Below are 144,179 nucleotides of genomic sequence, written 5' to 3'. Positions count from 1 at the left end.
GCAACAGATTTGTTTTTCTGGAAAGGACACACATACATATTGTAGTTGATTACTTCTCCAGATATAATGACTTGGTTATATTTAACACGAGTCATCTAGAAACTAAAGTCAATACTTGCTAGATATGGAATTTCTAAAGTCCTTATATCAGATAATGAGTCTCAATTTATCTGTGAAACATTCCTGGTGTTTGCATAGGACTTTGATTTTAAACATTTATTTGTACTCTACATTACCCCCCCCCGTCCCCCCCTCCCTCCTGAGCAATGTGGAGGTGGAGAGAGCAGTGCAGACTTAAAAAAAAAATCTACAAAAATCAGTGGATCTGTATACAGCACTCCTGGAATATCAGTCAACACTGCTTCCATCTGGACTTTCTCCAGCAGAACTGCTGACGGAAGAATACTCAGGACGCCTCTACCTATGGCACCAATACATCTTAAAACCAAGTGGCCCAACCTGAAGGAATTGCTGAAATAAAAATTGGGTGGCAACAAAACTTCAATGCTCAGAACAAAACAAAAGCACTATCTGAATTGAGCCCAGGGATCAAAGTTTGGCTCAAAAGCTTCCAAACATTTGGTACTGTTCTGAATGGGACAGAAATTTCCAGACCCTACCTAGTGGAGAATCCAGAAGGACTTCTCTGGAGACACTGGGTTCATCTTCGGTATTTTCCAGCACAACAAAGAGAGAATCTGGGACTTATGGGTACTCTATCAGCCCTCCTCCACATGCAAACTCAGCAGAAGTGAGAATATAGTCTGGAAGACTGATCAGACTCCTCAAAGACTTGATATTTAAAATACTGGTCAGGACTATTTAAATAGAATAGATAAGAAACATAGTAGTGTACATAGTTTCACTGAATTTGAATTTGAAGTTTATTTTCAATAGTTGTATAGTTTAGATATACTGTATAGATACAGGTTTCAGAGTAGCAGCCGTGTTAGTCTGTATTCGCAAAAAGAAAAGGTGTACTTGTGGCACCTTATAGACTAACAAATTTATTTGAGCACAAGCTTTCGTGAGCTACAGCTCACTTCATACTTCCCTGGTCTTTCTCGCATGAACAGAGAGCAACAATACCCGAAGCCCAAAGGTGCAAACAATTCGATGTTTATTGGGGTGAACTTCCAGCAAGCATGATTCCAGTTTCCTTTCTTAGTGTCCCCCTTCCCAGCTCTTACACCACAAAGCCTTACACCTACGTTCCTGTTCCCATTCCTGCCCTTAGCCAAACATGATTCCAATTTCCCCACCCCCATTCCCTATTCTCATTTCCCCCATCCCACACACTTCCTGATTGACTGCAGACTATATAGTAAAACTTGAGTTCTGCTTAGCTATACCTTAACCAATCATTTTCCTGAAATTTAACTAACCAATCCTAACATATTGTAACATGATTCTGTAACCAATTATATCCCACCACCTTAATTAGTTTACACCCAGCAAAATTAATTATACAGCAGACAGGAACAATCACAGAACCAGAGAGAGATTATACAGACAAACAATAGCAAAGTGGGAACTATAATGACAAAACAATACAGAAGTGCGGATTTCACATCCCAGCTATTGATAAGTGAGTTCTTGCCAGACAGGATGTTATCAAACTAAGTTTCCTATTACATTTTCTAGGCACTTCCCTTTCTCCGGAGGTGATAGGCACTATCAGGACAGGACTGTATCCTAACAGCCCAATAGCAGCTTATTTCAATGTGACTAGTTTGGAATGTGAGGAGGTGACCGATCGCTTCCCAGTTTACAGCTGCCTCTGTTGCTTAGCCGAAGGCCTTAGCCTAAGCACAGGGCCTCAGATGTAAGAGAAGGACCTTACACTGGCAAACAGTGATTTTGATTCTTTCTTTTATACCTCTATAATTAGCCAAGTGATAAGAATACACCTAAATTCTTAGAGTATAGGCCTTTACAGACAGGCCTGAATATCTATATCCTAACACTCCACCCCTTTTTTTCCTTTTTCTTTTGGGATCCTTCTGCCCCAGTATCCCTGGAAAAGCACAGGACATATGGTGACACATTTCCTGATAGGACCAGGCATCATGGTGAAAGGTGTTGCTATTCCATTTGTCCCACTGCCCCTTGTGTAGTATAGTGCCCTGCACCTTCTCTCATATGGGCATACCACACCTATTCCATTTAGTATTCCAGACTTCCCATTATAGTGGGCCCGAGAAGGTTGGGTCTGGGTTGTCTAATACACTGTAGGGTTTGGAGGGCTTACTACATTACTTATATAGTTATCTCCGTATGCAACGTAACACAAGTACAGTTAACAATACAAAATCCACAGCAACATCGAGTCCTGACCACTGCAGTATGGTCCAACATCCAAGACACTCCCAAAACACTGCCTCTCCTCCTTCGACATGGTCACGATCTTATGTGTCCAATTGCTGGCAGTTGCAATAAACTGCCCCTGCAGGTTTTTCTTGCTTTTGTCCATATCATATGTCCATATGATATGGGATATTGTCCAAACCAGCTTGACCACTTGGTATGGAATCAGGCAGTATGCCCTGGTTTGATTATTCATAGCAATAAGATTCACAAATCCGTTTGTGCACCGAAGTCCAGATAGCAGCTTATAGATGGGTGTAGTTTGGTTATGGGCTGGTGTAATTGTGCCCCCAGTAATGTATACATTCCCAGAAAAACACCTTATACACAGTACACCCAATTGTCCACCCTTGCATAGGCCATTGATTCTGCTCCTCCATAGTCATAGGAGAAGTGCACATCCAAACATCTTCTGTTGACTTACACTATTTTACACCCCCCCACATTCATTCCCAGTGAGCTCCTCCCCTTCTCGTTATTTCCATAGGGCTTGTGGGGACCACCTTAGTTGCCATTCCATTTTCAGGTACCATGGTAGCTATGTGCAGGTGAACAAGCCTCTGATAGTGTGGCTGATGTGATTAGGCCCTATGATGGTGTCCCCTGAATAGATATGTGGACAGAGTTGGCAACGGGCTTTGTTGCAAGGATAGGTTCCTGGGTTAGTGGTTCTGTTGTGTGGTGTGTGGTTGCTGGTGAGGAGTTGCTTCAGGTTGGGGGGCTGTTTGTAAGCAAGGACTGGCCTGTCTCCCAAGATCTGAGAGAGTGATGGGTCGTCCTTCAGGATAGGTTGTAGATCTTTGATGATGTGTTGGAGAGATTTTAGTTGGACGCTGAAGGTGACGGCTAGTGGCGCTCTCCTGCTGGTAATAGCTCACCTTAAGTGATCACTCTCATTACAGTGTGTATGGTAATACCCATTGTTTCATGTTCTCTATGTACATAAATCTCCCCACTGTATTTTCCACCGAATGCATCCGATGAAGTGAGCTGTAGCTCACGAAAGCTTATGCTCAAATAAATTTGTTAGTCTCTAAGGTGCCACAAGTACTCCTTTTCTTTCTACAAATACAGACTAACACGGCTGCTACTCTGAAACCTGTCATTATGCAAGGCACTGAATTTAGCCGTTGTGACGGGGCAAGGCAGATAGCTATAGAAAAGTAGTGGGAGATAGATATATTAGCTCCAGGCTAAACAAATCCCTGGTACCAGGTTAACTGAAATGGAAGCTGCTCCAGGTCAATTAAGACACCTGGGGCCAATTAAGAACTTTCCAGAAGGCAGGGAGAAGGCTAGGTTGATTGGGATACCTGAAGCCAATCAGGGGCTGGCTGAAACTAGTTAAAAGCCTTCCAGTCAGTCAGGTGGGTGTGCATGTCAGGAGCTGTGGGAAGAAGTTGCGCTGTTGGAGAGGCTGAGTAGTACACACCATATCAGGCACAAGGAAGGAGGCCCTGAGGTAAGGGTGAAGTGGAGCTTGAGGAAGTGAGGGCTGCTGTGGGGGAAGTAGCCCAGGGAATTGTACATGTCATGTTTCTAAAAGGTCAGCTACCATAGCTGATACTATTAGGGTCCCTGGACTGGTGCCCGGAGTAGAGAATGGGCCCGGGCTCCCCCACACACACACCTTTGCCCCCTGTCTAATCACTGAGACTGGGAGACAACAGAGACTGTGCAAGGAAGGATAACTTCTCCTCACCTCCCTTGCTGGCTTATGATGAAAATGGCTCAGTAGACTGTGACCCTTCTCTCTAGAGAAAGAAGGGTTACGTGAAGGGTCAGAGTGAGCCTCTGAGGCGAGCAAAATCGGCCAGGAAACATGGGACCCACGGAGGCAAGGACAGAGCTTTGTCACACCATATGGAGTGGAAATCTATCAACTTCATGAAAAAACTCATACAGATACAGACAGACATCATCTTCTTTTCCTAATGCAAACAGATGGACATCATACCAAAAGGACTGAAGGTAAAAAATCCATTACAATCTACATACCATACAGACTATGCTGATAGCTTGTGCCACGCGCTATCAAAGAAACTGCAGAACCACCTGATCAACATCCTGTACAGCAAACAGGGAAAGATTAAGAATGATCTCTCAAAACTGGATACTCTCATAAAAAACTAACCTTCCACACAAACTTCCTCGTGGCTGGACTTTACAAAAACTAGACAAGCCATTTACAACAAACACTTTGCTTCTCTACAAAAGAAAAAGGACACTAAACTATCTAAAGCACTACATGCCACAAGGGGCCACAACAGTGTTCCCTTAACCCACCCAGCAATATTGTTAATCTATCCAACTATACTCTTAGCCCAGCAGAAGAATCTGTCCTATCTCGGGGCCTCTCCTTCTGCCCCTCCACCCCCATGAACATGATACAGTTCTGTGGTGACCTAGAATCCTATTTTTGATGCCTCCGACTCAAGGAATATTTCCAACACACCTCTGAACAACATACTAACCCACAGAGAGCTTCCTACCAAGATTACAAAAAGAAGGATTCTGGGTGGACTCCTCCTGAAGGTCGAAACAGCAGACTGGACCACATAGAGTGCTTCCGCCGATGTGCACAGGCTAAAATTGTGGAAAAGCAGCATCACTTGCCCCATAACCTCAGCCGTGCAGAACACAATGCCATCCACAGCCTCAGAAACAACTCTGACATCATAATCAAAAAGGCTGACAAGGGAGGTGCTGTTGTCATCATGAATAGGTCGGAATATGAACAAGAGGCTGCTAGACAGCTCTCCAACACCACTTTCTACAAGCCATTACCCTCTGATCCCACTGAGGGTTACCAAAAGAAACTACACCATTTGCTCAAGAAACTCCCTGAAAAAGCACAAGAACAAATCCGCACAGACACACCCCTGGAACCCTGACCTGGGGTATTCTATCTGCTTCCCAAGATCCATAAACCTGGAAATCCTGGACGCCCCATCATCTCAGGCATTGGCACCCTGATAGCAGGATTGTCTGCCTATGTAAACCCTCTCCTCAGGCCCTACACTACCAGCACTCCCAGCTAGCTTCAAGACACCACTGACTTCCTGAGGAAACTACAATCCATCGGTGATCTTCCTGAAAACACCATCCTGGCCACTATGGATGTAGAAGCCCTCTACACCAACATTCCACATAAAGATGGACTACAAGCCGTCAGGAACAGTATCCCCGATAATGTCACGGCAAACCTGGTGATTGAACTTTGTGACTTTGTCCTCACCCATAACTATTTCACATTTGGGGACAATGTATACCTTCAAATCAGCAGCACTGCTATAGGTACCCACAGGGCCCCACAGTATGCGAACATTTTTATGGCTGACTTAGAACAACGCTTCCTCAGCTCTCGTCCCCTAATGCCCCTACTCTATTTGTGCTACATTGATGACCTCTTCATCATCTGGACTCATGGAAAGGAAGCCCTTGAAGAATTTCACCAATTTCCATCCCACCATCAACCTCAGCCTGGACCAGTCCACACAAGAGATCCACTTCCTGGACACTATGGTGCTAATAAGCGATGGTCACATAAACACCACCCTAAACCAGAAACCTACTGACCGCTATTCCTACCTACATGCCTCCAGCTTTCATCCAGATCACACCACAGGATGAATTGTCTACAGCCAAGCTCTATGATATAACCGCATTTTCTCCAACCCCTCAGACAGAGACAAACACCTACAAGATCTCTGTCAAGCATTCTTACAACTACAATACCCACCTGCTGAAGTGAAGAAACAGATTGACAGAGCCAGAAGAGTACCCAGAAGTCACGTACTACAGGACAGGCCCAACAAAGAAAATAACAGAACGCCACTAGCCATCACCTTCAGCTCCCAACTAAAACCTCTTCAATGCATTATCAAGAATCTACAACCTATCCTGAAGGATGACCCATCACTCTCACAGATCTTGGGAGACAGGCCAGTCCTTCCTTACAGACAGCCCCCCAACCTGAAGCAAATACTCAACAGCAACCACACACCATACAACAGAACCACTAACCCAGGAACCTATCCTTGCAACAAAGCCTGTTGCCAACTATGTCCACATATCTATTCAGGGGACACCATCATAGGGCCTAATCACATCAGCCACACTATCAGAGGCTCGTTCACCTGCACATCTACCAATGTGATATATGCCATCATGTGCCAGCAATGTCCCTCTGCCATGTTCATTGGTCAAACTGGACAGTCTCTACGTAAAAGAATAAATGTACACAAAGCTGACGTCAAGAATTATAAAATTCAAAAACCCGTCGGAGAACACTTCAATCTCTTTGGTCACTCGATTACAGACCTAAAAGTTGCAATTCTTCAACAAAAAAACTTCAAAAACAGACTCCAAGGAGAGACTGCTGAATTGGAATTAATTTGCAAACTGGATACAATTAACTTAGGCTTGAATAGATACTGGGAGTGGATGGGTCATTACACAAAGTAAAACTATTTCCCCATGTTTATTCCCCCACCCCCACTCCCCACTGTTCCTCAGAGGTTCTTGTCAACTGCTGGAAATGGCCCACCTTGATTATCACTACAAAAGGTTCCCCCTCACCCCCCGCCACTCTCCTGCTGGTAATAGCTCACCTTAAGTGATCACTCTCGTTAAAGTCTGTATGGTAACATCCATTGTTTCATCTTCTCTGTGTATATAAATCCCCCCACTGTATTTTCCGCTGAATGCATCCGATGAAGTGAGCTGTAGCTCATGAAAACTTATGCTCAAATAAATTTGTTAGTCTCTAAGATGCCACAAGTACTCCTTTTCTTTCTGCGAATACAGACTAACACGGCTGCTACTCTGAAGTCAGTGTTTTGTTTGCCCTATGTAGTAACCGCAAATAACTTTGCAAGATTTACTAACTACATATTATAACTGGGATTCATTACATCCATCACTGAAGTGTAAACATCTCTGGTGAATGCTGCACATTCTGGTAAAACACAGCCAACTTGAAGTGAAGTATGGCAGTCTTATCCCATTGTAGCTGAAGAAGGACGACATGAGAATTGGACTAGTACATCACTGCTCCCAGAAGCCGCCAACCTAAAAAATACTCTACTTTTTAGAAAATGTCATGGGTTTCTTAATAACCACTCATGGTCAGAATTTAGGATTTATTAGGCAAATCCTCAGCTGGTGTAAATTGTCATTGCTCCACTGAAGTCAATTTATACCAGTTGAGGATTTGCCTCTCTTTCTCATTTAAGAGACAGTATCTCCAACTGCACTTCACTGCCTGGGCAGTACATTGGGTCCTGGAGCACTGGAGCAATCCTAACAGAGGGAAGCATGCCACCTATTGAGTCACTCCTATGACTTCTTTCAGTACATGGGTATTTGAGGATTTTTTCCTGGGAGTCTCCCATCCAAGTACAAACTTTATCCAACCCTTTATAATGTATAAAATCTGATAGTATCACAGCTGAACATTGCATAGCTTTTACTATTCCCCCCAGAGGTGGTCATTATTTGCTTGGCCTTAATTTGGTTTCATTGTGCTCTTAGAATGATAGCACATGTTAAAATCTGTCTAAATGTGCCTTTTTCTGAAATGTGCTGAAATAAGAGCTGAAATGTAGAAAAACTCCTGTGATGATAAGGGATGAAAAGATGCTGTTACTAAAAGGTAGAAGTTAAAAAAGGAAAGTCCTTTCAGTTGCCTTGAACTACTTTTTTCCTGATATTGCATCCATATGAGCAATTACACAGTAATCAACTTCACCCAGCTAAGCAAGGCATTTGGAGCAAAAGTAAGTGATGGCAGGTTTTTCTGTAGTGAACACATTGGGAAACTTGACCACATTTGATAATCCACAAACCCACACTTGGTAGCTGCAGGACAGTGCATGAGGCTGCTCAGTATTTCAATGGGAAAGTACTGTAATATAAAAACGGTGGGGAAAATGACTCATTTATGACCTGCTAGAAGTGTTTCTCCCACAGCCCCCAAAACTATGGCTATGTCTACTCTATGAACTAGGGGTGTGATTTCCCTGCTCACATACACATTTGCGCTAGCTTTCATTGAGCAAGCACAAGTCTAGATAGCTGTGAAACCACGGGAGTAGGAGTAGAAATAGCAAAGGCATGGCTTGGCAGTGCCAAGTACAAACCCGCATAAGCCCTGGGTACCTACTCAGCACGGCTCAGCAGTGCTTCCACTGCCGCTACCTGTGCTACCATGCTGACACAGCTATTTATACTCACACTAGAGCAATGAGAGCTACTGCAAGTATGTGTATACTAGCAGGGGAACCACATCCCTAGGTTGTATCATAGACAACCTACATGTGTGTAACCCCACCTTTCCTTTCTGGATTACTTGTGTGCTGAGGTGCCTGATGTTGTCAACTGTAAAGGAGATCCTGAGTATCCCAATGGTGATGTTGGATAGGTGGGAATCCTCTCTCCACCCCTCTACTGGAAATTAAAATTGGCAGCGCCTCCACTTCACTGGGCTCTGTACACACTTACTGACCTGTCTTGGGAGTCTCCAGGAGTAAACCTGAGCTAATCTATGCAATGGGTCTAACTCAAAAGTAACAACTATAAACAATATAACCAAGATATTCTTAGATTAGCGTTAACACTCCTTTACTTAACAATTTAGAAAAACATGATATAACAGATTGAGATTAATTAATATATCACAACCACTTTGTATCATTAAATGACACTTCAATAAATCAATTAATAAATGCAGTAAATGAAACTTAACTAACTTACATTTACACTGTCACCATTTACCTCAGCCCTGAGTGTCCACTTCTCTGAATTTCAGAGCTATAGACACATCCATGGGTGCACTTGAAGATCTTGAAGCTGGGGACAGCATTCCCTTGGCCCAGCAAAACAGTCCAGCCAAGGTAATGAGGGGCAGAGCGATTCTAATTTAGGATCATTCCAAACTGCACATCCCTTCTGAAGATGTGAGTTGTTATAACCAGAGGTCAATAACCCTGGATTTTGGTTAGATGATAAGACCACTTTGTCTCTTCTCGCACTAAGGGAAACCCCTTAAGGTCTCTTCGCTGTTCCCCGTCCCTTGCAAGCACTTTCCCAAACAGCAAAGGCAGTGGTTACTTACACTGCCTGCACTGCAGCCCAACCTCAGTTCTGGACCCAGTAACAGTCTCTGCCCTGACTACAATTAGGGTAGCCAGCTGTCCAGTTTTTGACCGGAACGCCTGGTCGAAAAGGGACCCTGGTGGTTCCAGTCAGCATTGCTTACCGGGCTGTTAAAAGTCTGGTTGGCAGTGCAGTGGGGCTCTGCGTGACTACCAGAAGCGGTGGCAGGTCCATCCTCCAGCTCCTACGCATGGGGCAGGCAAGAGGATCTGCATGCTGCCCCTGCCCAAAGTGCTGGCTCTGCAGCTCCCATTGGCTGGGAACCATGGCCAATGGGAGCTGTGGGGGCGGTGCCTGTGGATGGTGTAGTGCGCAGAGCTGCCTGGCTGTGCCTCTGCATACAAGCCAGAGTGGGGACATGCCGCTGCTTCCAGGAGCTGTTTGAGGTAAGTACCCGGAGCCTGCACCCCTGACTCCCTCCCGTGCCCCAACCACCTGCCCCAGCCCTGATCCCCCTCCCACCTTCCAAACACCTCAGGCCCAGCCTGGAGCACCTTCCTACACCCCAATCTCCTCATCCACATCCCCACCCCAGAGTCCGCACCCCCAGCTGGATCCCTCATCACTCCTGCACCCACCCGGTGAAAATGAGCAAGAGAGTGAGGGTGGGGGGAGAAAGCGAATGGGGAGGGCATGGAGTGAGTGGGGGGCTTCGGAGAAGGGGCAAGGAATGGGTGGGGCCTCAGAGGAGAGGCGGGTCAGAGGTGTTCAGTTTTGTGTGAGTAAAACGTTGGCAACCCTAACTCCAGTGAAGCCCAGCAACATTCTCCGAGGCTCCCTGCTTAATCAAAGCCCCAGCTGTTTCTCAGCAGCTGCAGCTTCTAGCTTTCTAGCAGAAGTTTAGCAACAGCTCCTGACTCGGACAGAGCTCCACTAAGCAATCACCACTCACCTAACCAGGATCTCATCTCCCCCACCCAGATGGAGCCCACCACATGCTTCCCATGTCCCCTGGAAGTGGAAGTCTCTCTCTCTTCCCCAAGGCATCATGGGAATTGAAATCTCCAAGGCTGGATTGCAGCACTCAGGATTCTGCTGACTGGAATACTCCCAATTAAGTTCAGAAGCCCCTCTAGTAGGAGATGCTTACATGTGCACCTTTGTTTATCAAGCTGCATTGCTTTGCTCTCTAAATGGAAACTCACTGTGTTTATAAAGAGGCAGACATATATTTTAGCTCTATAGAAATTAGAGCCAATGAATGAAAGATACTGACTGCCAATATGAACTGGCAGAGGGGAAAACTGAGAATTTGAATACTGCAGAACAGAAACCGAAATGATAAGAAAACAGCTAGGGCAGGGGTCAGCAACCTTCGGCACATGGCCCATCAGGTAATCCACTGGCGGGCTACAAGACATTTTGTTTACATTGACCATCCACAGGCACAGCTGCCCGCAGCTCCCAGTGGCCACAGTTCACCATTCCCGGCCAATAGGAGCTGCAGGAGCCTGTGCCTCTTCCCACAGCTCCAATTGCCTAGGAATGATGAACCACGACCACTGGAAGGTGCAGGCAGTCATGCAAATGTAAACAAATTGTCTGCTGGCCCACCAGCAGATTATCCGGATGGGCCGCATGCGGCCCACAGGCGGCAGGTTGCCCACCACTCTTGTATATGGACTGAGATAATTTGCATCTAGTTTCATATCTTCTGAGGGTCTGAGCCCATGATTATAAATAATATTGTGATTTAGGTGCCATGTCAGAAGCTGGTGTGGCTGGCAGAGTGTTTAAATCAAGTTTAAATACTTTTCCAAAATATGTTTCTGAGAGTGAAGAAGAAGGTCAGTTGTTCCTTTCATTCAATATAGGAAAGAGAATTCTCACAGGGATGCAGAGGTCCAAGGTACCAGGCTTTCATATGTTCTCTATTGAGATCTGATGTGGTCACCAATCCTTCTGGCCTAGGAGAAATGTGTGGAACTCCCTTTGAGACCTGTCATATTTGTTGTTCTTACATGTTACGGTCTTTATATTATTTTAACTTTACTGATGCATGAAGATCCAAACAATCTTATTACAGTCATCTCTCTGCTGTTGTGTGAGAGACTGCAAAAAAGCTCTTGGTCAAAAGACTTCAGATCTGATTTTAGAAAACGGATGCACAAGTTATTTCATTGATATATTGCCCATACTCTTATTATTATGGAATTAGGGAAATGTCCTGATTTACAGAAATTAAATAAAGATAGAGAGGTCTTTGGAATTCCTGTGTCTGATGCCAACAAGTGAATTTAGTTACTGTGGCTGCAAAAACAAATATCCACAAAAAAAATGTGTGTGACAGGACTAAAGGAATTAAGAGAAATGGAATGACTTACTGCCTGTATTAGATTAACAGCTCATCTATCTGAGGAACAATGGGACAAGTGGTTAAAAATAAATCATTTATATAACTTTTATAAAAAGCAGTAGATAGACTTACTGTAATCCATAACTTAGTGTCTTGACTCTGCTGTATTCCCTTATCTTGTATATCTGTCACTCTCTCCGTTACTGCTTGTGTAAAGAAATAACTTGTGCTGCCAGCAATTCTATTTATCTTTGGTATATATAAAAAAGGAAACAAAATTCTCTGTTTGCAACAAGATGCTTTAATTAACAATAGTAAAACTGGAGATCATTCCAAAAATTTCAAATAAATTTATTTCTCTGCTCAAAGAGCAAATACATCACAAAGAAACATTTTCCAAAAATTCTAGCATGTTCAGCTTTAACAAAGAGTGTCATATTTAAAACTCAAAAAAGTCAAATTTGTTTATTAAGAATTCATGGACCCTTACAACACAATGGACTAAAACCTCATAGCTGGCATGATTGAATCAATTGGAGTCAGTGGATTTAGGCCTGTGATGAATTTGGCCCATCAATATTTCGCCTTCTCACTCCTCTAATCATATTACACTTATTATTTCTGTTTAGATTCAGTAGAGCCTAGAGGCTCCGGCCATAATCAGCATCCCATTGTGCTAGGCACAGTACAGAGTAAAGAGACATTTCTTGTCCCCATAAGTTTACAATCTAAATAGAAAGACAAAGGAAGGAAGAAAGGTTGTAGTATTATCCCAATTTACAAATGGGAACTGAGACATAGGGTACATCTTCACAGCAAAAACACCCCATGGAAGTGAGTCTCAGAGCCAGGGTCATTTGACTCAGACTTGCAGGTCTTGTACTACAGGATTAAAAATAGTCATGTAGACATTCAGGCTCAGACTAGAGCCTGGCCTATGAGACCAGGTGAGGAGAAAGAGTTTCAGAGCCAAGACTCCTCACTCTTCCTCCTCATCTGGTCTCATAGCCCAGGCTCCAGTCCATGCCCAAAAGTCTACATGGCTAATCCTGTAGCCCTAGACTCATCAGCCTGAGTCCATAGACCCAGGCTCTGAGACTCACTGTTGTTGTTGTAGGGTTGTTGTTATTAAGTGGGGTTTTTTTCTTTTCTTTTCTTTTTTTTTTCTTTTGCTGTGCAGATGTATCCAGAGAGGCCCCAATCAAATAAAAACCCCAGGACACTTAAGCATGTACTCTTAAGATCCATTGAAATTTAAGAGCCAGACAAATTAAGATCCCAATTCAGCAAGGTTAGCACTTATGTAACTTTAATTATGATTTACATGCTTAAATACTTTGTAGAACCGGGTCCTACTTTACTTGCCCAAGGCCACACAGGAAGTCTATGGCAGATCCAGAAATCGACCCCAGTTTCTCTGAATCCCACTTTTGTGTCTCAGCCAGAAGATCATCCTTCCGCCTGGGCCAACCTGCCTCACACATGGATTCACTCATTCTACTAAGCCAAGTGAAACAGATCATTTTTTAATATCCCAGTCTCTTCTCACTTGTACAATTCAGATCTGGAATTGTGCTACGTAATGTATGTTCAAGCGGAACAGCCAGTATTGGAGAAGCACACTATTTTCTGGATGGCAGAATGCTAATTTTGTGTAACTTAATCAAGAGATGTGTGTTGTGGCCATTCTCATAAAAATTATATCAAAATCAGAGATGGAGCACATGACATGTAACTAACTGCATGAGGCCCTTAGTGTTTTACTGTGTGTTTGCTTGGTAAGCTGTAGCTCACGAAAGCTTATGCTCTAATAAATTTGTTAGTCTCTAAGGTGCCACAAGTACTGCTTTTCTTTTTGCGAATACAGACTAACACGGCTGCTACTCTGAAACCTGTTCTCTGTGTGTGTGTGTTTTTCAATTAAATGTCATGCTTTGTTACATAACAAAAATATTTATAATAACTTGTTTGACAGAGAGGGCTTTGGGGATTTTTTTGAAGTTGTATAAGAGCTTGGGTATAATTAGTAAGAATAGCTGTACAATCCTTATTTCACAATTAAAATAAAAAATAGTTAAGGTTAGGCCTTGCTCAATTGCCAGGTGGCAGAATGGATGAAAAGTTCATTCTGAAAATAGGTGTCTACAAAGATCCTCTGCTCTTGGAAAATTTTAAGTAAACAGTTATAATAATCACAGCAGGGAAAATGGTTTCTTTTACACTTTTCAGAAAGTTTTCTGCCTACAGGCACATAGGCAAGACACTCTGAGACAGCACTATTTGCTTTGGGTTCAGTGGTGCAGTCTTTACTCAGTCCAGCTCTTACCTCAGACAAAACTCCCACTGACTTGAGTGTGATACTATTAGAGCCACTCGTTTTGTGAAGAAGCATGTCAGTGGACTATGATTAAGGAATAGGCCAGATTTTTTAGATTTATTTTTCTATTTTTGCAAAGTTCTGAATTAACCCACCCAAGGTTTTGCACTTTACTAAAAGCAATGAGAAAAACCATCAAATTGGTAGACTGGCCAAGTCTCATTTATTTGGAGTAAGGTTCCAAAACTGATCCTGTACCAACTGAAGTCAACAGTAATTTTTCCACTGACTTCAATGTGCTTTGAGCTGGACCCTATGCAAGGTGTTGAGTACTTCTTGGGAGGCTTTGCGTGCCATCCACTGGGTTTAAGAGCCTCTCCAAGGATTAGAACTGGCTGATTTTTTGTTTTGTTTTTGGTGAATAAAATATTGGCTGAAAAATGCAGTTTCAATTCGGCCTACACTCTCCATGAATTTATGTCAAATCTACCAAATAGTTTTGACTGAACTGAAAAAAATGAAAACATTTCAGTAATGTCTAAATGAAATGTTTTGTTTTAACCCAACTGAAAAGAAATGTTTTGGTTTCAGGCATTGGGACAAAAGCCAGGGAAATGAGGACTAGATTCACAAAATGGGCAGAGAAGGAAACTCTCATATACATTTTAGCCTAGAGGTTTGGGCACTCACCTGGTATGCAGGAGACCTTGTTCAATTCCTTTTTCTACCTGAAGGGGAGAAGGAATTTGAACAGGTGTCTCTCACATTACAGGAGAGTGCCCTAGCCACAGGGCTCCATTCCCACTGTCTAGCTTCTACAGCTTGAGCTAAAGCTCCATAGCTGGAGCTGTAACAGAATGATATTCTCTGCAGATCATCAGAGAGGGGGACCTATAGCACACCGTTCCCCTCATGGATCAGCAACTGGTTAAAAAACAGGAAACAATGGATAGGAAAAAAATGATTAATGTTCACAGTGGAGAGGGATAAATAGAGGGGTCTCCTAAGGATCAGTATTGGAACCAGTGTTGTTCAACATATTCATAAATGATCTGGAAAAAGGGGTAAACAGGGAGGTGGCAAAGTTTGCAGATAATACAAAATTACTCAAGACAGTTAAGCCTAGAGCAGATTGCTAAGAGTTATAAAGGGATCTTACAAAACTGGGTAACTGGGCAACAAAATGGCAGATGAAATTCTATGCTGATAAATGCAAAGTGATGCACATTGGAAAACATAATACCATCTATACATACAAAACGATGGGGTCTAAATTAGAAATAGATCTTGGAGTCATCGTGGGTAATTCTCTGAAAATATCTGCTCAATGTGCAGTGGCAGTCAAAAAAGAGAACAGAATATTGGGAATCATTGAGAAAGGGATAGATAATAAGACAGAAAATATCATAGTGTGCTATATAAATCCATGGTATGCCTACACCTTGAATACTGCGTGCAGTTTTGATCATCCCATCTCAAAAAAGATATATTCGAATTGGAAAAAGTACAGCGAAGGGCAACAAAATGATTCGGGGTAAGGAATGGCTGCCATATGAGGAGAGATTAAAAAGACTGGGACAGTTCAGCTTGGAAAAGAGATGACTGAGGGGGAATGTGACAGAGGTCTATAAAATCATGAATGATGTGGAGAAAGTAAATAAGGAAGTGTTATTTACCCCTTCTCATAACACAAGAACTAAGGGTCACCCAATGAAATGCATAGGCAGCAAGTTTAAAACAAACATAAGGAAATGCTTCTTCCTTCATACAATGCACAGTCAACCTGTGGAACTCATTGTTAGAAGATGTTGCAAAGGCCAAAAGTATAATTGGATTAAACATATAATTAGATAAATTCATGGAGAATAGGTCCATCAATGGCTATCGGTGTCACTAAATCTCTGACTGCTATAAGCTGGAACTAGATGACAGGAGTGGATCACTTAATAAATTGCCCTGTTCTGTTCACTCCCTCTGAAGCATCTGGCACACGCCACTATCAGAAGACAGGATAGTAAGCTAGATAGACCTTTGTCCTGAACCAGTATGGCCGTTCTTGTGTTATGTTCTTATAGTATTGCCTTAGGAAAGTTCTCTTTCATTAAAAGCTTTCTGGTTTAAATTTACTCCACTGTATCTTTGAATAACATTAATGCTCAGAAACTTTTCCTGTGACATTCTGTTAAAGAATACTAGGGATGAGGAGGTTCTACTTCACTGGGGCATTGCCTGTGTTCCTTACTATGATGGTCTAATTTCCTTCTCAAGGATTCTTCTTATTTATAAATACCTAGGTTCTTCTGGTTGGGTTTTTTTTAATTGTTTTCAAGTTGTTTTTATGGAAAAAAAATCATACTGATTTAAGGTAACTAAGGAAAATGATTGCATTTCTGTCTAACACAGAATGTGACGCCAAAAGAAACTCTGACTCAAAGCAGTCAATAGGAGTCCAATGACAAAGTTATTAATGTGCGTAAGTGTTTGCAGGATCAGGGCCTGGAAAAGGATGCCATTAACCCAATAATCATATGCAACTTTACAATAGCAACTCATTGTGCTCCTGACGTGTTAGAGAAAGCAATTCCTGTAAGGAATTGATTCACTTTCAAATTGCAAGATGGCTTTTCTGAACAATCAGAATAATATTTTTAAAAAGTTAAAAAATAGATAAAAATAAAAATTGTCACATTTGTCCTTTAAATATTCTATTGTCTAAATGGATACTTACCAGCCCAAATCCAATAAAATGAACTACATAGATTAGCTCAGATCATTGCCTTTAATTAAATAGATCCTGAGCTATCCTCTCAATGAATTAACAAGGAACAGTTTTCACATCTCATTTATAAATTTGCTAAGCTGGAAGCTGTGGCAACTGTATGCTGGCTATGTTTCCAGAAGGAACAGTTCCTAAGAAACCAGGCGCCAGGCTTTGCATAGCAAAAAAAAAAAAAAAGATCTGAATTTCAGTCTGAAACCACAGTATCTCATTTGACATGTGACCTAGAATGTCCTCCTGAATCCCTCTGAAGGGCCAGCTTTCCTAAGAAAATATTATCCTGACCTTTCTCTTACTGTTACTATGGCAAGGCATGTTTCCTGGCTTCTAGAGGAGGGCCAGGTGTTGTATTTAAATGGAGTGTTGAACAACCGTAATATGTGCAGTGTACTATTATTTCTTTGTGGGAGGTTTATTATAGGCTTCTTGTATGTAATCTAAATTAGATGTCTGAGGAAAAATAATGCTTTTAAGTTTAGAAATTTTATTCTCTCTTAAAATTCCCTGATTTGCCGGATAGATTTTGAAGTCCTTCAAAAGCTATAAATGTTATCAATATTCCTTAATCAAACCATCCTTTCAAACAGCTGCAACAGAATGTCTCTCTTTTATATTATGGGAACTTGGATGCAATTATTTTACAGAGCTGGACATATTATAAACAACCCTATAATTTCTAGACTTTAAAATTGCATTATCTTAAGCACAAATCAACATTGACTCTGCTCCAGTGTAACTCTGATATCGTATTTAGAATTAACATGGGTGGATGATCTTTTATTCAATTGTATTTCATTAGCAAGTAAGTTAGCACAGGTTGGGGGACTACAGTTTTTCAAGCCCTTACTAATGTTATTGTCTTAGCAGAGCATCATTCTTTGAAAAATGGAATGTGCCATTTCATCCTACTCTGCAGTGTGTGGTTGGAAATGAACAATTCTCAGAGTATGATTATGCTGGTCCTGTGAAGATAACTGAATGATCTGTTGCTGGGATTTTTTCTTATGTGTATAGCATTATAGAAACTGACACTGCATATCTGAGTCATCATTACCATTTGTAAACTATTCTTGGATGCTTTGAGATTAAAGGTACTGTATAAATGCAAGTTTTTATTTCTCCATGTATTTGAATGTGTAGTGTGCAAAGACAATAACCCTCACCAGTAAAAATTTTAGGTCTTTCATTGCCTATTATAGGGCTTGATCCTGCTGCCACTGAAATCAATGGGCATTTTGACATTGTTTTCACTATGGGAACAGGATAAACTCCAGACAGCACTTCTACATTGTGATTCCTTTTCTTATGCCCATAAATGAGAATTGCCAACGCCGTACAAATCAATACAGCTATCTATGAAGCTCTGTATGAAAATGCATCCGATGAAGTGAGCTGTAGCTAACGAAAGCTTATGCTCTAATAAATTTGTTAGTCTCTAAGGTGCCACAAGTACTCCTTTTCTTTTTACGATTCTCTCAGTTTGCATTGTCCATCCTTCTACTCTTGCTTGTTGCCCATCACATGAAGCTCAACTTTCCTGAGCTCATCTGCAAAGTACCCCCAACACTCTTCCTTGAAGTCCCTCATAAAGACCCATTTCTGTTCCACTACCTGCAGGGAATCATCATCTTGACATGCATATTAGGTAGAAAAAATATGATTTCCATGTCCCCTAACCTTTTGGGATGGCAAAGTTGTACTGTGCTATGCCAGTCCTCCACTGACAGAGGGATCACCAAGAACTCTGTGCCAGTGGTGTAACTCAGAGCTGCTCAGAATCATCTCTAAGGGTTATCAGGGCTGTAGTTGGTCCTCAGAATCAGGGAACTGTAATGTGGATTCCCTTGCCCCTCTCTCCTGCAAGAGAGAGTTTGGTCCATTAGCTATAGATAGTTCAGATAGAAATTCAATGCTTATGGACCAGATTGTGATATCTACATTCACATCAACTACTTAAGATGTAAGAATAGTGTAAGTTACTATCAGCATGAGTATGGGTATCATATTTTCCTGTAAGTGATTTATGCAAAACTGAATGGTAACTTTGAATGTTCACATATTGCCAATTATGAGAACGTTATGCAAATTATTGGAAATGTAAGTAAGGCTTTGAGATGTATACCTTGGTTTGATATTTGATCCTTAAATTGCTTTCTTCAGTGTTTAACATGTAGTTCTGCTCTTTACATTGCTTCTTCTAAAATGAAAAGGAGTACTTGTGGCACCTTAGAGACTAACAAATTTATTTGAGCATAAGCTTCTAAAATGGTATCACAATGGTTAATATTCTGCAATTACTTCGGAATCAAATTGGCTTAGTTTTCAAGTAAATAAGTTATTAATTTAGATCTGCTAGCTTGCACAGTTACCTGGGAATCAGGAAGAAAAGCTGGATTCTTTCTGGTTCATACCTAAACAACAAATGAAGATTCTTCATCAGTGTGTTGTTAATAATTCTGTTGATATTGCATGAGACAGAATAAAATCTAGCTCACCCTCCCATTGCTGTTATTGGCTCAGGAGTGAAAAGCAGTGAACATTTAGTTTATCATTAAAGTAAACTGATCTGACTTTTACTGCATAGTGGGAATAGATCTGTTGAATAATAATATGCACTGTTACCTAGTCAGAATAACTTGTAGGAGTATTTAATATTCAAAAAGTTTTTTAAATACCTCATATAAACCTATATGAATAATGAATATTTTGGTTCAGTGGCGATTCTGAAAAAAAACCAGCTTAATTTTGGGTTGTACTGAAAACAATATTTTTCTAAATATTTAGCAAATTGAAAAGTAAAAAAAATAAAAAAAATCCAGGCAAGTTGGGGGAGATTCACAAGAGAGCTGTGGGCTGGAACGAGGAGAGAAGGGTGAAATCTGTAGCTCAGGTAAATCACCTCAGGTATGGGAGACCCTACCTGATATGGGAAGGGATTTGAACACATCTACCACACTGCAGGAATATGTCTTTGCAACTGGACTATGAAATATTCTGTTGGGGTATGGATGCTCTCCCAATCTCTTCTATTGAAGCTGTTCCACTTTTTATAAATAATTAAATAGCCATTGGAGCAGCCAGGGACTTGAATTTGGGTCTCTCACATCCTAGGTAAGTGCTCTAATCACCAAGCTATTGAGTCATTCTCACGCTCTTCCCCCATGACTATTAATTACCATTATGAATTACAATGAATAGTCTGGGCCAGGGAAACAGTGTGAGAACCATTCTCTAGTCTGGTGACTGGGGCACTCACCTATAATTAAGGCTCTGATTTTGTCACAGATATTTTTAGTAAAAATTACAGACTGGTCACAGGCAATAAAGCCTGTGATCTGTCTGTGATTTTTACAAAAAATATCCCTAACAATATAGGGAGAGAGGAGGTTCCAGCACCCAGAGCAGGTGGGGGCTCTAGAGTCCCTTCCTCCCCTCCCCCCAGCAGCTGAACAGCTTCAGGGGGAGGGGCGGGGGGAGCCCCACCACTGCTAGGGAGATGTGGGGTCCTCCTGCTACCCGCCACCACTGGAGAGCTGTGGGATCCCCCTGCAGTTGGGAGCTCCGGGGTCCCCTTGTTGTCCAGGGGCTAGGAGCTGCTGGGGGCCTGCTGACAGCTGACAGTTCCAGCCCTGGGGTGGAAAATGTGAGGGAAGTCTCTGGAAGTCACTGATTCTGTGACTTCCCTGACCTCTGTGGCATACTCCTAACCTTACTGTGGTGGGGCGGCTGCCCCACCCCCCATGCAAGACAGGACTAGGGCAGGCCAGAGCGGCTGCATAGACTGGCAGCCAATCAGGGAGGGCCTGTGGGAAAGCCAATCAGGGATGAGCAGGAAGCGGTCAATCGGGGCCAGGCTCAGCCCTATATAAAGGCTGCCCAGCAGAGGAGTAGGGCAGTCTCTCCAAGACCTTCAAGAGAGAAGGTCTGTCTCCTGAGGGAAGGAGACCAGTGCCCAGGACAGCGCTGGGCAGGCTTGGGGGAGCTGAGGAGAGCTCCAGCCCAATACCCGTTAGACTGTGGGCCCTGACTGGAAGGGCCTAGAGGGTGTGAGGGGCCCAATGGGAATTGGCCCAGGAAGGACAGAGGAGTGAGAGGTGAGAAGGAGAGCAGGGAGGCTGCTGCTAGAGGGTTCCTGGGCCAGGATCCAGAGTAGCAGGTGAGCCTGGGTCCCTTTCCTCTTGCATTGCACCTGGCTGATGAAGAGTGGCCGTGTCAGACTGCAATGGGCCCCAGATGTGAGGGGTTAGACTTTGGGTCTCAGTTGGCCAGTGTGACAGGCCTGAGCAGAAGGGCTGCCATTAAGAGCCCTCCCCTTCCCACCCTGGAATGGGGTGAGGATGGACTAAAGGGCACTGCTGGAGGGCAGTGACCAGAAACAGATGTTGACGAGCAGGGAGCAACACAGGTCTGGATACCAATGGGGGAGCAGATGACGGTTGGGACACCACCAGCAGAGGGTGCTCTGCAATGGACAGAATTAATTCCCAGATGTGCCAGCAGGAGGCCCAGCGGTGGTGACTCCCAATCCCATCACTTATCTATAATGTAGGATACTCAAGTTCACAACCCTGCTGCAAGAATATATAGGTGTCTTCCCCACCAGGCCATTTGGTGAATCTAGTCCTCCTTTACTTTTATCAAAATCCCCAAAATCAAAATGAAAAAAATCATTAGTTGGGTCAAAACAAAGCATTTTGATTTTTTTTTTCAATTTGGTCAAATCTATTTGGAAGTTTTTACACATATTGCAAATAGTTTGGGGTTCATCAAAACTGCAGGTTTTGGTGAATATACCATTTTTACTTATAGCTTACTGCTAGAACTAGCTAAGTAGAGGCTGAAGCCATAAGTATTTTTGTCTTTCACATGATACGAATAGGGAATGGGGAAAAATGGAAGAACATTGACAAGTTGTATTCAACTGGCTGTTATAAGGTTTGCATGCATCAAGTATGCAATTGACATCACTCACTCCAATGTACTGTCTGAAGCAACCAGACTTAAAAAAAAAAACTACAGATAAAAGTAGGAAAGCAATTGGGGGACTGGAGTAAGTGAAGCAAAACATAGCAATCTGTGGAAGGTGCCTGACTGCTTCCAATTGTACTGTCATGATCTTCTGATTTATCCTCTAGAGAGGAAGGATTGCAATTATACTCTATCAACAAGTACCAAAATATCAGGAAAAATAAATCTGGAGTATAGTTAAAGATTTCAGTTTTATGCAAAATCTCCTTTGGGGCCCTTTTATGCCTGTGGTGGAATCAAAAGAAAATTCAACAGCAATTATTTTCTATGGTTCAAGAATACTTTAAAGGACCTGAGTTTTTAAGGATTTGTAGGCCCAAGTACATATGGATGAATTTGCACTGCTCTAGGCTAGGAAATTTGGAACATCCCAGTCGCTAACAATAATTATGAGGCACAGGAGGGAATTAAATAATTAAAAACAACATAGTGTTTACTCTTTTATGGGCCTAATACTTTAAGTCAGGAGTAACTGAAGTAAGAAACACCACCTAAATGAATGAAATTACATTAATTTTATGCTGATGTGAGAGGACAATCGGGCTCTAAAAGTTTCAAGAATCTTATAGTTATTAATCGCAACACTTCTGTGCAGTTGGTAGGTATTCTCACAATTTTAGTGATGGGAATAATAAGCTTCAGTCTGGTTACCTTATTTGTACAAGTAAGGCTAGAGTGTCAGTGGTAGGAGTCAATAACAAAACCTCAGTTTCTTCATCCTTTTTCCGAAAGCAGAGCTGGTCAAAAATCTTTTCCCACCAAAAATTATGGTTTTGTGAAACCAACATTTTTAGTGAGATAATATAAATTCTGAGGAAACATTTTGATTTTTCCATGAGAAATGTCAAAATGAATAATTTCATTTAATTTTGACTTAAAATGTCATTGTTTTTTCCAGTATAAAAAAACTTAAAGCAAATCCACATGGTAAGTCAAAATGTCAATTCAAACCAAAAATGTCAGTTTAAAAACCAAAATAAAATGACATTTTAAAGTCGGAGTAAAATGAAACAAACAAAATTTTCATTTTGAATTGATTTGAAAATTCCAGCAGGAAAAATAAAATATTTCAACCCCAAATGTCTTGTTCAGAATATCATGGTAAAAATTTTGATATTTTAACCAGCTCTATCTGTAAGCAACTCGCTAGATCCCCTTTACGTGGCCTGGAAATACTTATTTCCCTATATGCTCACCCCAAAGTTACCCCTTTGTTCCTCTCCACCATCAGTATTTTTCATTACACTATTATCAGTTCACCTCTCTCTTCTTCAGCCCACCTCTGATGCCTTTGCCTCAGTCTCCCAGATATCACCCAGAGTGATGTGAGGCATTAAAGGCAGAATTGCAATCTCAGGTTTTTACTGAGTCCTTACTTATTTTGTACTTAAGAAGTGAGTATAAACTGAGTAAGGACCTCAGGATTTTGACCATAGTGGGGTGAGTCAGATACCTTCTAGCACTTTCTAAAAGGATGCCACCCCAATCTTCTCAAGAGACACAAGTGAAGTTGATTGGTATCCTGGTAATGGATAAGGAGAGAGTCCTAAAGTTATCCCCTCAAAATACATACCATCAAATTCCCTGAGGAGAGGACTCCTGGGAGGAAAGTGAGCTGAAAGTAACAAATCTTGTCAGGGATACTAAGAATCAGTTATTACAATAATACTTTATTTGAAACCTAGCACAGCCATGAATTGGACACTATAAGAAATTGATTAAAATGACCTTGTTTATTGCTTGATTATTTTTTCTTAGTATAGAACATTCAAAATAAAACCATCCAAATAACCCTTTCAGCTTTCACTGTTATCACCTGAAAATGTGACTCCTTCAAGGAGTCTTTTGTTTTTGTAGCTGCTTGAGATGAAAGTAGTGTAGTCATATCAACAGATAAAAATCCCATGATAAATCTCTGTTGCCATTTGGACCAGAGAGTGCTTTTCTTCTCAAGCTCTTATTGATTGTTTGTGAACTCATTGATAAAACAGGCCTTGTGCCTGCTTTGAAAGGCAGCCAGCTCTGTATGCAGTCTGGTTTAACAATGAATCCAATACTAAGTGTCCTGTTTGTGATAGGAGCCCTACAAAAAGCTGTGCTTTTAAAATAACTACTAGTACTTGGTGCATCATACTACTAAGCAGGTGTTATTCAAATAGAGCAGGACTGCCATTGTAAGGCTTGATTTTATTATTTTTAAGCAGATCAAACATATTGCATATATTCATTGGTGGGATGTCAAGTTAAAAAGCAAATGCTTTGTGCAGGAGGAAATAAATCTACAAGCATGGGTATAAGTAGCAATAAAAGTTTAATACAGCTGGCATGCATGGGCATGATATAAATTTTCTGATTTTGTACATTTAGGAATTAAAAGCCTCAATATCAGCAGGGCTGTAAACACTACTAAAATAAGTTTTCCCCATGCTTAAAAGCATTGCTTGATCTTAACTATGCTTGGTGATTCAGTGGCCTTATTACAAGCTGTGTGGTAATCTGAAAGTCAATGAAGAACTCAGCCAAATTCTGCTCTGCATTACACTCGGACAGTCTCAGGGAACTTGGAGGAGAATTTGGCCTGCTGTTTTCAGTAAATGATGGAAACGGGTCAGCATTAGTGTACACACCATAATAAGTTATATGACAGGGTTACAGATGATGAAAGGACTAATTTTTCTGAGTAAGAGAGCATAATTCTTCTTCTCGAAGGCAAGGGAGTGGAAGAAGGTTCCGATGAAGTGAGCTGTAGCTCACGAAAGCTTATGCTCTAATAAATTTGTTAGTCTCTAAGGTGCCACAAGTACTCCTTTTCTTTTTGCGAATACAGACTAACACGGCTGCTACTCTGAAACCTAAGAAAGAGAAAGCTGCTAACAAAAATGAAAAAGGCAAAGGGCTATGTCCTCCTATGGTGTACATTAGCATAGCTCCATTGACTTCAATAGAATTAAACCAGTTTATACCAGCTGAGGATCTAGACCTGTATGTTTAGAATATATGTTGAGGTGGGCATTGTGTCTTTAGCTCTTTGCACATGAACATGAAGAAATCATGGGCAAAGAACCATGTTTACTAATTGCACACAAATGTGCAAGGCCTAGCTACATACACACTACTGCTGTGACTGTTTTTTTCTGGAAGCTTCCAAACAAAAAACACTGCATGCATCGGTAGAGAACTCACAAACTATTTAAAGGGATACTACACTGTTCATAGGCACTACAGTGGCTCATTAAAGATTGGAATCATAGAATATCAGAGTTGGAAGGTTTCAGAGTAGCAGCCGTGTTAGTCTGTATTCGCAAAAAGAAAAGCAGTACTTGTGGCACCTTAGAGACTAACAAATTTATTAGAGCATAAGCTTTCGTGAGCTACAGCTCACTTCATCGGATGCATTTGGTGGAAAAAACAGAGGAGAGATTTATATACACACACAGAGAACATGAAACAATGGGTTTATCATACACACTGTAAGGAGAGAAGGTTTTTTTCCACCAAATGCATCCGATGAAGTGAGCTGTAGCTCACGAAAGCTTATGCTCTAATAAATTTGTTAGTCTCTAAGGTGCCACAAGTACTCCTTTTCTTTTTGCGAATACAGACTAACAAGGCTGCTACTCTGAAAACTGTAAGGAGAGTGATCACTTAAGATAAGCCATCACCAGCAGCGGGGGGGGGGGGGGGGGGGGGTTGGGGAGGGAGGAAAACCTTTCATGGTGACAAGCAAGGTAGGCTAATTCCAGCACTTAACAAGAATATCAGAGGAACAGTGGGGGGTGGGGTGGGGGGGGAGAAATACCATGGGGACATAGTTTTACTTTGTGTAATGACTCATCCATTCCCAGTCTCTATTCAAGCCGAAGTTAATTGTATCCAGTTTGCAAATTAATTCCAATTCAGCAGTCTCTCGTTGGAGTCTGTTTTTGAAGCTTTTTTGTTGAAGGATAGACACTCTTAGGTCTGTAATCAAGTGACCAGAAAGATTGAAGTGTTCTCCAACTGGTTTTTGAATGTTATAATTCTTGACGTCTGATTTGTGTCCATTCATTCTTTTACGTAGAGACTGTCCAGTTTGACCAATGTACATGGCAGAGGGGCATTGCTGGCACATGATGGCATATATCACATTGGTAGATGCGCAGGTGAACGAGCCTCTGATAGTGTGGCTGATGTGATTAGGCCCTATGATGGTATCCCTGAATAGATATGTGGACAGAGTTGGCAACGGGCTTTGTTGCAAGGATAGGTTCCTGGGTTAGTGGTTCTGTTGTGTGGTGTGTGGTTGCTGGTGAGTATTTGCTTCAGATTGGGGGGCTGTCTGTAAGCAAGGACTGGTCTGTCTCCCAAGATCTGTGAGAGTCATGGGTCGTCCTTCAGGATAGGTTGTAGATCCTTGATGATGCATTGGAGAGGTTTTAGTTGGGAGCTGAAGGTGATGGCTAGTGGCGTTCTGTTATTTTCTTTGTTGGGCCTGTAGTAGGTGACTTCTGGGTACTCTTCTGGCTCTGTCAGTCTGTTTCTTCACTTCAGCAGGTGGGTATTGCAGTTGTAGGAATGCATGATAGAGATCTTGTAGGTGTTTGTCTCTGTCTGAGGGGTTGGAGCAAATGCGGTTATATCGTAGCGCTTGGCTGTAGACAATGGATCGAGTGGTATGATCTGGATGAAAGCTAGAGGCATGTAGGTAGGAATAGTGGTCAGTAGGTTTCCGATATAGGGTGGTGTTTACGTGACCATCGCTTATTAGCACCGTAGTGTCCAGGAAGTGGATATCTTGTGTGGACTGGTCCAGGCTGAGGTTGATGGTGGGATGGAAATTGTTGAAATCATGGTGGAATTCCTCAAGGGCTTCTTTTCCATGGGTCCAGATGATGAAGATGTCATCAATGTAGCGCAAGTAGAGTAGGGGCATTAGGGGACGAGAGCTGAGGAAGCGTTGTTCTAAGTCAGCCATAAAAATGTTGGCATACTGTGGGGCCATGCGGGTACCTATCGCAGTGCCGCTGATTTGAAAGTATACATTGTTGGAAGGGACCTCATGAGGTCATCTAGTCCAATCCCCTGCTCAGAGCAGGGCCAATCCCCAATTTTTGGCCTAGATCCCTAAATGGCCCCCTCAAGGTTTGAACTCACAACCCTGGGTTTAGGAGGCCAATGCTCAAACCACTGAGCTATCCTTCTCCTTCTTTGAGGTGCTGTAGGTAGCCCAATTATTACCTCTGAGACTGGGTGCATGGGTGGCCTACAGGTAGGATAGGTACTTTCTACTCACCTCATCACTTATGTGGGAGGGGAAACTTGCATCTCATTACTGAAAGTGTATGGCATATTGATACATTCTCTAGTATTATCATGGATTAGTTTTGTGGTTTGAATTACGTTTCTCTCAAATATTCTATTTAGTTAAGCAGCTACAGAACCTTTATGAAACTGCACGTGATGTTTCTCAAGCTTTCACTCTTGCACAGTTGTTTTTTTTTTTTTTAAATGCTGGAAGTGGAGAGCACCACTTAAGAGATATTATCTACAAGAATAATGAGGACTTCCATTATTATCTGAATGACACTCAAATGCATTTTATCACATCCTGGCATGACACTCTCCTTGGTCTCTTGCTGAAAGATTTGAATTCATTCTTGGGTGGACAGAAAGTCAATAGAAAGTTTGCCTAAATCTCCAACTGAATTGCTGTTGATTGGTACAAGGCACAAATGCAGGAGGGTGATTTCCCTGTGCTTGCATTTTGATGGACTAGATCTTGAAACATTTGGGCATGTTACTGTTCCCTCAAACTTTGTATTTTATCATTTGAAGAATGTAGCAAATGAGGTGTTCATTAGCTGCAAATGACTAGAGATCATTATTTGTACTTTCATTACAAGTAGGCTTGATTAGGGCTTTTTGTCTTGGCCTTTCTGTCACTAATGTATCCTCTCCACCACCTTGGAATTCTGTGGGCAGACTGAAAAGGAGTACTTGTGGCACCTTAGAGACTAACAAATTTATTAGAGCATAAGCTTTCGTGAGCTACAGCTCACTTCATCGGATGCATTTGGTGGAAGACTAAAATTGGTGATCATATCACTCCAGTCCTGTGTTAGTCACTGCAGTGGCTCTCTGTTAGACAGTAACAAGCTGCCATGGAAATAATTGTGATGTCACAAATCCAGGGTTATGATTTCAATGGAGGATAGGCTATGAGAGAGCTACACCTTTTGATAGCTAGCAAACAGGGCAAAGAAAACAGTGAAAAACACATCCAATAGGAAAGGAGTACTTGTGGCACCTTAGACTAACAAATTTATTTGAGCATAAGCTTTCGTGAGCTACAGCTCACTTCATCGGGTGCATTCAGTGGAAAATACAGTGGGGAGATTTAAATACACAGAGAACATGAAACAATGGGTGTTCACTCTCCTTACAGTGTGTATGGTAACACCCATTGTTTCATGTTCTCTGTGTACATAAATCTCCCCACTGTATTTTCCACTGCATGCATCCGATGAAGTGAGCTGTAGCTCACGAAAGCTTATGCTCAAATAAATTTGTTAGTCTAAGGTGCCACAAGTACTCCTTTTCTTTTTGCAAATACAGACTAACACGGCTGCTACTCTGAAACATCCAATAGGAAAACATTCTCTAGTCACTCTTTTTTTAAGGGTTTTCTATATAGACCTTCAGTTAGTTTTTAAGGTCAGATTCCAGACTTTTCTCAATATACCTGTCATCTGAAATGCCTCATCCACTGCCACAGGCACTCACAGAAGATCTCTCTATTAATCTTCTAGCTGCTTAGTGCTGTTACCACTTCGGTATAGTGACAGCAGCATTCCATGGCATTCTATAAACATCATTCACAACTACCTAGGGCTCTATCAAGTACACCAGGCAGGATCAAAAATGCATTTGGCCCACATACTGTACCTGATATATGTTCACTCTTTAAAAATGTACCCATAAGTATGGGGCCTGATCCACTGTTAATCAGGTTTTACACCAGTGTACACTTACACTGGCAGAAAACTGGAGTAATCCAGTTATGTCAGACACAATTTATAACCAAGCTGTGCTTATTTTCCTTTTGTTTTAATTCAAAGGCACCTTGATAGGATATTCTACAACTTGTATTTTATTGCATAAAACTAGGCTTGGCAAAATTAGATTTTTTTAATAAGTTTGACAGATAATACCAATGTTCATTTTCAAGCATCTTTTTTATTTTTATCAATTTAAATTTTTGCAGTTGCAGGAAATTATGGGGAGATTCAGACAATAATTATTTAATGACACTAGATATTGAACTTCAAATAGCTAAAGCTTTAAGAACACAAACTGTCAACATTACATATCAAAATATACAAAGTAAAAACCTTAAATCAAACTGCTGTTAGTTCTCAGGAACCATTTGTCTGTCTTTGCCTATCTGTAAATTTCTAATATGGATCGAAATATTATTTTTTGTTTGTGTATACACAGTGAAATCAATGCTTACTGACCATTTTCTGACAATCTAATCCTTCCAAGCCTACATAACCTACCTTCTCAGACATGATCTTTTGTTTTGCCAGAAGTATTAGCTGAAAAATACTGAAACATTGTTTACATTAAGTATTGCTATATAGTTCTTCCTGATCACTGCTTCTTTACCTAGTTGTGTTCCACCATGAGTGTCATCCTGATGAGGGTCACTTTAGTGTACCATGGAGAATGAGATAAGAGCCATAGACAGGAGGAAGACTCTCTGATGCTTTAAATACAGATACTTTAAAATGTTTGCATGTGCCACATATGACAGCATTTTGAGGAGGCAAGATGGTCCAGTGGTAAAAGCACTGGGCTGGGAGTCAGGATTCAATTCCTGCTCTCCTACAGACTTCCTAATGGTATGTCTACATTGAAAGTGAAGGTGTGATTTTTAGCACAAGTAGGTGTACCCATACTCGTTTTAATCTAGCTAGCATGGGCAACAACAGCAGCGTAGATGTGGTGGCACAGGCTAGCAACCAAAATACATACCCAGGGTCCCTGGCACTTGCTAACCCTTGTTGAAGTCCATGCCACCATGTCCAGCCTTCTCTTATCCATGCTAACTAGATTAAAGCTAACCCAGATATGCTTACCTGTTCTGCACTCACATCTTCACCTGCAGTATAAACATGCTCTGAGTGACTTAGGACCAGTCACTCTGTACCTTAGTTTCTCATCTGTAAAATGGAGGTGATAATACTTCTCTACCTCACAAGGGTGTTGTGAGGATAAATATATTAATGATTGTGATGTACTATGGTTATGACGACAACATAAATGCATAGCTTTTAATTGTTATAATGGACCTAATTCCTCCCTGGTGTAACTCCATAGATTTCATTAGAGTTGCACAGGTGTGAATTTTATCTGTGTTTCAAAGACACAGACTCTGAAGGCTCCTAATGGCTGACCCTGATATCTCAAAGCCAGGGTCAAGTGTCATGGAAATGTGCCCAAAAGATGTCCAGCACATACCAGCATGTCCTGCGTTTGGGACAGAGCCATTCTCTCCATAGTTCTGGATCTGTGTAGGACAATCAACTTCCTTTTTGTGAGTATTTGTACACAAGTATCAGTTTTCTCATCTATGGAGACTGCCTTTCATTTTTGAGGAAAATTCAAGGCAAGAATGAGAAATGTTTCACTTCATTCAAAAGCTACTAAAATGTTTTTAGGTATTTGTTAGCAGTGAGAATTTTTCCACATAGTTACCAGAGCTGTCAGAATCATACATACCCACCATGAGCTAGATGGGCTTCTTTTAGGCCTTGTCTACAGAAGAAATTCACACCAGTTTCACTAAAGTTACTAGTGAGCCTAACACTAATCCTGGGCAAAATTATGGAATGGTTGACATGAGATGCAATCCATAAAGACTTAAAGGATGGTACCATAATTAATACCAATCACCATGGACCTTATCAAACAAACTAGATATAACTTTTGATGATATTATAAATTTGGTTGATGAAGGTAACTGTGCTGATATGATACATTTAGACTTCTATAATACATTTGACTTAGTCCCACATGATATTCTGATAAAAAAAAGCACTATACAAAATCAATGTAGCTCATATTAAATGGTTGAAAAATTAGTTAATAGCTCTCAAAAGAAGTTGTACATCGGGATTCATCATCCTATGGGACTGTTTCAAGTGGGGTTCCTCCAGGATCTGTTCTTGGCTGAATGCTAAGTAATATCTTTACCAGTGATCTGGAAGAACATATAAAATCATGGCTGGTAAAATTTTCTGATGATACAAAACTTAGTGGACTGGTAAATAATGATAGGGACATACCAGTTATACAGACTGACCTGGATTGCTTGGTAAAGTAGGTATGAAAGGACATAGAATCATAGAATCATAGAATCATAGAATATCAGGGTTGGAAGGGACCCCAGAAGGTCATCTAGTCCAACCCCCTGCTCAAAGCAGGACCAAGTCCCAGTTAAATCATCCCATCCAGGGCTTTGTCAAGCCTGACCTTAAAAACCTCTAAGGAAGGAGATTCTACCACCTCCCTAGGTAACGCATTCCAGTGTTTCACCACCCTCTTAGTGAAAAAGTTTTTCCTAATATCCAATCTAAACCTCCCCCATTGCAACTTGAGACCATTACTCCTCGTTCTGTCATCTGCTACCATTGAGAACAGTCTAGAGCCATCCTCTTTGAAACCCCCTTTCAGGTAGTTGAAAGCAGCTATCAAATCCCCCCTCATTCTTCTCTTCTGCAGACTAAACAATCCCAGCTCCCTCAGCCTCTCCTCATAAGTCATGTGCTCTAGACCCCTAATCATTTTCGTTGCCCTTCGTTGTACTCTTTCCAATTTATCCACATCCTTCCTGTAGTGTGGGGCCCAAAACTGGACACAGTACTCCAGATGAGGCCTCACCAGTGTCGAATAGAGGGGAACGATCACGTCCCTCGATCTGCTCGCTATGCCCCTACTTATACATCCCAAAATGCCATTGGCCTTCTTGGCAACAAGGGCACACTGCTGACTCATATCCAGCTTCTTGTCCACTGTCACCCCTAGGTCTTTTTCCGCAGAACTGCTGCCGAGCCATTCGGTCCCTAGTCTGTAGCGGTGCATTGGATTCTTCCATCCTAAGTGCAGGACCCTGCACTTATCCTTATTGAACCTCATTAGATTTCTTTTGGCCCAATCCTCCAATTTGTCTAGGTCCTTCTGTATCCTATCCCTCCCCTCCAGCGTATCTACCACTCCTCCCAGTTTAGTATCATGCCCTCACCCTGGTATGAAGGAGGCTAATGAGCTCATCTGGGCCTGTTCCACGATAATGAGAAACACCAGCAGGACTTGTTCAGTCTGGAGGGAGAGGAGCTTAAAATGGGGAAACTTTCCACAAGAAGGGGAAGCGAACGGGAAGTAGGGTACTCTGCGCAGGGACTGCTGGCAACAGAGGGAGTCCAGCTGAAGAGACAGCCGCGAGACATATCACTCCTGAAGCCACCCTGAGTGATGGTAAAGCAATATGCCCCAGGAAGAGGGGTAGAAGGTAAACCCCTCAAAGGGGCAATAGCCTCTGATAAATTGAACCCATAGAGCTGACTCTCTAGAGGCTGCTTGAGAGGCTGGCCCTTGTTCCTACCAGACCTTCACCTCTTGCACAGGGAAGGAAAGAACAGGAGCCAAACCCCAGCCTGTGGGTGGCAGCCTGCAAAGAGATTCCCCAAAGGCTGCCAACTGGGGGAGAATGGGTAAATGATGAAGGGGTAAATGATGGACAGTGGGACCCAGGGGTGTCCAGGGAGCCTGTCCCCTCCCCCACAGTGGGCGTATGTGAACATGAATTTTAATGCAGCCTAATCAAGGATGTATATTTAGGAATGAAGTATGTAGATCACACTTCCAAGGTGGGAGCACCTAGAATGCAGTGACATTGAAAAGGATTGAGGGATCATGGTAGATAACCAACTGAACATGGACTCCCAGTGTGATACTGTACTTTAGAGAGTGAACATGATCCTTGGAAGCATTAAGTAGGAGCAGGGTTTAGATCCAAGCACCTCTTAATGCCAGTTGGCAAGGGGTTACAGAAATCTCATGTCTGGTGTGTTCAGTCTGGTACACCGAAGAATGTCATGTGAAATTTTAATGAAAGCTGGGGTCACACCGGTCATTAATATTGTTGTGATATGTATTTTCAGCTATTGTGTGAGGAGTTACGCATACATACTGAAAATGTTTTTTAAAGTTTGTGTCAAGGCATTAGTCATCAGCAGAGGTGAAAAACAGGGTTTTCCTCCAGATACAAAGCAAAAAATGTAAATCTCTGTTGGGATTTAAATGTTCATAAAGGGATGTAAAGTCAATAGGAAAGCAGCAGACGGGTGGGAAAAAAGCTTTGGGTGGTTATCCTGTCTCTGAATACAGACAATGAACTTTGGAGGTATATGTTGGAGGAAAAGAAGACAACCCCTCATTCTGCACCTAGCAAGTAAACAGGAAGAATGTTTACATTCATGAAAATGGGATCTTAGCCAACTTTGGTTTAAGATACTGAAAAGGACTTTGGGGTGAGATAAGCCTCTTTAGATAGGAGATTAACCTATTAAAGTTTAGTGTCTGGAAAGTATGTTATGATTTGTTTTATATGTAACCATTTGTTTCCTATATTCTTACTCACATCACAGTCTAGGGATTCAGGAGGTAAAGTTTATTCATGTTTTCACTATAAATATATCTTAGTACTGTGGTGTTAAGCAAAGTGCTGGTCCTGAGCTGAATTTTACAAGCTGGTGTGAATACTGACAGCAGACTTGGTATTTTTTTAAGTAGTCAGTGTCAGGGGCTGGATATCACAGGGGAATGCTTCAAAGGACTCAGGGCCTGGGGTGCACCTATTGTTAACCTGCAAGGCAAAGTAAGGCCTGGCATACCACAGAGTAGAATGCTTGAGTGGCTAACAGGCTGATGGTATTAGGGAGCTGACACCAAACTGAGCACAAGCAAGACTCCCTTACATTGGTAGCAGGGAATAACAAGGTGATGCACAAGAACCATCACAATGGTGTAATCTCTTTATCTAGCATTAGTGAGACCATCACTAGAATACTGGGTCCAGTTCTAGTGTCCCCCACTTCAAAAAACATTGAAAAATTGGAAAGGGTTCAGAAAAGAGTTACAAGAATGCTTCGAGGTCTGGAGAACCTCCTTACAGTGGGAGCCTTAAGAAGTTCAATCTACTTAGTTTATCTGAAAGAAGACTGAAGTGACTGTATAACAGTATACAAGTACCTATATTGGGAAGAGAGATTTCTGATAGCAGATGGTTCTTTAATCATCTAGCAGAAAAAGACATGGCCTTACACGTGCAACCCCTTCTGGTGAACTGGGGCTGATTTATGGATTTGGATGGAAATAATGAAAAACTCTGAGGTTTTGCAATTTTGATGCAAAACCAGGTGAATCATGGAGTTTTTGGTGAATTGTACTTTGAGGTTTTGGGTTCATTAAACATTTGGGTTCATTAGAACTAACGGGGTGTTTTGTAGGAGGCAGCTAGAAAAAATAAGTGTCTCAGTAGTATAATATACTACATATAAAATATTATTGCAAATTCAATAAAATCCTATTCAGATCAAGTTGCAACTAAGAAATAGGTTTCAGAGTAGTAGCCATGTTAGTAATTAGCCAAAAAAGAACCCATTTTCTTTTGACTTATGGGTTCAATTTCAGGATCCCACATCCACGGACCACGCAGTCCATCTTCATCAACTGCCCTTACCCCACCCATCTGTTCAGATGATTTAGGTTTCATACACTTCTTGATGAATAATATCCTCCTACCTGACATCCTTACATATACCAAATAAAACCAACATAAAGCATTCTTTTAATCCTCTGATTACAGTGCAGATATGCACACAATATAATATTCTGTTCATTTCTCTGCTGTGTGAAGGAAGTTATAAAAGAACGTTTCCCACTGCTAAAAAAAGATAATGGCAATTACAATAGATTGGGGGGAGGAGAGGGAATATAAATGAGTGGAAAGATGCCAACAAACTAAGCCTAAACCATCTGGCGTAATGATGGCTCTAAAGTGAATCTCTAATGTGATTTTTTTTTTTGGTCCTGATTTGAATAGAATCTGTTTTCATGTCCTGTGTAGTATGAACCTCATTCAGAAAGGTCAAGTCAGAGTAAATGAAACATTGAGAGACTCTGTATTTCGTTTCCTTGCCATTGCCTTGCTTATCCCAAATTCTTGCAAAATCAGATAGCTTGTTAAGAGAGAGAGAAAGGACACTACTTTCCTTGCATACTTTGGCCTTAGCTTTTGTTTTATAATGAATTCCTCTTCATTTCTGCAGTTGTACTCAGGAGAATGCTGGAAGGTTACTTGTCATATGGAACAAAATTTGATAAGTGAAGGGCACATCTGAAAAATGTTACTATGAATCTTAAAAGGTGAAATCCAAGTAAGAACAGGGAGGGGAGCAGAGGGGGAAGGGAATGGAGAGAAGGGAATAAAGGGGAGGGGAATGGGTTAGTAAGCCTGGGCACAGCTAAGGAAAAATTGGCAAGATAGTGGGTTCTTCTGCCAAAGATGAATGATGCTGTTTTAAAGAGAGGTTTTGTAGTGCATATTGATTGACTGTGTGGAGGTTGTTCTTGTCAATACTGCTTGCTTTCTCAGGGAGCTACAGTCCCACTTCTGCTGACTAGGGGTTATAGTGGATGAGAAGCTGGGTATGAGTCAACAGTGTGACCTTGTTGCCAAGAAGGCCAATGGCATTTTGGGATGTATAAGTAGGGGCATTGCCAGCAGATCGAGGGACATGATCATTCCCCTCGATTCGACATTGGTGAGGCCTCATCTGGAGTACTGTGGCCAGTTTTGGGCCCCACACTACAAGAAGGATGTGAAAAAATTGGAAGGAGTCCAGCGGAGGGCAACAAAAATGATTAGGGGACTGGAACACATGACTTATGAGGAGAGGCTGAGGGAACTGGGATCGTTTAGTCTGTGGAAGAAAAGAATGGGGGGCAGGATTTGATACTGCTTTCAACTACCTGAAAGTGGGTTCCAAAGAGGATGGAGCTTGGCTGTTCTCAGTGGTAGCAGATGACAGAACGAGGAGTAATGGTCTCAAGTTGCAGTGGGGGGAGGTTTAGGTTGGATATTAGGAAAAACTTTTTCACTAGGATGGTAGTGAAGCAATGGAATGCGTTACCTAGGGAGGTGGTGGAATCTCCTTCCATAGAAGTTTTTAATGTCAGGCTTGACAAAGCCCTGGCTGGGATGATTTAGTTGGGGATTGGCCCTCCTTTGAGGAGGGGGTTGGACTAGATGACCTCCTGAGGTCCCTTCCAACCCTGATATTCTATGATTCTAATTTCTTGCAGCTCTGTATTCCAGCAAGACAGTCTTCAATATTGTGGAGGGGTAACATTTAATTGAGTGCTTGGGGTGTGAGTGAGAGAAGAATCACAGCAATAAGAGTTTTCCTCCAGAGCAGATTGGAGAGGCCCTGGAGGTTTTTCACCTTCCTCTGTAGCATGGGGCATGGTTGACTTGAGGGAGGCTTCTCTGCTCCTTGAAGTCTTTAAACCATGATTTAAGGACTTCAATAGCTCAGACATAGGTGAGGTTTTTCATAGGAGTGGGTGGGTGACATTCTGTGGCCTGCACTGTGCAGGAGGTTGGACTAGATGATCAGAATGGTCCCTTCTGACCTTAGTATCTATGAATCTATGAAAGAGAATGTAGAGATCTTGATGCAACAGGTAAAGTAGAGGTTTTTTTACATGGACTGTCTGGCAAAAGGAAATGAGAGAGCTTTAAGTACAGAATTACAGTCACTTTCCCCATCTCAGTAGTAGTATGTGACTCAAAAATCTCTTCAGGTTTGGTCAGTATAGCATCTTGGGTAAAGCTGATCAAATCCTTGGAGATTTTTTCCATGATAGGTCTCTTGAATAAAACATTGAATTTTCTTTGCTTGTATTTCTGCTGATTTATTCAGGCTGTTGTATTGCCACCAACCATGAAGGCAAGGGGCTCTGAGTATCTACACCTTAGATGAGCATCCTCTTTGCATTTGTTGTTCTCCAAACATTCTGCCACATGCTTTTTTCTAGCAGGAAGATCCACAAAAACAGTGAAGGTTAATACCACATAATGTTCACCAAAATCAATTTCTGACCTCACACATGAGGATTTTCACCCGAAATGTGATTCTAAGACTTACTCATCCAATTGAAGAAAAGAAATAATACTATGTGATTATGTGGCCAATCAAAACGAACCAACACAGTTAACATTTCAGCTTTTACAAATCAAGAATTGTTTGCCAAAATTCCTCAGAGAATTATTAAGATAAAGAAACATATTTGAGAAAGTCATAAACCACTCATGGAAAATTGATGAAAAATCTGCTAAATTGTCCTTTGACTATGAGCTATTTACTCAGCTCCAGTGCTGAGTCTACATGCTAGCTGAAAGTGGAGTAGATTTTCTATATTAGAGATGGCAGGTAGCCATTAGTCTGTCCTTCTCCCGTAACCTCTTTAAATACATCATTTGATGAACTGCAGATTTTTTCCATAAAATGTTGTGTAAACTTTGATATTTAAAAAAAATAGCAAATTTCATAAATGTCATATCCACTCCTGAAATGAAGAGCAGCCACTGAATATTGGATCAGTAGATAAAGATACTTGAGAAACTAAGTCTTTCTGATGAAGCCTTTTTTCCAAATTGATAGTCATTTTGCAATTCATTCTGTTTTTCCTAAGTAAAATCTAGAAAATCACACCTCAGAGCAGCAAAGGTGAACTTGCCCTCTGTAGTTCCGTCTGATGTAATATCCCTGAAAACAATGTGAAGGGGAGATGCCTACTGAAATATTACCTAACTTAGGGGCCATTCTCTAACCATGGGTGAAATCCTGTCTCCACTGAAGTCAATGGCAAAACATTTATTGATTCAGTGGAGCCAGGATTTCATCCTATCGCTGAAAATTGCTATTGTGCAGAGGACCAGCCCTAAGGCCTATTTACCTCTGAAGACACACTTAAGCTTTCAAAAAAGGTTTAAGTGGTGCATATGCCTTATATGTTATGAGTTGGAGCTATAGCTGTACAACTTGTGAATTCTGATTGGGTATTTAGTGGTATTATGAAAAACTGCTGTATTATGAATGCCTATAAGAGCCACTGTTGCTGACAGGGCCTGTAACATGTACTCCCCAGACACAAGCTGGATAAGAGGCTCCAGGAGGGAGAGAGGGACTAGCTGGCATGCAACCACCTGCATGAGGAGGGGACATCCTGCCTGCTTTCTTGGACCCAGATTGTTCCACAAGGGAAACTGTCACACAGGAAGTGTGGGCTAGAAAGTGAGGGACATATGTGATTTCAGATGTATGTTGTTTGGTTTGATCTGTACTCTCCTGTGCTTACCACAATTAAGTATAAAAGAGCATAAAGGGGTTAGACTGTACAAAATGTGTGTTGACAGCTTCACACCTACTGCATGCCATCGGAGTTGAACTGTAAACCAGAGGCTTCACACCTCTGGAGGAGTTCTGGGAGAGGGGTGTGTGTGTGTGTGTGTGAGCTTTGAGTAACTGAGTATCTTGGGGAGTCAGTGCTGGTCCTGGGGCCTAGGGCAGGTGGGCTAAGGAGCTCTATTTCTGAGAAGGTAACTGACTGAGAGTCAGTGCCCAGGAAATGTGCCAGAAAGGCCAATCAAGGAACCTATGTACAACGTATAAGAAAAAAAGATGCATGATTATGGGGCACTTGTGTCTGAATGACGTGCTATAATTTCTAAACATTATAGATGACAATTTCCTAATTCAAAAAGTGTTACAGACAACATGGAGGAATTTTTTATTAGATCTTGTCCTACCAAATAAAGGGGAACTAATCACAGAACTAAAAAATAATGGTAACTTAGGTACAAGTAGTCATGACTTGATCACATTTATAATGTGCAAGCAGAATAAAGTCCAGATCAGTGATATGTATCCTTAGTGCTTTAACAGGGCCAATTTTATAAAGCTCAAAACAATTCTGAGCCAAATAAGCTGGGAGGAAGAATGTAATCAGAAAACTGCAAATGATTTGGAATAATTTAAGAATGGCTTACTAGATCAAAAAGCTACATTCCCAGCTGAAGGGAAAGGCTGTGCTGTTTTTTTTTTTTTTTAAAAATGACGTGGTTTAGAGGCAATGTGAAGGCATTTATAATTTTTTAAAAAATGTGTATATAACAGATGGAAGAAAGGGGAAGTTGATACTAATGAATATAAATCAGAAGTTAGGAATTGTAGAAAATGTAATAAGGAAAACAAAGGGACACAAGGAAAAAATTATGGCCAGCAGTTTAGGACAACAAGGAGTCTTTTTCTTAATATATTATGAATAAAAAATCCTGACTTTGGTATTGGTCTATTACTAGATGGAAGAACAGGCAGCAGTGTTCAATAAATATTTCTGTTCTGTAGTTGGAGAAAAAACAGATGTTATAGTTTCATTATATTGTGGTGATAAACTCATTCCATTTCACTAGTATCTCTGGAGGATGTTAAACACAAGTTACTAACAATTAGACATTTTTAAGATCAGCAGGTCCAGATAACTTGTATCTAAGAGTTTTAAAAGAGCTGGTTGAGGAGCTTGCTGGATTTTCAATAAGACTTGGAACACTGGGGAAGAAAGCTAATATTGTGACAATTTTTAAAAAGGGTGAACAGGTGACTTGAGTAATTATAGGCCTGTCAGCCTGACATTGATTCCGGGCAAGATAATGTAGCAGCTGATACAGGACTTGATTAAAGGAGGGTAATGTAGATAATGAAAATCAGCATGGGTTTATGGAAAATAGATCCTGTCAAACTAACTCAATATCTTTTTTGATGAGATTATGAGTGTGGCTGATAAAGGTAATAATGTAGATATCTTTCAGAGTGGTAGCCATGTTAATCTGTATCAGCAAAAAGAATGAGGAGTACTTGTGGCACCTTAGAGACTAACAAATCTATTTGGGCATAAGCTTTCATGGGCTAGAACCCACTTCATCAGATGCATGTAGTGGAAAATACAGTAGGAAGATATACATATACAGAGAACATGAAAAGATAGAGGTTGCCATACCAACTCTAACGAGACTAATCAATTAAGGTGGGCTATTATCAGCAGGAGAAAAAAAACTTTTGTAGTGATAATCAGGACGGCCCATTTCACGGTTGACAAGAAGGTGTGAGTAACAGTAGGTGGGAAAATTAGCGTGGGGAAATAGTTTTTAGTTTGTGCAATGCCCATCCACTCCCAGTCTTTATTCAAGCCTAATTTGATGGTGTCCAGTTTTCAAATTAATTCCACTTCTGCAGTTTCTTGTTTGAATCTGTTTTTGAAGTTTTTTGTTGAAGAATTGCCACTTTTAGGTCTGTAACTGAGTGTCCAGTGATGTTGAAGTGTTCTCCGACTGGTTTTTGAATGTTATAATTCTTGATGTCTGATTTGTGCCCATTTATTCTTTTGCGTAGAGCCTGTCCAGTTTGGCCAATGTATGTGACAGAGGGGCATTGCTGTCAGAGGATGGCATATATCACATTGGTAGATGTGCAGGTGAATGAGCCCCTGATGGTGTGGCTGATGGCGTCCTTTGAATAGATATGTGGACAGAGTTGGCAATGGGGTTTGTTGCAAGGATAGGTTCTTAAGTTAAAAGAAAAGGAGTACTTGTGGCACCTTAGACTAACAAATGTATTTGAGCATAAGCTTTCATGAGCTACAGCTCACTAACACGGCTGCTACTCTGGTTCCTAGGTTAGTGGTTTTTGTTGTGTTGTGTGGTTGCTGGTGAGTATTTGCTTCAGGTTCGGGGGCTGTCTGTAAGTGAGGACTGGCCTGTCTCCCAATGTCTGTGAGAGTGAGGTATCGTCCTTCAGGATAGGTTGTAGTTGGGTGCTAAAGATGACAGCTATTCGCTTTCTGTTATTTCTTTGTGGGTCCTGTCCTGTAGTAGGTGACTTCTGGCTCTTCTGGCTCTGTTAATCTGTTCTTCACTTCAGCAGGTGGGTGCTGTAGTTTTAAGAATGCTTGATAGAGATCCTATAGGTGTTTATCTTTGTCTGAGGGATTGAAGCAAATGCCATTGTATCTTAGAGCTTGGCTGTAGACATCATATACTTAAACTTCTGTAAGCTGTTTGACTTGTTAATGCATTTTGATTAAACAATTAGAACGATATAAAATTAACATGAATTAAATGGATTAAAACCTGATTAATGGATAGGTTTCACTATGTAATTGTAAATGGGGAATTGTCATCAAGAGTGTGTTTCCAGTAGGGTCCCACAGGGACTGGTTCTTGGGCCTATGTGATTTAATATTTTTATCAATGACATGGAAAAAAACAGAAAATCATCACCGATAAAGTTTGCAAATGAAACAAATTATAGGAATGGTAAATAACGAAGATGACAGATCACTGATTCAGCATGATCTGGATCACTTTGTATACTGTGAACAGAGCAAACAGTATGCATTTTAATACAGCTAAATGTAAATGTAGACATCCAGAAACAGACAATGTAGGCCATACTTACATGATGGGGACTCTAGCTTTTGAAGCAGCGATTCTGAAAAAGATTGGAGCATAGTGGTGGATAATCAGCTGAACTTAGCTCCCATTGTGATGCTGTGGGCAAAAGAGATAAAGCAATCCTGGGAGGCATAAACAGAGGAATCTCGAGTAGAAGTAGAGATGTTGTTTTACCTCTCTATTGGCACTGGTGTGACCACTGCTGTTGTCCACAATTCAAGAAGGACATTGATAAATTAGAGGGGTTTTTTAGAAGAGCAATGAGAACAATTAAGCAATTAGAAAATATGCCTTATAGTGATAAGTTACACTTTCTCTTTGTTAAGTGAGTGTAAGGGGTGACTTGATTGATCTATAAGTATCTACCTTGGCAACAAATATTCAATAATTGTTCCTTCAGTCTAGCAGAGAAAGGTATGGAAAGAACTTGCAGCCAGAGGGAACAGGGGAGAGACTGGAGAATAGCACCGGGAAAAGGCAGGTCTATGTGATCGGGGACTCTTTATTGAGAAGAATAGACAGGCCTGTAACTAGAGCTGATCCTGAGAATAGAAGGGTGTGCTGTCTTCCGGGTGCTAAGATACGGGATGTAGACCTGATGTTGAAAAGGATCCTAAAGGGAGCGGGAAAGAATCCCCTAATTATCCTTCATATGGGAACAAATGATACAGCCAGATTCTCGCTGGAAAGTATCAAGGGAGGCTATGCTAGGCTGGGGAAGACACTTAAGGAAATTGAGGCTCAGGTGATCTTTAGCGGGATCCTTCCTGTTCCTAGAGAAGGGCAACAAAGGTCTGGCAAGATTATGACTGTCAACAGATGGCTTAGGCAGTGGTGCTATAAGGAGGGCTTTGGGATGTATGGCCACTGGGAGGCATTCACGGACAGAGGTCAATTCTCTCGGGATGGACTTCATCTGAGTAAGGAAGGAAATAGACTTCTAGGATCGAGGCTGGCACAACTGATAAAGAGAGCTTTAAACTAGGAATTGGGGGGAGATGGATGGGAGATGTCCAGAAAATCTCCACGCCAGATTTTAGCATTGAGAGGGAAGAAGATGAAGTAAGAAAGGATACAGCCATGGGTAGGAGAATGTATATAAGGAGCGAGGGCGGTGTGGATACTAGTCTAATAGGTTATACTGGCTGTAGAATGACTGTGCCTAATAGGGTACAAAATGTGAGCGAGTCCAAACAGCAAAAATTAAGATGTTTGTACACCAATGCGAGGAGTCTAGGTAACAAAATGGAGGAACTAGAGCTACTGGTGCAGGAAGTGAAACCAGATATTATAGGGATAACAGAAACATGGTGGAATAGTAGTCATGACTGGACTACAGGTATTGAAGGGTATGTGCTGTTTAGGAAAGACAGAAACAAAGGTAAAGGGGGTGGAGTAGCATTGTATATCAATGATGAGTTAGAATGTAAAGAATAAGAAGCGATGCAATGGATAAGACAGAGTCCGTCTGGGCAAAAATTACATTGGGGAAGAAAACTAGTAAAGCCTCTCCTACGATAGTGCTTGGGGTGTGCTATAGACCTCCGGGATCTAATTTGGATATGGATAGAGCCCTTTTTAATGTCTTTAATCAAGTAAATACTAATGGAAACTGCGTGATCATGGGAGACTTTAACTTCCCAGATATAGACTGGAGGACCAGTGCTAGTAATAATAATAGGGCTCAGATTTTCCTAGATGCGATAGCTGATAGATTCCTTCATCAAGTAGTTGCTGAACCGACTAGAGGGGATGCCATTTTAGATTTAATTTTGGTGAGTAGCGAGGACCTCATAGAAGAAATGGTTGTAGGGGACAATCTTGGCTCAAGTGATCATGAGCTAATTCAGTTCAAACTAAATGGAAGGATTAACAAAAATAAATCTGCAACTAGGGTTTTTGATTTCAAAAGGGCTGACTTTCAAAAATTAAGGAAATTAGTTAGGGAAGTGGATTGGACTGAAGAACTTATGGATCTAAATGTAGAGGAGGCCTGGGATTACTTTAAATCAAAACTGCAGAAGCTATCGGAAGCCTGTATCCCAAGAAAGGGGAAAAAATTCATAGGAAGGAGTTGTAGACCAAGCTGGATGAGCAAGCATCTTAGAGAGGTGATTATGAAGAAGCAGAAAGCATACAGGGAGTGGAAGATGGGAGGGATCAGCAAGGAAAGCTACCTAATTGAGGTCAGAAGATGTAGGGATAAAGTGAGAGAGGCTAAAAGTCGAGTAGAGTTGGACCTTGCAAAGGGAATTAAAACCAATAGTAAAAGGTTCTATAGCCATATAAATAAGAAGAAAACTAAGAAGGAAGAAGTGGGGCCGCTTAACACTGAGGATGGAGCGGAGGTTAAAGATAATCTAGGCATGGCCCAATATCTAAACAAATACTTTGCCTCAGTCTTTAATTGGCTAAAGAGGATCTTGGGGATAATGGTAGCATGACAAATGGGAAGGAGGATATAGAGGTAGATATTACCATATCAGAGGTAGAAGCGAAACTCAAACAGCTTAATGGGACTAAATCGGGGGGCCCAGATAATCTTCATCCAAGAATATTAAAGGAATTGGCACCTGAAATTGCAAGCCCATTAGCAAGAATTTTTAATGAATCTGTAAACTCAGGAATAGTACCGAATGATTGGAGAATTGCTAATATAGTTCCTATTTTTCAGAAAGGAAAAAAAAGTGATCCGGGTAACTACAGGCCAGTTAGTTTGACATCTGTAGTATGCAAGGTCCTGGAAAAAATTTTGAAGGAGAAATTAGTTAAGGACATTGAAGTCAATGGTAAATGGGACAAAATAAAACATGGTTTTACAAAAGGTAGATCGTGCCAAACCAACCTGATATCCTTTTTTGAAAAAGTAACAGATTTTTTAGATAAAGGAAATGCAGTGGATCTAATTTACCTAGATTTCAGTAAGGCATTTGATACCGTGCCACATGGGGAATTATTAGTTAAATTGGAGAAGATGGGGATCAATATGAACATCAAAAGGTGGATAAGGAATTGGTTAAAGGGAAGACTGCAACGGGTCCTACTGAAAGGCGAACTGTCAGGTTGGAGGGAGGTTACCAGTGGAGTTCCTCAGGGATCGGTTTTGGGACCAATCTTATTTAATCTTTTTATTACTGACCTTGGCACAAAAAGTGGGAGTGTGCTAATAAAGTTTGCAGATGATACAAAGCTGGGAGGTATTGCCAATTCGGAGAAGGATCGGGATATTATACAGGAGGATCTGGATGACCTTGTAAACTGGAGTAATAGTAATAAGATGAAATTTAATAGTGAGAAGTGTAAGGTTATGCATTTAGGGATTAATAACAAGAATTTTAGTTATAAGTTGGGGACGCATCAATTAGAAGTAATGGAAGAGGAGAAGGACCTTGGAGTATTGGTTGATCATAGGATGACTATGAGCTGCCAATGTGATATGGCTGTGAAAAAAGCTAATGCGGTTTTGGGATGCATCAGGAGAGGCATTTCCAGTAGGGATAAGGAGGTTTTAGTACCGTTATACAAGGCACTGGTGAGACCTCACCTAGAATACTGTGTGCAGTTCTGGTCTCCCATGTTTAAAAAGGATGAATTCAAACTGGAGCAGGTACAGAGAAGGGCTACTAGGATGATCCGAGGAATGGAAAACTTGTCTTATGAAAGGAGACTTAAGGAGCTTGGCTTGTTTAGCCTAACTAAAAGAAGGTTGAGAGGAGATATGATTGCTCTCTATAAATATATCAGAGGGATAAATATAGGAGAGGGAGAGGAATTATTTAAGCTCAGCACCAATGTGGACACAAGAACAAATGGGTATAAACTGGCCACCAGGAAGTTTAGACTTGAAATTAGACGAAGGTTTCTAACCATCAGAGGAGTGAAGTTTTGGAATAACCTTCCAAGGGAAGCAGTGGGGGCAAAAGATCTATCTGGTTTTAAGATTCTACTCGATAAGTTTATGGAGGAGATGGTATGATGGGATAATGGGATTTTGGTAAGTAATTGATCTTTAAATATTCAGGGTAAATAGGCCAAATCCCCTGAGATGGGATATTAGATGGATGGGATCTGATTTACTATAGAAAATTCTTTCCTGGGTATCTGGCTGGTGAATCTTGCCCATGTGCTCAGGGTTTAGCTGATTGCCATATTTGGGGTCGGGAAGGAATTTTCCTCCAGGGCAGATTGGAGAGGCCCTGGAGGTTTTTTTGCCTTCCTCTGTAGCATGGGGCATGGTTGACTGGAGGGAGGCTTCTCTGCTCCTTGAAGTTTTGAACCATGATTTAAGGACTTCAATAGCTCAGACATGGGTGTGGTTTTTCATAGGAGTGGGTGGGTGACATTCTGTGGCCTGCACTGTGCAGGAGGTCGGACTAGATGATCAGAATGGTCCCTTCTGACCTTAGTATATATGAATCTATGAATCTATGTATAACATGATCCAATGGGAACCTGAAGCTACACAAATTCAGACTGCAAATAAGCTGTAAATTTTTTACAGTGAGAAATTAGTCTTGGAATTTACTAAGGATAAGGACATAAGGGTCATGGGTCAGACAAAGGCCCATCTAAGCCAGTATCCTGTTTTCCAACAGTGGCCAATGCCAGGTGCTTCAGAGGCAATGAACAGAATCATCAAGTGATCCATCCGGTCACCCATTCCCAGCTTCTGGCATTCTCCCTGCCCATCCTGGCTACTAGTCATTAAGGGACCTAATTGGCTTGCTGGATTCTCTACCACTGATGATATTTATATCAATATTTAGATGTTTTTCTAAACTATCTGCTCTAGAAGTTATCTGGGGGAAGTTCTATGGCCTGTGTTAGACAGGAAGTCAGACTAGATGTTCACAATGGTCCCTTATGGCCTTGGAATCTAAGAATTAGTGCTGCAGCCTCCTGAGGCTCTAACAAACATCCCAGGGATCCAGAGCCACAGAGCCTTGGATTCCCCTCAATGTAATCCTAGTTGGGGACAACGAGAGAGTCCCACTAGGATCTGTGACATACATCCTCTGTGCATAGGGGTTAACTTCATCCTGTGCCACTGACTCCCTCAATAGCCTTGGAAAAAGCACTTAACCTCTGCTTTAGACTCTTTAGCTGTAAAATACTTCCCCATACTACTGGAGTGTCGTGAGAATTTATGGGATGATATTAATAAAAAGCTTTGAGGATGAAAATCTCTATATGATTGCTGGTTACACTTTCTATTAAGGTTCAATTTACAAATGGTTTATAAAGGGTTAATAAATTATTAATACATGTTATAAGCCTGTTACATGTTGGAGTGGCTTTTGGGACCTTATCCACTCAGTAGCCTCTGAGTCCTTATCTACTTGGTTCCTAAGAACTCAGCCCAACTCTGAACTCATTCCTGATGTTTCTTTATTGACATACAAACTATACTTGAGCTGATCAGGCTCAAGCATAGGAGATGGATGCAGGGCATATCACACATCCAAAGTTGCACTGAAATCCCCTTCCCTTTTATACATTTACACGTTACATTACATTTACTATACACTGCATCACATGTTTTGGGATTGGCTTGGTTATTTGCATGAATAAACACTGTACAGCATGCTCTGCACACGCACTGTCCATATTCAACTTTATTCTTTACCTCATCTTTATGCTTCTGACTTCTCTTGTCCATTATTATCTTGGTCATAGTTATCTGGGTGTTCCCCTTCTTACCTTAGCTAGCTCATGCATTCTGTCTTTTAGCTCACTGACCCATTTACTTATTTTAGCACAAGCATTCTTTTTTCAGCCTGCCAATTTACCTCCCTAATCCTGTCTTCCAAGAAATGAGACCTCCTCCATGTTTAATTACATATAAAGCAAGGCCTACATTCCTTTGTCTTTATCTTTTTTTCTGCATAATCATTTGTTTTATTTGCATTATATTCCTGTTCTGTGCCTTCTTTTTTTAACTTTATTACCCAGCAACACATTCTCAAGACCTCAGTATTGTATCTACTTGACCCACCATAAATACTGCGCTCAAAGTATAAACCAGGGAGTGCAATCTTAGTTCCTATGGTACAGCCTTCCAAGGTGTAATACCACATTATAAACTTGCTCTGACTTTAAAGCACTTTTTTTAATTCTAACTTTACTTCTATTTTAATTACATTATTAAAAAACTCATATAAAATCTCTCCACTGATTACCAGAGGAAATGTAGTGTGAAAAAGAACATAGGCCACACCAGGACCAACAGATATTTCCAACACACCTCTGAACAACATACTAACCCACAGAGACCTTCCTACCAACACTACAAAAAGGATTCTGGGTGGACTCCTCCTGAAGGTCGAAACAACAGACTGGACTTCTACATAGAGTGCTTCCGCTGACGTGCACAGGCTGAAATTGTGGAAAAGCAACATCGCTTGCCCCATAACCTCAGCCATGCAGAACACAATGCCATCCACAGCCGCAGAAACAACTCTGACATCATAATCAAAAAGGCTGACAAGGGAGGTGCTGTCGTCATCATGAATAGGTCGGAATATGAACAAGAGGCTGCTAGACAGCTCTCCAACACCACTTTCTACAAACCATTACCCTCTGATCCCACTGAGGGTTACCAAAAGAAACTACACCATTTGCTCAAGAAACTCCCTGAAAAAGCACAAGAACAAATCCGCACAGACACACCCCTGGAACCCCAACCTGGGGTATTCTATCTGCTACCCAAGATCCATAAACCTGGAAATCCTGGACACCCCATCATCTCAGGCATTGGCACCCTGATAGCAGGATTGTCTGGCTATCTAGACTCCCTCCTCGGGGCCTACACTACCAGCACTCCAAGCTATCTTCGAGACACCACTGACTTCCTGAGGAAACTACAATCCATCAGTGATCTTCCTGAAAACAACATCCTAGCCACTATGGATGTAGAAGCCCTCTACATCAACATTCCGCACAAAGATGGACTACAAGCCATCAGGAACAGTATCCCCGATAATGTCACGGCAAACCTGGTGGTTGAACTTTGTGACTTTGTCCTCACCCATAACTATTCGGGGACAATGTATACCTTCAAATCAACGGCACTGCTATGGGTACCCGCATGGCCCCACAGTATGCCAACATTTTTATGTCTGACTTAGAACAATGCTTCCTCGGCTCTCGTTCCTTAATGCCCCACTCTACTTGTGCTACATTGATGACATCTTCATCTGGACCCATGGAAAAGAAGCCCTTGAGGAATTCCACCATGATTTCAACAATTTCCATCCCACCATCAGCCTCAACCTGGACCAGTCCACACAAGAGATGCACTTCCTTGACGCTACGGTGCTATTAAGCGATGGTCACATAAACACCACCCTATACCGGAAACCTACTGACAGCTATACTTGCCTACATGCCTCCAGCTTTCATCCAGACCACACCATATGATCCATTCTCTACAGCCAAGCTCTACGATACAACCGCATTTGCTCCAAGACAGAGACAAACACCTATAAAATTTCTATCAAGCATTCTTACAACTATAATACTCACCTGCTGAAGTGAAGAAACAGATTGACAGAGCCAGAAGAGTATTCAGAAGTCACCTACTACAGGACAGGCCCAACAAAGAAAATAACGCCACTAGCCAGCACCTTCAGCCCTCAACTAAAACCTCTCCAACGCATCATCAAGGATTTACAACCTATCCTGAAGGATGACCCATCACCCTCACAGATGGGAGACAGGCCAGTCCTTGCTTACAGACAGCCCCCCAACCTGAAGCAAATACTCACCAGCAACCACACAACAAAAACACTAACCCAGGAACCTATCCTTGCAACAAAGCCTGTTGCCAATTGTATCCATATATCTATTCAGGGGACACCATCAAGGGCCTAATCACATCAGCCACACTATCAGAGGCTCATTCACCTGCACATCTACCAATGTGATATATGCCATCATGTGCCAGCAATGCCCCTCTGCCATGTACATTGGTCAAACTTGACAGTCTCTGCGTAAAAGAATAAATGGACACAAATCAGATGTCAGGAATTATAACATTCAAAAACCAGTCAGAGAATACTTCAATCTCTCTGGTCACTTGATTAGAGACCTAAAAGTGGCAATTCTTCAACAAAAAAGCTTCAAAAACAGACTCCAAGGAGAGACTGCTGAATTGGAATTAATTTGCAAACTGGACACCATTACATTAGGCTTGAATAAAGACCGGAAGTGGATGTGTCATTACACAAAGTAAAACTATTTCCCCTTGTTTGTTTCCCCTCCTACTGTTCTTTTAAACTGTTGGAAATGGCACACCTTGATTATCACTACAAAAGGTTCCCCCCCAAAACACTCTCCTGCTGGTAGTAGCTCATCTTTCCTGGTCACTCTTATTACAGTCTGTATGGTAACACCCATAGTTTCATGTTCTCTGTGTATATAAAATCTCCCCACTATATTTTCCACTGTATGCATCTGATGAAGTGAGCTGTAGCTGACGAAAGTTTATGCTCTAGTAAATTTGTTAGTTTCTAAGGTGCCACAAGTACTCCTTTTTTCTTTTTATTCCAATTTGAAACAGTTTAGTTTTCATACCAGTACTATTAAGTATCTTTCATTGTAGCTGCCCCTTACCCCACCCACCCACCTTGGCATCTTATACATTTTAAAGTAGGTGAGGTAATATCTTTTATTGGACTGAATTCTGTCGGTGAGAGAGAGACAAGCTTTTGAGCCACACAGAGCTCTCAAGGCTACAACTATGCTGCATACATTTTAAAGTATACATTTTTGCCTAGAAAGGTTTTTCAACAATTAGAAACCATATTCTACCAAATTTTTGTGGGCACAGTCCTGTAGGTAATTGAAGATATTTTGTGTTAGTGTTACTGAATTTAACCAAACTGAACATTTTTGTACAATATTTTAATAGGTCTTAACTCTAAACCATTTGGACCTATTTCCAATTTAGAACATGTGTTTTTTGGTTTTTTTAATTTATCAAATGCCACCATATAGTTTTTGTTTTTTACTCCTTTAGTAACATTAATTTTACATCACAGTTAAACAATTTTTCAATAGGATTTCAGTGGTTGGACTTTACTTCTTATATTTCCAGATTTTCCTTGGTGCTGGGTTGGTTTCTTCTTTCAAAGCCCAGAGCCATCTGAAAAAGAAAACAAAACATGCTGTGGCTTCTATCTGAAACTCTTTTAGGATTTTTTATTAAGTAGCAGGTCTTCTTCTTTACATTTTAACCCCTTTTTACTGTATACATTGCATGTTTCATAATGCACATTCCTTTAATAATTTAACTTCCACTTTTTATTTGCAATAACATTATATTAGCCATCTTAATTTAATTATATATTGGATATTACACACAAATATATATTAGTAGTAGTAGTAATAAGTAGCATATGCTATAAATGGCTAGCAGCACATCAGTAAACAGGTGCCATAGATGGCTATAAGCAACCCATTGACCTATTGGATTGTATAACAATCTATAATTATTGATTAACCATTTATTAAAATATCTGCTAATAATTTATTAACCCAAATGATACCTTAATAGCTGCATGACGTACCCTCAGTACAGTAATTTCTGCATACTACTCCAAGGATTCTGGCATGTGTTTTTCTACTAATTCTTATTGCATAGGGAAAGATCCATAAGGATTACTTTTCAGAGTAGCAGCCGTGTTAGTCTGTATTCGCAAAAAGAAAAGGAGTACTTGTGGCACCTTAGAGACTAACAAATTTATTTGAGCATAAGCTTTCGTGAGCTACAGCTCACTTCATCGGATGCATCTCCCCTCTGTATTTTCCATCAAATGCATCCGATGAAGTGAGCTGTAGCTCACGAAAGCTTATGCTCAAATAAATTTGTTAGTTTCTAAGGTGCCACAAGTACTCCTTTTCTTTTTATAAGGATTACTCTTACACACGGATCCAGGAATATTCTTATTACTGGATCCCATCCCTCTCTTCCTCTCTGAATTAAATTAATCACTTTAGCCTTGTCCCTCTCATCCATATGATTCCTCATCCAATAGTCTGATATGTCTATCAGAAATGCCTCTGCAACAGCCCCCTCCAGCTCACATAGAGGAAATTTGAATTGTGATATACACAATTACAGCACAATGTTAGGGGAGCTAAGTGCTAAACGGACTCAAATCACTTCCTCCTCCACCTCATTTAGAACATAGTTTGCTTTTTAGACCATGTGAATTTTATATGGATGAAAGTTCTAGGTATGGATGTTTTCAATTAACTTTGTTGCCATAAATTATTTTTAGCTAGAATTGAACTTCTGAGCTGCTTTCTCATGAAAGGTGACTTAGTTGCAGTTGAGTAAAGTCAGCATTTGTTCTAATCTTCTTCCATTTTTAAAACGAACGATTTGTTAAGAATACATTTCTCTAAAGAGGTTGTTTGTTTAAATATTGGAAGGATCTGGTTGTCTTCTGCTGTGCTTGGCTACCTTTTTAAATACTTTTTTTTCAGGAAATAACCTCATTTCTATTATAGAGAAAAATAATACCCTCCACCCTTCCTCCCCCAAAATGCCACCATCTGTTGTCTTTCTCTCAAAGATCTTCTTTGTCAGGTCCTGTTTCAGTTCATGAGCTGACATTACACCATGTCTTCCATTAACCTAGTGCCCTTGCATAACAATGTTGTAAATCTGAAAACAGACACGTAAGTAGTAGCTGTTGCCTGCTTTTACTCAGCTATTGATAGCAAAACTTCCTGTGAGACATGTTTCTATGGGTTCCAGTGGTTTTGGCGTATTATGGTAATGAGACACATCCTGCACAAATGAAAAGTCAGTATTTGTACATATGAGCCTTGCATCTTCCATGAAGCAAGACATCACTAATAAAAATAATTAGGGCTATCAATTAATTCCAGTTAATGTATGCAATTAACACAACAAATTAACTAGATTTAAAAAAGTTGTGCTTAATCCATTTTAATCACATTATTAAACAATAATAGAATATGAATTTAAATTTATTATAAATATTTTTGGGTGTCTTTCTAAATTTTAAAATATGTCAATTACAACACAAAATACAAAGTGTACTGGGCTCACTCTATATTTTTATTACAAGTATTTGCAGTGTAAAAAGATAAACAAAAGAGATATTAGTTTTTCAATTCACCTCATACAAATACTGTAGTGCAATCTCTTTATTGTGAAAGTGCAACTTACAAATGTAGAATTATTTTTTACATAACTGCACTCAAAACCAAAACCATTTACAACTTTAGACCTACAAGTCCACACAGTCCTATATCTTCTTCAGCCAATCGCTAAGACAAGCAAGTTTGTTTATATTTACGGGAGATAATACTGCTTGCTTCTTGTTTACAATGTCACCTGAAAGTGAGAACAGGCATTTGCATCTCACTGTTGTAGCCAGGTTTCAGAGTAGAAGCCGTGTTAGTATGTATTCGCAAAAAGAAAAGGAGTACTTGTGGCACCTTAGAGACTAACAAATTTATTAGAGCATAGGCTTTCGTGAGCTACAGCTCACTTCATCAGATGCATTTTGTGGAAAAAACAGAGGAGAGATTTATATACACACACACAGAGAACATGAAACAATGGGTTTATCATACACACTGTAAGGAGAGTGATCACTTAAGATAAGCCATCACCAGCAGAAGGGGGGGAAAGGAGGAAAACCTTTCATGGTGACAAGCAAGGTAGGCTAATTCCAGCAGTTAACAAGAATATCAGAGGAACAGTGGGGGGTTGGGTGTGGGGGGGGAGAAATACCATGGGGAAATAGTTTTACTTTGTGTAATGACTCATCCATTCCCAGTCTCTATTCAAGCCTAAGTTAATTCTATCCAGTTTGCAAATTAATTCCAATTCAGCAGTCTCTCGTTGGAGTCTGTTTTTGAAGCTTTTTTGTTGAAGGATAGACACTCTTAGGTCTGTGATCGAGTGACCAGAGAGATTGAAGTGTTCTCCAACTGGTTTTTGAATGTTATAATTGACGTCTGATTTATGTCCATTCATTCTTTTACGTAGAGACTGTCCAGTTTGGCCAATGTACATGGCAGAGGGGCATTGCTGGCACATGATGGCATATATCACATTGGTTGATGCGCAGGTGAACGAGCCTCTGATAGTGTGGCTGATGTGATTAGGCCCTATGATGGTATCCCTGAATAGATATGTGGACAGAGTTGGCAACGGGCTTTGTTGCAAGGATAGGTTCCTGGGTTAGTGGTTCTGTTGTGTGGTGTGTGCTTGCTGGTGAGTATTTGCTTCAGATTGGGGGGCTGTCTGTAAGCAAGGACTGGCCTGTCTCCCAAGATCTGTGAGAGTGATGGGTCGTCCTTCAGGATAGGTTGTAGATCCTTGATGATGCGTTGGAGAGGTTTTAGTTGGGGGCTGAAGGTGATGGCTAGTGGCGTTCTGTTGTTTTCTTTGTTGGGCCTGTCCTGTAGTAGGTGACTTCTGGGTGCTCTTCTGGCTCTGTCAATCTGTTTCTTCACTTCAGCAGGTGGGTATTGTAGTTGTAGGAATGCATGATAGAGATCTTGTAGGTGTTTGTCTCTGTCTGAGGGGTTGGAGCAAATGCGGTTATATCGTAGCGCTTGGCTGTAGACAATGGATCGAGTGGTATGATCTGGATGAAAGCTAGAGGCATGTAGGTAGGAATAGCGGTCAGTAGGTTTCGATATAGGGTGGTGTTTATGTGACCATCGCTTATTAGCACCGTAGTGTCCAGGAAGTGGATCTCTTGTGTGGACTGGTCCAGGCTGAGGTTGATGTTGTAGCCAATGTTCCAAAGTATTTACATGCCAGATATGCTAAACAATCATATGCCCCTTCATGCTTCGACTTATAGGCTTTAGAGCTTTACATTGGGTTTTTTTGAGTGCAGTTATTTTAAAAAAATATAATAATACTTCTACATTTATAAGTTGCATGTACATGATAAACAGATTGCACTACAGTACTTGTATGAGGTGAACTGAAAAATACTATTTCTTTTGTTTATCTTTTTTACATTGTAAATAGTTTTAATAAAAAATATAAAGTGAGTACTGTGTACTTTGTATTGTGTAATTGAAATCAATATATTTGAAAATGTAGAAAAGCATCCAAAATATTTATAGTAAATTTAAATTGGTATACTATTGTTTAACAGTGATTAAAACTGATTAATGGCAACTAGTTTTTTTAAATCTTGTGACTAATTGCGATTATTTTTTTAATCGTTTGACAGACATAAAAAAGTAATTAGGATCTATCATAGATCTGAAAAGGCTTTTCAAAGGAGGTTAAGTGCCATTTTACATAGATGAAAACAGAGGCGCAGATGGGTTAAGACCTAACTTGTCGAGTATGTAGTCGGATGGGGTTTTGATTATCCCATTTAAGACATCTATGGACTGCATCCACAATTCACATTGATTTCAACTGGAGTTGCTGGTCTAAAAATCAGGCCCTTAGTTTCTTAAATTAGTTTCCAAAAACTGAGTCATGCAAAGTTACTGCACTCCTAAAAACTTACTGAATATCCCACAGGAATTCAATGGCAGACCAAAGAATCCTAACCTCCGGTCCTGAGCCCTCTCCACTATTCCATCCTGTCTCTTTTCTGGGTACCAGAAAGCATCATCAGATCTCTGGATATTACACATTGCTCTCACTCACAGCTGATGGTGATTCTACAAAGGGAGCATTGTCTATTGGTTATAGCACTGCACTAGGAGTCAAATTCTGGATTTCTCTGTTGGTTCTCACTCTGTGACCCTAAGTAAGTCATGTTACATCCTGACTCTGCCCTGATAGACAAAAAGAGTAATTTTTTCAATCAAGTTAGCACTATACTATTGCAAAGCCCTCTTAACAAGAATTAAGACACAGGCTGACACATGTGAAGGTGTGTTAGCTCACTGTGCCATAGCCTAGGCATAAAGGTTTCAGGAAAAGAAACTCTTATGCCTTATGTTTGTGTCTGTTTCCACACTGATAAAATTAGGATGATAATACCTACAGCAGCAATCTCAGAGTGGCATTGTGAAACACATTTGTCAAGTATTCTGAAATCCTCAAACATAAATGAATTTAAAGAAGAATGGGGTGAATTTCCTGCCTCATACATAGCTATTAACAGGGCAGCACTTCCATTCTCTCAGGAAAAGTTGCATCAGTGCCCCATAATTTGGAGACTGCAGAATGGAAGAAGCCACAGAAGTTCTGAGAACCCTCCTACTTCACTGAATGCTGTGACAACCACTATCAAGGAGTCAGTACATGTGCACAAGTACCCTTCATTAATGTGTGCTCTAAAGGCTTAATCTAGAGTCCAGTGGACTCTATGGGAATATTCCCATTGACATCAGTGGGCTTTGGCAAAGATTTTTCGAGTAAGGGAATGTTTCAGTGCCCTTTGACAGATCCACCACATTCCTTAGCAAAACATATTTTACATTAGCTTCACTCTGATCCACAAGCTAGTCTCAGTCACTGGTGTTGAGTTTAAATACCATTAGCACTGGTCATGTTTGATAACACTTTAAATATACTTTGTTAACTATGAATTTAATTTGAAAGAATATGCAATACAGCTAATGACAAATAAAACCAATTTGTAGAAAATATATTATCTTTTTTCCTTAGGGAGTTGTCTCCTAATCATGTAACCAATTTTATGTTTAAAGTGTGTGGGGAGGAAGGAGAGAGAGAGTGTGAATAGTCAAATAAGCCTGCATTAATACTAAAATGTTTCCACCTACATCTGTTAGCTGTGAAAATGGCATCTAGCTGCTATGAAATAGCTTTCTCTCATCTGTGTATTGTCTTTGCTGGCATCAGATACACTTCCCCTTCCCTTCATCTTAGCTTAACATTACTTGCTTATGCATGCATAGCATGTGCAAGTGTGAAAAAAATAACTTCTTTTGTAGGAGCTTAAGGTGGATAAATCTTTGATGTACCCTAGTAAGCTATTCTAATCTTTGCAGGCATTACATGAGACACAACTCTTTAATATTCATTCCTCTTGGAAAGGTCCACAATTGATCTTGTGAAGATCTAAGTAAATCTAAGATTTACTTCTAGAATAAATTGATATGCATTTCTTTAAAGATACTTATAATAAGTGGAATGCCACTATAACAGGGTTAACCGTATTATGCCATGTTTAAAAAAACCCTGATTTTTCACCAAATGGCTTAAAATTAGCTTATAAGACAGGGTTGTTTCCTCCCCATTCCTTCTACTTAACCCCCCCCCAGCTGAAAACCATGGGTCAGATGTTCAGCTGGGGAAAACTGGCATAGTTCCATTTACTTCAATGAGTTATGCTGATTTACACCAGCTAAACTTCTGGCCATAGATTAAAAATAAACACTCACCCACACATTTTCCCTTCTGTGTTACTAATAACTTTTTTGATTTTTAAGTTGAAGAATTTGACATTTAAATGCAACACCCCCATTTCTTATCTAGTCAATTTTGCCTTTGCTTCTAGGCTGTTTAAGTTTTGGATTTTCATGTATGTGCACAATTCTGTAATAGTTGCATTGTAAACACTACAGGGGAACAGTTAAATTAAAACAATGCCATGAAAGCATGCTTAATTTTTGTGACAGTTTTACTTGTTTTTTTTTTTACAAAACTATTTTTACAAAGGTATTTAGGCATCTAATTCCCATTGGAGTAAGGTTACTGAATTCCTGTGAGGATCTGGGCCTCCACAACCTGACACATCCCTTTAAGACAGGCATCAAAACACTACAAAGTGTTGCAAACAAAATATTGAAAGGTTACTAAATTACTACTTGTTGGTTTTTTTCATGATATCCATGTGATGGCACTACTAATAATGGTGAAACTGACTTGTATTCCTTGTATCTGTAACCCTTCTGCCCATCAGAGTTGGCAGCAACAAGGGCTGGGTTCAGTATCTAGGAGTTTCATTCCAATAACACAATGTAAAACCGGCTCAAGCCCCCACCCAGTGACCTGGGGCAAATATATGCCATCCCCGCTGGGCACCTCCAAGAGGCAATACTTCCTCTCTTGCAAGCGCAGAGTCTGAATGTAGCAAAAGCCTTTTAATAACAGAGAGAAACAATGTGGCATGCTGGTGAAACACCACCACCAGGATTCATAACACAACCCATGAGCAAAAAACCCACCCCAAGCAAATTGGGGCATGTCCTTTCCCTTTGGTCCTTGAGTCCAGCAACCAAAATCACCAAAAGTCCAATGACCCAAAAGTCTCTGTCCCTGGTCAGGGCAGCCCCAGACTTTGAAAGTTTATCTGCAGAGTTTAACCTCCCAACCTGGGTGGAGATGGTGGGGGGGGGGCAGTTTAAGGGGCACCTTACATGGTCCAAAGCTGATTGCCCCACCTCTCCATAGAGCTCTTCTCTGCCAGTCACCCCCATAAGGTGGCTCCAGGCATCCAACAAACTGGTCTGCTTGCCATCCCACAAACAGCTCCACTCCACCAGCCGCTCTGCTCTGCCAGTTGTCCCGCAAACTGCTCCACAATATATCTTCAGGCTCCCGCACTACTTAACACAACACTCAGTGATTTTAGCTCTTTTGTGATTTCAGCTTGTAGTAGGGGAACCTCAGTGCTAGTACACCATTAGCCCAAAGTGAATTCAGCTCAGCAGCCTGCGACTAGACTCCTAATGAAATCAAAATTAGCTCTGATATCCTACAGTGGAGAGAGAAGGAAGCACAATTAGCATGTAAGGGCCCATGCCACCAAGTACAAATACCTGTCCCCAGCCTCTCTTCATCCACTGGGTTTTGGAACCCATAATCCTTGCCTAGCAAGTGCTGCTTAGTTGATGGTGAGTCCCTCCATCGTAACAAAAGGCCAAGTACAGTTCCACTGTCCTTGATTCACAAAATCAGGATAATAACAGTTTCTTCCTGCCCCAATAACAGAGAAACTGGGGCTCCTACAGCAGCCAAAGTGACCATCTAGGCAGGGTGGGTGTGCCTATGCAAATGAGATCAGCCCCTGAAGTTCTTTTCCACAACCCACCCATGACTCGCCACCAGATATCAGGGTAGAGCTCATCCTGACTCTGCTTACATAACCTATGTTTGTTTTGTTCCCCTTTTGTGCCTGGTTTGACTTCTGGGGTATAAGCTGTCTGGAGCAGGGAGTGTTTTTTTGTTACATGTTGTACAGTGCCTGGAACAAAGAGGCCTTGATCCTTGATGGAGATTACAAGCTGCTACCATAATAAACAACCAACACATCAATAAATAGTCACATTAATTATTATTATTATTATTTATTAATACAGAATCTGGCCCAGAGACATTAATTCATCTCCTCTAATTTCAGTTTCTTCTTTGCCATTCTTCCTTCATCATTGAGGTTAAAAATCACAGTGCATTATGAACTGTCCACATCATCTGACCAATTCCTCTCCTTTTCATTTAACATTTTACACACTCTTGGTGGAGAGAATTGGAATCCATGTGTCTGGCCCCACACCCCCATTGCAATATGAGTGTAAATGAGTGTAAGAGTCCATTTTTTCTCCTGTATTCCTCCTGACTTTGCTTTGCTCAGGCTGCTCTGTTTACACCTGTACATTTCTGACACAACGTGGCATTTGCAAGATGTTTTCCAGCAAGGCAGGACCAACAGGCATTCTGTCCAGAACTACACCCCTGCTGATGCTATTCATGTTGAAACTTCTGGGCATTCTGATTTATTGTCATTTACACTTTCTCCCCAGCATGTACTACACCCTTGGGTCTTGAGCCACACTGTATACCCTATGATTTCGTTTGCATTTCTGGCTTGTTCAGGAGAACATTCAAGCACATGTTTTTCCTTATTTACAATAGGATTTGCATTTCTCAGGCTTCTTTGGCAGCCTCTCTTTTGGACATTGCTTTTGAAGATTAGTCCTGCCATTCCTACCTGGCAAGTGTACAAAGAGCATTGTGGGCTCCAAATGTGATTCTCAGTGGAGAGCATTATTGTGTATTGGGTAATGAAAAGTTAACACATATAACACAGGGAAGCATTAAGATCTCTGGAACAGCTCTACTGTAAAATCTCAGTGACAAGCCTGGGTTACTGTCACAATAGACTAGCTACAGTGAATTACTGATGTCAATTTGAAATGCACTAGTGACAAAGTAAAACAAACAATCAACTTGTTCATGTATTTGCACAACCCCATGGTATACTAAGGCTCCATCCCTTCTGCTATGGGATTTTGCCTTTAGTTCAGTATTCTTTCCATATAATCCTTTTTTAATATGAGCCTAATTCAAATGAAGTCAACATTAGGTACTGGCCCTCAAATAAGGGATAATTTACTAGTTTAAATAAAGCTTCAGATTTTGAGAGTGAGAATAACTGTAAAGAGCCACATTCTTAGCTAGTTAAATAGTGTTGCTTTCAATAGAACCCTGATTTACAGCACCAGGTTTCAGAGTAGCAGCCGTGTTAGTCTGTATTCGCAAAAAGAAAAGGAGTACTTGTGACACCTTAGAGACTAACACATTTATTTGAGCATAAGCTTTCATGAGGTACAGTTCACTTCATCGAATGCACCCAATGAAGTGAACTGTAGCTCACGAAAACTTATGCTCAAATAAATTTGTTAGTCTATAAGGTGCCACAAGTACTCTTTTTCTTTTTACAGCAGCAGAGATTCTATCAAAAAGAATTTAGGGTAATATTTTATACTGCATAGCAGGGGTTGACCTAAGCCACAGAAACTTCGCCACTTCTGTATCTGAGTCTTTGGAGCACTGTGATTAATTCAGATTTTGACTAATTGCCCTAACTATGAACCATTTCTATATCTCATGGGCCAGGTGTATTCTTATTCCTGCAAATACTGCTCTCTCCAAAGAGGTATATCTGGAAATTATGTCTAGCTATTAGACAATGTCAGTTGACTGACAGATCATTTTATTACTAGAGAAGCATGAACCAATTTGGGAGGAAGAAGGGGGTGTCATAACCATAAGGGTAGCCTAAAATTCCTCCTTACCTGTAAAGGGTTAAGAAGCTCAAATAACCTGGTTGGCACCTGACCAAAGGATCCAATGGGGACAAAAGATACTTTCAAATCTTGTGGGGGGAGAGACTTTTTGTTTTGGGTTCTTTTGTTTCTGTGTTCGTTCGCTCTTGGGACTAAGAGGGACCGGACATCAATCCATGTCCTCCAAATCTTTCTGAACCAGTCTCTCATATTACAGAAATTGTAAGTACAGCCAGGCAAGGCATATTAGTTTATCTTTGTTTTCCCAACTTCTGAATTTTCCCTTTGCTGGAGGGAGGTTTATTCCTGTTTTGTTGTAACTTTGAAACTAAGGCAAGAGGGGGTTCCTCTGTGTTTTGTGCATCTTTTGTTACCCTGTAGAGTTATCTTCCAACCTGATTTTACAGAGAGGATTTTTACCTTTTCGTCTTCTTTTTGTTTTTTAAATAAAATTCTTCTTTTAAGAACTGATTATTTTTTCAGTGTCCAAAGATCCAGGCATTTGGCTTTGTGTCCACTTTGTAACCAGTTGGTTAGGATATTATTCTCAAGCCTCCCCAGGAAAGGAGGTATTGGGGGGATATTTTGGGGGAACTGGAACTCCAAGTAGTCCTTTCCCTGATTCTCTGTCTAAATCACTTGGTGGTGGCAGCATACCCTCCAAGAGCAAAGAATTTGTGCCTTGAGAAAGTTTTTAACCTAAGCTGGTAAAAATAAGCTTAGGGGGTCTTGCATGTGGGTCCCCACATCTGTACCTGAGAGTTCGGAGTGGGGAAGGAACCCTGACAGCGGAGTTGGGGGAAACCTAACCTTGAAAGAGATTCAAAATAGTTACATTATTTCCCCACATTTTCAAATATCTTTGCACTTTCTAATTTCACCTCTGTCCAGAGACGAACATACTGCAAAACTGGCACATTTTCCAGTATTCCCAGTCTTGCTGAGTATGAGCTATTTTATGACTTGTATGGATCAGCTTCAGATGAACAATCAAAGATTTAGATACTTCACCAAAAGTTAACCTGAAAACAGGTTGGGGGCACTGTTCCCTCTAAGCTGTGTGCATGTGTGCAAGCACACAGATCCTGAACCCTGCGCACATGGCGAAACACCACGTGCACAACAATTTGCACAGCAGAAATGTTTTGTGCACACGGCCTGTCAAAAATTAGAGGGAACATTGGTTGGGGAATCACCAGAAATAGTGCACACTTTTTAGACAGAGGTGTTGCTACTTTCACTGAAGATTCCTACAACAACCACATGCCATTGGATAAGCTGCAAAATGAATATGCACAGTTACTGAGACAAGATCCCAATCCTGAGTGGTGCTCAGTGTCAATAGCAGTTGAGGGAATTAACATTTCACAGGATGTTTTATAGCTAACTGAAGATCATTAATAGAGCTGGTTGGGAAATGTTGTTTCTTCCCATGAAAAATAAAATTGACAAAAATGGAAAAGTCTGTTTTCATCACAATTTTACTTCAAAAGTATTTGGCTCATCAAAAAAATGAAAACCTAAAAACTCTTTCATATTTTTTGTATAATTTTGGCAACTAAAAAATTAATCTATTTGCCTGAAAACAATGTTTTTTCAGTATCCTCCAGTCTCAAAATTCATCAAACCCAGACATTTCTCACAGCAATTTCTACCACCATAAAAATGCTATTTTTTGTCAAATGTTTTGAATGAAAAGTTTTGACCAGCTCTAATCATGAGATGCATAATAAATAACATGAAAACACCTGTGGGCCTGACTGACTCAGGAGCTAGCCACACCCTGTACAGTACAGAAATTTGCCAAGTACTTTACTAGCACATACACAAACAAAACATTAAACAACTCTATCAATTTACCAAACTGAAGTCAGTGTCTGACTCATTGTACCTTCGTTCCCATAAATAAAGGGGTCATGCACTTCCTTATTTAAAGAGGCACATGTAGTTTTCTTAATGAAAAGCTGCTGAGAATCTAAAGCAGTAGAAGGCAACTCTGACTAGAGGGAACCAATTTGTAACCATTGGTTTCACAGCAGGATATTATCCTACTGCCCCTATTCATTTGCTTGTTTTCTGGTTCAGTAAGAACTCCATTCTACTATTATGACTTAATGGCATTGTAATCTTTATAAACCTGCGAGATTTTTCTGGAATATATTTAAGAAAATAACCTTTACTCACTGCTGCTTTCTTGTTAATTAAGATTCACTGTGTGTATTTGTGTGACTGTTGGAATCCAAGCTGATTCACATTTCCTACTCAAAAATAAGATTTTGCTTGGATGTAAGAAGCTGATGATAAAATTTCCTAACACCCCATCACCCTGTATTTTAATACAGTCATTGACTAAGCTGGAGGTATTTCAACACAAATTTTAAACCTCAAATGTGCTAAGGACTCTAGGTATCCTAACAAGCAGTTAGATTGTTACAAGTTGTATGTTCAAAATTCTGATCCACTGTTCTATTTTGAACCAAGCTTTCTTGAATCATACTACTGTGGTAGCGCTGTGTAGTTACTGCATCAGGAATGTTTTTTCCCCCATGTGCAGATTTGTGCCCACCTTCTCTTCAGAGTTTATGCTCAGGTGATGTAAAAGGATGTAATCTGGCTACAAATGCCCAGCACAACATTTCCCTGGCATAAAAAAACTCCTTGAGTGGTGCAGGGCTTTGTCTCTAAGCTTACACCTCTATTACCGCCCACCACCCAGAATAGGGGGCACGCCAGGGGCAGGAAGGGGAGAAAGATAGAGATGAGGCCTGCTGGAGGGGAGCCATAGCAATTATCTGTGAGAATAGGGTCAATTGATGATAGGGGCAAATTTGAGAGCTGCCTGTCAGCAGCTGTAAGTTGTGTCAAGGCTGAGGTTAGCCCTAAGATTCAAGACTGTAAGCTGCTCTCTAACACCCACCTTCCCTTTCTCCTGAGCCAAGCAAAGCAGGAATCTTGCCCATAAAGCTTCACCAACTCAAATTTGGGTTGTTAGTGACCAAAAGCCATTAACATCTAATGGCTTCCTGTTATGTGAACTGAGCCAATGGTCTCGATCTAATGACTAGTGAAAAGGGTGGACATCATAAAAACTGTCTTGACAATTGACTTGGGCTGGCAGCCTTGTTGGCAGTCTCAGCGGAGCAAGCTACCTTCATTGGTCCCCTCCAGGTCAGAATTCCACGCACATTGATAGAGAAATATGGGGGAAGCTTGCATTGCTGCTTCCCTAACTTTTCCCATGCTGTTAGTCTGGCATTGATTGAGGGGGGAAAGTATCAATACCACAGATATTTCATGGGTGACCTTGCGATCCCACTAGCTTGTAAGGTGCATTTTATTGAGCCTGTGTTTACAGCACACCCAACTTTTCCAGAACTGTGAAATCACACCGATCACTTTGGCTTCTTGCGCAATAAATCAGTGGCAAGACATTGCTTACATACCATTCATTGCATACTTTAAATTGTCAGCCTAATTTTCTCCATGAGACAAACAACACAACAGTCTCAGAAAATGTCAAGTTTGGCTTGTTTTTCATCCCTGTGCCTTTGCAGTGAATGGACGAGCAACTTGATGACACACAACCTCCTCCCTTCAGAATGGCCTGAAACTGTCAGTAATTTCCCCAGAAATTATGTTAAAAGCATCTTGATGCTATTGATCTACTTGGTGAATGCCAAAAGCCATAAACATCTATAAAAGGGGGGGTGGGGTGGCTAGTACACAAAGTCTAAACAAATGGAAAGAAATCTACATATTGCTCTCTGTAAGCTTTATACTCAAACAAGCAGAAACATTTTGAGGGATGATATCAACCTGTGATCTACTGGTTCCTTCATCATTTTGCGTAGTATTCATCCCAGAAAGCCAACACAAAGCCTATTCACCACCTAAGTCCCATTAAGCCAAGTTTTCATTGGGGTAAATTTCACCCATGTTATGAGTAACAAATGAACAGCAAAACAAAAAACCAAAAAAACCAAAAAACCCAACAACAACAGAATCCTTTTATTTACATTGTTATTACTCCTGAGGGCATTCTGCGCTAACAAATTAAAAATTCTGCACATAATATTTTAAAATTCTGCAAATTTTATCTGTCACATAAATGTGGAAGCTCCAGCATGGCACTGGGGAGCACAGGCCACTGGTTGCACAGAAGTGGGAGATCATTGTGCAGCTATTCTCCGGGACATGGACTCAGTGGTGAGGCTGCACCCAACCCTGACACAGCGCAAGGACCGGGCCTGCCCTAGCAACACCCTAAGTCCCTGCCCCTCCATGCCAGGTGCACCAGGCATGGACAGGCAGGCTTAGCAAGGCAGGATCCAAGTGTGGAGAAGCTTAGTGTGGGGAGATCCAGGTTTGGATTGAGAGGGTTCAATAAGGAGTATTCCAATCCAATGGGTGGCATTTGGTCAGCTTCTTTAGAAAGGAATTTGCAAGTTAAGTGCCCAATCAAGAAGCACTTAACAGACAATGGATCTGGAAGACTCCAATCCACATAAGAAGTCTACATGAGGATGTACAAGGTAGCAAGTGAACCAAGGCTGCTACCTGTAAGTTCTGAGTCATGCATGGACATGTGACTTGCCCATGTGACTCCAAAACTCCATCCTGTAGCTGGAATTCTACACACAGGGAGGGAGGGGTATCCACCCACAAGAGAAAATCTATTTAAACCCCTGGGAGACCCCTCCATTTTGTCTTCAGCTGGCTCAAGAGATAGCCTCACAATTCTCTGGTGATTTCACATAACCTCTGTCACTCTGCCTGAAACTTTCTATCAGCCATTCTGTTTTTGCTCCTTCCCTTCCCTTGTTTACCTTTCAGTTAATAAATCTATTATTGGTAAAATATGTTAGCCTAGACTACGCCTGTTCCTGTTCTCAACATTTCTTCTATTCTAAAAACTATTTAAGTGGTGACTCATAGCATTTGTCTTAATCATTTTTGCAATTAGCTTTACAAACCTATCCAGGGTAAAGATACAGAAATAATTAAAGTAGACATTTACATTATTCTTCACTTTGCTTATTTTCTTCTTCTCTGTTATCTGGACTAAGATATTTCAGCACTAAGAATATTTATTCCAAACTTTAGGGAAAAATATTAAAGGAAATTAACACTGGCAAATTGAATGTGCTCTGGTTGTGATTCTCAGTGATGCCAAGTCCCCTTTATGTTGCTCTGATGCCTTTACAATGCCAAAGCTTTCCTACAACTGAGAATCAGGACTGAACTCTCCCATTTGGTTAATTGAGGGACCACTTAGGGGTCTGAGTCAAGCACTCTGTTGTGTCCTAGGTGCAATACAAACATGGAACATGGGTACTTGTACATAGCTTTTCAAAACTCCTGATTTACTTATTTTTGCCTGGTCCTACAGCTTGGCAGTAGATCATGAAGGCCCTGAGTTTGCAAGCCTTATTTAAAGGACAATGAAACTACTTATGAAAGTAGTTGCTGCTCAGTGTGCCCCTTATGTGAAAATGCTGTGGGGCAGCCTCTCCAACACTCTGTGGAGCCTGTAAAAGGGCCTAGATGAATTGGACTCCAGCATTCTCAGAAGCATGGGACTGTTTGGTCCCCACTCTCCTGGGGTACACAGCAGCTCCGAGAGGGTTGGGAGTGGCAGAGATGGGGCAGGGTCATGGCTCTGGTTCCCTTTCTGATCTGTCAGTGGAGCTGGTTGGCTGTGAAAGGAGGAATAAACTGTACTCCAGTAAAGTGTTGTAGCAGGTGCACAGTGTGTGTGTGTGTGTCTGAGAGCTCCAGGAAGCATCCTGTATCTTTGAGGCAGAACATCCGCCAGTGCTCCCTCAGGGATGGTGCAGCTTAATGGTGCCCCTTAATATGAGCTATACCTGTAAGGTGCAATGTTAGTCCAATGTTAATAGGGGTGGCAGATTTCTCCCTATGCTTCTATTTGCATTTAACCTTAATCACCTCAGCATGAATCAATTGTGGTTATGTGTAATACATGAAACACCCTTTGACAGGAGATTATATCCTTACCTTGCATGGGATAGACTTGATGAGCTAATTGCTGTTCTCTGTCTCTAACAACTGTGATCCTTACACAGCCACCAATCCCTACCAGTATGTTATGTCATTTATAGTCCAGAGAGAGAAGAAGGGGAGTCTCTGTTGAAGTCATTTCCAGCCAGAGTGAATCAGATTTCAGAGAATTTTGTTACCTTCTGTGTAAGGTAACAAAAAACCTTCTCTAGCCTCACATTTGGAGGCTGCCCAGATTTTTGTAGGCTCATGCAGAACATTTCTACTGTTTATCCCATTGAGATTAATCTGTATAAATACATTCAAAATTAAATAAAAAATAGATCTCCATTGCATCCTGTTTGAAAGGCTCATCTCCCTGTCTCAATCAATGTCAGCAGCAAATCCATGAAAAGTAATAACATATGAGAAATGTCATAGATTTGGCTCCAGGAGTTTAATTAATTTAGTCCATTTGAAGGTAGATGACAAAGCTTTTTCTTCAGAAATCTTCATGGATTCCTTTTAAATAGTGCTGACACAAGTGGAAGTAATTCAAATGAATGGCAGATAAAGATGTACTTTGGGTCAAGATTTCTTAATCAGTTCAGACTATTAACATTAATCCACTAAGAGTTAACAACCCACACATGTATTAACAACAAAAGATCTAAAAAGTGCTTTTCATGGGGAATTCAAATTACGAGGAGAAAATATTTTCCTTCCATATTTTTAATGTTTAATTATTTTGAGTTTATGTTCCGCCCCCTCATAAAGATAGGGAGAAAGCAGAAAGTCCCAGGGCATCTGAAGTGACTATCAAGACATAGAAATAAAATGATAAAATCTAAAAATGTATGTGCCTGGAATAGAAATGGATGAACCAGTTCAGAGAAAATAAACACTCTTCTTTGTTATTAATATTACTTATTATTGGTATTGCAATAGCACCTAGGTGCCCAGCCATGGGTCAGGACTACATTGTATTAGGCATTCTACAAATATAGAACAAAAAATGGTCCTGTGCTCCAAATCAGTCTAAGTAAATCTCAGGCCTTTTCCAGTCTTGTGATCACACCCTAACTGGATGTATTTCAGCCAGTATAAGAGGATCATGGAACACTTTATGCTACATTAAAAGACGATTACTGTCCATTTATTTAGCTCAGGACATGGAGAACAAGAGCTCATCAGCTGCAGGAGTGGCGAGAGGGTAAAACGTGCTTAAGAAAAAGCTTTTTCTTCTTTTTTGATCAAAGGATGGAGAAGCCTAATGGTGGCTCATTTCTCCCCTCCTCCCCCAGCAGGGAGGGAAACTCAGTTGAAGAGTAGGCCTAGTCACAGAGAGAAGGAAAGACAGGACAGCATGGCAGCGTTCAGTCACTTATAGCAGCACACTTCATTTAAACTTATAGGATTGGGGGAGAGGCCAACTCCACTACAGCCTACTATATCCATCCCCACTCCACCCTATTGACACGCACACTGCATCCAACAAGGAAGGATAAGCACATTACCTAGATAGCTCTGCCAAAAAGGTCAGCACTGAAATGGTTAAGAGCTTTGACATATAAATCGTCACACTTAGGCTTCAGAATGAGCATTCCATTGAGATGAACTGGACAGGTCACAACTCCCCAAGTGCTGTTTCTTCTATCTGTATGTAGGCTTGGTAAGAGAGCACTACAACTGATCCCACTTTGAACGTTACCTTCACAGCCAGAAGAACTGGAGTTTTGCATATATCAAAGGAAAGTTTAATTCTGCAGAAATTTACATGGAAGGAAGTGGATTTAAACCATTGCAGGGGGAGGCTTGAAATACTCTCTGAGCTCCGGCACAGAACCACTTTTGTTAAGTGAAAACATATAAAGAAAAATATTGCCCTTGTCCATCAGAGAAATACCCTTTACAGACAAGTGAAATTGTTCTCCAGATCAGAGCAAAGGTCACTTTCATGGTGAATTAGACAAGTTTGAATGAAGATTAGACTTGCCTTTGGATTTTCAGTGTTTACTGTACCTACCTTTTCTCCACTTTCATGACTGGAAAATTTTCTTACAAGATTATCGAATTAAGAAACATGCTTGGAAAGGTGATGGCAGCCCAGTGACAGCGCACAGCACAGTAGGAAGCATTCAGGGTTTAAAGTGACTCAAGGAAATCTTGGCTGCATGCCAAAGAGAATACCAGTAATATCACTGAGGTAAATTCCTGGGCTCTCTCCAGGAGGGACCTTACGCACGTGGGCCCAAATGTCTAAAGCAGCAACTGACTTTGGTTGCCTATATTTCTGAGTCCCTTTGGGCTGGTGCTGAGCACCAGGAACTCCAACTGAACTTAAAAGGAACTGAACTTCTGAAAATCAGGCCCAAAGGTGTCTCAAGGTGAGCACCCCAAAACAGAGGCCCTCCCAATCAGTAGCCAGTTTTGGAAATGTGCCTGTTAGATTGCTAACAGCCAAGTGAGCGTCACCACCCATCCTTATTGTACCTTCACCCAGTAACAGCACAATTGTCGCTCATTCCAAAGCTTAAAACATGTCTCTGTTTTGTAGTTTGCCTTAATGGGATACTCCATGCCCCAAATTATGCTAAAGCTTGGGACTATCCATGGTATGTCTTTAGGACAATTCTGATACTTGTGCACCTCTCTCCCAGTTCCTGTAGGCCAGGGCTATTCCTGAGGGTCAGGGAGAATGGCCCAGATTGCTGCTGAACTATAGCAATCCTCAGCTGGATGAGAGCCCTCTCAGGGCCATAGTCAGCAGGGTGTACTTTACAGCACTCTTGAGTAGAGCTGGTTGGAAAATATATTCTCCCCCAATCCCTAGAAAATGTCAACGTTCAGTCAAAAAAACAAAAACCTAGTGTTTTCAGGTTTGGCCCAAAGGTTTTCAATTTTTGAAAATTTGATTGAAAACTCAAAATTTTCCGTGGAAAACAGATACTTTTCACACAAAATTTCATTGCAACAAAAGCCAAATTTTCCATCTAAAAACAGTTTTCTCTGAACATTTTTGACCAGCCCTAGTCCTGAAGCTGCTCAAAACTATCCCAGGGGAAACCTCCGAGGCCAACTTTAGGATTAAGAAGCTGTTCAAATGCTGATTGTCCTAGGTTTTTTAAAAAAATAGAAAAATTAGTGGTAGCACTGTTCCCTAGTGAGAGGCTCTGTGCCTACAAATTTCTTCAGGAAGAAAAGAATTGTCACTGTTCACCATGCAAAGGTTTTCATATCCAGCAGATTTTAAAAATATATATGTAAGCAGGATCTGAATGAGAGCTCCCCTGGTACCTAGTGATGAGCTGGGGTGGGGGTGGGGTAGAGGGGAAGAGAAGGACTTCAGGACCAGATTGTTTTTATATGAATACACCTATTCTGCCTAGATATTCAGCGGACAAAGCTGTATTGCCAAAGTGATCATTTTTGGCTGATATTGGGTTACAAATCACTTTAGTATTGAATGCAAGGGTAATGACATGTTGTTATCCTTGTGGTATGAGCAATGGGCAGCAGAACTGTGTTTAGCATGCCCTGATTGAGGGGGTCACCCTGAACTGCACTTGCTAAGCAGGGGTTCAGCATGCCAAATCCCAGTGAAAGGGGAGAGAGGGTGAGGATGGGCATTCTTACTTGGTGGTGTGGGCTCTGCCTAAGGGTCCTAGGTGCCATTTAACTCTTCCCCTCTCCACTATTTAAAGAGAGAGCCGATTAGACTCAATCGTGTTTTTTGTTTTGTAAAGTGATCACAAGAGTTGAAGTCACTGATAACCAGGGCAGAGTGCTAAGCCTTGGACTTGCTCTGGGACAGCGCTTTCAGTGAAAGAGACTCCATTAGCAGTGAGGTTTCCCCACTAGCTGCTGACACCCCTGAGAGCGGTGTGAAGTAGTGGGACCTCAAGACGTTGCAGTCAAGAGGTCGGTTGTAGCAGAGACAGGCACAGCACATCCCAGGCAATGGCAGCAGAGTGAATGATGGCGGAGTGAACAATGGCGTAGCGACAGAATGAACAATGATGCAGCAGCCAGCAATGCAGCAGTGAGTGAACGACAATGCAACAGCCAATGGCGCAGCGCTGGAGTGAATGATGGCACCCAGGGCCCACTTTAGGGAAAATGGCACCCTGGGTAAATTTGTATTTTGGCGCAACTGGCCCCCATGGGCATGGTGCCCCACCCGATTGTCCCCTGGCCCCTAGTGGGTGTCCCCACATTGTGTCTGCGGGCTCCCCAGATTCCCCACCCCCCTTCACCCGTAACCCCTGCATTTTGCCCCCTAAACCCTGCCTGTACCCCCTCCTGCACCCCCTAATCCCTGCACTCCCCCATACCCCAAACCTTGCACCCCCTTGTGCACCCATATGGGGAAACTGACCTGGATGCATGAAGTTGCTGACATTGCTGCTCGCTTCCCTCCCTCCCCCAGAACACTGCTCCTCCCTAGGGGGCTGTGAGGGAGGGAGCAGAGAGCAACATCAGAGCTCCCTGCATCCAGGTCACTTTCCCCACCTGGGCTACATATGGGGACGGCAGGAAAGCTGCAGCTTCTGATGCTCACCTCACAGCACAGTCCAGGTGGGGAAAGTCACCTGGAATGCAGGAGCCCTAGCATTGCTCCTTGCTCCCCCCTCATAGCCCCGACGGGGGTATGGAGGAACGTTGTGGGCAGGAGCAGTATCTGTGCATGACTGCTTGCCCCTCATGTTCCTCCACTGGGAGGAAGCAGGAAGAAATCTGGGCATCCCCCACACAGCGCTGCCCTGACACTACGCTGGCAGCACACACCTCTGCACTGCCACATGGTGCTCCCATGACCAGGGTGCCCTGGGCAGTAGCTTGGGTGGCCTACCCCTAAGGCTGGCTCTGCCAGCATCATGGTGGCAGCAGGCAGCAACACAGAGTGAACAGGGAGGCATCAGTGGTTGACGCATTGCTCAACACTTTTCCTCCAACCCCGGGGTGGGCGGTGAACTCAGGCAAACATACCTCTGAATTCTGTGTCTTTGTTGACCCAGGACAGCAACTGTGAGTGGGGTGTGGTGGAGGGAGAGGGGAGTGGGGTGTTTGTCTGTCAGACTTTCACATCATGAGGTGAGAATCTGAGGCAAAGAAAACTGCTCAACGTACTCTGCGGTGGGTGTCTTTCTCATGGTCATGTGCTCTCGAATCATGGTTGTGGTTTCTTCCCAAATTAATGCCGGGTTCCTTTCCCTTTTTTTTTTTAATTAAAAGTTGTCTTTGCTATACACAGACACAGTGCTTGTAAGAGGGGAAGTATTGCCTCTTAGAGGTTCCCAGGGAAGGTGTTTAATTTTCCCCAGATTAGCTGGTTCTGTGTTGTATTATTAAGAGGAACTCCCTAGCCCTTGAACCTGGCCAAGGTTGCTGCCAAGTCTACCTGACAGAAGGGTTACATATACGGTAGTTTTTTAAAATGATGAAAGCTACTTTGACAGGGGTCCTTTTAAAGCTGTAAGATTTATGGAAATATAAGTATTTAGCATTTCAGATTTATATGCTAGAAGAAATTGAGCACGTCATTAACAAGATCCCCCATGCAGTGAAACTCATCTCACAGCTGTGAAATAGTTAACAATATGCATTTTGTGATTCCTTTGTGATAGGAGATGGTGGTAAAGCTCACTATTAAAAATAATTAAAAATGGGGACGTCAGTTGTGAGTACAGAGGAGTTCAGTTGGAATTGAAAGCCTATTCTCATTACTGAGTACATTGTGTAATAGGCAAGGTTTTCAAATATTAAATAACATTTGAAATCAGGGGACAAACAATGTCCGTGAATGGGTATGCAGTTAATTGAAGGCTACCCCATTGTTCTATCACTGTAATCCAAAACACACCTGCAAAAGGCTTCCTTTCTTTCCTTTTTCTCACTTATACTCACACTTGCCTTTGCAAAACAAATAAATAAATACATAAAAAATAAAAAATTGGAGCAATATGGTATAGGAGGGGACAGAATAGGAAAACTGCCTTTTTCTAAAAATGTACATAAAAAGAACTAATTAAGTAAAATGGGTGTTGTAAGGTTGAAGTAAAGAAAAGCGTAATAGATTCAGTGTATAAATGGAATGGAATTTAACCACATGCCATTATAGTCAGTAGTATTAGAGCTTTTATTCTCCCCTCTCCCTCAACCCCAAACAAATATCATAAATAGAGCTAAACAGTACGGGATAATTTTGGGTGGTAGTTCTGAAGTCCTCTATTCAATGTCAAGAGAATGCATGAACAGTGATGCATGCTATCTGGCTGAGAAAAGGGAATTCTAAAGTAGGCTCCGTTCTTCATGGCCAAACAATTTCTTTTTTGTGCTCTGCCAGAATTCTGATTGTAAAGCTCTTTTCAATCTCACCAATCACCCATGTCTTTCAAGTTGGCTCCCCCCATTCTGTTATTCAGCTGACAAGCAGTTATAAAAAGAGTTTTTTTTCACATAAGCAGAAGCTATAGGAAGATAAGTGACCCCAGCTACATTCATATTTTTAAAGCCAGATTCTTTAATAAAATTGTTACTGTCATTCACCCTATTTTTTTGTATCAACTGGCAATGGAATACTTTCTTCCCTGAAATGGTAATGAAAAGAGATAAGCTAGTGAAATACCTCTGTGTAGGAACTGAGACAAAACATAGCGCCATGGGGGAATGGATGAATTTCAGCCAGTATAAGAGGATCGTGGAACACTTTATGCTACATTAAAAGATGATTACTGTCCAGCTTTTGAGAAGATACCACTTGTGCAAGTACTCAAAAGCTGCAATATGATATGATATTGTGACTAAATCATTACACATAATTCACACCTGGAAAAAGGAATCCAGTCTAGGTGTGAAATCAATCAATTCTGGGAGGACCATGTGTATTTTGCTGGGCTGGAGTTGTATCTTTCCTGTTACAAAGATATCAACTTCCTGAGGCCAAATTCTGCCACCCTTATCCTTGATTAACAACTTAGGCCTGATCTATACTAAAAAGTTAAGTCAACCTAAGGCAACTTACATCGACCTAACTCTAAGTGTCTGCACTACAATGTTGCTCCCACCAATGTGAGTTGCCCACTACACCAACCTAATAACTCCACTACTGCAAGAGGCGTAATGCTTAGGTTGATGTAGTTACTTACATCGCCTGTTGGCTGTCAGCCCTGTATGTGGCTCAGAGCTGGAGCCACCTCACATGGGACTGACAGTTCAGGCTGTTGGCCCCAAGGCAGGTCGGGAGAGGCTTCAGCTGTAAGTGCCCATAGGTGTTGACTTCGCCTCTTTTCCCTGGGTGCTCGATCCCCACTCTGCCCCCGGCCCCGCCCCCACTCCACCCCTTCCAGGAGGCCCCGTCCCTGCCCCACACTCCTGGTGAGGACGCGCAACACTGACAGAGTGGGCATAGTTGTGGCCTTGAACCACTGCAGGCTGTATGTCAACCTAACTTAATTTTGTAGCGTAGACTTGCCCTTACTCAACAGATTTCAATAGCCCAAGAAATTAAGTACTACTCAAAATGAATAAAGGGAGGCAAAATTTGACCTGATAAGCAAGTAAGGTATTTTAGTGGCATCCTTCCAGCCAATGTTATTGTGGGCCCTGCTGGATTCTGGGAAGCTAGGACAGTTCTGTGGGTACCATCCCTGTAAAACAGGACAAAAGGAAATAGTCTGCTGTCCCCAAATCTCCCATACAATATCAACTCCTTTAAACACACCTTTGGCCTCTTGAAAGTGACTAGTTTTGGGACTGAGTTAGTATGTCAGAGAAATTGTATAAAGAGCTGGGTTTTCAACATGGATTTGATGGAGGAGAAGGAAGGACATTTGTGTGGCAACTGGAACGAAGGGGGATACTCCATGTGATGGAAGCAGCATCAGCAAAGGCTTGGAAGTGTTTGCAGGAGACAGAATTAAAGAGACATTAAGGAAAATGTCATTGGAGGAGCACAGAGCCCAAGAGGGAAATAGGTGAGAAACAAGATACTAAATGAACACAGAGAGAGGGCTGTATATAGCTTTGATGGAAGATGATGTATTTGGATTTGATCTGAAAGAGAGAGTTTGGATAGAATGTAACTGGAGGATACAGCTGCCCATCAACAACACAGTTACACAATAGATTCACATTGGATTAGCCCAGTAACTTGAACATCTTCTTCCGATTACTTTATTGGGTGCTCAGCAATGGTCTATAATGGTCATGAGGGCAGTAGTCAGGGTATACAAAGCCAAGAACTAAAGGAAGTCCAAGAAGGCAACAAAGTTACTGAAAGTGGGAATTTAAACTGGCACATACCAGTAACAGAGGGCACAGAGCCAAGCAACCACCAGTAAAGACCTTGCTGTAAGTGGAAGAGTTCCCTGAGACAGGTGCCCTCAATTTTTTTCTGACTCTTACTGAAAATCCCACACAGGGGGAAAAAAGTCTAGAGATCTCAATAAGTTTAGATTTTAAACATTAAAGACACATAGCTCCTCAAAACACCACAATACAACATGAATTTTCCTATAGAAACAGGTAATATATTGTTAGGACAATGTCAAGCCATCAATAAAACTGAAAGGCAACATTACAATCCTACATTTCTGTAGGTAGCAGACTGATAAAAAAAGGTTTACAGAAGTGTGAACTGAGACACAGATAAATTGAATGAATTGCCTAGGGCTGCCAAATGAGTGAATGGCAGACCCAGGAGAAGAATCCAAGAATCTTGATTTCCAGTCCTCTGCTCTAACTAGTAGATGGCATTCTCTCTACAGAACCAACTCTATTTAATTGGCCAAGTAAGCATTAATGGTTTACTAGTTTATTAAAACTTGGCTTCAAATATCAACTTGAAGACTGTCTTCTGTCATTATCTGAGTAAGTGAAAAGCTTTGTTGGTCACAGAAAATGGGTAACTCAGTAAGAGAATTAGAGGAATTGCATTATAATTGTACTGTAGATAGAGGTTGAGAATTCAAATCAAATATAAAAGAAGATTTAGAAATTCTGCAATGACGGTTTGGTGGTTACTCATTTGATCCCACTAGAAAATACTGTCACCTCAGAGTTCTTGCTTCATTCATGAGAGCCACCATTGTCTGATGTTAGCCCACATCCATGTTTCATATTCTCTTCGAAGCCAAGTTTTTCAGATTTTGAATCAAGCTTCTGGACTAGAATCTCATCTGGACAAACTCAACATAGTGCCATAGATTTCAAAGGAGGTGAATTTACACCCTCAATAGATTTCAAAGGAGGCCAATTTAGAGCTGGCCCTGTATTTTTTTTTTTTTACTTTTTTGCATTACCAGGTGTTCACAACCTCTTTGACCAAAAGCTCAGCAAAATATACTATTTGCTCACCTTGCCTCAGCTGGGTCAGTTTACATCCCCTTGACCTTCTGGAGGCAATGTACTCAGCTACAGTGGCACAGGAGCTATCAAACAGAGCTGTAAACAGGGGAGTTTGAGTGTGGGATTGTAAAGGGAGTTTGTATTGTGGTGCTTGTTTGGGGTTTGTTTTTGCTGTGGAGGGGTGTGGCTTGCATTTTTGGTGTGGCTTGTGTTTCCCAGATTAACAGGATTTAGGTGGGAAGGCTGTGACGGATACGGAGGTAGCTGTGGGAGTGACTCCTGTAGTGGAAGACACAATGAGGATGACTGGATGTGGAAGCTGTGGTATGTACATGATCCTGGAGGGGGGACCTGGTAAGAGTTTTTTCTGTATGAAATGCCGTCTGATAGAGCTGATGGAGGAAAAGATCCGAGGTCTGGAGATGCAGGTGGAAAGTCTGGTTGAGTTTAGGAAGGGGTTTGAGCAGATGATGGAGCAAAGACATGAGGTATCTGAAGGGAAAAGCTCAGACTTACAGATGGAAGCAGGGCTGGGGAATTCTGAGGGGAGACTGGGTGAGGAAAGTGGTCAGAATCAGGAGAGGAAAAGACGGGCTAGTGAAGGAGAAATAGAGCTTAGGAACAGGTTTGCAGAGTTGGAAAATGAAGAAGGGGCTCAGCAGGTAATTGCTGAAGGTGGAAGGGCAAGGAAAAAGAGAAGAGAGGCTAGTCCTATAGGAAAAGGGGAAGAATCAAGGGAGACTACACCAAATATGAGCCCCAGGAGGATACCGGATGGGTTGAAGAGGATTATAAGGGAAAATAGGAATGGAAAGAACTTGCAGCCAGAGGGAACAGGGGAGAGACTGGAGAATAGCACTGTCACGAGGAAAAGGCAGGTCTATGTGATCGGGGACTCTTTACTGAGAAGAATAGACAGGCCTGTAACTAGAGCTGATCCAGAGAATAGAAGAGTGTGCTGTCTTCCAGGTGCTAAGATACGGGATGTAGACCTGAGGTTGAAAAGGATCCTAAAGGGAGCGGGAAAGAATCCCCTAATTATCCTTCATGTGGGAACAAATGATACGGCTAGATTCTCACTGGAAAGTATTAAGGGAGACTATGCTAGGCTGGGGAAGACGCTTAAGGAAATCGAGGCTCAGGTGATCTTTAGTGGGATCCTTCCTGTTCCTAGAGAAGGGCAACAAAGGTGTGACAAGATTATGACTGTCAACAGATGGCTTAGGCAGTGGTGCTATAAGGAGCTTTGGGATGTATGGCCACTGGGAGGCATTCATGGACAGAGGACAGTTCTCTCAGGATGGACTTCATCTGAGTAGGGAAGGAAATAGACTTCTAGGATGGAGGCTGGCACAAATGATAAAGAGAGCTTTAAACTAGGAATTTGCGGGAGAGGGTTGGGAGATGTCCAGGTAATCTCCACGCCAGATTTTAGCATTGAGAGGGAAGAAGATGAAGTAAGAAAGGATACACCCTTGGATAGGAGAATGTATATAAGGAGCGAGGGCAGTGTGGATATCAGTCTAATAGGTTATACTGGTTGTAGAATGACTGTGCCTAATAGGGTACAAAATGTGAGCGAGGCCAAACGGCAAAAATTAAGATGTTTGTACACCAATGCGAGGAGCCTAGGTAACAAAATGGAGGAACTAGAGCTACTGGTGCAGGAAGTGAAACCAGATATTATAGGGATAACAGAAACATGATGGAATAGTAGTCATGACTGGACTACAGGTATTGAAGGGTATGTGCTGTTTAGGAAAGACAGAAACAAAGGTAAAGGTGGTGGAGTAGCATTGTATATCAATGATGAGGTAGAATGTAAAGAAATAAGAAGCGATGCAATGGATAAGACAGAGTCTGTCTGGGCAAAAATTACATTGGGGAAGATAACTAGTAGAGCCTCTCCTACGATAGTGCTTGGGGTATGCTATAGACCTCAGGGATCTAATTTGGATATGGATAGAGCCCTTTTTAATGTTTTTAATAAAGTAAATACTAATGGAAACTGCGTGATCATGGGAGACTTTAACTTCCCAGATATAGACTGGAGGACCAGTGCTAGTAATAATAATAGGGCTCAGATTTTCCTAGATGCGATAGCTGATGGATTACTTCATCAAGTAGTTGCTGAACCGACTAGAGGGGATGCCATTTTAGATTTAAATTTGGTGAGTAGCGAGGACCTCATAGAAGAAATGGTTGTAGGGGATAATCTTGGCTCAAGTGATCATGAGCTAATTCAATTCAAACTGAACAGAAGGATTAACAAAAATAAATCTGCAACTAGAGTTTTTGATTTCAAAAGGGCTGACTTTCAAAAATTAAGGAAATTAGTTAGGGAAGTGGATTGGACTGAAGAATTTATGGATCTAAAGGTAGAGGAGGCCTGGGATTACTTTAAATCAAAGCTGCAGAAGCTATCGGAAGCCTGTATCCCAAGAAAGGGGAAAAAATTCATAGGCAGGAGTTGTAGACCAAGTTGGATGAGCAAGCATCTTAGAGAGGTGATTAAGAAGAAGCAGAAAGCAGACAGGGAGTGGAAGATGGGAGGGATCAGCAAGGAAAGCTACCTTATTGAGGTCAGAACATGTAGGGATAAAGTGAGACAGGCTAAAAGTTGAGTAGAGTTGGACCTCGCAAAGGGAATTAAAACCAATAGTAAAAGGTTCTATAGCCATATAAATAAGAAGAAAACTAAGAAAGAAGAAGTGGGGCCGCTAAACACTGAGGATGGAGTGGTGGGTAAAGATAATCTAGGCATGGCCCAATATCTAAACAAATACTTTGCCTCAGTCTTTAATAAGGCTAAAGAGGCTTAATAAGATCTTAGGGATAATGGTAGCATGACAAATGGGAATGAGGCTATGGAGGTAGATATTACCATATCTGAGGTAGAAGCGAAACTCAAACAGCTTAATGGGACTAAATCGGGGGGCCCAGATAATCTTCATCCAAGAATATTAAAGGAATTGGCACCTGAAATTGCAAGCCCATTAGCAAGAATTTTTAATGAATCTGTAAACTCAGGAGTTGTATCGAATGATTGGAGAATTGCTAATATAGTTCCTATTTTTAAGAAAGGAAAAAAAAGTGATCCGGGTATCTACAGGCCAGTTAGTTTGACATCTGTAGTATGCAAGATCCTGGAAAAAATTTTGAAGGAGAAATTAGTTAAGGACATTGAAGTCAATGGTAAATGGGACAAAATACAACATGGTTTTACAAAAGGTAGATCGTGCCAAACCAACCTGATCTACTTCTTAGAGAAAGTAACAGATTTTTTAGATAAAGGAAACGCAGTGGATCTAATTTACCTAGATTTCAGTAAGGCGTTTGATACCGTGCCACATGGGGAATTATTAGTTAAATTGGAGAATCATAGAATCATAGAATCATAGAATATCAGGGTTGGAAGGGACCCCAGAAGGTCATCTAGTCCAACCCCCTGCTCAAAGCAGGACCAAGTCCCAGTTAAATCATCCTAGCCAGGGCTTTGTCAAGCCTGACCTTAAAAACCTCTAAGGAAGGAGATTCTACCACCTCCCTAGGTAACGCATTCCAGTGTTTCACCACCCTCTTAGTGAAAAAGTTTTTCCTAATATCCAATCTAAACCTCCCCCATTGCAACTTGAGACCATTACTCCTCGTTCTGTCATCTGCTACCATTGAGAACAGTCTAGAGCCATCCTCTTTGAAACCCCCTTTCAGGTAGTTGAAAGCAGCTATCAAATCCCCCCTCATTCTTCTCTTCTGCAGACTAAACAATCCCAGCTCCCTCAGCCTCTCCTCATAAGTCATGTGCTCTAGACCCCTAATCATTTTTGTTGCCCTTCGCTGTACTCTTTCCAATTTATCCACATCCTTCTTGTAGTGTGGGGCCCAAAACTGGACACAGTACTCCAGATGAGGCCTCACCAGTGTCGAATAGAGGGGAACGATCACGTCCCTCGATCTGCTCGCTATGCCCCTACTTATACATCCCAAAATGCCATTGGCCTTCTTGGCAACAAGGGCACACTGCTGACTCATATCCAGCTTCTCGTCCACTGTCACCCCTAGGTCCTTTTCCGCAGAACTGCTGCCGAGCCATTCGGTCCCTAGTCTGTAGCGGTGCATTGGATTCTTCCATCCTAAGTGCAGGACCCTGCACTTATCCTTATTGAACCTCATTAGATTTCTTTTGGCCCAATCTTCCAATTTGTCTAGGTCCTTCTGTATCCTATCCCTCCCCTCCAGCGTATCTACCACTCCTCCCAGTTTAGTATCATCCGCAAATTTGCTGAGAGTGCAATCCACACCATCCTCCAGATCATTTATGAAGATATTGAACAAAACGGGCCCCAGGACCGACCCCTGGGGCACTCCACTTGACACCGGCTGCCAACTAGACATGGAGCCATTGATCACTACCCGTTGAGCCCGACAATCTAGCCAGCTTTCTACCCACCTTATAGTGCATTCATCCAGCCCATACTTCCTTAACTTGCTGACAAGAATGCTGTGGGAGACCGTGTCAAAAGCTTTGCTAAAGTCAAGAAACAATACATCCACTGCTTTCCCTTCATCCACAGAACCAGTAATCTCATCATAAAAGGCGATTAGATTAGTCAGGCATGACCTTCCCTTGGTGAATCCATGCTGACTGTTCCTGATCACTTTCCTCTCCTCTAAGTGCTTCAGGATTGATTCTTTGAGGACCTGCTCCATGATTTTTCCAGGGACTGAGGTGAGGCTGACCGGCCTGTAGTTCCCAGGATCCTCCTTCTTCCCTTTTTTAAAGATGGGCACTACATTAGCCTTTTTCCAGTCATCCGGGACTTCCCCTGTTCGCCACGAGTTTTCAAAGATAATGGCCAAGGGCTCTGCAATCACAGCCGCCAATTCCCTCAGCACTCTCGGATGCAATTCGTCCGGCCCCATGGACTTGTGCACGTCCAGCTTTTCTAAATAGTCCCTAACCACCTCTATCTCTACAGAGGGCTGGCCATCTCTTCCCCATTTTGTGATGCCCAGCACAGCAGTCTGGGAGCTGACCTTGTTAGTGAAAACAGAGGCAAAAAAAGCATTGAGTACATTAGCTTTTTCCACATCCTCTGTCACTAGCTTGCCTCCCTCATTCAGTAAGGGGCCCACACTTTCCTTGGCTTTCTTCTTGTTGCCAACATACCTGAAGAAACCCTTCTTGTTACTCTTGACATCTCTTGCTAGCTGCAGCTCCAGGTGCGATTTGGCCCTCCTGATATCTTTCCTACATGCCCGAGCAATATTTTTATACTCTTCCCTGGTCATATGTCCAACCTTCCACTTCTTGTAAGCTTCTTTTTTATGTTTAAGATCCGCTAGGATTTCACCATTAAGCCAAGCTGGTCGCCTGCCATATTTACTATTCTTTCGACTCATCGGGATGGTTTGTCCCTGTAACCTCAACAGGGATTCCTTGAAATACAGCCAGCTCTCCTGGACTCCCTTCCCTTTCATGTTAGTCCCCCAGGGGATCCTGGCCATCTGTTCCCTGAGGGAGTCAAAGTCTGCTTTCCTGAAGTCCAGGGTCCGTATCCTGCTGCTTACCTTTCTTCCCTGCGTCAGGATCCTGAACTCAACCAACTCATGGTCACTGCCTCCCAGATTCCCATCCACTTTTGCTTCCCCCACTAATTCTACCCGGGGGTAGAAGATGGGGATCAATATGAACATCAAAAGGTGGATAAGGAATTGGTTAAAGGGGAGACTGCAACGGGTCCTACTGAAAGGCAAACTGTCAGGCTGGAGAGAGGTTACCAGTGGAGTTCCTCAGGGATCAGTTTTGGGACCAATCTTATTTAATCTTTTTATTACTGACCTTGGCACAAAAAGTGGGAGTGTGCTAATAAAGTTTGCAGATGATACAAAGCTGGGAGGTATTGCCAATTTAGAGAAGGATCGGGATATCATACAGAAGGATCTGGATGACCTTGTAAACTGGAGTAAAAGTAATAGGATGCAATTTAATAGTGAGAAGTGTAAGGTCATGCATTTAGGATTAATAACAATAATTTTAGTTATAAGCTGGGGATGCATCAATTAGAAGTAACGGAAGAGGAGAAGGACCTTGGAATATTGGTTGATCATAGGATGACTATGAGCTGCCAATGTGATATGGCTGTGAAAAAAGCTAATGCGGTTTTGGGATGCATCAGGAGAGGCATTTCCAATAGGGATAAGGAGGTTTTAGTACCATTATACAAGGCACTGGTGAGACCTCACCTAGAATACTGTGTGCAGTTCTGGTCTCCCATGTTTAAAAAGGATGAATTCAAACTGGAGCAGATACAGAGAAGGGCTACTAGGATGATCCGAGGAATGGAAAACTTGTCTTATGAAAGGAGACTTAAGGAGCTTGGCTTGTTTAGCCTAACTAAAGGAAGCTTGAGGGGAGATATGATTGCTCTCTATAAATATATCAGAGGGATAAATACAGGAGAGGGAGAGGAATTATTTAAGCTCAGCACCAATGTGGACACAAGAACAAATGGGTATAAACTGGCCACCAGGAAGTTTAGACTTGAAATTAGACGAAGGTTTCTAACCATCAGAGGAGTGAAGTTTTGGAATAGCCTTCCAAGGGAAGCAGTAGGGGCAAAAGATCTATTTGTCTTTAAGATTCTACTCGATAAGTTTATGGAGGAGATGGTATGATGGGATAATGTGATTTTGGTAATTAATTGATCTTTAAATATTCAGGGTAAATAGGCCTAATCCCCTGAGATGGGATATTAGGTGGATGGGATCTGAGTTAACCAGAAAAGAATTTTCTGTAGTATCTGGCTGGTGAACCTTGCCCATATGCTCAGGGTTTAGCTGATCACCATATTTGGGGTCGGGAAGGAATTTTCCTCCAGGGCAGATTGGAAGAGGCCCTGGAGGTTTTTCGCCTTCCTCTGTAGCATGCAGCACAGGTCACTTGAGGGATGATTCTCTGCTCCTTGAAGTCTTTAAACCATGATTTGAGGACTTCAATAGCTCAGACATAGGTGAGGTTTTTCGTAGGAGTGGGTGGGTGAGATTCTGTGGCCTGCGTTTTGCAGGTGGTCGGATTAGATGATCAGAATGGTCCCTTCTGACCTTAGTATCTATGAATCTATGAATCTATGAACTTACTCCAGTTGAAAGGAATTCATTCCTGAGGGGAGGTAGGTGGTTTGTGTTTCAACTCTGACCCTCTCCTGGGCTCTATGGAAAGAGAAGTAATTTTAAATTGGGGCAGGAGTGTCAGAGGAGCCTGGTCAGAGGCATTTGCTGAATCACTCTGGCCATACAACTTGCTAAACCAGTTCCATGCACACCTGGGCCTGCACTGGCTGCAGGCCTCCAACTGAACAAGGGTTTCCAGTGCCTTCTTCCCTCTGTTACACTGCCCCTATCTATCTTAGGTACTCATATGGTCCCTGTTACCATAGTATCTGAGCACCTCATAATCTACTGCATTTATCCTAAGACGTCTATGAAGTAGGGAAGTACATAATACCCAACTTTACAAATGGGAAATTGAGGCACAGAGAGATTAGGTGACTTGCGCAGGAAACCTGCAGCAGAGCAGAGAATTGAAACCACATCTCTTGAGTCCCAGGCTAGCACCCTAACCATTGTTCCCCTAAAATCTGTGGTGGGTTTTCCCTGTGCCTTGGATTATGCCAACTTCCACCAGAAAGCCCTATGTTCAAATGCACTTGAAATTCTTCCAAGAACTGGGAGCAAGCTGGGATAACCTAAACTGAATGGCACACATTGGTGAAAAATAAAGCAAAATAAATGGCATTCTTTTTTGTCAAAAAATCCTATATGGTACAAGTTGTCATTTTTTTGTTTTTAGTGGAGCTTCTCTCCAGTTGGTCACCTCATTCAGCAAAGCAGCATCAACTTAATGCTTGATATATTCCCCAGGTTTTTATGAGGTTATAAAAATGTATTCCTTTGCACATGTGGTTTCACACACTAGTGCCGGTTTGGTATTCAGTGTGTGTGTCATTATATATAACTTAACATACCTGCTGAAAAACAAAGGGAACATAATGTACTGGAACTTATAATTACTCTAGCTGTGATACACTTGGCATCTTACTCAAAATGGCAGACATCTAACAGTTAATTGAGTGATGTTCATGACAACGTTATTTAGTAAAAAAACCTCTCCCAGTGGCGACAAGACAGGCCCGAAACACAAAAGTAGCAACTTCCTACAAATCCATTTTATAATGTATCTCAAAATAAAACTTTTGTCTTTAATGACACTTGGCATTTCTAATCCACTTGGTATTTCTAGACTACTTTTAGCAGCCGTTTTACTGAGAAAAGGAAGGAACACAGGAAACTCCATGCTGAATCAAACCAGTTTTCTATCTAGTCCAATAAACTGTATCTGACAATGGCCAGTAGCAGATGCTCAAGAAGACGGTACAAGAAACCCTGCATGAGGCAGATACGGACTAAACTGTCCACAGGCAAAGTCATCCTAACCCTCATTAGTTCAAGGTTGGCTTATTGCTTGAATTATAAGGATTTATCTCCTTTCCAAAATTTGGACATTTCAAAATCATTCTTAGTATGACTCTGGATATTTTTGTTATCCACAGAAGTGTCCAATCCTTTTTAGAATCCTGCTAATTTCTTGGTAGTGATGATAAATTGTATCAATGTGAATTGCATGAAAAAGTATTTCCTTTAACCCATTTTAAATTTGCTACCTTTCAATGTCATTGAAAGTCCCCTTCTTGAAGTCTGAAAAAATGGTGAGCAGAAGTTCCTGATCTACTCTACTCTGTTCATTATTTTGTATGTCTTTATTTTGTCCCCTTTTACTCTTCTCCCCTCTTTTGCCCTCCCCTCTCTTGCCCTCTAAAGCTCTGTTTAGATGGGCAAAAGGTTTCAGTCATATTAGTTCAATCAAGTTAGCCTAACAAGACAGAAAAGCCCTCTTGATGCTCTTTAAGAAGCAAACTAACAAGTTTGAAGCTATGTTGTAGCTAAGGGGCATCAAGACAAATCCATAGTAGTATCATTGGTGATACTGGTGACCCAATTCCCTCCCCACAAGTTATAAGTAATTTCCATGTGAGGGGAGAATCAGGCAATGTGGGAACCAAGTAAAGGGTTTTTCAACACTGGGAAAATGAGTGATGTTTGAAAATATATTATAACCTGGTTTAATTAACATGCTTCTAATCACCACTTAGCAACTCAGAGCTGGATGAAATTATTGAGCCAAAATATTTTCCCTTTTAAACCAACATATTTTTTTTTAGTAAAATGTCTTGAGCTTTGATAAAAAATCAGTTAGAAAAACACTTTCCCCCTAAAACCAACATTTCTTTAAGTCATTAAAACACCCCTCCTTTTTCTTTTTTTTTTCTAAATTTGCCACAAAAATAATTGGCATTTTTTCAATCAGCTCTAACACTCCTGCTTACCAATGTATTTGCTGATCATGGTTACCCCCCAGGTTTAATATGACTATCTTTAACTCAATAGGGTCCTAACTTGTGTTTATAAACATGAGAGCAGAGTCAATGGGAGCTTTACCCACTGACATCAATGGGAGCAGAATTAGGCCAATGCTGAGTGCTTTTGAAAAATCCCACCTGGCAGGTGTATGCACTTACTATGTGAAGGGTGCTTCACTGTTTTAATGTACAGTCACTGCATTACTGAATCTGACCTGTGCAAGCAAATGACAGTTTAATAAAATAATAACATTGTCCATAAGAAGCAGCAATTGCAGCAAATATTTTGTGGTTACTTGCACAATCATGAAGGGTTGAGAGGGACGTATCTGGAACAAACTGTTCTGTATGTTTCAATTATTTCTTCCTCTGTTTCTGCAGCCTCACTCAAACATTGTAAATATATATTAAAAAAACCACAATTTCACAATAGTACATATTTCATTTCTGTTTGCTGGACAAGGTTTACAAAGAGATGTTACTCTGTGCGGTATTAATATAGAAATACTGGTAATTCTGTTACAGACTGGTCACATGACTAATTTATGAACAGTGAGAAATTTAGTTACTAGTCATTGTTTTATTTTATTAAAAATGCTACCACAAACATCTATACATACTCCATAAACAGAGAAATTTCACAATATTGTGTATCTGATCCATAGTCTGTCTCATTGAAGTCGGTGGAAAAATCAGAGCCTGGATCAGGCTTTAAATGTCATATTTAACAATGAAAAGAAAAGATCTTTATATGGAAACATTTAAAGATACAATTTGGTCCAAAATATTGGTTATTTTTAAAGGAGAAAAAGAACAAAATCTTAAGCCTAAGAGTGTTGCCACTTTGTAAAATAAGTTAATGTTTTAATGTGGAGTTCCATAAGGATCAATTCTCTCTCCAGTCTTTTTCAATATATACGTGGAATCTCTAGGTGAACTGGTCAGGCAACATGGATGCAAGTGCCAGCAATATGCAGATGCTATGCCCCTTCACCACATATGATCACCCTATTAGCACCAAGATGCACCAGTGCTTGGATAAGATCAGCACTTGGATGAAGAATTGTAGGCTGAAGACAAACCCGAGCATGACAGGCTTGCCACTGGTGAGCAGAGGAAAGTATTTTGAAGAGCTTGCAGCTACAGTGCAGTCTCTGGTGGTTGAAAATACACAACCACAACTGATCAAGTCAGTCTGTAGTCTAGGAGTACTCTTGGATTCCTCCCTGATGCTGAGCTCTCACATTGCAGTATCCACAAGTTAGGCTTACTACTATAGAATCATAGAATCATAGAATATCAGGGTTGGAAGGGACCCCAGAAGGTCATCTAGTCCAACCCCCTGCTCAAAGCAGGACCAAGTCCCAGTTAAATCATCCCAGCCAGGGCTTTGTCAAGCCTGACCTTAAAAACCTCTAAGGAAGGAGATTCTACCACCTCCCTAGGTAACGCATTCCAGTGTTTCACCACCCTCTTAGTGAAAAAGTTTTTCCTAATATCCAATCTAAACCTCCCCCATTGCAACTTGAGACCATTACTCCTCGTTCTGTCATCTGCTACCATTGAGAACAGTCTAGAGCCATCCTCTTTGAAACCCCCTTTCAGGTAGTTGAAAGCAGCTATCAAATCCCCCCTCATTCTTCTCTTCTGCAGACTAAACAATCCCAGCTCCCTCAGCCTCTCCTCATAAGTCATGTGCTCTAGACCCCTAATCATTTTCGTTGCCCTTCGCTGTACTCTTTCCAATTTATCCACATCCTTCCTGTAGTGTGGGGCCCAAAACTGGACACAGTACTCCAGATGAGGCCTCACCAGTGTCGAATAGAGGGGAACGATCACGTCCCTCGATCTGCTCGCTATGCCCCTACTTATACATCCCAAAATGCCATTGGCCTTCTTGGCAACAAGGGCACACTGCTGACTCATATCCAGCTTCTCGTCCACTGTCACCCCTAGGTCCTTTTCCGCAGAACTGCTGCCGAGCCATTCGGTCCCTAGTCTGTAGCGGTGCATTGGATTCTTCCATCCTAAGTGCAGGACCCTGCACTTATCCTTATTGAACCTCATTAGATTTCTTTTGGCCCAATCCTCCAATTTGTCTAGGTCCTTCTGTATCCTATCCCTCCCCTCCAGCGTATCTACCACTCCTCCCAGTTTAGTATCATCCGCAAATTTGCTGAGAGTGCAATCCACACCATCCTCCAGATCATTTATGAAGATATTGAACAAAACGGGCCCCAGGACCGACCCCTGGGGCACTCCACTTGACACCGGCTGCCAACTAGACATGGAGCCATTGATCACTACCCGTTGAGCCCGACAATCTAGCCAGCTTTCTACCCACCTTATAGTGCATTCATCCAGCCCATACTTCCTTAACTTGCTGACAAGAATGCTGTGGGAGACCGTGTCAAAAGCTTTGCTAAAGTCAAGAAACAATACATCCACTGCTTTCCCTTCATCCACAGAACCAGTAATCTCATCATAAAAGGCGATTAGATTAGTCAGGCATGACCTTCCCTTGGTGAATCCATGCTGACTGTTCCTGATCACTTTCCTCTCCTCTAAGTGCTTCAGGATTGATTCTTTGAGGACCTGCTCCATGATTTTTCCAGGGACTGAGGTGAGGCTGACCGGCCTGTAGTTCCCAGGATCCTCCTTCTTCCCTTTTTTAAAGATGGGCACTACATTAGCCTTTTTCCAGTCATCCGGGACTTCCCCCGTTCGCCACGAGTTTTCAAAGATAATGGCCAAGGGCTCTGCAATCACAGCCGCCAATTCCCTCAGCACTCTCGGATGCAATTCGTCCGGCCCCATGGACTTGTGCACGTCCAGCTTTTCTAAATAGTCCCTAACCACCTCTATCTCTACAGAGGGCTGGCCATCTCTTCCCCATTTTGTGTTGCCCAGCACAGCAGTCTGGGAGCTGACCTTGTTAGTGAAAACAGAGGCAAAAAAAGCATTGAGTACATTAGCTTTTTCCACATCCTCTGTCACTAGCTTGCCTCCCTCATTCAGTAAGGGGCCCACACTTTCCTTGGCTTTCTTCTTGTTGCCAACATACCTGAAGAAACCCTTCTTGTTACTCTTGACATCTCTTGCTAGCTGCTGCTCCAGGTGCGATTTGGCCCTCCTGATATCTTTCCTACTTCCACTTGGCTAGGAAACTGTATCCCATTCTGGCGGACACAGACATGGCCTCAGTTAGTCATGACTTCATCCCCTCTTGGCTGGATTACAGCAGTGCATGAAGTCTTCCATGCTTAGGAAACTCCAATTAATAAGAATACTTCCCTGCATCTCCTCAGCAACACAGGGAACTGTGAACATATCAAAGCTGCCCTTCACTCTCTACACTGACTTCCCATAGAATTTCAAATCAAGTTCCAGGTCTCAGTCCTTATCCTCAAAGTCCTCCATGACCTGGGCCCAGCATACCTAGAATATCATCTAAAGCTCTGGAACAAAGACCATGGTCAATAACTGTTCCTCTGGCACAATGGAGCTCTCAACAGTAAGAGCAAAGCTTACCTGTGTGGGAGGCAGAACTTTCTCCAAGGGTGCTCTGAGATTGTGGAATGAACACACACACACACACACCCCGCCGAGGAATGAAGGACCACTTTCTGCTCCAAGTGCAAGACACATTTCTTTGACCTTGCCTTCTCTAACATGAAGACATCATCACAAGTATATTTATATTTTTTAAAAAAGACACACTATCAAAACAAGACACTCCTCTGCACATGCTTCTCCCTCTGGGGAGAGGATGAGAAAACAAACAACATGTGACAGATGTGTAGTCATGTCGCTTAATGCACTGATGGAAGGTGCTCATATACTACAGTGATTAGCAGAGTATAAAAATCTATATATAGAACATAAAATGTTAATTTATATCTTATGAATTTCTATGAAATGAAAACTAAAGAAGGCAAAGCAAGTGGAATATACAGAAGAGACTGAAACACAGAAAGGAAAGGAAGTGAGAGACAAGAAAGAGGCAGAGATACAGGAGGAAGGGAATACCTGGTGATAAGCCACTAACTGATCAGATGTGGCCTTACCATAAGATAGGCCTCTAAAGGTCACATGGTATGGGCTTGCATTATCTCCTAGACTAGAAGAAAGTCTCCTTTCTCTAACAGAATGGATCCCCCCCGCCCAATATGAGGGTACATGGTATTTTTAGTTTACACTCTGAGACTAAGAGTGGATGTAGCTCTTTTCAGTGTTTCAGTAAAACTCTTTTGTAGACTGTAGTTGTGACAAGAGAGGACATATTAAGATATGATGGTGTGAGGTCATTTTCATCAAGGCTGAGGATGTAGAGTTTAAGGAGGCAACGGAATCATGTACTGCTTCTGACATGTGAATGGAGATGGATGTTGTCATGCGGCTACCATGTGGTAGGACCAAAGGATGTACTCCCTGCGTTGATTGCAAATGATCAATGAACCAACTATGGTTCTGAATTCTCCATTCCACTGAGCCTCTTTTATGCTGCTGCAGCAGCAAGCTCAGCTCAGTTGGAATAAAGAACTTGGCCTTGTATATTTAAATACCAGGCTGGAGCTGCATTGAAATGCTAAGAGCTTTAATCTTATCTTCAGTCCTCAAATATTTACAGGATAACTTAATTTAAGTTACCCAAGGAAGCTGTGATTGTATTATGGAGCAGAGCCCTGAGAGTAACTCTACCAGATATTGCAGAGATGGAGCATGATTCTCTTCTCATTCACCCACAATGGGTACTGGGACTAACTTAAGTTAAATCAATGGAGTTACACCAGTGCAAGTGCAAGAGAATGAGGCCCTACTCTTTGAATGACTGTAAGTGGACAATAGAAATGCTGCTAAATTCTAGATACTAAATCTGAGCTCACTAGGTTAATAAATACAGCTATGGACTCAGGATTCCCCACCGTAAACACTAAATGAGGTGAATTAAGGTGGCCATGACCAAATCATTAGAGAGACACTGAAAGGGCCAGAGTGAAACACAGGAGGACTGACTTAAATCAATGAAAATGGAAAAGGTTTGTGAAAAAATCCTTTTTGTATCCCTTTTTCTCTGGGTTGCCATTTGTTTACTGTTGTGATTAGGACTGGCCAGAAAACAAGAACTTCATTTCACAACAAGTGTTGAGGATTCACAAAAAGAAAGAACCTCAACCTGGAAGAGCCAATAGCTGCAGTACTTACCTGGGATGTGGGAGACCAGGTTCAGGTCCCTACTTTGAATGAGGCAGTATACGCATTTGAACCTGGGTCTCTAACATCCTAGAGGATTGGTATAATAAGTAAGCTTTTGGTTATCCTGGAATAGATAAGAGTCACTCTGTCTGTTTCTCTCTCTCTTCCCAGCCCCTGCCCAGGACCTGAGACCCCCTTCTTTTTTTCCCCCCATAGTAATTGCTGTTTATTTCACAGTGCTCTGTACAAAACATTGAGAACAGAAAAATATCCAGATATTTTCTGATACCCTGTTTATCATTTCCTTGTGGATTACAATTATCACTCAATCACTTCTTAGAGCATATCATCAACTATGAACATCCTGTACATGCATCAGGTTCTCCCTCTCTTCTTTTCTCCTTTCATATTCCATTACATCTTCATTATGTGGCTGGAAGAGTAGGACCCATAGAGCTGCAGTAGTTCCAAAAGTCAGTTTGACCTTTCCCCAGTTTGGTTTTGTATGGTCAGGTTTCTTGCAATGAATGCAGAATGAGTCAATGTGTGGCTCAGGCTCCCGGATGCCAGGAACAGCCGCTTCACCAGCCCTTCTTGACAGAGCTTTGTTGAAGCCAATATATTTCTGCAGAAAGTTCTGGTTTCAATAAATCAGCATTTTTCAACATCAACAGAAATATGTAGTCTACAAATTCTCAACCAGCTCTATGTCCATTTCATAGAGTAGTATATAATGGGGTACAAACATGTGTGGGGGCAGTGGTGGATGTTTGTGTACATGCATACATATATGCATGCGGTCATGGGGGGTTCGGTGCACATGTAGGGAGCAATATACAAAGGAAAAATCATTGTTCCCACAAAACAAATAACTAGCACTGGTCAAGAATTTTCCTTTAAATGATTGGCAGAAAATGCAGTTTCCCCCAAAATGTTGCCAATATTTTATTTTTATTTAGGAAATCAAAACAAAATACTTAACTTTGGGTCACCTTAACCCAAATCGGTTTGTTTGACTGAACCAAAACATTTCATTTTGAGTCACTTTGACAATAAACTGTCTCTGCAGAAGGTGCCAAAGTATCTCATGGGATCTTCAGGTCAGGTGCCTCAAGCTCCCATTCTCTCCTATGGGTTCCTTGGCAAAACTACTTCTTTCATGATGCACTGTTGTCTCCCCTCTGACTGAGCTGTTTATTTTTCATTCATTTTTTACCATACCAAGAACCTTCTGTGGTGAATATGCAAGAAATCACAGAAACATTTTCCCCACCCTTGGTAGTAGTACTGGGTAATTTGCATGCCACATCCTTCCCTCTTTGGACAAGTAACACCTTGCCTGATCAGCACAACGGCCAATGGAAGTCTATTGTAGAATTAGGAAATCAGAAATGTGGTAATTTAATGAAGCAGCTTACTCAGGAAGCAGGTTTTAATTAAGAAATCAATCCTGGAAATGAGTCTTACAAAAGGTGTTTCAAAGATATTTCACATAGTGATTGCCTGCAGCTGGTCGAATTTCAGAAGGTTGCTGTTATAGTCAAGTGGTTTTTTTCTTTAATTGTGTGAAATCTACTAGTGATTTATGTATTTATTTATTTATTGTGGTAACACTCTACATGCTCCGGTGAGAAAATGCTTCAGACATAGGGGGATGTAACCCAAAGGGAAACCAGCTGAAAGCTAAAGGAGTGGGAAAGGCTCACCTTGGATTGGACTCATTAGACAAGTCAGTGACAGGGGAGGAAATAGAACAGAGAGCTCATGATTCCTCATCCTGTACTTTAAATGATGCACAAGTTGTTACCCAAGAAATTTCTTCTGTTCTCTATTCTGCTGCTGACTGGCTTGGTTGGACAAGACAGGTAATCTCTTTATGGCTCAGTTTCCCCATCTGTAAAATGGGGGTAATAATACTTATATATCACAGAGGTATTGTGCAATTGAATTCATTAGTGCTTGAGATCTCTAGGTGGAAGCTGCTTTAGAAATAAAAATGAAGAAGAGCTAGACAGTGACTAGCCCTAGTGCAGCCATGTACACACATGCCTGGAAATTAAACAAAATATTTCACATTGTGTCAACCATTTTGTTCAGCCAAACTGAACAATTTGTCAATGTTTTCAATTTGCTGACATTTTTTTGAATTTTTGGTTTTGTTTCCAGGACCAGGTAAATCCCTGAGAACTTGAAGTGACAACATGTAATTTAAATACAGTTTTCCATACATCACAAAGTTTATAGTCTAAACCAGGGATTCTCAAACTTCATTGCACCACGACCCCCTTCTGAGAACAAAAATTACTACACAACCCCAGAGGGGGGACTGAAGCCTGAGCCCGCCTGAGTTGCCCCTGCAGAGCTGAAACCCTTGGGCGCCAGCAAATCTAATGCCAGCCCTGGTCACCCCATTAAAAGGGGGTCATGACCCACTTTGGGGTTGTAACCCACAGTTTGAGAACCACTGGTCTAAACAGGAAACATGAATACAGCGAGAGACCCAGAACAGATATCTTCACTACAAAAGATATGTGTTCTTACACTGAATTAGCTCTCATAAAATCCTGTTGGAAAGAAGGCACAGTAGTTTTTACCTCAATGTAGTTAGTTGGGGTAAATCCCAGATGGGGGTATAGGGTAGACTTTGAGTAGCTAATCAAGGTAAGAACCACACAGTGCCTTGTTTCCACTAGGATTTTACACTGAGATGGTTCCAGCCATTTATTCCTTCTTTCACTCTCTCCAATGCATAAATAATAACAAGGCTAACTTGGTTGTTCATCTTGAATTCAGAACCCCCATATGTGTTCTAGGAATCCCGAGAGAGGGACAAAGATTCTCGCTAAGCAGTTCCTAATTCACCTGTATAAATAATTAACCCCTCTAATGTGGCTGTTTTTATATCTCTCACATGTTGAAATAACTTTAGATGGGTCACTGGGCTGCTGACCCAGCCACACTGTGCACTATTGCCAATAGGGAGGGAACCGCAAGTTATATTTTCCCTAGGCCATAAAGCAAGTTGAAAAATACGAAAAAAATCATGAAAATATTGGCCCCAAAAATTGTGTGTTGTTTAAAACTCATCAAAATTTCAAACTGATTCCTCCTCCCCCCAATCTAATTTCAGAAATTTTCCACCAGCTTTTCCTGTCTATCAGGAATTTGGGGAGCCACACTAAAGCTCGGAGTCCTCTGAACAGGGCAGGGTTTATGCCTTTGCATCAGCAGCCTGCTCGCTGTTTGACGGTATGGGAGGATCCTTCAAGGAGCAGGAGTAGACTGCAGTGACTAGGCATTTGAAGGCATTGGAGATGAGTGGTGGTAGAATGAGGGCACCCCATCAAGAAGAAGTGCTGGAGTCTGTAATGGTAGGACAGCAATAGAAGGAAATAAATATTTAAGTGATGTATAACTATATGGATTTAAAGAGTCAGATCCTCAATTGCTGTAGCTCCGTTGAACTAGCCTAAAGTCTCTAACCTCTTTTATCATGCCCTCAAGATCTCATGTTCCACTTCAAAACTGACCGTGTTAGAAGAAGCCTCATAGTGTAGGATGTATCCACAGGGAAAACAGTTGATAAAATGGGGAAGGCTCAAACTGGAGTGAGGTGGTTGAACAATAGTCAAATGTTAAAGGCTGTTTAGCATGGTTAAACTGATATGTATTTAAGATTAAAATAAAATGGAGTCTACAATTGTTACACAGTTGGTACATTCCAGCTCTTCCTGGTTCACTGCCAAGCCAAAGCTTCTCCAGCAGTACAGCAGCTGCCAACCTTGACAGGAACTGCTCCAAGCTTGTCCAGGGGATGGCACTGCTAGATTCTGGGCCTGACTCTCCTGTTGTTTACAACAGGAAAACTTGGGTACCACTAGTGAAATCAATGGAGTTACACTGATGTAAGCAGAATCAAACCCTTTAAGTCTATTCCCTACTGACCTGACATGTCTGATCCTGTCTGGGACTGTTGCCCCTGGTGGCATTACAGAAAGGTTCTCCACAGAACATGAGGGATCAGCTCTGACTTTTGGGTCAAATAAGAGAGAGAGCCTAGGTCCCCAGCTGATGTAGACTTGTATAGCTCAAGTGACTTCAGTGAAGCTGTGTCAATTTACACCAACTGAGGATCCAGCCCCTACTATTTTAAAATGCCTGTATTACAACTACATTTCATGGACACTTGGAAACCTCAGTTTGAACATTCCATACAGTGGACTGTTTAAAATGAAAAAAATAATCTGTTCGGTTTCCACAAGTCTAAAGTGACATCACTCAGATGTGTGGCCACATCAGTGTGATCAATTTCATGCCTGCCAAGTTGTTCACTTCATCTGTGTTACAAACCTTTTTCTTTAAAGGCAGGTTTAGAGTAGCAGCCATGTTAGTCTGTATTCACAAAAAGAAAAGGAGTACTTGTGTCACCTTAGAGACTAGCAAATTTATTTGAGCATAAGCTTTCCTGAGCTACAGCTCACTTCATCGGATGCATTCAGTGGAAAATACAGTGGGGAGATTTATATACACAGATACACAGAGAACATGACATGATATAGTTCTGTGGTGACCTAGAATCCTATTTTCGACATCTCCGACTCAAGGAATATTTCCAACACACCTCTGAACAACATACTGACCCACAGAGACTTTCCTACCAACACTACAAAAAGAAGGATTCTGGGTGGACTCCTCCTGAAGGTCGAAAAAACAGACTGGACTTCTACATAGAGTGCTTCCATTGACGTGCACGGGTGTGGGAAATGCTGAGTATCAGATGTTTTAGAAATGTGTACCAAGTAATGGAAAAGAACAGAACAAGAGGCGGGGCTGCGGGTAACAAGTTGAAGGACAAGGCCAGAAAACTTTGGCTGAACTGAGGACTAATGATATAAGCAGCACCTGAGAGTCTTTACCACCATAAGATAATGGAACCCAAAGATAAGAATGATGAGAACATTGGGTGATAAACAACAGAAAAGGAATAAACAAGTGCTGTATATATATGGCTGTGGGAAGGGAAATAAAGTGCTTTTTACCAGCAACTGTGTCAGTTGTCTTGTAAGCCAGCCTGCTAGCAGCAACAAATGGTGACCCCGACGTGATAGGATTCTGTGAATTTGGTACCACGGACGGAGGAAGAAATAGCAGGGACCGCCGCTGCCGGTGTCCTCCGTTCGGATGAGGAACCGGGACACCCAACTGAGGCGGGGGAGCTCCCACTGAAAGGTGAGCGGCGGGGAATATCTCTCATAATGGGAGCAGCAGCATTGGCAGATGAGCAGGCCGTGTTTAAGGTCTTAAGCAATCTGCTTAATAACCAGGGAGAAAAATTTTCCCCAGAAGCTCTGCAAAAATTGCTTCGGTGGGGAAAGCGACGGGGTTTCCTGGTTAATGCAAAGAATGTGTTTGACTCCTCGGTGTGGAAAACATTGGGGGAAGACATGTGGGACTCTGTGGGGGTCGGAAATAAAGAAGCTACTGCCTTGAGCCCTATCTGGCGGACTGTTCATCGAGCCGTTACCACCGCAGCGGCTCAGGCAGGGGCGCGTATTGCATTACGCGAGGCATTAGAATCATCAGCGAAAGGGGCCTTTACGGTAGGAGCGAAAGACTTTTTTGGTAAAACAACGCCTATGATTCCTTTGGTGCCGTTGGACCCCAGTGAGGTACCGTTGCCCTTGGAGGATGACGACTCAAATCGGGGCGAACCGATGGCAGTGGATCAGCCGGTGTCGGGGGAATCGTCATCGGGCAATCCAGAGAACCCGTTACAAGGGGGGTCAGGATTGCCGCCCGCGGTTGTGCCACCAGCCCCTCCCCGACACGTTCGGATTACTGACTTGCCTAAAACTGGAGAGTTTGATAACTTGACGCAGGACCAGATAATTCGGTGGTTATATAAGGAAGGTATTGCAGCTCAACAGATGATGGATGAGCTGGATAGAAAGGAAAACAGACCGCAAGGATCGTCACGATCGCATCTGCTACAACAGCTTCAAGAGCACGGCATACCTGACCCCTCACATTTGCCCCATATTTGTAGGTTGTGTGGGTATTATGGTTGTACGGAGCACCTCACTCCCGAGGGAGAGTTGTGACCGACAGCAGAGGAAGAATATCGCAAAATTTATTCCCCCGCTACGCAACCGGTTCGACCAAAAGTGAAACCTCCGCCACCTACGTGTTCTTCAATTGGACGAGGGCAAGAAGAACGGGGGACGGGGGTGATTTGGAGGGAGGAGGGGGGAGGAGCGGGGCCTCCTGATCCAATTAAGCGCTGGCATGGATTGATAAAGGATGCTATAATTGAAGGGGAATTTTTGGATGCTATGCCAGCTACGTTCCCAGTTTCAGTATCACAGACCGGGGCTAGAACATGGGTACCGTTAGATTGGAAACTAATGAGGGAAGCCCAAAAGGCTATTATGGCATATGGGCTAAAAAATCCTTATGTACAAGCATTATTAGAACAAATATTCTCAGGGCAAGCGATGTGTCCCTTTGACGCCCAGAAATTTGCAGATATGTTGTTAACACCCATGCAAAGATTATTATGGAAGGATTCATGGAGAAAGAAGGCTGAGCATGCGGCAGTGCTTAATTTAGATAGACCCCGGGACGACCCTCTCCAGGTAGCATCAATAGACATGTTGTTGGGACAGGGGCGATTTGGAGATCCTCAGTTACACGCGTGATTGGTACCCCAAATATTACAACAGTCTCAACTTCTAGCATTGGAGGCATTTAAGGAGCTCCCTGATTTGGGCACCCCTTCACCCCCATATTTAAAAATCACGCAGGGTATGGGCGAATCCTTTGCCCTCTTCTTGGACCATCTAAGGACGGCTTTAGATAGGGCGCCTAATTTAACACCAGAAGCCCGATCGGCGCTAGGATTAGATTTAGCTCTTCAAAATGCTAATCCCACGTGTAAAAAGATTTTGGTGACTTTACCAAAATCGGCCTCCCTAGTCGAAATGATTGAAGCCTGCACTCGTGCCCCCTTGGTGGAGGAGGAGGATAAGGCAAAGATTCATGCACGCGCCTTGGCGGTAGCCTTGAATACCTCCAGGCCGAATTGGCGAAAGGGGAGGGAGGGGGCGTGTTATCAGTGTGGGAAGATGGGTCATTTAAAACGGGATTGCCCAAAGAAAAGAGGTCAGCCAGAAAACAATGCACTTCCCTCCCCGTTTCCCGGGACATGTAATCGATGCAAAAAATTCGGTCATAAAGCTACTGAGTGTCACTCCCGGTTTAAAAAGGATGGGACCCCTTTGTCGGGGTCGGGAAACGCCCTGCGGAGCGCCAGCTGGCAGGGCGTGAGGACAAACAATACACCGGCTGCTTGAACAGCCTCCGCGGGGCAACTTCCAGCAGCGCCGGAGTTGATTTGGCCACCGCCACCGACTTTACATTAGAGAATGATGAGGTAAAACTTGTCCCTTCCGTGGCCTCTGGACCGCTGGGGCATGGGCTAAGTGTGTTATTGATTGGCAGATCATCTTCTTCCCTTAAGGGGCTTTTTGTGCTTCCTGGGCTAATTGATGCTGATTATAAAGGGAACATAGGGATTATGGTACGAGCTATATGCCCGCCTATTACAATAATGGCCGGAACTAAAATTGCACAATTAATACCCTTTCATGCGATTGTACCTGTAAAGTCATCCCAGATAAGAGGAACTGGGGGCTTCAGGTCGTCCAGTCAGGTAGACCCCACACCACTCACAACGGCATTTGTTTTGTCAGTGGGACGGGATCGTCCCACTAGATTGGTTCAATTTCAAGGCCCAGATGGTGCTTCTTTTGAGCATCAGGTCCTTGTCGATACTGGGGCAGATGTGACGGTGTTGCCCCTGCAAGGTTGGCCGGCGACATGGCCACTTCGACCGGTAACCACATCTCTTCAGGGCATTGGCAGACAGCGTGAGCCCATACTGAGTGAATTTTTTATTGACATTACTGATGTAATCGATAATACGTTAAGGGGGCCAGTCCGCCCTTACCTTGTCGATACAACTATTTGGTTGTTGGGGAGGGATTGTTTGAGTCAATGGGGGGTGGTGATTAGCTCCCCCCCTTTCTACTAGCGGCCGCTGAGGAGCGGCCAACCCTGGCATTGGAATGGAAATCCGATGAGCCAATTTGGGTTGCTCAGTGGCCGCTGCCAACAGAAAAACTTGCCGCATTAACAAAACTAGTAGAGGAGCAGGTATGTCTTGACCATCTAGAACCCTTGGTTAGTCCATGGAATACACCTGTATTCACTATCTTAAAGAAATCAGGAAAATGGTGCTTGCTCCAAGATTTGCGTGCCATTAATGCTATTATGGTCGATATGGGTGCTCTACAGCCCGGTTTACCTGCCCCGTCCATGCTCCCCTCGGGGTGGCCATGACTAATCATTGACTTGAAGGATTGTTATTTTACTATTCCATTACACCCGCGAGACAGAGAGCACTTTGCTTTCTCTATTCCAATGGTAAATTGTGAAGTACCTTCCGTACGGTATCAATGGAAGGTTTTGCCCCAAGGAATGAAAAATTGCCCTACCATCTGCCAGCTCTTCGTTGCAAGGGCAATACGCCCAATCCGAATGAAGTATCCTCAATGGAAAATATATCATTACATGGATGATCTTTTATTTGCGGCACCCGTAGCTTTTGAACCCATGGTTATAACGCAGATCACCTTTACGTTAGCAGAAGCTGGTTTGTTTGTGGCGCCAGAAAAGGTTCAGACTAAAGCCCCTTTTCTGTATTTGGGACTTCGGGTCACTGACTGCACCGTACGCCCCCAACAATTGAAAATCTCTCCTCATGTTCGCACACTGTATGATGCACAGAAACTGCTAGGCGAACTGCAATGGCTTCTCCCCCTTTGTGGCAACACAAATCAGGATATAATTCCTCTTCTTCCTTTATTAGAAGGGGGGAGAGCCCCGGGAGATAAACGACAACTGTCGGTATTACAGAAGCAAGCATTACAACGAATAGGGCAGAAGGTGGGGGAGGCTTATTCCGGGAGATATCGGGAAAACTTACCCCTCGTGGTAGCGGTCTTTAGCCTAGATGCAGTATTGGAAGCGCTATTATTTCAATGGGATACAAGGGATAAAGACCCCCTAGTCGGTTTAGAATGGATATTTCCACCATTAAAAATGTGTGTACGGTAACTTCCAGAATTGAGGCAATAGCCATGCTAATAGTGCAAGCACGGAAAAGAGTAACTGTAATGACAGGACTTGATCCGCATCAGATTTTGTTGCCATTTTCAAAAACGATGATTACACATCTGTTGATGTATAACACTGTGTTTGCTATTGCCCTAGCAAATTATCAGGGACAATTGAGTTGTCATTACCCTCCCCACCGCCTGTTTTCTTCCCCGTTGCAGTTGGAAATACACCTTATGAGACAGGAGAATCCAGTGACAGGAATAACAGTGTTTACCGATGCGGCGGGGCGAACAGGGAAAGCAGGGGTAGTCTGGTGGGATGGACATACTTGGGCCCATAAGAAGGTTATTAGCGAGGGGTCGGTACAGATATTAGAACTCCTAGCTATACTTTTGGCATTTGACCACTGGAACCAAGAATCGCTCAACGTGATGAGCGATTCTAAGTATGCCGTGGGGTTAGTAAACAGGTCGGAGAGAGCTATGCTGGGAAAGGTTCATAATCCAGCATTGCAACAGATACTCTTGCGTCTTTGGCATTGACTCAATGAAAGAAAGTATCCATACTTTGTAGGCCATATAAGGAGCCATATTGGCTGCCTGGATACTTAAGCACAGGCAACGATCAGGCGGATGCACTGGTGGGATCCGTGGTAGTACCCAATCGGTTTGAGCAAGCTCGCCTGTCTCATGGATTTTTCCATCAATCTGCGAAAGCCCTAGCGCGACAATTCTCTATACCTATATCCCAAACCCGAAGTATTGTAGCCTCTTGCTCAGAATGTAATAGGTTGACACCTACCTTTCCCGCCGGAGTCAATCCCCGAGGTCTAGAGGCTTTAACATTATGGCAGTCAGATGTCACCCAATATAACCAATTCGGAAAGCAAAAATACATCCACGTGTCAGTGGACACCTTCTCTGGAGTTATCTGGGCGACACCCCACGTGTCCACAGGCAGCAAGGATGTGATAAAACATAGGCAGGCATGTTTTGCTGCATTAGGGGTGCCCCGATCGATAAAGACAGACAATGGAGCTGGGTATGTGGCCAGGCGCACCGCAACCTTTTTGCAAATGTGGGGGATAACACACAAAACAGGAGTGCCAGGCAATTCGACAGGCCAGGCCATTATTGAACGATCTCATGGTACTTTGAAAGGAATGTTGGATAAGCAGTCACAAACTGGACAGGATGCAGTAGTTCAGACACCAGCTGGGCGATTAGCTAAAGCGGTATATGTCCTTAATTGGTTGCAACCTAGTAGTGCTGATAACAATCATGTTCCAATGCAAAGACATCTAGGAAGTATTGGGATAGAATATGAGCAGAAGAAACCTAAGGTGAAATGGTTTGACTATGCCTCTCAACAATGGAAGGGGCCAGCACAATTGCTAACCTGGGGACAGGGTTATGCTTGTGTCTCCCTTGATGAAGGTCCTCGGTGGATACCTGCTAAGTGGGTGCGGCTGTGGCTGCAGCAACCTCGCTCGCCCTTGAACCCGGTGCCTGGAGAACAAGATCCCGCGCTTGGAGAGGGAGCATCAGAGGAGGTTGTGCTTGCGGCCATATCCTGTTTATTTCCAGAATGAGGATGTGGGTTATCGATATTGTTATAGTGTTATTGCTTGGGTTACAGGGGGGACTCCTTGTACTCCTACGCGTGCGAATGACGTATAACCTATGGGAACGTCTAGCATTGATAGCCAATGTCACACACTTTTGTTTGTCTGATTCTGTGGCAGCCGGGGAACTACTGGGCACTTGTCTTGTGCCCATATGTCATCATCCCGAAGAAATTGGCAGTCACGCCATGCTTGCAGCTTATGCCAATTTGTCTTCACAGTATTCGAATATGGCAAATTGGGGCCCCGCCAATTACTCCTTGCCCCCTGGGGCCCTATCTTTACATACCCCGTACCCAGCCGGGGCAGATAATGTAATGTGTGCGCGAGTGGTTAATTGCACACGCACAAAGGTACCCATGGGCTGCCAAACCGTAAGTGCCCCCCTTTTGAATTGTACTAATGCGGTTAATGTTTCTTTTAATTATGGACATATTATTTTGCCTTCTGGTTCGTTTTTTACCTGCAGCACATGAACCTTTAGTTATATTCCTGCTAATTTAAGTCATAATACCTTGTGCTGTCTTAGCCGAATGACCCTTTTGTTGCCTGGAAAGAATCAGCAGCGAAGTCGGCGAAGCACAGACCTGCAAAATACGTGTTCCGCCGATGTTACCTTATATAGTCACTCAGAATATTTGGCTTTGCTGAATGCCATTGCTGGCATTCCTGGCTTTTCAACTTATTATACGGTACAAACCTTGAATGTATTAGCTTGTTTTGCTGTTAAAGCGCTTAATGCTACATCACAGGCAATTGCTCTTTTAAGTATGGAACAACAGGAATTAAGAGATGCCATTTTAGATAATCGAGCTGCGATTGATTTTCTATTGCTTAAGCATCATATGGGATGTGAATCTTTTAAACACATGTGTTGTTTTAATTTTACGGATAATAGCCGATCCATTGAGGAGCCCTGGATGAATTAACTTCTCTCACTGAGCACATCCGTCAAGATACCGGGTTTGCGGGATTTTGGGACTGGCTTACAGGGTGGTTGCCTTCTTTGGGGTGGCTTCGGCAATTATTTGGAATTATAGTTTTATATGTATTGGCCTTATTTGCCTATGTTGCTGTTTGCAATGTCTCCCCTCCTTGTTCAATATGTTCCGTGAAATGCATCGCCCCGCTCCTGTTGGGTCGCCCCTGCTGATGAATGAAAATTGGATGGAACTATGCAAGTAGCCGGTGGTTCGTGTGTCAGGTAATAATAAGGGGGGAGATGTGGGAACATGGTGTATTTGTGAGCTAGTTGGGAGCGCGGTGAATTTTTTAATGAACTTTTGGTGAACTATTGAGAGGTAGCTACAGGCTGACCCATTTGCAGCGTTTTTTGCCCCTGGTGTTGCTATTATGGAAAATGCTTTTAATTTAGAGAAATTAGTGTGTTGGAGTATTAAATAGTTTAATCTAATTTTTGAAATATTAAATGAGTTATTAATCGATGTAGATAGCATTTGCCATGCAGTTTTATACAATAGTGCTGCAATTGAATTTTTGTTATTAGCACATGGACATGGATGTGAAGATTTTGAGGGTATGTGTTGTGTTAATTTGTCAGATCATTCTCACTCTGTTCATGAGTTATTTGCAAAATTAGAAGAAAATATGAATAACATCATTATAGCACACTCTTTTATTAATTGGTATCTGTATTGGTATAATTTGTTTGTGTGGTCCATATATAGTTCAATGTATGCATTGGGGAATGTCACGGACGATTCAAGCTGCTTTTAAACAAAAAGGGGGAGATGTGGGAAATGCTGAGTATCAGATGTTTTAGAAATGTGTACCAAGTAATGGAAAAGAACAGAACAAGAGGCGGGGCTGCGGGTAACAAGTTGAAGGACAAGGCAAGAAAACTTTGGCTGAACTGAGGACTAATGATATAAGCAGCACCTGAGAGTCTTTACCACCACAAGATAATGGAACCCAAAGATAAGAATGATGAGAACATTGGGTGATAAACAACAGAAAAGGAATAAACAAGTGCTGTATATATATGGCTGTGGGAAGGGAAATAAAGTGCTTTTTACCAGCAACTGTGTCAGTTGTCTTGTAAGCCAGCCTGCTAGCAGCAACACACGGGCTGAAATTGTGGAAAAGCAGCATCACCCATAACCTCAGCTGTGCAGAACACAATGCCATCCACAGCCTCAGAAACAACTCTGACATCATAATCAAAAAGGCTGACAAAGGAGGTGCTGTCGTCATCATGAATAGGTCGGAATATGAACAAGAGGCTGCTAGGCAGCTCTCCAACACCATTTTCTACAATCCATTACCCTCTGATCCCACTGAGGGTTACCAAAAGAAACTACAGCATTTGCTCAAGAAACTCCCAGAAAAAGCACAAGAACAAACCTGTACAGACACACACCTGGAACCCTGACTTGGGGTATTCTATCTGCTACCCAAGATCCATAAACCTGGAAATCCTGGACGCTCCATCATCTCAGGCATTGGCACCCTGACAGCAGGATTGTCTGGCTATGTAGACTTCCTCCTCAGGCCCTACGCTTCCAACACTCCCAGCTATCTTCAAGACACCACTGACTTCCTGAGGAAACTACAATCCATCGGTGATCTTCCTGAAAACACCATCCTGGCCACTATGGATTTAGAAGCTCTCTACACAAATATTCCACACAAAGATGGACTACAAGCCATCAGGAACACTATCCCCGATAACATCACTGCAAACCTGGTGACTGAAGTTTGGGACTTTGTCCTCACCCATAACTATTTCACATTTGGGGACAATATATACCTTCAAATCAGCAGCACTGCGATGGGTACCCGCATGGCCCCACAGTATGCCAACATTATTATGGCTGACTTAGAACAATGCTTCCTCAGCTCTCGTTCCCTAATGCCCCTACTCTACTTGCACTACATTGATGACAACTTCATCATCTGGACCCATGAAAAAGAAGCCCTTGAGGAATTCCACCATGATTTCAACAATTTCCATCCCACCTCAGCCTCAACCAGTCCACACAAGAGATGCACTTCCTGGACAATACGATGCTAATAAGCGATGGTCACATAAACACCACCCTATACCGGAAACCTACTGACCGGTATTTCAACCTACATTCCTCCAGCTTTCATCCAGACCACACCACACAATCCATTGTCTACAGCCAAGCTCTACGATACAACCGCATTTGCTCCAACCCCTCAGATAGAGACAAACACCTACAAGATCTCTATCAAGCATTCTTACAACTACAATACCCATCTGCTGAAGTGAAGAAACAGATTGACAGAGCCAGAAGAGTCCCCAGAAGTCACGTACTACAGGACAGGCCCAACAAAGAAAATAACAGAATGCCACTAGCCGTCACCTTCAGCCCCCAACTAAAACCTCTCCAACACATCATCAAGGATCTACAACCTATCCTGAAGGACGACCCATCACTCTCACAGATCTTGGGAGACAGGCCAGTCCTTGCTTACAGACAGCCCCCCCAACCTGAAGCAAATACTCACCAGCAACCACACACCACACAACAGAACCACTAACCCAGGAACCTATCCTTGCAACAAAGCCCGTTGCCAACTCTGTCCACATATCTATTCAGGGGACACCATCATAGGGCCTAATCACATCAGCCACACTATCAGAGGCTCGTTCCACCTTCACATCTACAAATGTGATATATGCCATCATGTGCCAGCAATGCCCCTCTGCCATGTACATTGGCCAAACTGGACAGTCTCTACGTAAAAGAATAAATGGACACAAATCAGACATCAAGAATTTTAACATTCAAAAACCAATTGGAGAACACTTCAATCTCTCTGGTCATTTGATTACAGACCTAAGAATGGCTATTTTTCAACAAAAAAACTTCAAAAACAGACTCCAACAAGAGACTGCTGAATTGGAATTAATTTTCAAACTGGATACAATTAACTTAGGCTTGAATAGAGACTGGGAGTGGATGAGTCATTACACAAAGTAAAACTATTTCCCCATGTTTATTCCACTCCCCAATCCCCACTGTTCCTCAGAAGTTCTTGTTAACAGCTGGAAATGGCCCACCTTGATTATCACTACAAAAGGTTTTCTTCCCCCTCCCCCTCCCGCTCTCCTGCTGGTAATAGCTCATCTTAAGTGATCACTCTCCTTACAGTGTGTATGGTAACACCCATTGTTTCATGTTCTCTGTGTATCTGTGTATATAAATCTCCCAACTGTATTTTCCACTGAATACATCCGATGAAGTGAGCTGTATCTCAAGAAAACTTATGCTCAAATAAATTTGTAAGTCTCTAAGGTGCCACAAGTACTCCTTTTCTTTTCTTCAAAGAAAAGGTAAAAAACGCAACGCCAACATGAGTTCTAGGAAAGGAAAGACACGTATTTGTGCGTTCCTCATTAGAATACATCTGTTGATGCCAACCTGAGAAAGGAAGGCTTTTGTTAAAGCTTTCTTGATTATTTATAATCCTGCTGCATACCCTTTGCTTTAGAAACACCAATCATGCCATAACTGATTGTGGGAGCCGAGGCACCTTGCCAGCTAAGCTAATTGCCTCATTTGCCTTTTTTATGGAGGGGGGAATTATAGAAGCTCTTTGTTATTAAAACATCTCTTTTGAGTCAACTCAGTGACATTCCTTGTAACTGGTTTGAAATATTTACAGCAGAAACAAGATATCTACAGTTTTCAGAGTAGCAGCCGTGTTAGTCTGTATTCGCAAAAAGAAAAGGAGTACTTGTGGCACCTTAGAGACTAACACATTTATTAGAGCATAAGCTTTCATGAGCTACAGCTCACTTAATCGGATGAATAAATGTGTTAGTCTCTAAGGTGCCACAAGTACTCCTTTTCTTTTTAAGATATCTACAGTCACAATTACACTGAAGTAGCCTAAATAATTGGGCATTATAAATAGGTTTGGCTATCAAATGCAAGAGTGTAGCTTTCCTGAGAAGCAAGCTCTTGTTTTCATATCTGTGCTCCTAAAACCAAAATGTTAAACAGTTACATATATATTCCTGTTGCTCATATTTGGTAAGCTGGGATTTTTATTTTTTATTTTTACTTTTTACTTCTGACAGTATGAAAGAATTGAAGTATTTCTCTGTTATTAAACAGCAGCAAACAAAGCAACTTTCAAAGCACTTGATTCTGGGTTACATGATGCCGTTAGCATGCCGGTATCATGTACTCTCTGGAAATATCCACCTGGGAATCTCCCCTAACAGAGAGAGCTTCCCTAGGTGGCTGAATTGCCCTACGCAGCCCCACCACCCAGCCTCAGGGTAGGAGCACACCCAAAGGGAGACTGTGTGGTCAGAGCACATTGTGCTCCAGCTAGCCTGGGCTGTTGCAATGGCCTATAGGGAGCCCAAGCCAGCAGCCTTCAGTTAGAGCGGTCACTTACAATGGGAATTGGACCAGTCTCTCCCCAACTCCAAAATCTGAGGGGCTGCAAAGGTGATGTAAAGCCAACTTGCCCATCCCCATCCACCCAAGATACATAGCACTGTGCTCAACCACAGCTCAGAACTGGGGCATGAAACACATACTGAGCCAGAAACTTTGCCTCAAGGCACAGCATGATTAAATGGTCATACTTTGAAACACAAGTTGCTGTTAAGTCGGGAGAACAGGAACATGCAGATAATATAAATACAATAAACAAAAGCATTTGAACTAAGCCAGCTCAGGCGGCAATAAAGAAATAGCCACTAAATACAGTATTGATTTTTCTATGCTCTGAATACAATGGCAAAACATATATCTAATTGTATTTAAATGAGGTTTAAATGGTAAGCTCTAAATATTATTACAATATACACACATAAAATATTTGCTTATATCAGCCACATTATTCACATCTTTTCTACAGAACTGCTCAAACGATTAGAACAAGCATAAAGCTCTCTGCCTTCAGGACTACATGTAAGACCTATTGTTTTTTTCATTAGCTTTTCCAAAATCACATCCATCTTCTGGACACACAGGGCTAGACCCCAAGGTACAAAATTGTTATAGCAACAGACTGGAACTATCTTGGGTTGAGAGGAAGTGTCAGTATATGAGCCACCAGGAATTTGCTTTGACTGAGCAGCTTTGATGTAGACAGGAGGATGGTTCTGTGGTTAGGGGAACTGACTTGGAAACATAGGTTCAAATCCCTGATCTACTACAGAATTCCTGTATGACCTTGGACAAGTCACTTGGCCTCCTGTTCCCTGTAGGTAAAATGGGGATAATGACTAAGGCTACATTTATGTCATGGAAGCTTCAGCCCCTGGGTCTGTGGGACCAGAGCTGGCAGCCAGTGGGGTCCCTGCAGGTTTCCAGCAACAGGTGACAGCCTCCTCAGGGTCTCCCTGCAGGGTTACAGTGACAGGGGACAGCCTTGCGGGGCGGGGGGAAGTGAGAACCCTGCAGCTCCCAGAGCCGCAGCAGTAAAAGTCACAGACAGGTCATGGCTTCCGTGAATTTTTGTTTACCGCCCATGACCTATCCATGATTTTTACTAAAAATAACAATGACAGAATCTTAGCTTTAATAGTGACACTTCCCTACTGCAAAGGAGGATTGTAAGACTACATATGCTATAGGTTGTGAGGTGCTCAGTGTGACACTTCGTACCTCAGAATGGCACCCCTATAACACCCATATTCATCATTCATATATAGTTGTGATATTTTATGCAAAAGTATGCCATGTAAGGTATCATATGAAAGGTCATGATCTGCTAAAATCTGTTCAAATATGTATATCATTAGTGTTATGAAGTTATGAGATTGTGCTGATTGGTTGTTAGTTTGCTAGTGGCATGTAAAGGATCCTTGCCCAGGTGGCTGTTGACCACCCATTAATCAACTGTGTGACACAACTATGCAAGCACCACACAATGGGAACTGCTTGATCACTGTGACTTGAGGGCTGCTTGTTCACTGTGACTCAGGAAAGCCCATCAAGACATGGTGGGCTAGTGTCTGCCAGGCACATGGGCTGAGGGTATAAAATAAGGAACAGTTGCACTATGAGGGAGCCTCTCTCCTCTCCCACCTATGCTGGAAACAATCGGGATGCCAAGAAGATCATCTGGGGAGACTGGTCCAGACTTCAGGGAGGACGTCTTTGCATTAAGGACTGTAACTTCCAATGGGGTGAGAACATTGCTTGATTCAAATCCTATTTAGTTTATAGAACTTTAGATTGTGCACTTATTTTTATTTTCTTTGGTAACCATCTTTGTCTTTTATGCCTACCACTTATAATCACTTAAAATCTATCTTTCTGTAGTAAATAAACCTGTTTTATATTTTACCTAAAACAGTGTATTTTGCTTGAAGTGCTTGGGAAACTTCAGTCCAGGAACAAAAGCTGGTGCATGTCTTCTGCACATTGAGGGAGGGACAGACTGGGTTATAAATGTATACTGGTCAGGGTTCTGACCAGGGCAAAACTGTATAACTCTGGGGTCCTAGGCTAGGGAGCTGGGGGGGAATTGGCTGGAGCCTCTCTGTTGTTGGTTCATGAGTTTCTGGAAGAAGCATTCATGTAACTCAGTTGAGTGTGTCCCTGCCTGTGAATGTCTGTGTAAGTGCAGTACCTGGAGAGGTTTGCAGCTTGTCACAATATCATAGTGTGAGAGGGAGCCCAGGTTGATGGGACAGAGGGCTCAGTGGTACCCCAGTTCCAGGTTGCACCCCAGGAAAACCCATCACACACAGATACTACAGTGATGAGGATCAGATAAGTACCTGAGAAGATTATTGATCCTTTTGGACTTTCCCCCATCCCCCAGGAGCATTTGGCAACTTACTCAGTGAAGTTTTGGGCAGCAGCATTCTGACTGTATTAATCAGCATCACCCCCACACTCAGGGAACAGAGATATACTATTACCCCATCGGGCTATCTTTTTCCTGATCTTGAAAGATGATCAGAACTGACGAGAAGGGGAAATGAGATGACATCACCATCTCTACAGTAGTGTCCTGAGCAACAACCAAGATGTGAACTGACTGTTCCTGCTACCCCACCTACTATATTGATTTTCACCCCCACACACCTTCTTCTTCCTAATTCTTCTCCATCTCTTTGTGTTTTCCGTCTCATAAGAGTCCAGATTAGCTAGACAGGACAAATCTGACCTTGAAACACTTGCTGTCATTAATATGTCAAGCTAAAATCAATTCCCAAGTAGCCAGGTCATGGTAAATAAAACAAAAAACAAAACAAAAGTTGATTTCCATAGGCTGGCCAGAGGGAAACAAGAGCAACCAGACTCCTGGGAAGTAAATCTGGGGCATATGCCATGGGCTTTCAGCCAAAACACTTAGTGAAATGCAGCTTCCATTACTGAAGCTGCATTTCACTATCTTTTGCTGTCCCTTTCTCTCTCTACAGTAATAGCCTTAGACAGTGGCCTCTTCAACCAAGCGATGCTTGGGCTCCTAGCAAACTAATAAGATACAATTACATTTAATTTTATATTTAGTTTAGCTGTAAATATAGGGCTAGATCCTCAGGTCTGGTCATGTTCCACTCACCCAGCTCGCAAAGGGGTTGGGGAGGAAGTAAAGATGTTGCCATTTATTTGCCCTCAGTCTTGAGGCTGGCCAAGGAGCAGTTTGGCCTAAGGACAACTTAGTGTACTTCAGGACTGCTCTAATTTCCATGTGGCTGGCCATAGCACCCAAAGGTGTATTCTGGCAGCTGGGGCTCACTGGAGCATACTAACGATTCACCCATACCTTTTCCACATGACATTCCCTCTATACCGAGGGTGGATTAGGCTGGCTCTACATCACTGGAGGATATGCCTATGCCAGGGGAATCCTCATGGGGCACCTACACCAGTTTAAAGTCTGCTCAATGCTTCGGGAACAGTGCAAAGCAGACTGAACGGGATCAAGGTCTGTTCCAGATTATTTGTCTGACCTTCCCTTCAAGATTTACTCATTCTTGACCTTTTATCTGTAAAACAGTTCTTGGCCTCCTAACATTTTTAGAGCTGTAAGAAAGGGAATGGATAGGCATTGTTCAGTTCCTGAAGTTGGCAAAAGGAAAGGACAAGAATCAATATAAGGATAAGTAAAAGGCCTGTTTCACTTCACTGCTCATTAGCTAACTCTTAGCTAACCTGCCCAGTGAGTATGTCAAGGGAAGATGGGGTTTCCATGTCATATCTGGGAGCTTTCTCCATTTCATTTCCATGACTGATGTTCCAGTATCAACCAATCAGTTTGACCAAAGCTGAGGTGGTTTTGGTGATTCAGTATTAAATCAATGCCCCAGCATACTGCTAATGAAGGTGCTCTCTTCAGCTTAAACCAATGGGACCAGTGGACTAACAGGACTACCATGAATATGGGGATCAGAATCTAGCCTTTGATAACAATGAAAAATTTCATCCACAAATATCCCCACTGTTGATTACCAAGTAACAAACACAAACTACATACAGAAACTCTTTCTCCCACTACTGATGCGAACTCTGGATAGACCACAACAGCTGCTTAACAAAGCACAGTTACACCACACAGCACAATAGGGCAGGAAGTTTACCTTGTCCAACTGAAACTGCAGGGGGAATTCAGGCATACAGAATGTTTGCAACTCCTGATAATGGGACCATTCATTCACCACAAGTAAAGGTGTCAGCATCTACCCCCAAGAAAATTTCTCTTTTGGGGTAACTTACTTCTTTTGGTGGGTACCAACGCTTCTAATTCCTATTCAGACCCTCTCTATTACATATTACTGAAATGTTCAGACAGTTGTAACATATGTGTTAAGATAACTAGCACATAAATGAGTCAAAGGAAAAGTAACTTTAACTGAAAAACAACAACAAAGACATCTCTAAGTTCTTTGTCTAGCTTGGCACACCTTCAGTGCCAAATTACAAAGCATCAGGAAATGTTTAAATTCCAGATTGTTGTGGAAGAAAAGCACACTAGACAGATGATTAATAAATGTTGGACTAAAAGAACATAAAAGAGAAAAGGCAAAGGCAAAGTGTGCTGCTTGCCACTCTGAATGAAATCAGAGTAGTAATTTGGGTAGATTATAGTTCAAAGATAAAAGCACTATACATTTCCAGAAAACTAGATTTACAGAGGGAGCTATTAGAAATTAAAAAGCTATGTAAATCACAGTTGTAAGATAAATGGTATTTGAATAGTATCATTTGACTGATTAAATTAAGTTTTAGTTCATAGAAGGGCATAGTAATAGAAAGGAAACTGTAACTTTAAAATGAATATTCCCTCAGCCGCAAACAAAACTATTGATTAACTCAGAATGTATTTTTATTTTAGTTTTCTCTTGTTTGATTTTGAGCCCTTCATTATTGTGCTAACACAAACTCTTTTTCTCTAAATGGTCAAGGTCCCCACTCTTTTTAAGGGTTGTAACTGCACCTGCGCAAATGTTATTGACCTGTAAAGATTTGGTTGAATGTTACATTAATTCACTCTACTTTTGTTTTCCTCAAATAAGCTCCTAAGTATATTTCTGGCAGGAGTGTTTGCAGAAAGAGTGGATTTCAATTAAATAATAGAAAATACCCACAGTAAGCAAATTTGGAATCGGAAATGCAAGTATTTGCACCAGAAACTTGATTTTCCACTTTTCTGTATTAAAACAAAATCATGTGACTAAGGAATTTAATCAAACCAACCAACACAACTCAGATTTTCCTTATAAAACCCCCATAACAAAATATTTTTGAAACATCAACAGTCCATGAATTATTTGCAAATTAATTTAAAAGAATAAATAAATTTGAACTAATTGCAAGGTGCTCACAGATAATTCACAAACAGAAATACAGGCTAAGTTTGTCAAATCAATTATTTCGTCAAGCTGTTCTCTCAGCTCTAGTTATAATGAATCAATAATAACAATAAGGAGGATAGTAGTCATGGCTTTCTGCGTGGTTCAGATTGCAGGCAAAACACAGCAGTTTTCCTTTCACTTTTAATCTAGCTCATTGAGCTAGTGACTGAAAGTTGTTGCAATGTTGTCTGTTCAATGGCCTATATGATATAAATTGGGGATCACTGAGTCCAATTTCTAGTGGACAGGTGTCTACATTACAGAATCAACCATCACTAATTGGCTGCCTGGTTGGGCACTTAAAAAGAAGGATCATCCCCTCAGCCATCATATCCCATTATAGACCTGAGGCTTCTTGATGGAAGGTACCCCTAGGACAGATCCATGGATTTACCCAAATGTTTATCACACATAGGAAATATTATTATATTTTATCTAGGCTATACTCTTCAGCAATGTATTATGCAATATCTTTATTACCATGAATGTTTTAAAATCTGCACAGATGAGGAAGTGGGCCCTTTATTGTTGTTATTATACCTATGGCTCATTTATATTGCACCCAAAGTATTCTAGATGCTTTACAAAGAAAGAAAGAGACATGGTAAACTACCCCACAGAATTTGCCATGTACAGACCAGATTCTCCCTGGCTCTAGTATGGATGCGCAGGGTGGGAAAGCACAAGGGAAAATCTCAGTGTCAATTCCCTGTGCTTCTGGAAATACAAGGTCTGCCACTGCCATGCACTTGCCCACAGATGTACATCTCCTCAAAAGGGGCAGAGATGGGAAAGGAGAAGACAAGGCCCTATCCCTACTTTTTAATGCACTGGCCATGGGTGGGTCTGTTACAGGACAGCTCCACATCTATGTATATATAGTTAGCTAAATTGCCAGTAGATGGTGTTCAAGAGTGTGTAGCATAGTTTTCCTGTGTGTTGTATTAGACCCAATAAAACTTGCACTGCAAATGGCTTCCTCTGGCCATTGTTTACATCAACTCTGAACACAGGCCAAGTGCACTATATGGGTCAGAAGAACAGCCATAGTGGGTTAAACCAATGGTCCATCTAGCTCAGGATCCTGTCTTCCAACAGTGGCCAATGCCAGGTGCTTCAGAAGGAATGAACAGAATAGAGCAATAATTGAAAGATAGATCCCACATTGTCCAGTCCCAATATCTGGCAGTCAGGGCTTAGGGACACCTGTATCATAAGGTTGCATCCCTGACCATCTTGGCTAATAGCCATTGATGGACTTATCAAATTCAGCTTATTCTAATTCCATGAATTTATTGAATTCTTTTTTTAATCTAGTTTATACTTTTGGCCTTCATAACATGCTCAGGGTTTAGCTGATCGACATATTTGGGGTCGGGAAGGAATTTTCCTCCAGGGCAGATTGGAAGAGGCCCTGGAGGTTTTTCGCCTTCCTCTGTAGCATGGGGCACGGGTCACTTGAGGGAGGATTCTCTGCTCCTTGAAGTCTTTAAACCATGATTTGAGGACTTCAATAGCTCAGACATAGGTGAGGTTTTTCGTAGGAGTGGGTGGGTGAGATTCTGTGGCCTGCATTGTGCAGGAGGTCAGACTAGATGATCAGAATGGTTCCTTCTGACCTTAGTATCTATGAATCTATAAACATCCTCTGGCAAAGAGTTCCACAGGTTGACTGTGTGTTGTGTGAAGAAGTACTTCCTTTTGTTTGTTTTAAACCTGCTGCCTATTAATTTCATTGGGTGACCCCTGATTCTTCTGTTATATGAATGGGTAAATAACACTTCCTTATTTATTTTCTCCACATCTGTATGATTCTATATATACCCCTATAATTTCACCCCTTAGTCATCTCTTTTCTAAGATGAGCAGTCTCAGTCTTTCTAATCTCTCCTCATATGGAAACCGTTCAATTCCTTAAGCATTTTGTTGCCCTTCTCTGTACTCTGTTCAATTCTAATATATCTTTTTTGAGATGGGATGACCACCTCTGCATGCAGTAGTCAACATGTGGGCATACCATGGATTTATAGAGAGGTAATATGATATTTTCTGTCTTATTATCTATCCCTATTATCTATCCCCATTATCTATCCTAATGATTCCCAACATTCTGTTAGCTTTTTTGACTGCCACTGCACATGGAGTGGATGTTTTCACAGAACTGTCCATAATAACTCCAAGGTCTCTTTCTTGAGTGGTATCAGCTAATTTAGGACCCATCATTTTGTATGTATAACTGGATTTATGTTTTCCAATGTGCATTACTTTGCATTTATTAACATTGAATTTCATCTGCCATTTTGTTGTCCAGTTTTGTGAGATCCCTTTGTAACTCTTTGCAGACTGCTTTGGACTTAACTATCTTGAGCAATTTTATCTGCAAACTTTGCCACCTCACTGTTTACCTATTTTTCCAGAAATGGCTTCCCTAAGTGCGTGCTTCCCCTTCTTGAAGAGGAACTGTGGGTGCAAACCTGGAGACCAAAGTTTGGCAATCTATCTCATGTTCTGCAGGTATCTAATATAAATATACTTTTTGTCTGGCAACCAGGAAAGTGTCAGGACTCTAAGGGTTAAATAACAGAAAGGTAGAGAACAATAACTCTGTGCATAATGGTGCTTTTGTTTTTCTAATAAGCATTTTTTTCAGCCAGCTACTAATGTTTAAATAAAATAATTGAAAAGATTCAGTTGATCTTCATTCATTCTGCCTTTTTCTTCATAAAACAGTTCTTTGGAATCTCATTAAGTCACAAGAAGAACTGCACCAAGTTGTTATGGCAACTGGATTTTTAAAAGTAAATTAATTTTGCTACAAGGTGTTATTAAGACCAGGTAAGGATGGCCTTGAATAATAATAGCTCCTTATTGTTCAGAGAGGATACTCCATCTCTAACAGTGCTATGCTAGGTTTTTGCTTAAAATGCTCTTTTTTTTTAATCAGAATGTCAACAAGCCTTGTAAGCAATGGGCAATAAATTGCTTCTTATGTTAAACTTTCTAGCTATCAGTAACATCTTTTAGTAAGGGAGTTTCTTTGCCTAATCCCTTATTAGTTCCTAACATGCTTGATAACCCTGGACCAGATTCTCTTCTCACATTGGTGTAAATCTAGAGTAACTCCACTGACGTCAGCATAAGACTGGTGTGAGGAAAAACAAAAAGAAAAAACAAAGGCCCCCAGTCATTAAAGTATGATTCCACTCTGAAGAGTAATTAAGTTTGTAAAACTGCCACCTTCATATGGAACACAGTTGCTCCAGTCATATCTGCTGCCTTCAGTCACCAAGGGTACCACTCTGCACCCTTTATTCATGTCGAGTAATACTGCACTCAGGAAGCAGTCACTCTGGAACCACTAGGAATACTGAGTAAGTCGAATAAGGGTGGCAGAATTGAATCTGAATATGTTACTTAGGCTTAGGGTTACCAGATAGCAACCTTGGAAAAAACAGGATGGGGGTAATAGACGCCTATATAAGAAAAAGTCCCCAAAACAGGACTGTCCCTTTAAAAATGGGACATCTGGTCACCCTACTTAGGCTACACTAGGAATTTACGTTGGTATAACTACCATTACTGCCTCCCCAGCCAGGCTCTCTCTCACGCATCTGCATAGAACAGCGACCCAGAGCAGCTGGCATGAGAAGTAGCTGGTCCTGTCCCCTCCACTTCCCACCAGGGCCCAGCTGCCAGGGATAGGGGCCGAGCATGCCAGGGGGCAGGAGCAGCAGGAGAAGAAAAGCCCCTCTCCCTCCACCTCTGGTAGGCCAAGCAGAAAACTTGACCCTGCATGCCCCCCCCCCCGCCCCGGCCCACTTGTTGTCTGTGTATAGCACAATAATATTAATGGCCAATGTGCTACCAATTTGCAAATAACACCTTACACAACAACTTTTAGATACAGATTATGACAACAGTGAATTGGGGCAATGAGTGCATCAGGCCTGATAAGAATTATGGTATCTTTACATTCAGGAGCTCCCTGGGTCACAGAGGGGTGGGACTTACGACACACATCAGCATTTCCCATTGGCTAGTTGCCAGCTTCTTGCCTAGCATGTTGGTTTTTGGATCACATCCTAAGGTGCCTATTTCTCCCTTTTCATTGTATAGGGAGCCTAGATGCCTAGATAGGAAATAGAGCAAATCAGCAAACAGAGGCTTTGGCATATTTTTAATTAACAAGAAAGGTAGCATGATACCTTTCCGTCCTTGGAACACAGTGACGTGGGTTCTGGCCAATATTCTTTGATGTACTCAGTGTAACTTTGTCCTCTTTTGAGATTTAACTAGTGATGGGCAAACATCTACAACAATGTCTACACTGTGTTTCTGCATCGTTTTTGCAAATAAGGTGCTAACAGTTCCCCTGGCCATTATCGGCAGGGCCTTACAGTTTGATGATTCAGCGTGGTTTAGATCAGCACCTCATAGTTTAGGTGCTTAATCCAAATTACTAGATTTTTGGGGGTCTAAACTCAACTGAACTGAATCTAAAACCAACTGAAAAGTAATATTTTGACGTAAAGAAACCCTGGACCAGCTTCATGCAGGAGTATGGAAAGAATCTGCATACATGATCAACTTGCTTGGTAATTAATTTAATTTCAATCAATGAGTGCTCTATAATAAAGTCTATGAACTTGAGAAGCAAGCCTGACATAAGGTACCAGATTATATCAATAGAAAATTGAGACTACTTAACTCAAGGTCTGATCCAGCTCCCATTAAAATTGGTAGAAATATTCCAAAGAAGAGTTGGATCAGCCCCTGGTGGTGTAAATCTAGGGGAAGTGAAGTTAGTGGATTTACTTTGGATTTACACAATTATAAATGAGAGTAGAATTTGGCCTTTAATACCCTAATAATGTCAGAAAGGAGACTATGTAAAAGCAGGTTACAGTTGTGCAGGAACTGGATAGTAAATGCCAATTACAGAATCCAGTGGTAGCAGCAGGCATTCTGGTGAGCTCTGTTCAATTGCACTTCAGAGGAAAAATAACCTACCGATACTATACTAGAAAAATTGAATAGAAATCACTGGATAACATGCTTTTAGTGGAGGGGCCAGGGGGAATTACAAGATGAAGTCTCCAAAGCTGAAATCCTCAACTGTACCAAACTGAGAAGATAACCAGGGAACAGAATCTGGGAGTTAATCAGAATGAAATAGAGAGTATGGTGGTTGACAACACAATTACTGCACAAAATAAAGCAATGCTTCTTTAGAATTCATCCTGTAGAAGATGGAACATAAATAACAATACTTTAGTCACACACAAACTTAGAGTATAGAGCTAAACTTTGCAGAAAACAGGATTTCCTCCACTGCGGATGAAGGGTACAATTTTCAATAGTGCCTAAGGAGGGCAGATTTTTGAAGGTATTTAGGTACCTAAAGATGCAAAAAAGTGGCCTAATAGGGTTTTCAAAACTGCCTAGTCCCATGGATTTCAGTGGGAGCTAAGCACCTGGGCACTTTAGAAAATATCACTAGGTGCCTATCTGGATCTTTAGGCACCTAAATACCATTAACAATCTGGCCTTTAATAACCTAAGCCCTAGCGGGAATTCAATAGGATTTAGCAGCCTAAGTCACTTACATGATTTTGAAAAACTTAGCTAAACTGCTTTCCTGTGAAAAAGGTTTAAAGGTTTAGTGTGAGTCCTGTAAACCAAGGGAACTTTGTGACTGACATGGGGAACCTGAGAACATGACAAGAGGAACAAGGAGGATTCAGGTACTAGGTGTCCCTGAAGGGGAAGGCATGGAGAAAAAGCTTAAGGTGTTTGCTATCAAAATAATCCTACACCAAATTCTTACAATTGAATGGCACACAGAACCTAATCCAATGCCAGTAAATAGGATGTTCAATGTTCTTACAAAAGAGAGAGAGTGTAAAGAAAGTGCAACATTCAGGCTTTATTCCTTCCCCCACGTATACAGCCCTCTCTCAACAACTGTCTTGAAAGTAGCATTTCCCACATTCCTAGACATTATTCTGTACAAAAGCATACCCTCATACAATCTATAATATCACAGAAGCTTCCGTCTCATTTCCCTGCCCTTCTCCAAGGGCAACGATAACAAAATTCATAAAGTGGATAAAAAGCAAATTCTGAATAAAGTAATTAAAAACAGTAAGCAAGACATCAGTGGCATGAAAGGGTCACCAATCCTAAGCACACACAGATGTGGGCAGGGAAACAGAACTTAGAAGGTGGAAATTTGCATGCATTTGGCAAATCTGCAGGGAAAAGAATATAAAACATGCTACATTAATTGTTATGACGGGAAAGACCACAAGAAAATTTGAGGATCTGGAGGAAGTGGAAGAGTTATTGACAGAGATAAAATGACTTTAGAAGACAATACAGGGGCTATTTGAAGAGCTATTTTTCTCTCTTTCATTTATTTACCAGTAAAATTTCTGGGCCAAACTCCTGACAGGAATGATATCCTTTTATTGAATTGTAAGTAAAAAAGTAAGTGGCACATACTGTATGTTTGTTAGTAAAGGACATTTCCTGGCTAGGGAGCCATTTCCACTGGCTAGGGAGCTTTGGACCAGATCCACAATGAGGGTAAATCTATCAAGACTAATTTAAACCATCTGAGGAGCTGGCCCTTTAGGTGGAAAAGGGAACAACAAAGTAATTAATGGCCACAGCTGTGGGTTCTACATGTTAATTGATGGCCTCTTTCACACCACCAGAATTTTTCATTCTGGATGTTCTCATAATAGGAGACTTTAATTAATTAGAAAATTGAGAAGTGGAATCTTCTGGTTTGCTATCAACTAAATTAATTTTGAAAGTTGTTTGTTCTTGTGGTTTCAAAGATCCCTGACTTGCTAAATCTGTGCCTAGACCAATTAAACTATAGCTGGATTTATGAATTATTTATTAGCTATAGAATGTGTATGATATTAACCCGCCCTCCCATCCTGAAAAAAAAACTGTTAGAAAATGTAAAGCCAGGTATTTTAATAATTAACTTGTTGGGTTTTTACGTTACCAGATTAGAATTATAGAATCATAGAAGATTAGGGTTGGAAGAGACCTCAGGAGGTCATCTAGTCCAACCCTCTGCTCAAAGCAGGACCAACACCAACTAAATCAGTCCAGCCAGGGCTTTGTCAAACCAGACCTTAAAAATCTCTAAGGATGGAGATTCCACCACATCCCTAGGTAACCCATTCCAGTGCTTCACCACCTTCCTACTGAAATAGTGTTTCCTAATATCCAACCTAGACCTCCCTCACTGCAACTTGAGACCATTGCTCCTTGTTCTGTCATCTGCCACCACTGAGAACAGCCTAGCTCCATCCTCTTTGGAACCCCCCTTCAGGTAACTGAAGGATGCTATCAAATGCCCCCTGACTCTTCTCTTCTGCAGACTAAACAAGCCCAGTTCCCTCAGCCTCTCTTCATAAATCATGTGCCCCAAACCCCTGATCATTTTCCTTGCCCACCACTGGACTCTCTCCAATGCAACCACATCCTTTCTGTAGTGGGGGCCCAAAACTGGATGCAAAACTCCAGATTGGGCCTCACCAGTGCCAAATAGATGGGAATAATCACTTCCCTCGATCTACTGGCAATGCTCCTACTAATGCAGCCCAATATGCCGTTAGCCTTCTTGGTAACAAGGGCACACTGCTGACTCATATCCAGCTGCTCATCCACTGTAATCCCCAGATCCTTTTCTGCAGAACTGCTTCTTAGCCAGTCGGTCCCCAGGCTGTAGCAGTGCATGGGATTCTTCCATCCTAAGTGCACTTGTCCTTGTTGAACCTCATCACATTTTTTTTGGGCCAATCCTCCAATTTGTCTGGGTCACTTTGGACCCTATCCCTATCCTCCAGCGTATCTACCTCTCCCCACATCTTAGTGTCATCCATGAACTTGCTGAGGATGCAATCTATCCCATTGTCCAGATCATTAATAAAGATGTTGAACAAAACCGGCCCCAGGATCAACCCTTGGGGCACTCTGCTTGATACTGGCTGCCAACTAGACATTGAGCCGTTGCTCACTACCAGTTGAGCCTGACAATCTTGCCAGCTTTCTAGCCACCATATATCCAATCCATACTTTTTTAATTTGCTGGCAAGAATACTGTGGGAAACCGTATCAAAAGCTTTGCTAAAGTCAAGATATATCATGTCCACCTCTTTCCCCATATCCACAGAGCCAGTTATCTCATCATAGAAGGCAAACAGGTTTTCTACTTTATGGCAGAAGAATTTTACTTTGTGGCAGAAGAATCTGAACTGTGGTAGCAGTCACTTGACTGGGCAATTATATAATTATTGCCATTTAATTTTAATGTAGTAATATTGGAAGTATTAAATGCACTATGAGGAGATTCAGTAGAAAGTTAAATTGAAGTATTTATTTTTAATATTGCACAAAAGAATCCTGAATGAGGCAGAGATCCTTTAGTAAAAATAGCCTGGGATCATCTTATTGAGGATTATAGCGTAATGCATCGGCACAGAGTGGTAAACTTTATGTTGCCCAGACAACTTTAGCTTTGTCATTTCCTGACTTTAGAGTACTTTACTTTTTCTAACATGGTGTTGTCAAGGTTCCTTCCCCATTCTGAACTCTAAGTACAGATATGGGGACCTGCATGAAAGACTCCCTAAGCTTATTCTTACCAGCTTAGGTTAAAAACTTCCTCAAGGTACAAACTTTGCCTTGTCCTTGAACTCTATGCTGCCACCACCAAGCGTGTTAAACAAAGAACAGGGAAAGAGCCCACTTGGAGATTTCTTCCCACCCAAATATCCCCCCAAGCCCTACACCCCCTTTCCTGGGGAAGACTTGATAAAAATCCTCACCAATTTGCATAGGTGAACACAGACCCAAACCCTTGGATCTTAAGAACAATGAAAAAGCAATCATGTTCTTAAAAGAAGAATTTTAATTAAAGAAAAAGTAAAAGAATCACCTCTGTAAAATCAGGATGGTAAATACCTTACAGGGTAATCAGATTCAAGACACAGAGAATCCCTCTAGGCAAAACCTTAAGTTACAAAAAGACACAAAAACAGGAATATACATTCCATTCAGCACAACCTATTTTACCAGCCATTTAACAAAAGGAAATCTAACGCATTTCTAGCTAGATTACTTACTAACTTAACAGAAGTTCTGAAGAGCATTCCTGACCTGGTCCCGGCAAAAGCATCACACAGACAGACAGACCCTTTGTTTCCCTCCCCTCCAGCTTTGAAAGTATCTTGTCTCCTCATTGGTCATTTTGGTCAGGTGCCAGTGAGGTTATCTTAGCTTCTTAACCCTTTACAAGTGAAAGGGTTTTGCCTCTGGCCAGGAGGGATTTTATAGCACTGTATACAGAAAGGTGGTTACCCTTCCCTTTATATTTATGACAAGTGTTCTTTCTTATTTGCATGGAATTGCCATTAACCTGGGAAGTTAAAATAGCACTATGTCCATGGCTGTTCTACCCAGTAAGCAAAAAAAATAAATAAAGCATTTGAATTTAATGGAATATAACTGAAGTATTTGTGCCTTAAAAATTGCTTTTGAAAATAACTTGAATGAATGTGTAAAATGATATTTAAGTGAAAATCCTCAGTCCCTTGGGGATCACTTGCCAGCACAACCAGCACCAATGGGAGGCATAAGTGCAGGGGGTTAAATCAAGATCTTCCAATCCCACTGCATGTGCCCCCCCTGAAATTAACTGTTTATAATTCACATAGAACATATATAAATAGGATGTGTAAATAGTGTGTAACCTATCTCTCTATGCACACACATACATAAACATTGATGTGTGTGAATCACACTGATCACTTTGCTTGAAGGAGATAAGCCTTTGTGACCCGGAGACCTCTTGGTGCCAATTGGAAGATGGCACAGGGGGTGCATCAGGTTTTACAAGGATCCAGTGTGTTGGATATGTGCATAATTGTTCAGCACAGTGGCATGTGAGGTCTCTACTGAGAGCCAGCACCCCACTGGTCATAGATATGCCTTCCTGGTAAAGGATCCTGTGTGTTGCCTTGCATCCACAGGTATAGCCTAATAATCCGTTGTCTTTAGTCATAAACAGGACTTTATGCCTGTGTATGTAAGCACAGATCATATTTGAGGAGTTATGTTCCTAATGTCTCGGAGTTAAAACAGGTCATCCGGAGGTAACATACCTCAGAAGTGTTTGTCATGCTCTCTGGAGTGGTTCATGACCATAAGTGACAACCTCAGGGCAGACTGTCAAGAAGCAGGGCAGGGACCCCAAACTGGCTGTGTTCTATAATTAAATTTCACCAATCCAGTAACAAGTCTGAACTCCTAAAGCATTATAACAGTCTGACCATGGAGTCCCAGACAGTCCCTTTGGGCATTCCAGCCTTTCTTGCCACCCAGGCAAGCTGAACTTACTGATAGTTGGTTGCTATACATCAAATATCACAACGTATTCAGGTTGTTCCAAGTCCCAAGGGACCAGTCACTTACCCAGGTCAATTTGTAACTTAGATCTCCACCACAGACATTGTTCGTAGCCAATCCTATAATAAACTAACTAAAGAGTTATTACAAGGCAAAGCAAGCAAACATATGTACACAAATGAGTTATAGTCTGTGGTGCTAAAAGATGACAGAGTTGTAGTAATCTTTCAGCTCTGAATATCTTTTAGGGCTAACCCATATTGACCCTGGAGATCTCTACTTCTGTTTCATAGCTCCAGCCTTCGGAGAGTCCAAACAGCAAAAGAGAGATCAAAAATTTCCTCATCAGCTGTTTTTATTTCCTTCTTCCATAATTTAAGATAATGGGATAAGCCCTTTTGCATGCATTCTCTTCATGGCTGTGAAGGGACAACTAACAAAGTCTTTAGTGTAGCCATTTAGTTTTGATAGGCCTTCTTGACGGTTAGAAGACAATCCCTCATGACTGGGTTCACAGTTTCAGAATAATTTTTTTAAAATTATTTTATTATTTTTTATAAAGCAAAAACCTAAATAGTACCTTATAGAATGTGATAAAGATATTAAAAGTGAGATTAATGCATGAAGCATTTCATAAAGTCTAAAGGCTAAACACATTGTTATAAGTTAATATCCATCTTAACCAGACTAACACACAGGTGAAACAGATTGTGTTCCAGCAATGAATTTGTCAGTGCTCAGCTGAGGACTAAGGACTTGGCAAGAGCTGGCACCTGATCTGTCAGAGTCACAGTGTTCTTTTGAGGCAGAAGGTAACAGACACCTATCTCCCTGTCTGGTCATTTGTGTATTGCACACCTCCTGATGTAGGGCCGTTTGCATTCTGAGCCCGAGGCAAAAGAAGAAATTGTGAAATCTACAAGAGAGGAAATTCACAAGAAAAAGATGTCCCGTTTATGACTAAAGACAAAGGGCATATGTGTGTGGGTACAAGGAAATGCACAGGCTTCTTCACCAGAGAGGAAAGCTGACATCATACTTGCCTTATGAAAGGAGGATCACAGCCACGTCTGGCTGAAAAATGACGCGTGGATTTTGGTGAGCCAAACTTTACAAGACATGAGAGTATCTTCGTAATTAAGTCTAGGATCCAGAATGGGTATGATTTTATTTCATATGGAACCGTTGGTTTCCAGTACTTCTACTTGCTGTTACCTAAATCTCTATTAAATAATTTTATACATCATTTCACTATAAACATATCTAAGTGCTGTGTGTTAAGCAGAGCCATGATCTAAGGTGGAAACTAGTAAGCAGGGCTGTACTGTTTCTATGAAAGCAGCAACTATGTAAATATTATGAGTGTCCATTGAGCCAGTCATTGGACACTCCAGGGAGATGCTAGGAAGGCTCGAGGGCTGTAGTGTGTCTATCACTAACCTGTAGAGCACAAGCGGTACCTGCAAGGCCTAGAGGGGAGGACTTGTGTTGTCCATGGGCAGTGGATTTGGGGAGTTGACTCACGGCATGTACAGACAAGGCTTCCTCACACTAAGGACAGGTACCAGTGAGATGCCTCACAACCTTCCATACTCCCAGGAAGTATCCCCCCCTGCCCCCATCCTCAAACTTTTAGTTGCTTGTTGTCTATTTAGATTATAAGATCTTTGGAACAATGGCTACATCTTACTATATGCTTTTTATAGAAGCCAGCATACTGTGGGAAACTTAGCTCAACATTAATAATAATAAATAGCTTAATTGTAAAAATGTATATTTACAAAAAACAACCTTTATTATTTCTTTACCACTAGAGCTAGGCAAATCACAGATTTTTCAGTTGGTTGTAAACTCTTAAAAAAAGGGGGGGGGGAGAATCTGTTTTTAGTCAAACCAAAAATGAATTTTTTTGAAATTTTTGGTGAATAGAAAAGACAAAAAAATTCATTTAGGGTCAAATGACACAATTTATCTTGCCCCAAACAAAACATTTTGGCTTGATGTCTAGCATTTTAAAATGTTTTTGATGTATTTTAAACAAAGGAAATTTTGAAACAAAAGGTTGATTCAAGCTAAATAATCAAAAAAAGTTTCATTTTAAAAATGCCAAAATGTTTTGTTTTGATATTTTCCAATTTTTTCAGTTTCTCTTCCCCCTCCTCCCAACCAAAGCAAATTAATAAAACTGACATGAATTTGGGAAAAGGTTCATTGGGACTGTATCTGAATTTTTCACCAAAAAAATTTCATATGAAAAATTTTGTCCAGCTATATCTATAACCCAAAGCAACAGCACTAGACATGATTGTTCACCACTGAACTAGAACCCTTATCAACATCCATTCAGAATAATGAACTCACAAAAAGAAATGACACAAAAGGTTTAGAGAAAAATCTCTGTTATATGCAGATGAAGTGCTTCTGTGACAAAGGGTCTTGAAAAATCTATCCCTCCTTTAATGGAAATCCTGAAATAATTTCAGCATAGCACATTAGAAAATGGGAATATCTCTGGTTTTTTGTTGGCTAATTTTTCAGTTATCATTGTTCAGGGATGAGAACTTCAAATGGTTGAGGGGGGAATCATTTCAGTACTTGAGAATAAAATGAAATCCAGGCTTGGATGGTTTAAGACAGATCAGGTGCTATAATAATAAACAAAATATTTTAAAAAACGAAGGGATACATGGAATTTATATGGCAGATTTAGCACATTCATTAATGGGTTTGGCAAATCATTTTAATCACATATCTTATGACACTATTATAAATATATATTTAAATAGTTAATTGAGCTTTATTACGCTTTGGTTGGCTAGGGAAATTTTTTTTGATAAAATTAAGTCATTCAGCCTTTATTTCAAAAGGAGAATTAAAGCTTGCAGACCTTAAAACAAAACAAACAAACAAAAACCCCAGAAAAACTAAAAAGCAAAAGACAATACTCAATTGAGTCCATTAAGAGTAGAAATACAAAATATTTGGTTCTAGGAATTTGGGCATCATATAGGTATGGAAGAAAACAGAATATTTCCAAGAAATAGCTCAAAAATTTAAGCCAAATAGTAAAACCAAGCACCCAGTGAATGCTGTTTTGGGGAGCAGAGAAAAGTATACCTATATTTCCATCTTACAATGGAGGTTTAATGCTGAGATCTGTTTGGTTGGGTTTGCAGTTCCATTGTATTCTGTAACCTACTATCTACACGCAATTACTTTTGCAATACTTTGTGCTTTTATCTCTTGGGTTTCCTCCATTTAACAGGTCCTCTATGACATGTCAGCTTCCTTTAGCCTCTATTGCAACATGAACAGGAGTACTTGTGGCACTTTGGGACTAACACATTTATTTGACCATAAGCTTATAGTCAAATGAATTTATTAGTCTCTAAGGTGCCACAAGTACTCTTGTTTTTTTTGCGGATACAGACTAACACAGCTGCTACTCTGAAATCTATCATATTGCAACATGGAAATATAATTCTCCCCATCTTCTCTGTTCCCAACATAAGTGAATTAACTCCCATTGTAATGAAGCTGAAATTAGACCTACTTCCAAGCTTCTTTACAACAAGAGTTAAAATCCAGGATTCTGGTTTCTGATCAGATCCCAAACCTAGAAGACTTGGACTTGGTTCCAATGTTCAGAATCCAAATACTCCAAAAGTTCAAATATATTTCTTATTTTGCAAACTCCAGAATGGACTATTATAAGTATCTACTCTGACCTCCTACATAACACAGGGCATAGAATTTCTCCCAGCAATTCATGCAACTAGCTCTACAACCTGTGGATGAACTAGTTCAGTGGATCTCCACCTTTCCAGAGTACTCTGATTCACTTTCAGGAGTCTGATTTGTCTTGAGTACCCCAAATTTCACCTCACGTAAAAATTACTTGCTTACAAAATCAGACATAAAAATACAAAAGTGTCACAGCATGCTATTATTGAAAAATTGCTTACTTCCTCATTTTTACCATATAATTATAAAATATATATCATTTGAAATATAAATATCGTACTTACATTTCCATGTATAGTATATGGAGCAGTATAAAGTCATTGTATGAAATTTTGGTTTGTACTGACTGCACTAGGGCATAATGGGATTTGTAACACACCATGTTTTTTCCCAACTGTAAAGTGAAAAGCACACTCAGTACTGTCCTTTCAAGTATAAAACACCCTGGACAAAACAAACAAAAAGTTAACATTTTTAATCTCTCTACAGGCAAATTATTATTATTATTATTATTATTTATTATTATTTTACAGATTAAAAAGTAGTAGGGATAATTATTCCTTTTTAACAAGGTCACAAGCATGATCTGAATATTTCCCACAGCTGTTGCACTAAAACCTAAAGAGGGAAACAAGTGCAGCTATTTACAGCAAGCGTCTTAGTGAATTTTTAAAAGAGAAGGGCTAGGACTCCATTTCACTAGGCCAGGACAGTTATGAAACAGAATCAGCGTTAACATTTATAGGCATTCCGCTTTGTCTGATATGATTTGAAAGCTTGACACAGGTACTGACCTGATAGACAGACTGAATTAACTGTCCCTCAAGGCTATACATTTTAGAGTTCTCGGTGCACACTCCTTCTCTCTCTCAGCAGGATGGAGGATACCACATAGTTAACTGGAAATGAGAATGTTACTTTCTAATGGCAAGGGACACTGTTGTGAATATTAGTATATTGCAAAGCACTTTTAGGGTTTTTTTAAATAGTCTTTTTAAATTTAGTCTAGTCAGTAAAAATATTCATATTACATGTGTGTCTTTTTAATAACTCTATCCAACCTCCTCAAAGTCACAGTGGAATAACCCATTAGCTGTTGCATTGCACAAGCTGACATCTCTTATCAGAAAGAAGTGTCAGAATATTCAGACAGTCAAGCAATCTGATCCTGCAGCCATAACACCTTGGGGCTGTGGACTCTTCAGATCTTATAAACTAAGCAGTCTTGTATTTAGACGAAAGATTTGGTATAGATTTTTTTAAAGAATATTTTCACCCTTTAAAGATGGAGGGCTTGATCCCCTGAGCAGTCTGGCCATGATCGAGTAAAGCACTTAAGCATGGGCCTAACTTTAAGCCTGGGGGTAGTCCCCTAAGGGCCTGATCTTGCTAAGTGACCTTAGTGGGAACAGAGGGCATACACACCTTGCCAGATCACGCTCTAAATGATGATGTTTTACGGAAAGATAAAAGGAACAGTAACATGCTTACAGTGGACAAAAGAATAAAGCATAGATTGATAGGTGTTTTACATGTATAAAATACATGCTACCCACATATCTCAGCACACACATACACATATAGACCAGTCACATGTACACATATAGAGCTACAAAACCAAAAGAAAAAAAGACAATCCCCCAGAATAAATTGCTCCCTAGTAGGCAAGTGTCTCGATAAAAAAATATAAGCCCTATGGCCTGAAGCTATAGAGGGTAGGGAGCTTGCTACCACCATCTGTTTGTGAATAAAAGGAAAGGGCATATGGAAATTCCATAGGAAAGGGAGCCCTCTGTCCTACAAGTCGAAGATCAGCTGGGGAGAGTGCTTCATTTGAGTGAACTTCCTACACAGAAATCCTCCATGAGACACATTGGGGAGTCACCAAAACTGTACACAAACTCCACATAGGTTGAGCAGTGGGACTATACTAAGAGAAAAAGGAGGGAAGGAGCCCTTCCTTCTCCTTTGTGGCAAGGATCCCCCTGCACTAAAGACTTTGGGCAGATCTTCACTTGTAGAGCTTCAGTGAAGACGCTACTACACCTATGGGAGAGCTTCTCCCATTGATGTAGTTAATCCACCTCCACAGAGGTGGTAGCTCTGTCAGTGGGTTAGTTCGGTATAACTGTGTCACTCAGGGGTGTGGATTCTCTCACCCCTGGGCAATGTAATTATGCCAGTGTCAGTATACTATAGATCTGGCCTTTGTGAAGAGTTGATGCAGAGGAGACTTTGCAATGAGAAATGGTGCAGAGGTAGCATCATGGCGAGAGGCCACACTGAGGCAGCTCTCTGCTTAAGACCCAGAGGGCATTAGCAGAGCTGAGTGAACACCAGTGAGATCCACTCCCCACTCCCCCAAACCCAGCACCAATAAAGCTGAAAACATTATAATTGGATTAGTTGGTGGAGCCTCAGGACAACAGCAGGCAGCCCTTTCCAAGGGACTAGAGACAGGCCTGGCCAAGTGTACTCCCCAACTTTGAGTGAATGCTACCCACTGACACCGAACCGTGAGTGGAGTATACTGGAAGGGGAAGAGTGGAAGTGATGTGTTAACAGGGTATTTGTTTATTGGACATTCACACTGGCAGTTGGGGAATGGAGTTAAAGGATTACTTGCCTAAGATATCATGGGGGGAGGTTGAGCTGGAGGCCACATTAGCACACTGTCTAAGCCTATGTCTACACTAGCACTTCCATCACTAAAACTTTTGTCACGCAAGGGTGTGATAAAACACTCTTGTGAACAACAAAAGTTCCCATCAACGAAGCTACTGCCCCTTATTGGGGGCAGTTTTATTTTGCTCCCAGGAGAACTCTCTCCTGGCAATAAGAGCAGCCACACAGCGCACCTGACCACGGCATGGCTGCAGTGGCATAGCCGCGCCGTTGTAAGGTGCGCTGTGTAGACATAGCCTAACACTTCCCATGGTAAATATGTGTGCCTTTTATATGTGCACTGACAAACATTTTCAGTAACTCAAGATATAGATTTCAGAGTAGCAGCCGTGTTAGTCTGTATTCGCAAAAAGAAAAGGAGTACTTGTGGCACCTTAGAGACTAACAAATTTATTAGAGCTACAGCTCACGAAAGCTTATGCTCTAATAAATTTGTTAGTCTCTAAGGTGCCACAAGTACTCCTTTTCTTTTTTCAAGATATAGAGCAGCTTAAATAAAATGATTTCCAGGAGCATTAGTGTCTGGTTCCTTTGTTCAGTTAGGCATTTAACTACTGACATCAGATGAAAAGGAAAATGTTTTCTCTCACAAAACGCACTGATGCATTACCAAATAAACGCTTCTGTTTCTGGCCTTTTTCTCCACAGATAGTGTTCAATAAACTGAGCAACAAATGCTATTAGTATTAAGTGGCTAATAAAATCCGAATTATGTGACCATGTTAATAATAATCTGCTCATGGGTTATGCATGCAACCTACTTGTACATGACTTTCAAGAATATTGGATTGTTTTAAAAAAGTAATAGTTTGACAGTGGTCTGTGCTTCACTGGTAAATGGATGGAGTGATCAGTAGCTTAATTAGCCTGAACATCATCTAAAAGCTGCAGAGGAAACAGATCTCTCCATTGTCAGTGGCAGTAAGTCAAAACAAACCATCAGGGGATTCCTGTACATACACTATTTACCTAGTTTCCCATTTAAAAAAAAAAAGAGTTCAGAGAGCAGACTATTTTGTAACAATCTCAAAAATGCTTTTAAATATGTGGAAAAAGAAAAGGAGTCCTTGTGGCACCTTAGAGACTAACAAATTTATTTGAGTATAAGCTTTCGTGAGCCACAGCTCACTTCATCAAATTTGTTAGTCTCTAAGGTGCCACAAGTCCTCCTTTTCTTTTTGCGAATACAGACGAACACGGCTGCTACGCTGACACCTTTAAATATGTGGTGTTCATGTGAGTTTAGAGTTACCGCAAACTTATTTCAATACAGTGTCAAACCTGTCCAGTTAAAATGCCTCTGACAAATGAGACAATCTTGCCCAGGACGGTGAGTTATTTTGTACTTTGCAGCAGAATTTCTGCCAAAACAGCACAACGGGTTTTTAAGGCCTTTTGTGGGAAAAAATGTATTTGTTGCTGTTGTTAGTTCATTCACCTCTTTATACCTAGAAAAACTTAGTCCTATGCTGATTTTCTCCTTTTTGTGACAATTAAATCTATATGGCAGCAATCCATTACTTCTGTATGGCAATACAGTTAAAATACTTTATAAGTGGCTCTCACTTACCAAAATTGTTTCCCCAGTTCCAGCAATCCAGATGGATGGGGAAAAGACCCAGGAACCTCAGTTTCTTTAACCATATTTACCACCTGTGGGACATAGATAAATATCTGTTTTTCTCCTCGACCAGTGGTTCCCAAATTTGTTCCACCGCTTGTGCAGGGAAAGCACCTGTCAGGCCAGGCCGGTTTGTTTACCTGCCGTGTCGCAGGTTCGGCCGATTGCGGCTCCCAGTGGCCGCGGTTTGCTGCTCCAGGCCAATGGGAGCTGCTGGAAGCGGCGTGGGCCGAGAGACATTGCTTTAAGGGATATTGCATTCTGTTACTCTTCAGGACAGGACTTTCCCTCTGGATGGAACTTGTGTTCCTCACCGGCAGACGGGCTGCCGCTGTGCCACTCGAGAGCCACTCTCAGGTTTGATAATTATCAAGGGTTGGTGGTGTTTTGCTAACCTGTTGCGGAAGTGTGTATAAGTGCTTGAGACTAAGTAAAGTTTAGCTTTAAGTGAAAGCACTCTTGTGTTGTCCTGTTTGTGCCAGCCATCTGTTGGTCGGAAGGTCATGTCTCCCCTGATTTATTTCCTGATACCTCTTCACATAGAGTAAAAGTTACCAACAGCTTTTGGTTGAAAGAACCCCGGGTAACAATAGCACTAAATACTGGCACCATTTTCCACAGGTGTTTGTGATTTTAGCTGATATCTCATTCCTGAGGGCAACAAAGGCTGAGAGAGCACAGCTGCTGCTGGCATCCCAAAGCTGCCTAGGGCCTGTATGCTGCTAGCTTGTGTACTGCAATGGTGCCTGCCACAGTTGTTGCTGACTGGCATAGGAAAGTGTGCTACCACAGAGGGAGAAAGAAGGCATCCATCACTAGAAACCTTCAGGAGAGGATTGCAGAGTACCTCCATGAATGTTTCATCAAGATCTCTCAGAAGGATTCAAGGGACATCCTGTGTACATATAAAAAAAACCTGCTCTGGCTTATCCCCTCCTTGCCTACCTCTACAGAGCAATGAAAGCAGATAACAACTCTACCTCTCTTTCTTGAAACACTACCTTGTCTAGCATGAATAAATTAATGAAAAGTCAATCGATGGGGCACAATCACTGTAATGGGAAATAAATTTACACATTTACCCAGGATCCTTCCCCTGCGTCAGGTTCATCTTGCTTGATTGCCAGGACTGACTGGATTGCGGTGGAGTCTCAAACAGGTCCTGACTTGCAGGATAGCTGAACTTTCTGGTTGCATGTGCCTTGTCCTCCTCCTCCTCCCTGTTTGAGCCAGGGGCCTGTGGCTCAGGCTTCTCAGAAGTATCGAGGGTGGCAGTGGGGTCTCTGTCAAATATGGTATGCAGCTCTTTGTAAAAGCAGCAGGTCTGCAGCTCAGCACAGGATTGACTGGTGGCCTCACTGACCTTCTGGTTCACCTGCCGCAGTTCCTTTGTTTTCCTGTGGCACTGCTGCTGGTCCATGAATCCCCCATGCAATCAGCTCATAGATGTTAATCTTTCTAAGGCTAGTCAGTAGCTGTGTTTGTAGAGCCTCTTCTCCCCACGGGCCCAAGAGATCTAATATCTCCTGTTTACTCCAAACCAGAGTGAGTCTTGAGCATGGAGACAGTATCATTAGCTGGGCAGTTGCACACAACAATGGAGAGGTGCTAAGTGTGTTCGCCAAGTTGGACAATCAGGACGAGGCATTTCAAAAAGTTGCAGAACTTTAAAGCAGAGGGAGACATTCCAGTTTCTGTGACCCCTGGGCAGTGGAGTTAACAATTATTACCAGAGTGGTCAGTTTCAGTCATTGTGGAACACCTGCTAGAGAACCACTAGGGTCAAAATAGTTAACTCGTTGTCTACACTCATGCTACCTCTACCTCAATGCATCAACCTTGGTGCAACGCTATCCAAGGAGGTGGTGTTGGGCTGGTGAGGGGCCCAATACTATAACTCCTTTGTGACACTGCAGTAGCTCAGGAAGAGGCTGAGATTAAATATTTAATGCTGGTTGGAAAACCAAAATGAAATCATTTGTTCCAGATCAGTCCAAACTCAAAATATTTCAAATTTCCTGATGAAAAATTCCACTCAAATTAACCTTTTCCCACGGAAAATTTTGTTTTTGACAAAATCCCATTTTCTACTAGAAAAAAGGTTTCATTTTAAGTGTTTCAGACAGCTCTACTAATAACAACAGTATTTCTTTATACACTATGCTCTAGTTGATGGCTAGCTTTTATATAGTGGGACAACATATCATATATTTGTATCTTCCCATCTTTAAACCAAAGGTATGTGGTCCTCATGGTTTGTTTAGGGGAAGGTAAATTTAAATCCTTCTTCACTGGTAGAGGATAACATAAGAGATCCCAATCTTGACTCAGTAGCCAAAATAGCATACTCAGTTTGAAGACTAAACTAACCAATCATGATCTTACTAAAACTAACCAGCTGTCTTCTCCCTGGACTAGATATGATTAATATTTATTTGGAAATGTTCTGTTTACTTCTATATTACCTCAATCCCCAGGTTCCTGGGAAATGTGTAGCTTTATTAGATTGTACATTTTATGGTATGTAAGAGAATTATCTTTCCTTTTTCAGTTTCCAGTTTTATTATTAAAGTCTGTTTATTGCCTTTTAATATGTTTCTAAAAAGAAAACAAATGTTCCAGTGTAGGAGATATTAAAGCTTTACTCTCAGTTTTACAGAAGCTTAAGTTACATTTTGTCTTTATGTCCTGTTCATAATCAGTGATGCACAGAGGTAAACTCTCAGGAGATCAGAGTAGTGAGTACAAGAATCTTAGCACCAACAGAGGGACGTGTTATTTAAAAGGGATAAGTGGATGCCCAGTTATGAAAATAATGTATCATTAGCGCATTCAAATAAAGGGAATTGCCTGTTATTAAAATCAGAGGTAATCTGTATTTAATTAATTGATTTGAGGAGAGACTTTTGCTAGAGAGAGATGCTAGTGAAGTTCTGGTTTTTAATCTCTAAACTCCTTGGAGTCTTCCCCCACCCCCCAATGCGAAAATAAAGGTTTGGGGGGTGGGGAAAAATAAAGGGGGCCAGCACAAGGCCCAGGTGCTTCTGAAGACCTTCTGAAACCCTCAGAATAGGTGATGCCTAGGCCTTGTTATGCATTTCTGTGCAGAATGACTTTCACCCCTCACTGAGGGAAGTCAAATGTGCACTATGTCTCGAGAAAGCTTGTAATGTGCTTTAGGATCCCTCAAGACAAAACTGCTTTAAGGGTTCATCTACACTCCAGAAACACCCGCAGCAGCAAGTCTCAGAGCCAACGTCAACTGCCTTGGGCTCATGCTATAGAGCTAAAAACAGCAGTGTAGACATTCCCACTGGGGCTGGAATGCAGGGACTGAGACTCCATCCCCCTCACCAGGCTTCAGAACACAGGCGCCAACCCAAGCAGGAATGTCTACACTGCTATTTTTTGCCCCAAAATACGAGCCCCACAAGCCCAGGTCAGTTGACCTGGACTCTGAGACTCATTGCCTCAGGGTTGATTGGGTTTGGAATTTTTTTTTGGTATGTAGATGTACAGTGTTTTTATTTATACATTAGAGGTTACTAACATATAGGAATCAGGTTTCAGAGTAGCAGCCGTGTTAGTCTGTATTCGCAAAAAGAAAAGGAGTACTTGTGGCACCTTAGAGACTAACAAATTTATTAGAGCATAAGCTTTCGTGAGAAGTGAGCTGTAGCTCACGAAAGCTTATGCTCTAATAAATTTGTTAGTCTCTAAGGTGCCACAAGTACTCCTTTTCTTTTAACATATAGGAATGTAAACTTTCCATAGAAAAATGGTTATACGGGGCCAGAGCCTCAGTTGGAATCAGTTGCTATGTTTCCACTGATTTCTGTGCAGACAAGCCAGTTTTCAGGAGCTGAGGATCTGGCCTACTGCTTTCTTACTTGGAATTGCATACAACAGTCTGACAAGCAGACACAGTTTAAATTAACAGCTTCTGGCCCTTTCCCCCTCCCATTATATATTTGCATTAGGCACAAAAAGCCCTGACTTTTCACATTCAACTTTCAAATAATTGTCTTTGGGAAACTTCAGCAAAGGAATCACTTGCAAATTTGAAGAGCCATGTGGATTCTTGTTTTACCTTGAGGCCCATGTCTTTCTAGTCATTGCTTCTGAAGATCTTTTGCTGGTGGAAGGTAAGAGTTTCAGTTGCTTCATGCTTTGACTTGTTTCTTCTTGTCAAGAATAACAGGACTCAGTCTGATGCATACAGCACTTGCAGTATGTTTGGTTTCGTATGTACATTGGGTGAAATTCACCACTATGCAGCACTCCAGAACAAGGACCATTATGTCTTAGGACTATTATGTCTCATGTCCCACTTTGTGCCGGCTCTCTGTACAGGAATGAATTTCATACATTCTATTGAGGCATTGGGCAGGATGAATATGGGTCAGTATACAAAACTTTACACTAGAGACTATCAACAACCCTATTTGAAGAAAAAGGTATTGTCAAATTTTATTTTCATTCTGAATTTTCACATCCTCCTTGCCCTTATACCATTTAGTTAATACATATATCTGCTGCTGCAAGCTGACAAATGTAATTAGCCTAAGAAGCCAAGAAGATGAACTATTTCATTTTTTGTAATTGATTATTTTTAGTCTGGCAGAATGTCAATCTCAGAAAAGATGCCATCTAATCAAAGAAATAAAAATCATGCAGTTTTTCCTGTAGAAAGTGTGGTTCTTCTGTCACCAACTCACACCTGAATGTACTTCTTCTCTGGTAGAAATTGCTTCGGCAGCGCTTCACCACCGGTGAACCATGTGCCAGATCCTCTGTTGATGTGACGCCTCATTGACTTCAACACAGCTATGTCAATTTGTACCACTTGAGAATCTTGCCCTCTGCCTTTAAGAACTGCCTCGGTGCATTTTTGAGAGTTTAGACTAAATAAGATACTTTTTGGTGGAATTATTTCAGTGTAGCGAATACAAGAAAATATCCTACTTTGTCCCAAGAACATGACCAGTAATTGTTATAGATGCCAGCCCAGCGATGCTAGGAGCAATTTTAAGACAGGAAAGTAGTGGTGAGCAGAACGTTATTTAATATGCCAATCAGTTTAAGCGAGATGGAGCAGAAATACTTTCACATAGATAAAGCAGCACTGGCTGTGGATGAAGTGAACACTTTTATGTTTACCTTTGGAAGCTCATTTCCAAACAGTTACAGATCACAAAGCTTTGATTACATTGTTTGGAAACCCAAAGATAGAGTAGCCGAGAAGAATACAAAGATGGGACTAACAAGACTGTAATCATCAGACAGTACACAAGCCTGGCAAAGACAATAGCCTTGCATATTATTTGTCTAGACAACTGCTGCAGAGAGCAACAAGTGAACATTCTATAGCAAAGAAATATGTTCTATCCTGTTCCTGCAACACTGAAAAGAGGATTATTTAAGGGCCTTGTCCAAAGCCCTTTGAAGTCAGCGGGAGTCTTTCCATTGACTTCAATGGACTTGGGATCAAACCCTTAAAAAGCTAACTAAAGCTCAGTAGATAACATATACTGTAACTGAGGCGGTGAAACCTGGATTATAGGTGCTGTTGAAAAGTCAGCTCACAGCTGGTGCATCCCCTTGTGGCTGGGTGTGACACAGCAGCTCTTTCCTCTAGTGCCTCTTACCAACAATTGCTCTGACCTTGCAGTGGTATGTCTCCTCTCGTGATTTGGCCTTCCAGTCAGGTCATGTTTAGTCCCACCCCTTCCAGGGTAAACAGAGAATCCAATACACTAAACTCAATAAACAGAATTCTTCATCCCTACCTGAGCTCACTACTCTGCAGATACTTCACCCCTTCCCGGACTCTGCAGGGTTGTCCTCCTGCTCTTGTGCAGAGTGACATCTCCCAGATCTGTCTACCTGAAGGCCTAGCTTCAAGCTCAGTAGTCCTGTGCCATTTGGGGGATCACCCAGACCAGTAAAGAGTCCTGTCACTGCCTGCCCTATAACTGTAAGCTTTCAATCTGGTAACGTGTAAAGTTAGTGTTTCTGTATATGGTAGATGACTTTGTTCAGTCACTCAGATGGACTCTCCCATGAGTTCTGCATTTTATGCTTTTCTATGTGGGCTAATCATAGAATCATAGGACTGGAAGGGACGTCAAGAGGTCATCTAGTCCAGTCCCCTGCACTCATGGCAGGACTGAGGATTATCTAGACCATCCCTGACAGGTGTTTGTCTAACCTGCTCTTAGAAATCTCCAGTGATGGTGATTCCACAACCTCCCTGGGCAAATTATTACAGTGCTTAACCACCCTGACCGTTAGAAAGTTGTAATTTAAATCCATTGCTTCTTGTCCTATCCTAGAGGTTAAGAAAAACAATTTTTCCTCCCTCCTCCTGTTATGCACTTGAAATCTGTTATCATGCCCCCTCCCAGTCTTTTCTTCTCTAGACTAAAATCAGAACCAAATCACCTATTTCAAAAGCTCTGTCACATGCCTTTTTGTAATACCAAGCTGTACAAAAAGCATGGTGTTTTTCAAGATTATGCTGTACCACTACACCACTATGATGTTTTGGGGACCACTCAGACCAGTGAGTGGTCCTGTCACCACCTGCCCTGTAACTTTGAGATGCCTTTGTGGTGTGTGGCTATGGCTCAGATTCCTGACACCAGTAGTCAGCCCACAAACATAAGGTCTCACCCTGGTGCTAACGTTGTATACAATCAGTTGATTTAACTACTTATTTGGGGAGCTTAAACCATCTGTTCTCCACTTTGGGTGTTTGGACCTGCATTGTCACAAGTCTTTCCCCTTTGTGTCAGGGAGTCTCCACAACACATTTTCTGGTGGACTCATAGGGGAACCTAGGCCTTCCCTCTCCTGTAGGTTCCTGCCCAGGGATCTTGTGGCAAGCAGCTGTGGTCTGCTCCCTCAGACCCCTTACTGCCTCCCTGGACTGCCTTCCTTCAGGCCCTTTCCCACAGTTCCTCCTTGGGCTTACTCTACATCTGCCTTTCTCTAAGACTTTCCTCCAGATTCTAGCAATCAGAGAGGGACCACAGAGTTCTTTGCCCCTCCGCCTGCAGCCTCCTTCTCACTTGAGCTTCTTTCCTTTATGATTACCACCCAACTCCTATCCCACCTGGAACTTGTCCTCACTTGAGCTTGGCCCACCCTCCAAGTGTCTTGTGTGTGCTCTCTAGCTCCAGTTAAGCCTGTTAGCACCACTGTGGAGTATAAGCCCCATCACAGTTGCCATCAATAAGAAGCCCACAGAATGCACAAAAGAGTGTCATGTGATTATTATGGGTAACACAAAGGACAAGTCTGAGTATAAATGTTTATCTTAGTGAACGTTGACAAGAAATTCAAGAAGATGCCAGATTTTGGAAAAAACACAAGTTCCTGGCCTCCAGGAAGTGAGTCAGAGACTGTACCAGAAAATTGTTCGCTCAGAAACTCCTAAAAAAATTTTCAAATGGTTAAGAGACTTACAGGACACCATCTAAGAAAATCAAAGAGACAAACACAGCCTCCTAGAAGAGTTAAGAAATGTGAGTCTCTCAGAGTTGGGTATGTAATTTTAAAATGTCTTCTTACGAGGTTATGTTTATACATGACTCAGTTGTGCAATGGAGCTCTTGGCCCACCTTAGGGCAGTGCAAAGTAGAGTTGGTCAGGAATTTTTTGACAAATAATTTTTTTGTTGAAAAATGGTGATTTGTTGAAATGGAAACTGTTTGTGAAACAGCGCCAGGTTTGACAGATTTCCCAACTCAAAAAAAGTCAAGAAAATATTTGAAGTTGTCAAAATATTTTTTTTAACATTTGTGAAATGAAAATTGAAAGTTTTCCAGTGCACAAATGACTTTTGGTTTAATTGAAGTTTATTAGACTGAAAAAAGATTGAAAGAAAAAATGTCAACATTAAAACAAAACATTTCAAAATTATCAAAATGAAATGTTATGGCTGACCCCAAATTAAAAAAAATGGTTTAGAAATAGGGCTGTTGATTAATCACAGTTAACTCATGTGATTAACTCAAAAACCTTAACTGTGATTAAAAAATTTATTGTGATGAATCGCACTGTTAAACAATAGAATATCAGTTGACATTTATTAAATATTTTTGGATGTTTTTCTACATTTTCAAATATATTGATTTCTATTAAAACACAGAATACGAAGTGTACAGTGCTCACTTTATATTATTATTTTATTACAAATATTTGCACTGTAAAAATTATAAACAAAAGAAATATGATTTTTCAATTTGCCTCACGCAAGTACTGTAGTGCAATCTCTTTATCGGGAAAGTGTAACTTACAAATGTAGATTTTTTTTTGTTACATAACTGCACTCAAAAACAAAACAATATAAAACTTTAGAGCCTACAAGTCCACTCAAGCCTACTTCTTGTTCAGCCAATTGCTAAGACAAACAAGTTTGTTTACATTTACAGGAGATGCTGCTGACTGCTTCTTATTTACAAAGTCACCTGAAAGTGAGAACAGGCATTCACATGGCACTTTTGTAGCCGGCATTGCAAGGTATTTACCTGCCAGTTATGCTAAACATTCATATGCCCCTTTATGCTTCGGCCACCATTCCAGATGATGTGCTTCCATGCTGATGATGCTTGTTAAAAAGAATAATGCGTTAATTAAATTTGTGACTGAACTCCTTGGGAGAGAATAGTATGTCTCCTGTTCTATTTTACCTGCATTCTGCCATATATTTCATGTTATAGCAGTCTCAGATGATGACCTAGCACATGTTCATTTTAAGAACACTTTCACAGCAGATTTGACAAAACACAAAGAAGGTATCAATGTGAGATTTCTAAGGATAGATACAGCACTCAACCCAAAGTTTAAAAATCTGAAGTGCCTTCCAAAATCTGAGAGGGATGAAGTGTGGAGAATGCTTTCAGATGTCTTAAAAGAGCAACGCTCTGAGGCAGAAACAACAGAACCCGAAACACCAGAACAGAAAATCAATCTTCTGCAGTTGGCATCTGACTCAAATGATGAAAATGAACATGCATCGATCCACTTTGTTTTGGATCATTATCGAGCAGAACGCATCATCAGCATGGACTCGTCTTTTGGAATGGTGGTTCAAGCATGAAGGGACATATGAATGTTTAGTGCATCTACAACAGTGTCATAAGAACACCTATTCTCACTTTCAGGTGACATTGTAAACAAGATGTGGGCAACATTATCTCCTGAAAATTGTAACCAAACTTCTTTGTCTGAGTGATTGGCTGAAGTGAGCTGTAGCTCACGAAAGGTTATGCTCAAATAAATTTGTTAGTCTCCAAGGTGCCACAAGTACTCCTTTTCTTTTGGCTGAAGTAGGACTGAGTGGACTTGTAGGTTCTAAAGTTTTACATTGTTTTATTTTTGAATGCAGTTATTTTCTGTACATAATTATATATTTGTAAGTTCAATTTTCATTATAAAGAGATTATACCACAGTATTTGCATTAGGTGAATTGAAATATACTATTTCTTTTGTTTTTTACAGTGCAAATTTTTGTAATAAAAATAAATATAAAATGAGCACTGCACACTTTGTATTCTGTGTTGTAATTGAAATCAATATATATTAGAAAATGTAGAAAACATCCAAAAATATTTAAATAAACGGTATTCTATTATTAACACTGTGATTAATCGCAATTAATTTTTTAAAATCTATGATTAATCGTGATTAATTTTTTTAATTGCTTGACAGCCCTATTTAGAAGGGTTTTTTGTTTTTTGTTTTTGTTTTTTTACTTTTTGTCCCTATTCAGGATCAAAAAAGAAATTCAAGCTCTCAAAAATATTTATGGGATGAAAAACCTTTTTCTCCCCAGTTCTAATGCAGCACCCAAAGTCAAATTGTATCGCATGGCTACATCCCTTGCCCTCTGCCTTCCACAGCTAGTTAGTCACCTTGACTGATTAGGCAGAGGATAATGGGGTCATGTACCTCCTTCCTTCTCATTTTTCTGTGGCGAGTATAGGAGAGGGTTTTCCTGCTATTCTTGATGAGATAGGAGGTAAGTGTAGGGGAGCCTGGGAACCCTCCCACTCCAGCAAGATCCAGCCCAGGCATTGTAAGGGTTACCAAATGTCCAGCGTCCAGGAGTGCTTTAAGTCTGCCTTCCTGGGTCACTTCCTACCACCCACTCTCTTGACTGTGTCTGGCAGTCTGTTGCAAAATTGTAAGAGAAAAGGTAACAATTGCACCTTCAGCCCTACTGGGCTCAGCTGACAGGCCTCTTCCTATGCCAGAGAAGGTTTCTGCTGTGTTGTTCTTCAGAAGCTTTGAGAGCAGGTGCTTCTACCTGACTTGCCTGGCCCCCTTTTAAGCTCTACCTGCAGCTGGAGCATGCTTGAAATTAGACCAAGGTTTCTAGCCATCAGAGGAGTGAAGTTCTGGAACAACCTTCCAAGGGGAGCAGTAGTGGCAAAAGATATGTCTGGCTTCAAGACTAAGCTTGATACGTTTATGGAGGGGATGGTATGATAGGATAGCCTGATTCTGGCAATTAATTGATCTTTGGCTATTAGCAGTAAATATGCCCAATGGCCTGTGATTGGATGTTATATGGGGTGGGATCTGAGTTACTACAGAGAATTCTTTTCTGGATATCTGACTGGTGAGTCTTGCCCACATGCTCAGGGTTTAGCTGATCACCATATTTGGTTTCGGGAGGGAATTTTCCTACAGGGCAGATTGGGAGAGGCCCTAGGGTTTTTTTGCCTGCCTCTGCAGTCTGGGGCACAGGTCACTTGCTGGAGGATTCTCTGCACCTTGAAGCCTTTAAACCATGATTTGAGGACTTCAGTAGCTCAGACATAGGTTAGGGGTTTGTTAAAGGAGTGGGTGGGTGAGATTCTTTGGCCTGCGTTGTACAAGAGGTCAGACTAGACGATCATAATGGTCCCTTCTGACCTTAAAGTCTATGATTCTATGATTCTATGCTCTGCAGGTGCAGCTAGGTGGGATTGCTTGGGCCCAGAGTTGCTCTTTAACCCTTTCAGTTCCTGTGCAAGGTTTATACATCCCATCAAAGAGGGGGCAAAGTCAAGGCTCTGTCTTGTCCCCAGCTCTGACGACAATTCCCTATCACTCCTGTGGGAGACGGAGTAGTGGCTTCATGGAAGCTACTTCTTTTGCACATTACCCAAGCACTGGTACCAGCAATGTGGGTAGCCTGTACCTCGGAGTAAGAGGAAGTCTTACACCATCTAACTCATCTGCATGTACAAGGATCACATCAAGGCAATAAACAACTTCCAGGCTAGTCAGAGTACTAAGAACTATTAACATCTTGTGGCTTTTAAATCCCAAACAGTGTCGGAATCCATGGCTGCACCCAATTTATGGCAATGAGTACAGTTTGAAAGGACCAGCTATACTGCCAATATATTCTTAGTAAACTGGGTAGAAAAATGTGCATTGCACAATAGAGCTATCATCATAAAGCACATGATGGACTGAATTATTTTATGGCTTTTTTCTTCTCTAGTGAAGAAAAACCTAATAAGTCACTCCGGGCTGTGCCGCTCATGAATTATCACTGTCTGTGCACAGGAAAATAAATATCATCACTGAACTTAGCCACCATGTAGCTCATCTCTCTTTTTAAATACTATAAATATATAGAGAGAAATAATCCTGGAGATTCAATGGGAACCTGGAGCCAACTGCAGAGACGGACTGAATCAAGTCAAATGACATAATTTTAAAATGCAAAAGGATATGAAGTTTACCAAAAGCCATCTGGCACCTCGCTGCTCTATGGCTGCACAGGGAGGGAGAGGGGGTAAGGCACAATGACATTCCATTCTTGCACTCCTTTGCAACAGATAGTTACAGTTGCCATCCCTGTGCTTCCCATAGTTTAGGGATTACTCCCAATGAGTGCAATACATCTCAGAGAGGGTAAGGAGATGGTGGACATGCAGAGGAGAGTATGCTGCACCCCTTGAAGAAGTGTAACAGCAATTGTGCTCTCCCTATACAGTGGGAACTCTGACTCTGGGAGATAGTATTCCTGCTTCCCCTTCTCCTAGGTGATGTGACTCAGCACCACTCACCAGACCTGGGGGTGTGTGTTAGGCTATGTCTACACTACCGCAGTAAGTCAACCTATGCTACGCCAACTCCAGCTATGTGAATAACGTAGCTTGGGTCAACTTACCTTAGGTCAAGTTACCGCAGGGTCTACACCACGGGGGGGTCAATGGGAGAAACTCTCCCATCGACTTAACTTACTCTTCTCATTGGGGGTAGAGTACCGGGGTCGACTGGAGAGTGATCTGCTGTCGATTTGGTGGGTCTTCACTAGACCCACTCAATCGACTGCTGGTGGATTGATCTCAGAGTGTTGATTACAGCTGTAGTGTAGACCTGTTGTCAATGACACAATTGTATTAGTAGGGAGGCTAAGCCAGCAAATCCAGCAGTTATAAATGATGGATTGTTCTAAGTCCAGCAAACATTCTATTCTTCCATTCTTCACTTAAAACAGAGGCTAGGATTGGCACCTTAGCAGGAATAAATGAGGACCCTTCACAAAATTATTAGAGCCCCAAAAGGATCAATCTTCAATGTAAGAAAAATATCAATAAAATAAATCTCCTTATAGACAGACATTTGTCCAGGACATGCGATTTCTCAGCACAGAGAAGAAACCTGGTCTATGGAGAGAAATAAAGATGTGAATAAATTATTTGCTGATTGATGGGAAAATAACTTGAATGAATTATTTGATGAATATTAATTGACCAGATCCATAAATGGTCAAATAGTAGACAAGATGTATTCACAAAATTGATTGAAAACAGATGGGGGAAAAGTGAAAAAATCTATTTGATAATATTATTGAACTCATTCCAATAGATAGACAGATCCTTACAATACTTAGAAAGTTGTTACCCTAATTAGGAAAAATATATATCACTATCTACTGGTATACCAATGAAAAGCAGTATATAAGAGCCTGGTATTATCATCATCATCTGTCTACACATATTTACATCTTTATCTACATATAGTGATACCTCTTGTTCCATACATAAGTAGACATATTTTGGGAGTTACATATTTAAAGAAAGAAAACCAGGTTTATAAGATTTAGCATATTTTTCTTCTGTCTCCAGCTGGAACAGAAAACTTGGAGTTGGAAATCTACCCAAACAAATCTGTATGGGAATTTTGACCCTGTTCTATGTGATATGTTTATAGCAATATAGATTTTGCTAAATTCTTCAGCAGCATAGATTATTGCTGACCCCTTATTCGATACAGTTTTATGCCTTATAGGAATGCCGACCTTTTACCCTTTTGCTTTAGCTTTATTTATTGCTGTACTTTATTTTTTGCTGGTAAAAACTCTCGACAAAATTTAATGTCATAAAAGTGAACAAATTACTTTAGTGCTTAGTTTTCTCTAAGGAAGGGCCAGATTCCACAACATTTAAAGCAAACATTACTATCACTT

The sequence above is a fragment of the Dermochelys coriacea genome, chromosome 2 (assembly GCF_009764565.3).
Source record: "Dermochelys coriacea isolate rDerCor1 chromosome 2, rDerCor1.pri.v4, whole genome shotgun sequence".
NCBI lineage: Eukaryota > Metazoa > Chordata > Testudines > Dermochelyidae > Dermochelys > Dermochelys coriacea.
This window is presented reverse-complemented; position numbering follows the sequence as displayed.